Source organism: Cyclospora cayetanensis, unplaced genomic scaffold (genome assembly GCF_002999335.1).
Source record: "Cyclospora cayetanensis isolate NF1_C8 unplaced genomic scaffold, CcayRef3 CcayRef3_contig_9, whole genome shotgun sequence".
NCBI lineage: Eukaryota > Apicomplexa > Conoidasida > Eucoccidiorida > Eimeriidae > Cyclospora > Cyclospora cayetanensis.
The window spans coordinates 56,141-189,950 of NW_020312763.1; the positions used below are offsets into that span (position 1 = coordinate 56,141).

Sequence of the window (133,810 nt, forward strand, 5' to 3'; positions counted from 1 at the left end):
AACACTTCAGCCCCCTACCCACTAGAAGACTGACCAGAAAGTTGTTGAAGGTCCTTTCAGAAGAGCTCCCCCGCCCTTCCTTGCTCTGTATCCCGAGGTTCCGGCAAGAGGGGACAGAGAGAAGCAGCTAGGGTGCATGTGCGTTGCTGCGAACTCAACTGCTTAGAAACGCTCACAGGGAGCTTCACATCACATCCCATAACGCGGAGGCATGCAATTTCGATTCTCATCCTCAGCTGAGTAACTCGACGCCTGAACTAATAGAATGTGTTTGCAGACAGCACAACGCAACGATACACTCAATTTTTCACTGATTGTGTAGTAGCTAGGACATGGTAGTGGAGAGTGCGTTAATGTAGCCTTGGCCTCTATAGATGTATGAATTTTTAGTACAAGGTGAGGCGTTCATTTCGTACAAAGATTACGGCATAACTTCCAGCTGTCCAGCATTTTCCGATGACATGCAGCCCTTATGTGCACTCCTCACCTCTTCCATATTTCTGTGGCTTCCAGGACTATTCATTGCGTAGCAGCTCATTGCAATAACCCTTATTTCTGCATTGCCTCTTACGGCTCATAAAACTATAATGCCATCAATGCCCAGAGAAAACACCGCCAAAACAGCTTTAAATTCGTGGGAACGTTCAATATATGAATTTTAACCCATTCAAGCTGTGGCTGACGTATGCATGCGTAGCGGAAACGCGCAACCCTCTCAAGTTCGGTCGGAACCAACATGGCCATAGAGGCTGCAGAAGCAACTCTGTTTTTAATAGGGTTCGCCGCTGTTTAATGTGTACAAATCGTCCTAAAACTCGTTTTTTGGGTACCCTAGTGCTTCATAAGTCTGAATTACTCGTGGCCACAAACGGTAGCTTAGGTCATTCAAGGACCACGGCCGGTGCATGCAACTTTACTGGAGCTCAGATGACTAGCTCCTATAGAGGAGCACTCGTATAATGGTCAGAGGCGATAGATTGTCATGCCTTATTTGAATGGCTGTCCGGGCTAGTGAGGACGAGTGCAGCCTTCTTCTTCCCTGGCTTTCCCGTTCCTCGCTAAACTTCAACTTTTCCTGCATACGAGCGAAGTAATCGGCGGCGTTCGCTTCCTCCGCATGCTGGATCGCACGGATGCATCTACGCTCATCATCAGAAAGAGTAACACTGCGGCCCATGGAAAGTCTTTGGGCCCCCCCCTGATCCCGGAGGTTCCTACCGTCGCGCAGCCATTAAAGCGTTGGTCGCATTGCAGTTTACTTCCTTCTGAGCCAGCGTCTGCAGGCACCTAAAGGCATCCATCGTTTGATTAATGACGAATCAAACGATGGATGCCTCTGCACCGAAGATTCTTTCGTTTTCTCTGAAAAAGAAAACGCCCCAGGTGGAAGCTGACGGTGCAGCCCATGGCGACGCCAAATGTGAAGATGCACCATCCACAAGGTTCCGGTTTAGTGCAAAGCTAAAAACAGGAGGCAACCACTCATCACCTCCTCTTCCACGGGCACTGGGGTTCGAATGCACCAAGGCCGAGACAGGCGCACCGAGGGCACAGGCTTTGCTTAGCATCAGCGAAGGACGACTGGAAGTTGAGGGAGGACAAATAGAAGAAGCCTTCCCTCGAGTCATTCCTTGCCGCAATCAGCTGCCTTTGTCAGACTACCGAATGCGGATTTTGGACCAAAGCAGCTTGAGTATTGCAGATTGTGCGGAAGCTAGGGATTCTACAGCCCCAGCTGTACATACACCCGAGGTCAGCACTAATGCAGATTCGACCGCACCCCATGAGTCCCATGAGCCTGCGGCACCCGTTTGGGGTCTGCAAGTGAAGCGCGTGAAGGCTTTTCGCCAGGAGAAGCAGCAAGAAGCTGTAGCGAGTAGTCCCCAAGTTCGAGGCATAAAGAGCGAGCCGAGTGTCGAACCTGTGCATCCGACCGTAGCAACGGCTGCTGCGGCGGAAGTCAAGGTCAAGAAGGAGGCCTCGATCCCTGCGCGTAGCCGGGTGACGGATGAAGAAGCTGCTGCTTCCTTGATTGCAGAGGCAAGGGGAGAGCGTTCGTCGTCTCGCGTAGTGCCCCTGTTGGCGCGAAATTCAGTCTTAGCGGAAGTTAGGCAGAAATATAGAGGCGAGGTCTCACAGAGGGGGCCGAGGCAGAAGCAGCAGGCGGGAGAACCAGACAAGGTGCTGCTCCAGCGGGAGCTCGAGCTTTTGCCGGATGCCCCTTTGCCTGGCAGTTCGGCGTATGAGGCAATGCCAGTGGAGGAGTTTGGAGCTGCTATGCTGCGAGGCATGGGCTTGAAGGACATTCCACCCTCAGAACCCCCAGTCAAACGCAAGGCATACACCCGGGCTGGCTTAGGCAGCGAAAGAGAAATCGACAGACTCAGGGAGAAGCTCGAGCAGCATAGGCGCATAGAGGAAGCCACAAGGAAGGGGCAGAAGGGCTTCATTCCGCTGAAAACAGGCACACGACCAAGAGAATGACATGTAGAAAGCAGTTTCACTCACACTGCCGTCAACAAGCAGTTTTACCCAAACCGCTGTCGTGTTTGGTCTCAAGAGCCGTTTGAATATGGGGCGACCCTGCAAGCGAACGCCGTTGGGGGAGCGTGTGAACTGTCAACTGTTGTTGTGGACAGTGTGTCTGCTGTGTCTCTGCTGCGTCGCTCTCCCTTGCGCGCCTGTGTGTTTCTGTGTACCAAATACGAGGCGAGGTGGGATGCGCGTTAGATAGCTAGTTTTTCTCTCTTTCATATGCTCAGAGGTGGTCTGGAAACGGCAGAGCTGTTTCTCCCTTCGTGAGCACGCTTGCCCTTTTGCATGCTCGCAGCGGTGCAATGAAGACAGGGCTTATTGCGGTGTAGTTGTATGTAGATGGATATATGTGTATAGGATGCCCCTGGGAAGCGCTGAGCGGGGAGAGAGAGACAGAGCAAAAAGTAGAACCGCATGCCCCTCATACCCTAAGGGGTGGCTACGCGCCGGATTGCGAGCCGAAAGGAAAAATTACCAGAGAGAAGTGACATCGCTCTCATCGATCGCAGGCCCAACGAGAGCGGCACCGCCGTCCGCGCTGCTGTGCTGCTGCTTACAAGGACAAACCACACGGGAGACATACAAACTTGGGTGTGTAGAGTGGCGTGCACAATAGTCCGATCCTGTGCAACTTCATCATCTCCTCGACCCTTCTTCTCTCCCTTCGCTCTGGAAACGCGATGAACTGCCTCGACAGCCGCGCAGCGAGAGGGCGGGAAACGTAGTTAGTCCCTCGAGTGCACCCTTCGAGCCACGTCGCATCGGAAGGGTTGGAATTCAAATAACCGGCTGCAACTGGTGCTGTGAGAAAGCACACGTTTGCCCGCGCGAGCCCCACAATGTGACACTCAATTTCTAGGGCCAGCATAGGGGGAAACTTGACTCCAGACTCAATTTAGACTGGGTAGAAAGCAAGTGCGAGGTTTTTAAAGAGGTCCTTTTATCCCGTCTTTTTCCCTCAGAGCTCCTTGGAGCAGCTACGGGATACACGCGCACCACGCACTCGGTGGATTTACACGTCGTTGAACCCAGCGGAAAGATGCACACAAATTGGTGTCTTCTTGCCTCAGCCTAACCGTCGTGCAGTCTGCAGTGGAGCCACGAGTCATGACTCGAAAAACTAACGAGTCAACACTTGCCTATACCCCAGGTAGAACTAGCATGGTTGAAAGTTCTTAATCTAGCTGAGCCCGCTACGTCTCGGTTTATCCTGCGGGTGCAGGAGGTGCAACTGTGCACAGTCCTTTTCCCTGGCAGCCACAACAGCTAGTACCTGAGCTAACGTCCAGCAGCAGAAAATGGACTGCGGTGCTGCAAGCGCTCTATTGTGGCCAGCAGTCTCTCTCTCTCTCTATCCGCGTTTTCGTGGGTGCATTTTTTGAACATGAGGTGTACGGGGAGCCGCATGTCCGGCTCCTGCGGCTCTGGAGCGCTACGTATTCCTAAAAGAAGACAGGGGCTTGGTGTTTCTTGCCTTGCAAGCGTCTGTGAGGGGCTTAAATGTAGGGTATGGGAGGGAACGTTCGGGCGGGGAGTGCCCCCTAGGGGGCAGGGGGGGTTACGGCAGGCCCGTTCCACTCTCCCTCTCTCTGCTGCTCAGGTTCGATGAGGAATACGACATTTGGACAAAACATTCAAATAATCCTCCTGGCTTCGCACTGTGCGCCTAATGCACACGTAGTGACGGCCGTTGCCCTATCCAGTCCAGCTGGGCGTGCCGGCTGGTTGCAGCCCTCGTCGTCGTGTCTCTTCCTCCGCGAGAAAGCTGCATCCGTTAAAGCTGGAAGAAAGGCTCATAAAGCAGCAGATTCTTTGTTAATTAGGCTTAGCAGTCATGCGAAAAGGGGCACCGGGTGCGCAACAGCGAATGCTCCAGCGTCCCACGCAGCAGACGATGTGCTACCCAGGGGCTTTCGCTGCCCCCACAGCAGACGATGCGCCGCTGATTTTGGGCCCCTTGGCTTCCCCTCTTTCCTCCCCTCATGTCTGCCCCTTTTGTTTCGACGGTTGTCCTTTGATTTGCTTCTGGCCGCCCTGCGGAGTGCCGTGAAAAGACGCGAGCGCCTGTATATGCACCCTGGGACCGGGGGTGTATATACGACACCTCTGCATGCCTTGCGGGCGGCAGCTGTTCCTTCGCAGCGGTCACAACCGCCCTTGCACTTTCATTCCTCGACCCCTGGGGTTTCGCTCAGCAGTAGCGGAGGCAGAAACTCAGAGGAGAGGCTGCGCTGGCTGGCTGGCCACAGCGCTTCCCTGCCATCCCATCGACCAGCGGCGGCTCTCCACGGCGCGTCATCCTCGAGCATTTCAACAGCGTTCGCGCAACGACAGGAGCTTCTTTAGCCCTCTTTTTGTTTCCCTGACTTTCGACGAAAATGGAAAACGGCGCATCCGGCCGACTGTACGTCGGCAGCCTCCCCCCGCACTACACGGAAAAGGATGTATACAGGGAGTTTGAAGTATGCGGACCCGTCCTAAAGGTGGAACTTAAGAAAGCGGTAAGAAGTAGAGCATCTCAGCGCGCTTCTGCAGGAGTCTCTTGAAGGCCCTCTCAGTCTTTCCACTTTTGTGCTGAGGAGGGCCCATACTCCGTCGATCCCGCTTCCTTTGGGGTTCTGCTTGCGCGTAGTAGGGGCGTCTGCTGGCACAGGTGGACGCGTGCCGCGTCTTCCACTTCGTCTTCTCCGACGCAGTGTCTGCTGCTGCACGCCTGCCTGTATGTGAATGTGTGTGTTTGTGTTTGCGTGTCTGCGTGGGTCGGCTTCTGGCGCATGCAGTCCAACGGCACTGGTTACGCCTTCATCGAGTTTCAGGATCCACGGGATGCCCGCGATGCGATCGAGCAGATGCACGGGAGGCCACCAGCAGGCGACAAGGACGGAGCGCCTCTGCGTGTGGAGTTGCCGAACAACCGGCGAGATGTCGGCAGGGGTGGTGCTGGGGGAGGTCGCATGCCAACTGGAGTGAAGCGGGGAGACTATATCTTGGAGGTTGCAGGCTTGCCGCCGACGGGGAGCTGGCAGGATCTGAAGGATCATTTTAGAGTCTGTGGAGACGTGGGCTACGCAGACGTGTGGGGAGGCGGCGATCCGGATGCCCCCCGTTTTGGTGAAGTCAGCTTTTTCTCGCGGCGTGACATGCTGGATGCCTTGGAGCGTTTGGACGGGAGCACTTTCAGGAGCCATCAGAACGAGAAGTCTCGCATTTCCGTCCGGGAGAAGCGCACAGCGGGCGGAGGAGGAGGCGGCCTTGGTGACGATCATGAAGAAGATCGAGGAGGGGGCGGGCGGGGAGGGGGCTACGCGCCTCCGTATAGTCGAGGAGGGGGTGCTGAGCGAGACGCATATTACGGCAGTAGCGACAGCAGGAGGATGGGGGGTTATGGAGGCAGCAGTGGGGGGGGAGTGGGGGGGGGAGGCAGCTATGGGGGGGGGTACTACAGCGGCCGTGCAATGCATCGCAGCCCCTCGCCTAGAGGAGGCGGCGATGACTATTACGGAGATCGAGGATACAGGAGACCTCGAAGCAGATCAAGGGATAGGAGAGGGGGCGGAGGAAGCGGCAGTGGTGCTCCTGGATATGGCAGCTCGAGCTATGGAGGGGGGGGGGGCGGTTCTTCGCCTCCCCAGCGACATCGCGATGACTACGGACCTCCTCCGCCCCACAGGCGGTATGAGGACAGAGAGCGGCTATGATAGAGGCAGAGCGTGCGCGGCACTTTGCCGTGTACAGACAGACAGAGAGAGACTCGAATTTAGGAGGACAGCAGCGCGGAGATGTTGGAAGAGGGATGATGGATGGATAGATGCAAGGAGGGAGGGGGGACGGCGCCACAGAACAGACAAACATACGGACAGATGGATGGACAGATGGATGGATGCATCGCCGATTCTTAGTGTGCAGGCGCTTTGACGGAGAAGAGAATAGCGCGCGAGAGGGCTGGCTCGCTCGCTGATGCGGGTGCGGGTATGCCTGTGTTTTGTTAGCCGTTCCTCAGGGGAGGAGGCGCAATGCAGGGTGTGGTGCTGAACAATGGGAAAGTTAGTCGCAACAGAAGAGCGAGGAGAGAGTCTTCTTTGAAATGGCCGCAAAAAGTCGCCTGCTGTTGGTTGGCGGGGTTGGTAAAGAGGGGAAGGCGGGAGGGAGGGAAACGGGGGGGTAGAAAAAAAGGAGGGGATGGAAGCGACAAGGAGTATTGAGGGGCGAGCAAATCAAAGGGCGGCGCGAGGCAGTGGCGCAGGCTTGTAAAGGATTACAGATAGATGCGTAAGGGCAACTACTTTCAGAGCAGAGCTGCTGGAGGGTTGCTGCGTTTCTCTCCTTTTCGGTTTGTTTCATTCTGTCGTTTGTGCTGCCCCTTTGTAAGGCTCTGCGCCATATGGCCGTTCCCCGCCTCTCTTGCCTCACTGGCGCATAGCGTCAGCTCTCCGTGGAATGTGGGGTCATAAGAAGCGGGCGTTCAACAACACACACGTTACTTGGAGGACGGATAGAGGGCCAGTGCTTCCTCCCTCTTCCACCCTGGCTAGAACCTCGTGCACCATATATACACATCCATACATACCAATATATATATATATACATATATATATATATCTACATTTATGTATATACATATGAACACGTACGTATATACATCCCGACATATATATATATATGCGGGGAAAACGCCGCACGACCTTGCGGCGAAAGGAACGCTGGCTCCTGGATTCAAACCGAATGCACGCAGTAGTGGCGGAAATGCGAGGCGGGAGCCTAAGGGGCGCGTGGGGAAGGTCTCGAGGGATTTTTTGTCTCGGTGTAGGAATAACGGCCGCTCAGGCACAGCACACATCCAAGCGCGATAGGCTGTAAAATTCTCACGTCGGGGCGAGCACACGGCCACTGCCCGTGTGGGCTTTCCGGGGAGCCGGAGCGCGAGATCGCCTTTTTAAAAAGGGCTAAGCAGCCTGCCTCCCTCCGAACCGTTCGTTGCGGCACAGAGGGTTGGAGGGGAGGAGCAGGGTGAGGGATGCAGACGCAGAAGGGGAGGGGGTGGGGGCGAGTCTTGCCGCCTTGTAGAGGCCTTGCCTTCGATAATTGCCACTCCCCCACGAAATACATTCGCAGTGTGCAGGCAGGGGAGCCTGCTGCGGGAGAAGCGGAGCTCCCATCGGCACTTTTAGGACGCACAGGCAAAAGTTTTCCCTGCCTTCTAAAGGACCTTGCGTCCAGGGAGTCGTCGGTCAAGCCGCAGTACCTAAGGTTGCAGCAACCTTTCAAGGAGGGGCGAGGGAAGGAATTTGCGCCTTGATGAGCGGAAGCCACGCGCGCAACCGGCGTCATATGGCCCTGGCTGCTGCTGCTGCCAGTTGTAGCTCCAAGGAAAGTATTCTTGGGGAAGGTCCCCTCGCAGAAGCTGAGGAATACCGCCGTCCGACTGCACCGCATGCACAGCATTGCTCGCGCGTGGAGAGAAGGAGGGGCGGCAGGCAGAGGGAGCTGCACACAAAGGCTTGTCCATACGTTTGTAGCATGGGGAGCACAACATACTCAGAGAGGGAAGGGAAGGGGAAAGCCCCCGTCGTCTAGGATGACACGACCACCGCACCAAGGGGCAAGCTGTTTCGCCTGGCATCTATCCGTATTGCCTTAAACGCACTCCCCCTAGGGATCTGCTTGCTGACTGCGGACGCGTGCATGCATGCGCTTTCCATGATGTCTGATCAAGCCTAGCCACTGCTCCTTTCTACCACTGTCATCAAACCCCTTCGTGAGGGGTGTTAGCCTTTCCCCCCCAAACCCCCTTCTCCTAAGCCCTCTCCCCCTCGACCCTCCATGTGCGCCGCCTTCGCGCGCACGCCCATCCGCCTCCTCCCTTCCATTTGCAGCAACTGCGTCTGCTTGGCTAGCTGCCTCGCGGGAGGCGCTGGGGGGGGTTACATGCGCCCGCGACGGGGTTTGGCGGCCTTTGACGAGCTCTCGAAAGGCTTTAGGCCTCGTTCTTTCGCTGCTTGGACGGCCATTCTTTTCTAAATCGGGGTCCACTAAGCAAAGGGAGAAGAACTTTTCCCGTTCCTCTCCCCCTGTGGAGTTCACCCCCAACTTGCGCATCCTACTAAACCTAGTTCTTTTCCAGAGGATGCCTCGTGTCAACACTGGGGCACTGGAGAAGGCCACAGAGAAAGGCACGCGCACAACACGCATCCGCCCCGCTTCTTTTCGCCCTTCTCCCCCTGCTTACACAGTGAGCCTGCAAGGCTGCCTAGCGCTCAGCGAGAGGTATCTGCCACCGAGGAAGAAGCGCAGCAGCCCAAAGAAGAAGGGTGTCGCAAGGGGCCGGCAGAGCACACGAAACATACAAAAACGATGCGATCGATGCGCGCACCCGTGCTGCTGCGTGAAGCGTGCAGGCAACAACAACTGACACCCCTCTATGAATAAAGGTTTGCTGGCCAGTTCGCCAGACGCCATCCAAGGGGGGCGGAAACATTTTATCGCTGTATGCGACTCCCCTCGCCAGAGCAGACAGACACACCAAAAAGAAGGCAGCGCGGCAGCCGCTCCACCTCCCACGCGGCGTCGAACGCGTGATGAGAAGGCCACCGATACTTTGCAAGAAAGGTTTCACGACAGGGTGCACGTTATGCCCGCCCCCTCCCTTTCATCCCCCAAAGAAGTCTTGTTAGGAGCGAACCAGAGTTAGCTTCTTAGCTCCGATAGTGGGAGCACGCACACCTACAGAGCTTCAAAGGCCCCCTATCGCCTCTTTCTGTGCTCTATGGCATGCTTCCTCAGATGGCAGCCCTCTCAGGAGTGTGCAGCTAGGCCCCAGCGGCATACAACGGAGGCCACTGTAATCTAAACGGCGCGAATCTCGCGGAGAAGGAGCTCCAGAGCGTCGCCTACACACACCACACAGCAAACGCCTTCATTCCATGCACCCTTGAGGAAGCGAAATACGGCAGCAGACACCCCCGGGGGCCCCCTGAAGAAAGGCAGCATGCATGCAGTTCCCAGTGTGGGCAGAGGGTGTCAAGAGGGTCAAGTGAGGCGTGGAGAAGCTCCTCCGCCTCAGGTGTACTGCACATCCCGCGACGCATTTACATCAATTTCCACACCTACGCTACGCACACACAGAGCGAGGAGAAAAGCACAAAGTACCTAAATGCGCTGCATTCTCATTCAGTTCTGGAAAGACGTCAGCCTCGAGGCAGCAGAGGTCATCCCGTATTCGATCTGGCCCCAGAATCGCAATAAGCTGCTTTCGCTGGCTGCATGCAACACGCAATATGTACATACGCACGGTAAACGATTCGTTGCTGCAGCTCCGAACGCCAACTGCTGGATGCTCTCTACTCAGTGAGGCGACGGCCAGCGTCTGCTCAGTGCCAAGCACGCAGCACCCACGAAGCGGCAGCGACATAATTATATAATAGGGACGAACGGGAAATAGCTCGTTTTTTCGACAAACAACAAGAGGCGCATGCAAACTAGAACCCCAGAAGCACCGTGGCATCGACGCTCAAGTAGACTTTTAGCAAGCAGAAAAAGCACCACAAAGACGCGGCTCTCAAACCGCTGGATCCTCGTCAAGCGAGGCCTTCCTTTCTTCCCTCTCCCTCCCCTTCCGGGGTGTCTGTCTGGCGTCTCACGCAGCAGTAAGGCTCAAATCTTTGAGGCGAAACGTGACGCTGCAGGCGGACGGTACAACAGGAGACACTTGAGGGCCTCCCCAGGCAACCTGCACGGAGAGCCGTCATCGGCGCGCACGAGGCACAGCCAGCCTTTGCACAGCATTCTGAAAAACCTTCCTCCCTCCCTCTCGCAGCCACCCCTTCTTCGGCAGACCCCTCAGCAGTTGGCACGCAAGGGGAAGCAAGTCAACAACGGGAGAATGCAGGGAGAAAAAGAGGGGAAGGCGCAAGGGTCGGGTGGGAGGGCGCAAGACGACGCACGGTATACCGCAGAGAGTGGCGGAAGTCAAATCGGCTGTGTGCTGCACGAAAACACGCAGGAAAAGAAAGCTGCGGAGAAGCAGTCTTCTACAAAGGGGGTGGGTGGGCGGTGTGAAGGCAGATTGGACTGTTTCCCCCCCTCTCCCTTAACCTCGAGCGCCTCTGCATGCAAGCACGACGGATTGCGTTTGCACACGCAGCAGCCACCGGCCGCGGGGCATGAAAGACGTGCAATTTAAAAGCTATGCATGCATGCGTGCAAAGCAGCGCGGCAGCCAACAGCACAACACCCATGCGCACAGACACACAGCACCAACGCACTTGCGGATCGGGGGAGATGCGCCTGATGCTGAAGCCGCGTTAAAGGCGTTATAAAGGCACGCCCTTGAGGCTTCCTTTCGTCTGATGGCTCCGTGTCATGTGTTAAGCTCAGCAAGCGTTTCAGCTGCGCGCAGTCCAGCAGCAGCAGCACACATGCACCAGGACGCAGCCTATCAATCCCATCAACAGCAAATCAAACATCTATCTACGAGGCACTGAGGCGGTGCGAGCCACTGGCCCCCCACTACTAACCCCCCTTTCCAACTCCTAAGGTATTGCGTCGAAAGCGTCAAAAGCAGATACAGTGCCTTCGATTTGCGCTACACAGCAGCAATAAAACAAGCGCAGAACTCTTATCAGAATCCCTTTACCCCCGCCGTGCCTTACACGCATGCCACACGTCACCCACTACCCCCCTACACGGCAAAAGGCTATCTCAACCCTGCCCGCCCTCTGCACCGCATTCAAAAAACAAAGCAGACGCGAAAACAAGAACGCCAGGAAACGACATTAGCGGAGCAAACAGCCAATCTTCAAACGTACCCTATACTTGTTGCGAAATACAAACATCCGCCTTGTCTTTCGGCCTTTCACAGCGCGATACGTTTCTGTGCGGATCGTCTCAGCGATTGCAGCAGGCGGCTCGGCAGTTGTCGCATGGTCGGCAAGACGGAGAGGGGGCATCCTGCATAGCAGAGATGCCATATCCATATACATATATATATGTTTTTAGATGGCCATGCATCACCCAAGAGCAGGAGACCCTCCAGAAGGATTCCTCGGCGCGTCGAAGCACATCGACGCTCTCTCTGGAGAATAGGGAGTATATATATATGTATATATTGCAACATGCATTTTCAGTGGCAGAACTAGAATACCACCAGCAACAGCCCTAGCCGCAGAATCGGGGAGTAGGCCTCCAACTTACGAGGCTTTCGTCTCGAGTTGCTCCGGATTCTTTTTCACGACTTCCTTTTTACCCCGTTTCTTCTTTGTCCGGATCGAGGTGTACATCCACCCAAAGGGGTGCACCGAGAGCGCCCCTGAGGCGTCTGCCCTTTCGCCAAGGACGAGTTCGCCACAAATTCGCTCCTCGGAGTCTCCCAGCCGTGTATACACGCTGCTAGGCCCATAGAAAGCCGGCAAACGTGGCTGCCGAGACTGCAACACGCCCACTCCTACCGGATTCGAGGCATTGTTGCGGGGCTTATTACCCGCAGCAGAGACTGCTGCGGTGCTTGAAGCCACCCAGAGACACGCAAGTGTCTCTTTCTGGGTGCCCTGAGGCGTGCTGCCGACGGTACGGGATAAGGGGGAAGCTAACAGGCAGGTTCGCTGCAGCAAAGGACCCCATCTCCCGCCGCACATTTGTGCGGAGGCTTCGCAAGACAAAAGAGCAAAAACGAAAGCGATGAACCGGGGTGACGAGGACTGGACAGCCCGCCGTCTGTGGAGGGGTGTGCGTCAAGGCAATGGGGGAAGGTGAAATCGACACGGCCTCGCTCAGCAGAAACACACGTTGCCGCGTTGTGTTCACTCAGAGCCTGAGAAACGCCCTGGAGGAGCACGGGACTGGGGAGATCGGCGGCAGACTCGAAACAGAGTACGACAGAGCTGAGTGACTTCCCACCGACAAAACGCCCTCTTTGCTACAGCTGCAAGTGTAATATTCAGTTTCAAGCGCACATACGGAGCACGAAGGGAGCATGCTGCTCTTTCTCCCGCCACAAAGTTACCTCTGACATAGTCCCGGCCTGCGGTGTATGTACTGCTGCACTGCGCCAGCCAAACACTGGAAAGCTGTCGAATTCTACCGGTTTTTAGCCGTTTTAAAACCCACTGAAGCTTTGTGCTGTCGAGTGATCCAGCGCGTATCACGAGTTCTCCGCTCGACGACCCTGGGGCTGGCCACGGGGGGCCCTTGTCTGTTGACGTCAGGATCTACCGCCTAAAATCGTCAGCACCGGAATTCTGCTCATAAATTCCACATGCTCTGCTTGCCCCTTCGCCTTATGAATGCATTTGATCGGTGCGTTTCAATACCATTATTTGGTGTGCGTAGTTGCACTGTTTCTTAGGCCTTCTAGCCTACCTCCCTTCTGCCCTGCTGCTAAAGGCCCCAGCAGCCCCCATTTCGCGGCCACAAAACTTCTGCATGTGCTTGTGGTGGTTTTTTCGTTGCAACTCCGGAGCTCTAGGGTGCCTTTCGACTTCCGTTGCCTCCCAGCCTCAGGCGCCGTCTTGTGCTGTCCCCTATGCCTTGGCTGCTCCCTCGACGAGCTCCCCTGGCGAGCAGCGGATTGCAAGCGGAATAAAAGGCACCCGAGGGAGGAGGGCAAGCGTCTTTCCACGTGGTGTTCATTGCCTGTACACTGCGTGTGCTGTTCCCTGCAACGCGTCCATCTGCGAAGCGCTAGCCGAGCAGGTTGTGCAGCGACACGCTTCCGTTTTTCCTTTGCAAAGAGACGATACTGCTGCAGAGCTGGTGAGATCCTTGAGTTCTTCGCGCGTAAACGCACCTGCACACGGCTCAGAGATCTTCAAAAATCTTACAGCCAGAAACCAGCGAGGCTAAACACCCTTTCACGCTTTGCAGCGTGTGGCCCCCTCTGTGCCCACCCCTTCCCAGCCTTCTGTCTTCTCTCTCTCTCTCTCTAGAGAGAGAGAGAGCCATTCATGCATATATATTATATATATCCATATGTATGTATATGTATAGGTGCATAGCTCGGGCAGCTCTTGCAAAGCTCTCCCGCTTTCCGGTGTGCTTCCTTCCAAAAACAAGGGGGTGGGTGGGTGGGTAGGTGCCTTCGATAGCTATCGTAGACGCACAGCAGCAACAGCAACAATAACAGCAGCAACAGCGACAATAACAGCAGCAACAGCAACAATAACAGCAACAACAGCAATAACAGCAGCAACAGCAACAATAACAGCAACAACAGCAATAACAGCAGCTCCACCGGCAGCATCCTTGCATCTCAAGAGCTCTTCTCGGCGCTTGCTGTCTTTTTAGTTCTTGTGAGTCTTGAGCTGCACGATCGCTGCCAAGTCGCTCCTCGTCTTGAGCCCCCCTACTTCCATCCGTGTATCTTCCCTCCCTCTCACTCCCCACCCCAACAAACGCTGTAGGCGTATCGACTCACCTGAGGAAGCATGTCATAGCTGACGGCTACAGGGTGTGTTCACGCTTTTTTCAGAATCTGCATGCAGAAATGGCGGCGCTTCCACGCGCCGACGCAACTGCAACAGCAGCAGCAGAAGCAACAGCAGCAGCAGAAGCAACAGCAGCAGAAGAAGCACCAGCAGCAGAAGCAGCCGACAGTATAAGAGGGGGAAATTTGGGGGTGGCCTCTCAGAAAGTGTCTAGGAGAGGAAGAGGTAGAGGGCGTGGAAGAGGTAGAGGCCGTGTAACGCCTCCGGCATCGAGGGTGTCGTGCGATGGTCATAAGGAAGTAGTGCAGGAGACATCGCTAGAAGCCTCTATTTCGACGGGAGCTTCTTGGTCACGCAGCTGTGGGCTGCAAGATCCAGACTTTTGCCACACGACAGGAGCAGCGGCGGGGGGGGGAGGAGAAGGCGCTTTCCACAGTGGCGAGGGAGGAAGCCTTTCTCCTGCTGCGCATGAGGATGGCAGCTCTGGGGGAGGCTTTCCTCACCACAGCGCCTCGAAGCCTGCTGCTGCCTTGCATGCGCTGCTACTGCCAAGGGCTGCAGCTGCGGCACTTGCCTCTGGCAAATCGCTGTCTGCGCTTTTCGAAGGCGGCGGGGGGGAGGCTTCTGCTGGGGGATCCAGCGAAAAACATACCGGGTGGATTTACTCGGAAATGCCTGAAGGCAGCTTCCTTGCTGGTGCCAATGCTGCCAACACTGCTGCCGGTGCCAATGCTGCCTCGGGGGAGTCTCCTGCAGCAGCCTTGCGCAGGGCGTTCGGTGAGACAAGGCTCTCCGGGGAGCAGACACGGATGATGCAGCAGTGCGCTCTGGATGCCGATGCATTGCGACGCGATCTCTGCCGGCTGCCTGTCTCCGTCCTGCTCTACAAAGCGGCAGCTCCGAGCGCTGCTGCTGCCCAGCAACAGCGGCAAGCGGCGAGACAGGCGAGTGCATGCGTTGTGCTGCCCTTCAGCAGTGTTGCTCCTGCCGCGCCGGCAGCTGTGGGGCCTCCGGCTGCTGCTTGTGCTGCGGCTGCATGCAGTAGCAACATCAGTGCCAGCAGCAGCAGCAGTAGTGGCAACATCAGTGCCAGCAGCAGCAGCAGTAGTGGCAACATCAGTGCCAGCAGCAGCAGCAGTAGTAGCAACATCAGTGCCAGCAGCAGCAGCAGTAGTGGCAACATCAGTGCCAGCAGCAGCAGCAGTAGTGGCAACATCAGTGCCAGCAGCAGTAGTAGTAGCACTGGCATCCGTTCTTCTTCGCCGAAGGCTCACCCCTCCTGCAGCGCCTCGGCAGGGGCCCCTAAGAGCAGCTTTCTGCTGAATGTAGGCGGCACGGTTCTGGCCTTAGCCGTGTCGGAGGAGTGTGGGGTGTCGGAGGCGCTGAAACACTGCAGGAGCAACCCCAGTGCAGCATCAACACCAGTCGCTTCTGATGCAGGCGGCAAGACGCCAATGCCAAAGGGCAGTGTCGATACCGAGCCTGCAGAAATCGGGAGCGGGGGGTTTGTTGTGCTGGCTGTTTCGGTAAGCCCCTTCCAGTGTTCGCACCACCAAGCGCGCGGCGACGAGGCAGACGCGCTGTCAAGCAGCCGAGAGCGAAGCAACAAAACTGACATGCGCTGCCAAAGGAAGGGTGCAAGCTCTTTGGCGGTGGTTACGAACAGGGAGGCTTCTGAAACGGGGGCAGTGCTGCTGCAGCAGCAGCACTGCCTCAAAAGGCCAGGGTATCTGCAACTGTGGGTGCTGTCAAGTGACAGCAGGAAGAAGCCTTCCTTGAGAATGATCCTCCAATCCAGGGTGTGGCTGGCTGGCACAGTCTTTAGCGCTCTCTGATTTCTCCTCTAGGCTTCTGAGCACACTGCAGTATCCTGAGAAGGGGCTTGTTGCGTTCCGTTGAGAGGCTGCACGGGGCAGAATAATTCATGGCAGTCTCTGCCTCTAATCGTGCTGTTGCTCTCTCTTCCTCTGTCTGCCTCTAATCGTGCTGCTGCTCTCTCTTTTTTTCTGTCTCTGTCTGTCCCTAATCGTGCTGTTGCTCTCTCTCTATTTGCGTGTCTGTCTCTAGTCGTCCGGTTGCTCTCTCGCTTTCTCTGCTGCTGATTGTGCTGTTGCTATCTCTATTTCTCTCCTTCTCTGTCTCTCTGCCTCTAATCGCGCTGGTGCTCTCTCTCTCTGTCTGTCTCTCTGCCTCTAATCGTGCTTTTACTCTCTTTTTTTCTCTTTCTCTGCTGTTGATCTTCTTAGGGTGGCTGTTGCAGGGCTCTTCAGTGGGTGCCGAATTCAAGGCTTTTACTGCCCCCCTGCACCGCGGGGAATACTCGCGCTGCAGTGTCGCCTGAAGAACGCTGTTGCAAAGACGGTGAAGTCTGCTGCCGCTCGCGCTTAGGCTTGCTGGTGGGGATTCTTGAGAACGGTGCTCTTGCAATGTGGTCTGTCCCCCTCTGGCCCTTGCTTCCTGAAGAGGAGGGGTGGCTGCCCCTCCAGCACGCTGAGGAGGAGTCAGCAGCAGACAAGCGGCGAGAAGGAACAGAGAAGCTTTACGCCGCAGGAGAGCATCGAGAAACACCTTGCTGCCTGTAGGCTGGGAGTGGAGCTTCATTAGGGGGGCGGAGGGGCGGTGTTTGCCAACGCAGCATGTAGAGTGGCGACTACAGCGGTCTGGACTTGTTTGAACAGCGGGGGGGAGGGGGAACAGGGATCTCGTTGCGAGGCTGTAGTCACCTAAAGAGTAGCGGCAGGCGCAGCGCAGACGGGCAGCAGCGATTTGCCCCCCCTTTTGTTCTGGCGATTGCTGCGACTGCGCAATGGGCAGGGGTGGAAAGGAGGAGAGAAGGGGGAGCTCTTCTCTTTTGTTTTTGTTTGTGCCATTCTCGCTGTGCCTCCTGAGATGACTGCGCCGTCCCTCTTTTGTGTGGCCCTCATGACTGCTGCATCTTCCTCCTTCTTCCGCGCACGCACGTGTCGGACGGTTGTTTATTGCGGATGTGCCTGTAACACCTCGCTTCTGGAAAAATCTTTTCGAGAGACGTTTTTTGTCACCTTCCTGCCGCTCACCGCGCGCATCCCTTAGGAGGGCTGCGTGTTTCCTGTGCTGTGCGCGCAGCTGTTGCGTCTTGCCTCCCGTATGGACTTTCTCCTCGCCCTCCGCGCGGCTTTTCTGCTGCGCGGCGGCACCAGTGCTGCCTGCTGCCTCGGACGCGGGCTTGCCGCCTTCCCTGTGTGGGGGCCCCCCTGGGGGGCCCCCCCTCACGGTGGTTGCTGGCGCGGAGGAAGGCCGCCTCTATATTTTTTCATTCATTAGTCACTCCGCTGCAGCAGGCAACGCTGCGCGAGAGCAGGGCACCCTTTCCGCCTCGCCGCATGCGCTGTCCAGCATGCCCGGCGCTGGCGATTTCGGCGAAGGAGGCCCCCCCCTAAGAGGGGCCCTCTTAGGGGGGCCCCTGTTAGGGGGGGGCCTCCAGGTCGCGCTGTCCGTAGTGACCCCCGGTTGCCGCGCCTCCGAGATGCGCTGCTGCAGCTTTTTGCCGGTGCAGGGCAGCAGTCTGCTGGCTGTTGCTCTGCGTGGCAGCGGCAGCAGGAGCGGTAGTGTGCTCGTCCTCGACATTGCACGCTGTGCTGTAGGAGCGAGCGGGGGGGCCGCTGGTGTATGCGTGCCTCAGGGCCTGCATGCAGTGGCAGACAGCGCAGCGCTGCAGGTTGTTGGCAGCAATTTCAGCTGCTGCCGAGCACGCGAGATTAGCGACCTCGTGTGGTGTCCATGGGGTCGGTACCTGTTGGCTGCGGCAGAGAATGCGCTGCTCATAAGCCTGCAGAAGCAGCACGTGAAGCAACTGCCCGTCGGCGCTCTGTTGGGTAGTCTTTCTGCAAAGTCTGTAGCCACTGGCAGCAGCAGCGGCAGCGCCGCAGACGGCGAACGGTGCTGCTTGGGCTGCACGGCAGTGGGCCCTCTAGTTTTCTTCGCCTTCAGTGGCGGAAGGTCGGTCAAGGCGCAAAGCCCCCCTTGGCAGGCCTTTAAGAGCGACTTTCTCTGCGCATGCAGGCGATAGGCGTAAATTTTTACAGGCCCGGCGGAGGCGCCATGGAGGCAAAAAGATCGTTATTGCTGTGGGGTTTTGCTGCTGCGCGTTAAATGTCGGCATTGCCTCCCAGCGCGACTTTGCATGCGCCTATGTGTCTGTGTGTGTCTGTGTGTGTGTGTGTGTACGTGCGGCTGGCTGTTGGCTGCAGTCTTGTGCAAGGGCATGCTGCTGCGCTAGAGAGCCGAGGTCAGGGAACCCTGCGCTCCTGGCAGTGGTCCCTCGCAGAGGGAGAGGAAGAGGCAACGCTTTGCGCTGCGGTGAAGCAGCAGCAGCAGCAGTTCTTCTACCCGCACCTCGAGACGCAGAAAGAGGCGGCGCACAAGCGATTGCAACAGCAGAGGTTGTCTTTGTTGTCTCTCCTGAAGGAGCAGATGGCCACGTTGCCCTCGCAGCAGCAGCAGCACGAGGAACACGAGCAGCAGGTTGAGTCGATGCAGCAAAGGGTAGATAGCCTAGTCGCCTTGCAGCAGCTCGAGGAGCGCTGCGCGCTGCTTTCTCGGGGCTTGGTGATTTGGGAAGAGGCGCATGCAGCAGGGTCTGGTGGAATCCAGCACTCTGCAGTGCGAGCCAAACGTAATTCGAAGGGGGCCCCCAAGGTGGCCTCCATCCTGGCCTTGCACAGGTCTGTCTTCTCTCAAACGTCTGTTTGCCTATCTGTCTGTCGTGTGGATGCAATGTGTGCCGTCCTCGGGGTGTCAGTAGGTGCGGCATATGCGCGCGCTGTTAGAACATCTGCCTAGGGATAGGAAGGGGGAGATATTTTCTGCCGAAAGGGGCTTCCTTCTTCCGAATTGCAACATAGCCCTCTACCTTCTACCTCAGCCTATAGTAGTAGGAAAAGTGGAGGGCTGGGATGTGCGCTGCTGCACCTTCCAAGCACTCCGAGGTCTTCAGCCTCTTTGCATATTGCTGTGTAGCGCACAGAAAAGCGGCTCATCTGTGCTCTTCTAGGGGGCAGTCGCTCTTCCAGTGCACGGGAAGCCACGCGCAGGGAAGCACAGAGGAATTGCTGTACGAAGGCGTTTTCTTCGCGTGATGTTAGCTGCGTGGCATGTTGCCACTGCCCCGTTGCTTTGGATTCTGCGGGTGTGTGTGTGTGTGTGCATGCGTGTGTGCGTGCAGAGTCGCTGCCGTGTGCCCCTTCACGAATAGGCGCTTCTTTGGATCAGCTCCCAAAGTTGTGTATGGAGGGCCTGCAGGTCTCCTGCATCTCGAGGATATTCAGCTCTAATGCCAGGAGTGGGAGACAGCTAGATTCTTTTTTTGCTGGGGCGGTTAGCGGGCTTGTGCGATGGCTCCGGGAGGTTCCAAAACAACGGGGCAGACGGCACGCACGCGCTCACTTGGAAGCGGGGCGGAGAGTAGTCAAAGAACAGGACGGCGACTAATCCACGAATTTTTTTTCATGACGAGGCTTTTTGCAGGGCCCTTGCCTGCCCTTGCGCCGCCTTTCTAGCCGAGAACCATCGACCTTTTTGCGATCGTGCGTGTTTGATGTGTGTCTTGTTTTCCCCTAGTTTTTTTTAGCCGCACAGCTCAAAGGGAAGGCGTCACGGGCACATCTAGCTAGCAGTCATTTGAAACACAGCACGCGCTACCCCAAATCCCGCAAGCAAAACAGCAAGCGAATCGGCCTATGGCTACCCATACAGGCCCCTAGGGGCCCCCTGAAATGCCCTCTACGAGTGTCTGGTGCTGGAATGCCCTCCGCCTCGTCACCAAGAGACCAAGAGGCGCTGGCGGCACAGGTGGGCGGGGAGCTGTTGTGGCACTTTCATCGCTCTTTGGGGAGGAGAAGAAACGCTGGCAGAAAAACACTAAAGCCAGCAGCGAACCCCCCTACCTTTCGTGGCACTCGCTTGCGCTGTCAAAAGAGCAGACGCCGCCGAGAGCACGGGGGTAAATGCAGAGAAAAACAGCCTCAAAGGGCGCCGTAGAAAATGCTCTTTAGCGCGAAAAAGAATCTCTTGACAGCATGTCAACGCTGACAAACAACACGACTGGCCAATCCAAACAGCGTGTGCGTGCGGGCGGGAGTAGCTTTTGTCGGGGTTATTGTTTCTTTGTTTTACCAAGGCGTGTTTTCTTGTATTCGCGCCTCTCCTCCCGTTTACCACGTTTTTAGCCCAGGCTGTACAGTGGCGTCGAATGCCAGCGCATACAGGCTGCTGGAGTGCTTGCAAACCGCCGAAAAGATATCTCTCGAGAGCTCGCTGCAGTCTCCTTCGAATCCTAAAGTGTGCAGACGACGCACACAGACACCAGAACCAATCGCATAAACTTGCTGAAGCTGTTGTTGCATGGGGGGGAAGGAAGCTTCTCTGGCCTCTCAGGGTGACGGGCTGCCGACGCGTCCTCTGCGTTTTCCCTCTTTTGACCTTCGCTGCTCTGTGCCTCCGCACTGACATGAGTGCATGCGTATTCGAAAATACGAATGGATTGGCTACGTGTGCGATCCCAGCCTGCTGTAACGCCGTTTCAATTCGTATTCTGTGCTCCTGCGGCGATTTTTCGGGCATTTCTGGCGCTGCTGCTTACCTGTGTTGCAGATGCATCGGCCTGTACAGACACCCCAAAACGCGCCACGAACGACCCCTCTAGGCACAAGCTCCAATACAACGGCAGAAGCTGGTCTGTCCATGAAAGTGCAGAGGGACGGTCAAAACTACGTTCTCTTAGTTCAGCCCTATAAGAGACGGCATGCATCGGGGATTCTGATCCGCTAGCCACGCGGCTGTCTGATGCTCGCGCTCCCGTAGCAACACGCCAATTCGAGCGTAAGGGATAACACGCATTTCAGATCGTGGACCAACAGAGCAACAGTGCGCTGCCGGAGAGAGCAGCAGAAAAGGGAAGGAGGCAACGCTACTGCACAGCAGGCGAAAACCCAACAGAAGCAGCAGCAGCAGCAACAGCAGGAGCAGCAGCAGCACCAGCACTGACACCCTTGCGTTGCATAGATACCTGCTTGACAGACTCCTCGGGATGAACAGTCCGCGTCGGAGGCGCATCCAAAAGCTGCAGGTAAAGCGTTGGACACAGTGTATCTTTGGCACGCAAGAGAGACGCAGAGCTCTGCATCCCTACGGAAGAAAATGCTAAGCGTTCTGAGCTCTGAGCGCGTAAGGAATGGAAGAATCTTGAAGCCTCACGTGTTGCGCGAGAAGTTGACTGGCGCTCGCTGCAATCAACCCCCCCGCTTCCTGACAAGCCAAAGACAGACACGGCAAAATCCAAAGACGTAGCCATAATCCCCTCCTAGAGCAGCAGCGCGCATGGAAAAATGTGTATACCCGGCTTGAACGAGGGGGCACAAACACACATATACACATACATACATACATCTAACATACATACGCATACGTTCATGCATACATACATGCATTCATACATACATATACATACATACATACACATACAAATACATACATACATACACATACAAATACATACATACATACTTGCATACGTACATACATACATTCATACATTCATACATACTTGCATGCATACATACATTCATACATACATACATACTTGCATACACACTAACATACATACACACACACACGCTCATACATATACACATGCATACAAACAGACACTCACTCCCTTGCACACATACATACAGAAGCACGAAAGGATGGCGAGCATGAGGGGAGCAGAAGGCAACATGCAAGGTTAAAGACGGTGAGGCCTCCACCTATCGCGTTTTTTCATCGGTAGTTGCGATGAAATCGCAAAGAATAGCCTGTTTCCATCAATCTGGCAATGTGTGTTGCTCTAAGTGCGCTCTCACCTTCATAACAAAGGCAGCCTCTGGCGCTGCAGACTCCCAAACCGCTGATAAGACCCCACAAGGAAACACGACACATGAGCGCAAAAACGTATTGCGAAAAAGTAGCCACCACTGCAACATTCTTTGATATGTTTCCTGCTGGCGCGAGGCATCTCTTCTGCACAGCGGCTGCAACTTCTGCTGCTTTCCCTCTGGCGTCCGCATCACTAGCGTTCTGCCTGCATAATCCTGTGCACTAAGAGGAGCTAAACCCACCTGCAGTTGTTGAGACACATCTCCACGAAGCAGTCTGCAGCGCATTAGTTTGACATGCAGCATGCGAAGGGAACTGAAGAGGGTCTTTTCGCAGTCAGAGCATTTGGCGTGTTGGAAAGACTGGTGGACGCCGCAAAAGCGCAGCGAAAAAACGGTACGGCAATACAACTTCAAGATCTGGAGGAGCATGTCATTTGCTGTACCCGAGAGGCACGCTAGATGGCTTTTTAAAAGGCGAGGCAAGGTCTCCCCCTTTTTTCAAGAAGGCTTACCAGCACCTCCAAATCCCACGTTGCAGACGCATCGACCGTTTTCCGCACAGCGACCGTTCGGCTGTGAAGCCACATCACTTCAAGGGGAAAGCGGGTGTACAGATAAACATACATATACCGATATGTATGTATACATACACGCAGAGAGCCCACACGCTACGGCAGATGCCTCCTCGACTATGCGGTTTCGAGGCAGCGCAGGGGAAATTTCCTTTGCGGCGAGCAAACCCGCACGGAAGATGGGGTGCGTACACGAAACAGATCTCAAACAGCGAGCACGCGCTAGACAGCTAGTAAGCTGCTAGCTGCAGATTGCTATTCGCTTACGAAGCAGTTGTTGGGGCATTGGATGTCTTCGCAGGAATGCCCTAAGAAGCCTTTTTTGCAGCGGCACTGCCGCGTGGCAGGCTCGCACCAGCCTGAAGAGAAAGGGCAAAACATAGCTGCAAGCACGGAACCGCGGGAAGTAAGCGCTTCGAGAGCGGAGGCAGCAAGCAAGGGCATAGAGCCAACGAGCACTCCAGCAGGGTGCAGCTGCCGCAGATACAACAGTTCCTGCTACGAAGCCGCCGTATTTGATGCATGCGGAGAGAGTCTTCTTCCAAGTGGTTGCAACCGCACCATTTCCACTGCAGTTATTCGGACAGTCCGTTTTCTCGAGCTTTTCGACTGCGCTTTCTCTGCAAACGCATGGCCGCAGAGAGGCAGCCCGCGCATGTCAGCCAACACTGGCGGAAGAGCGAGGGGAAGAGAGAGGAGGGGAGAGGGAGCCAGGAAAAGGAAGAAGTGCAACTAGCGAAGCGGAGGTGCCAAGACGCGAGGTACGAATGCGAGGCGAGGCAGGTGCAGTTCAGGAAAAAGGGGGCAGACTCCCAATAGGACGGCGTGACTCCTCACGAGCAGTCAATTCCAAGAAATCCAGCAACACACTTGCAGCTGCCATCCACGCAAACGCCATGGCCGCTGCAGTTTTGCGGGCAGCTGCGGACGTCGCAGTCAGCACCCGTCCATCCGGAAAAGCAGGAGCACCCGTGCGGCGTACAGACACCTGAAAATAGCAAGACATGAAGCCCTTGAGAGGCAGGTGTATCAAGCTGCGTGACGGCCAAAGAGTGTAGCGTGGTGAATTTAACCACCCTAAGCCTCTTCCTGGAGGTTCAATTCGAGAAGTGGGGACGATCTTGCCGAAGTCGTTCTAGAGGAAGCTTCCCAAGGTGGCTTTGAAACCTCTCTAGCTTAGAGAGGCGTTCTTGGAGTGCAGGAAGGCAAGGGGCAAGTGTGGCAGTCTCAGAGATATACGGACTCGTGTGAGCGAGGCAGATTAAGGCGAACAAACAGAAAGGAAACAACACCGGAGCCACCACAGCAAGGGGAAACAAAAGAGGAAGCAAGACGACCCAAAGGCACACCGCTAAAAAGCCAGGGAAAAGCGGCTATCCGTCTCATGCAGCTGTTTGCCTCTCCCCAAAGCCTGAGAAAAAAACCTCTTTCAGCAAGAAAACAGCCACGCGTCTCACCATGCATCGAGCAGTTGGAACGGCAAGCCACCTGCGGCCTTGTTTCTGGGCTTGGGATCTGTGCCTGCGCCTCTTCCCGCAATTTGTCGAGAGTAGCACGAGGCAAGTGATCTACACCGGTGTTGCTTTCCACATCTTCTTCGTTCCGGAACAACTGCTGCGAATGAAAGTGCTGACGCATCCGCTCAGCGAGACTCAAAGGCCCCTTCTTGCCCCCTTCTGCTTCCCATGCCGCCGCAGAGATCTTCTCGGGAACGGCGGAAAGCGGCTCTCCCGAAGAGATGGGAGACACAGAGACAGGCAAAGACTCTGCTGCAGTTTCAGCTGTTGGTGAGGGTGAAAAAGCGAAGGCAGGCAGAGCTGGGGGAGAAATCTTAGCCTCAGCGTTGTTGTTGTTGCTGTTGTTGTTGTTGTCGTCGTTGTTGTTGCTCTTGTTGTTGCTCTTGTTGTTGCTGTTGTTGTTCGGCTCCTTTTGCAGCGGATTTGTTGTTGCTGCTCCGGTTGCCACCGATGTTGGAGCCGCCGTTTCTGGCAACGCTGATGAAGGGACTGGTGTCGGAGGTGCTGGCGACGGTTCCTGTGCTTCTGATGGTCGTGCTGCAGACTCAGGTGCTCTCGAAGGTGAAGGTATACTCAGAACCAGAGTCCGATGGGGGGGAACTGGAGGTTCTGGCAAATCCACAGGGCTGTCTGCATGACCTCGGCTGAGGCTAAAAAGGAGAGAAAGCAGGAAAGGAGCAAATGTCCGATAGGTGCAGAAAAGTGTACGGCAACGTCGCCCATTGCAAGAACCACCGAAACAAGCACTGCAGTGAGGCTCCATTCAGCATAAAAGCAACCTTAGCCAGTTGAATTTCAAGAATAAATTCGATTTTAAGGAGGATTAACAATTGAATGTCGGACTTTTTGGCCGGGATCGTCGTGCCGTTTCCCGTGGTGGCAGAAAGATACACGAAACTGAGGACAAGAGACACTAGAAAAAACGCCTCCCGGCGGGCAGGAGAAGACACAACCACGCAGAATGGCAAATTCGGATACATGGATTGACAGTGCAATTATGTACAATTCCATATTGACTGAATCCTGGTGGTTGGGGGTGACCAGTGGAACAATGCACTGTAACACCCTAACTGGCCACGTGCATGAGCCGTCAGAGCATGTGAAATATATGTTCAACTTGGGGTCAATTTTGCTTTGTAAACAGAAGAAATTAAGAAAATTACCGCTTTAAAGTCCACATTTTTGTTCTTCTTGGACCTTCCTTGGCAATTTTTCCACAATATACCTAGGCATGGTGGTAAATCAATCTGGTCATCCTTCCCAAGCCCTTCACCAACGAAGAATCATATTCACGAAGTCTAGCAACTGGACCCTGAGCCACGTTTGCGACTAGTCCTGGATTGTAAATACCCTTTAACTTGACAGTGCGTTTTTCGGGGTAGAGGTGCGGAGAATGTTTTAATGCGTTAGCTCTGTATGTGCACAATGTGGCTTCTGAACTGTTTCTAATACGCGTAATGCCTTCTATTCAGAGAGCTAATCTAGATCAATCCCCCTCGGAACATGTGTTACTCGTGCACCCGCACAACAACCACAGCCAATCTATAATTATCATGTGAAAACGCTTCTCTACCGTTGGGCCACTCCTTTTAAGGTCTCCGTAGAAGTGCCCTTGACTCCACACTCGATGAACGCTCGATTTAAACTTCTTGAATGCTTCTGGAAGAAGTCTGGCTATCCCCTACCCATGCTCCTTAGTTCTGAGAAGGGCAAGAAGCGCAGCTAGGGTGCGGGTAACTGCACTCCATACGAAAGCCAAAAATCCACAGCTAGTTGCACATAGCATCTGGCGTTCATTAACTCAACGTTGCATCTTCTTGCTTCGTTCTAACAGTACTCTGTGATCTAAGAAATTACAGGAAGTGTCAAAGCAGTCAGATCTCTACTAATTCGGAGTTAGGTATAACACATGTAATAGAAAGCGCAAAAGTGTACGTTGATATGTTACTATGTCCTTCTCCGTATCTCAAAGTTGTGCTCTTGTTTCTGTATGTGTACGTCGAAACCAACTGCATGCAGGACAGCGTAGAGTTCCCACCCTGTGGCCACTGCCCGCGCAGACAGAAGCGCCACGCAGTGGAAATGGGAAAAAGAAAGTGTGCAACAGCCGCTAGAGGGGCATCAACAAGAAGATTGACAAACTCGTCAACAAACTCAATGCAAGAAACCAAGAGGACCGTAGCAGAGCGATGGGTTGCTGTCATCGGACCCGTGAAATGAGTGAGCCTCCTCCTACTAGATAACAGAAGACAACTAAACTATCTAAAGAGGATCAAAATACACTTCCTTGTTGCTATGGAGCAGTCCCTGCATGCAAATACATCCCGAGCATGCATACGATTTTTCTAAAGCCCCAAAAGAGACATACGAAAGAATGTAGAGACAATATACTTGAGGGTGTCTGTAAAACAAACTTAGTAAACACCAACAAGGGCTTATTTCAGTAGTACTCATAGATGATTAGAGCTAAGGCAGGCAGAGCTCACGCTGGGGAATGACAATTTCCCTGGGATTCGAGGAGTGCCTACAATGACGACTACTGCAGTGATCCCTAGGAGCCACAAGTTATCGTGCAGGTAACGAACCCCGAGGCTGCAGAAAGCCATCCAAAATCAATTGTCATTCCCTACCTCATCATCATACAAAAAAGTCCTCTCTGGTATTTTCTTTGCATGTAGCAACCTCTGCTATACTTCGATGCCTCCCCTTTCAAGTCTAGCTGAAAATTGATGAGAAATTGACTAATTGGTCTGTCTGAGAGCTCGCGTTCTTGCACCCCCAGACAATCACCCCAAAACGGGCTTTGATTGCGGTGGACTGGGGCATGAAGTAAATCCACAGGCGCATGCAAAACCTAAAATAGTTGAGCATCGAACTAGCTCTAGTGGAATCAAGCTCTTTGAGTTGCAAAGAAGGGAAATAGTGGAAACAGAGAAGCCCCCGCGAAGGCGGAGGCGTGCTTTAAGGGGCTAAAGGAGATAGAGCCGTAGTGGGAGACTAAGCACAAGCAGACTCTGCGGAGTTGCAAGTTCACATGAATGGCCGGAAAAAGCTAGTGTTACGTGACTCTGTGTGCGAAGTGAAGGTCAAACCCGTGGAGAAGGCGCAGAAGTGCAATCTGCCTGTCCACTCACAGCCGTAGCCAGATTGGCAGGACTGCAACGGTAAGCTGCCACGTTGAATAGGAAATAGGGTCTTGTTAGCATTGCCTGTGGCTTTTTAAGACTCAGGTATGCTGACTTGGTGCAGAAAATGGGGATCGGCAAGAATGCAACGGCAAAGTGCCACTTTAAATAGGAATAGGGTCCTATCAGCATCGCCCGCGAGTTCCTTTTTGAACTCGTCCACCATTAGGTTATCCTAGGTATGCCATGAGTGCCCCTACGAAAGGTGAGCAAGGAGCAAGGACCTCCTGGTTTGCTCGATCAGGTCATATTATCTGTAGTGAGCGGACTATGGACGTACCCCCAACGGCGTGATGCAGGTTGTTCAGCAGCGCAGGAACAGTAGATGGTTCTGGGCATGCATTTCGTTCAACTATCTCCAGAAAACGGTGCCTTATCGAATAACTTGATGAAATGCTTAGCCGAGAACGGCGGAAATCAGCAAATCTCAAGGAGGCTCTCGCGGATGTGTCAAATTTTGATGAGCTGCCGGCAACTGGCAGCCAGCTGGCTGTGCAACACATCTATGTTGAGCCTAACTTGGGCTCAATTCCAAGTTGTTTTCCACGGTATCGGAGCTTCTCATAGAATGATCAAGAGGTTAAGCGGCACACACCGAACTACTTAACACTGTTAAAGTAAGGAATTACCGAGTGCTTTGGGGCACACCCCTATATTGTCGCAAAAAATGGACGGACGGTGGCCCACGTGTGTGACGTTTGAGCCCGTGGACAAGGACAGTGCAAAGGAGAAATACCTCCTATGCGTAATACTGGGCAATTACTCAGAGCCTTAGACAGATCAAGAGTTTCTTCAACGTAGGCCTTCACACATGCCTTCTTACACACCCCCGTTCACCCTGATGATTGGCAGAAAATGGCGTTCCACACTGGCACTCGCCAATTCGAGTATACCCTAATGCCGTTTGGGCGTATTGCTACCCTAGATGAAATGCAACATCAAGCCGATTGGGTCACTAACTGGCCTACCGAGGAGGGCTAGATGGCTGTCTGCATGGATGATGTCCAAACATCCAAGAGTACACCTAGAACACCTACAACGTGCGCTTTGGCTCCTGCGAAACAGTCGTATGTCAAGGCACGGAAAAGCATCCGTTGTTCACGAAATCAATTAAATTTCCCGAGATCCGTGCTTCGGATGCAGTAATTGGGTGAATCAGATCCCGCAAGAACTGAAGAAGCCGAGCCATGCCTTTGCCATGACGCACCACCAAGGATGCAGTAGACTACGATGGGCGTGAATCTTACCACCGGAATTTTATTTGTGACTATGCTCGGCTAGATGCCTCTTTGACTGATTTACTTAATAACACACACCGCTTGACCTAGACAGTGGAAGCTGACGGCGCAGCAAAGGCCCTCATGGTCCCCCTTAAGCCTCTTCTAGTACTTGCGGTGTCCGATTAAGCAACACTTGCACTACAGCAACCGATGCTTGTCACGTAAGGTTGGGTGCCCTTTTTCAGCAGCCTACGGCATTCTCGAAAAACCAAAATACTGCTTGCTGTTCCCATTGCTTCATCGAAACTGAGCAACGGTATCGAGTGCCGGAAACCGAACACGATCCGAGGTAGTGGGGCGTGAATAACGCTGGCACTTTTAATCTAAGAGGCCTTCTTATTGTGAAGGCCTTCCATCGGTCTTTAGTGTGCCCTTAAAAAAAAAAGCTTTAAGGCTTTGTTAAGTGTAGAGGTTCTGTCGGGCTTGGTGTCTGCTGCAGTACGACACTGCAGTGGTGTTTTACGAGCATCACCAATGTACTCGCCAAACCCTCTCTCACAACGCCCCAGTGGTTCACAGTCGCTCATCCTACTTTTGTTGTCTGTGATGATCGACGGGTTCTATCGACGTTGCGTACGCCATATGAAAATATGAGTACAGAATTATTTCCAAATTTTAGAATGGCAAGAGCATGGAGTAAGAGCACATTCAGGATGACCTGCTAGGGTTCAAAACAAAGCAGGTCTCCGTTACTTGTAAATTACGACTTCACATCGCAGTACCTTTGCTGCGCAAAGCACACGCTCCTGCTTGCTCGAGACACGATCAGACTCACACGAGAATAATAAAGTTCTCTTGGTTTGTTCGGGAAGCTGGGATGCCTCCAAAAGTACAAGGCGCATGCACTGTCATGCCCAGATTGTCAGCACCTGAAGCCACGTAACTGCCTGGAACCCGGTTTTTGCATTGCGTCTCAAGTCCTACAATAATTTGAGCAGATACTGCAGTGGAATTTTCGCTGGACTACAAGAGGTGAAGAGTGAGGAAAGCATCTAGACCGCTGTCGAAAACCTCAGCAACTATGACCAATTCATCCTTTGCACCAGCTCTATCATGGCCGTGAAAGTCGCTCAAATATTCTTACCACCTGCCTGGAAGCTTGAAGGACTTCCCAAGGTATCCGTGCGAATAGGGATCATGGATTAAGATAACCACAAAGCTGTACCATACTTCTGTCACTTTCTCATCTCATAAACCAAGCGCTCCGCCGAGATTTCCAGTTCCTATGCCCGTTTTTGCGGGGGCGTTGTACATATTCGTTTTCTAAACAGAGAAAGTGAAACTAGCATTTACAGCCTTGCATGTAGATGCTGGTTCTGATACTCTTCGTCTCTGCTTGCTAGGCAAGGACTGTCAGACACCAACAGGAGGGAGCAGCCAGCTGAGCTAGCAAAAGATTTGTCGTTAGAGTCAGGTACATATCAGTGTCGCAGGCAGCTAGGACCGTCGCTTCAAGGAAGATTCTGGTTTCTGAGTGTATGAGTCGGTGGACTGTGTGCACCTTGTTCACTTTGGGGAAATGAACAGCTCCAGGCTACACTTTGGCACATTCTATTCCCCGAGATGAATTTAGTTACGGATTAGAGGGATTTGTCTAGTGGTTTTGGCTGTTAGTGTGTCTCTTTTGCTGTAGAGTAGCCTTAGCTCAGTATGATGAGAATGAATGTCGTGTGTCAGTTGCTCTGTGGAACTAGGCTTGAACGCTGGGAGTACTTCGAGGAGCAAACGAAGCCCACTCTAACTCCCGCTCCCCCGTCATGCCCGAAACGTCAAGGCGTTAGGGCAGGAAGAAATGGAAGGGAACTTTTTGGAGAAAGCTTTAATGCCTCTTTATTGTTGAGTTTAGTTCTGAGATATTCGGTAGCAAGAGATGCTTTCCTATCAAACTCCTGAATGAGGGATCGTGTAGGGAATGCTACAGATCTGACCCTAAGAGTCCTCGCTGGGTTGCCACCATTGTCCACTTTGAATTTTGTTTGCATCATAGCAAAAGAGGCGAGTAGCACTTCGTGTTGGGCCTGACTGAGGAGGTCAAGAAAATGAGTAGCAGGCAGCTGCAGTATTAGACGTGAGTCGGACATTGTCGTGCGATGCGCTACACACAGGAAGGATTTAAATAGCCGCACACAGGCGCAGCCAGATCGGCACACAAGCCTTTCCCCGTGGAACAACTTGCAAAGGTGTTGCCACAAGAGGTATTCCTGGGAAAGTGCGGAGACACCACGCCCCCAACAAACTTGAATGGGGTTTGTGGGCGCAGACGGACTGACTAGCAACAGCAGAAGGGTCTAGTGTAGCCACCTTTCCTGCAAACTGGAAGGCACGAGACTGCTAAGTGGTGGCGGTGTATGTGTGTACGTTGCGGGCGCAGAAAGTAAACTTCGCCTTCCGTAGGATGCACCACGCGAAACTGCTAGAAAAGGAAGGAGCGATCTGGAAGCCGCAAAGCGAGTGGAGTGTCCGGCCATCCAGACTTCCTGTTTGAAGTTGCATTTTTCTAAAGGGAATGCGGCTGGTGCCAGCGCATGTGCGGGAAGCAGACACCAACGCATCAGTCGTTGGGGCTGTTCCAATGCATGCAAGGCACCGAAACAGCCCCTCAAAGAAGGCTCATTCTCCGTATTCCTGTGAGATTGCACACAGATTGTGTTTCTTTATCCAAATTCTGACAAAAGAGGTCTCGTAGCGCGTCGTCGCCTAGGGCTTCTCTCGCGCCGGTGTAAGCTTTCCCTCGAACTCGCCTACCGGCTTTTTTCTCGCTGTCTGCCGTTACACCTTCTCTTTTCCGTCCGGCTGTGTAGCCGAGGCGTCATCCCGCATTTTTCTTGCTGATTGCGTGCTCTGCTCGCCCTTTCCACCCTGCGTTCCCCGAGATGTTGCGCACCGCCCTCCTGCGAACATCGTTGCAAGTTTCTGGACGTCGTCCTTCTGGCGTTTCGGCTGCACGAATCCCTCCTCCTCTCGCGCATATTCCCACCCGCTTCAATTGCATCTCCCCTAGGGGCCAATTCAGGTCGTTTTCTTCATCGGCAGAATGCAGCAGCGGGACTGACAGACACAGCGTGGAGGGCCGTTACGCGCATGCGCTGATGGCCGCCGCGCAGGGGTCTAAGGCGCTGGACGCGGTGTATACAGACGTCGAGGGTTTGCATGCGGCCCTTCAAACATCTCCGGAGTTCGGAGCGTTCGCAGAAACCCCTGGGATCACGGCGGAGGTAAAGATTGATGTCGTTCAACAAATGGCCGAACGATTCAGGCTGCACAAGATCACCAAGCAGTTCCTCTGTACTGTTGCCGAAAACAAGCGAATGGTAGACTTGCCCAAGATACTTGCCGCCTTCGACGAGCTGTACCGAAAGCACAGAGGAGAAGTCAGGTGCACCGTCACCTCTGCGCAGGTCAGACAACAGAGAAAGTATGCGCTGTGTTTTGACAGCGCGTCCCCTGATGCCAGTTTTGTTGCTGCCTTCCAGGGCGTTGTCTGCGTCCAGCCTGCCGCTTTCTTGTACATTTATGTACATACATGTATATATATCTCCAGAGCATGGATTTCCATTCTTGTTGAGCCAAGGGGTCTCTAGAGGTTTCACGGGGAACTGTTGGGGGTTTCAGCTTCTCTTTCTCTCTGTCTCTCTGTTTCTCTCTGTCTCTCTGTCTCTCTCTCAGTAAGTGAGTGTATGTTTGTGTATATGTATATGTGTATCTATGTATATATATGCTTATACATGTGTTCTTATGTATATATGTGTACGCATGTCTCTCTAAAGGAACTAACCACAGGACAGAGAAAGGAGCTTCTCGCTGCCTTGCAAAAGAGGGCGGGCCCAAAGAAGACGCTGTTAACAGAATTTCAAACAAATCCTTCTATTGCGGTAAGTTCCCCTGCATGAATCTTTCTCGAAAGAAAAGCCCTTGCGCACAGCCTCCAGCCGCCGTCTTCCCGTGTGTCCGTATTTCTTGACCTTCCACGACCACCGTTTGGCTCTCTTTCATGCATCGTCTCTCTTTCTTTCTTTGCTTCTTTCCTTGTTTCTTTGTTTTTTATTCTCTCTTTCTGTGCCTGTGCGTTCGCCGCTTTTGGCGCAAGAAAGAAAGCTTCTTCCTTTCTTGCCGTTCCGTGGTGTTCATGCATCGCTGTCTTCGGCCCATTCTGTAGGGTAAGATGTGCTCTCAGTTTTCTTTTGCGCGATTTCGCGACGAAGCAGCGTTCAGTAGAATGCGCGTGAGCTGTGCTTCCTGCTGCGGCTCAGGGAGGCTTGCTTGTTCGAATGGGAGATGAGCTGCTGGATTTTACAGTGGCTTCCCGTGTTGAGGGCCTCATAACATCTCTGCAGTCGCCTCTTACGCTCTAGCGCTTGACCGCTGCACCCTTGCCTGCTCTGCCTCCGCCTCTAGTTGATCGGCTTCCTGTTATTTGCTGCTTTTTACTGCTTGCCACACTTTCCAGGAGAGCAGGAGCGAGCCGCGGCTCGAGCTTGCTGGACGCTTTCAATGCGGACGAAGCCAGTCCTTGTTGTGTGGCGAGAGAAAGGGGGGCGGGGGCGGGTAGCTCAGTGGCGTATGCTGCTGCTTTGAGCTCTTAAAACTCTCTCGCAACACACCCGTTCGTTGCCTGCATGCGCGAAAAAGGCAGGCGATGGCTTAGCCGACGCTGGTCTAGCTGCCGCTGCGCTCTCTTTTTGTGTGTCGCTCCCAGCCAGCCTTTCTCAGTCTTTTCCCCTTCTCCCTTAGTGTCACGCATGCAGGGCAGACCAAGCGACACAGCTGCTGGGGTGCGGCACTTTTTGCACACGACTGCTCGGCCCTGTGTTTCCAAGCAGTGAGCCTCCCGGCGACGATGGATGCGCGCGAAAAGGCTGAAAAAAGAGACTCCTTTTCACGCGGCCATGCAGCAATCACCCCGACACACACACACACAAACTTCTTTCACAGGCGTGCGCGCATGTTGCCGCCATCACCTACAATTGTAGCGCCTCTCTGCCTGCTGCCAAGGCGCCGCTTCGATGACGGGCAGAGGCGTGAAAAAAGTACAGAGGGTTCTCTAGGGGACCTTTCTGCTGGCGCTGGAACGCACCAAGATCTCGCGATATCCTTTCGGAGGCAGGCTTACCTGCCTTTAAAAGGCGAATTAAGCGTCTCCGAACACCGCTACCTACCTGCCTACCTACCGATGCCAAGGGACGGGGTCGTCTTAAGGGGGGCGAGAGTTTTTGCTGCATCTCTCTTTCTCTGAGGAAGTGGCTGCCTCGGGTTAAGAAATGCATGCTACGATAGCCACCACTAGGTAGTAGAGCCACCCTCTCCAAAAGGAGCACCCGTTCACAGCGAGGCGGCATCTAGAGAATTTTTTCGCCAGTTTTCTAAAGGGCATCTCTTCCGACGCCAGTACTTCCCAACAATACCCCGCGGGTGGACATAGAGGTCCAAGCGTTCTACATCCTTTTCCCTTGGCACAAAAATGCTCAACCGCGCGAATTTCGCGCTAAGAAGCGCAAAGCAACAGAAGCCAGCCACCAACGCAACCCCCCCTGCTGGTCGTGGCGTGTGTCTGCTTTCTGGCTAGCTGCGCTGCCCTTGGCTAGCTGTCCACTCCCTTGCCCTCGCTCGGTGATGCGACGGGCGTACGCCACGCGCAGCCCACGAGCACACGCCGAGGTCGAGAGCCTAAGGGATGGTGAGAGGCTACGAAGAAAACATGGGGGAATACGCGACAACAGCAACTCTACTATCACGCCTAAACGCCGTGCGCAGCAGCGCGCTGCAAAGCGTGCAGGCAGCGATGATCGATGACGAATCCCACTCTCTGTCGTGCGCTCCTGATAATCGACGGCCTTCTTTATCCCTCGGATGCAGCCGCGGCTGCTTGCCCACCAGCCAGTGCTGTTGCTAATGCTGGTGCCGTTGCTAATGCCGGTGCCGTTGCTAATGCCGGTGCCGTTGCTAATGCCGGTGCCGTTGCTAATGCCGGTGCCGTTGCTGTTCCCGACGCGTCGGCTGCAGCGAACAGCTGCATTTCCTCCCTCAGTTCGAGCAGGCGCTGATGCTGCATCTGCAAGAGACCTGAAAGATCCATCAAGGAGGACTGGAGCAAGAGGTACTCTTGACCAGTAACTCGAGACGCTCTATCGAAAAGCTTGCCGCAAGCCGCCAGCTGCTCGGCAGAGAGTTGTCGCAAGAAAGGCATGCTGAACTCTGCGTTGCTGGGCTCGCCTTGCGCGCCGTCTTGGCAGGCTTCCGCCAAGCATTCTGAAGACGCTTCCTGGTGAACATTTCGCCAGCTGCCTGTGACTGTCTTGTGCCTTTTTGAGGAGTCTACAGCATCTGCTGTCGCTTGGGGAGAAAGTCTTCCTCCTCCCGCCGCATCGCCTGTGCCCTCGTCTGGTGCTGGAATCGAACCTGCGTCTGCTTTTCCGCCTTCGGACGCTGTTGCTGCAGCCGCTGTACGAACAGCAGGCTGAGAAGCTGCGAAACTGCTGCCGCTGTTACGGTTACCCCCCGCTCCCGCCTCCTGCGCTGCTGTCGCTGCAGCAGCCGCAACGGCTTCTAAAGCCTCAACTGAGGCTAAGGGGGGCGTTCCACACATCTTCCGAAAAGACTGGTATGCGTATGCGTATGCCTGTATTTGCGCAGAAGCAGTCAGCTCCACACGAGAGAGACGCATGTGCAAAAACGCAAGAGCTACACCTTCTCACAATCACAGCCGCATCCTCCACACGACACCAACGCATGCAATCACCATCCACCCTCCCCAATACCCTTCCCACAGACAGAGCAGAGCAGAGAACAGTAGAGCACAACTCAACAGAGCAGAGCAAAACAGCTCACAGCCAGCAAAAAAAGAGACAAACGCATGCTGAAGAAGGAACACAACGCGAATTCATGAATCCAACAGGCAGCGTCACCAAAGACACGCGGGCTCCCTGATTGGTGACAAAGAGATCTTACTTTCCTGCCAGAAGGTGTCTGCTGAAGAAATCGCAGCGTCTGCAGCTGCAGGAGGGCAGCCCACGCTTCCACAGCCGCTGCATCCCCCTTGTCAGCCTCTTCCATGACGCGAGAACCTTCTCCTTTTGCAGCCAATTGGCGAATATGACGGAGCGCCTCCGGGGAGTATACGCACCAATCCCGCCAAATAGAGAGACATCGCAGCATCTTCGGGCGAATAGAAAGCATCTCTGGCCCTGATGCTTGGATCTAATCCAACAAACATACACAGACCATGACACACATTTCGGAGCATACAGTAGACACATGCACATACACTCCACATGGATATCCACAGGTAGCGAGAGGAAGGCATCCAGACAACCAGAAGGGACGAGAGATGCGCCGAAGGAGCATAATATATACATATATATGTACATAATATACACGCACAGTCATCGAATTATCCGTGTCAGAATAGATCCTCGAAAATACGGTGTGCATTGTGCGCATAAAAGCCACAAGAGACGGGAGCCTATAGGGTAAGTATTGGCTCAGACTCTACAGCAAGCCCATCGAGAGAACAGGAAGCGAGAGAAGGCATCACACAGCTGTGTATATGGAAGGCACAGACACCGGTAAAAGGAGGCGCTACACACAGCAGAGAATACGCAAAACGAAACACACTGGACGTCACTTGTAGGGGCAAAGAGATATCTCCTCGAGAGCACACACGGGGGGGGAAGGGGGGGAACTCTCGTTCCTATATACAAAGGAGAATCGTGGTCATAGAAGACGTTTGGCAGCAGAAGCAGCAGCAGCACAGGGAGCATCGCCAGGCTGGAAACGCATACAACACGGGTTCTATAGAGGCAGCAGCAGTCAACGTAGCTGCAAAGGGAAGCGGCCCCCAAAGAGATGCATGCCAGCGGAGGAAAAGCCTGCTGCTGATAGATAAATATCGCTACATAGATACATAGTATACATATGTATGCGTCAATACATGGAGCGCACGCATATCCATGCGAAAAAAGACGTCCACGGAATATTTTCTGACTGAAAGGCGTGTAGAGAGTCCACCACGCGGTTCATGTGTATGGACGGAGAGAAAGACAATCACAGCGATCAGAGAAGACATCTCCCTCTCGCACAGAAAAACAACGATGAAAAAATAACAGCCCGCAAGTGACGCCTACAAACACGGAAAGACACGGGAATGGCCAAACACACGAATAGCGGGGAGGACTAAGACATAGAAAAACGCCTTGTACTGGCATTCGTTGCCAGCACTCGATCCACCTCCTGCATAAACGCTACAGCATGCATGCATGCATACATGCATTGTGTGTCTGTTTTGCACGAAGCGAAGTCTGACGAACCTCTTGGAGAGCTGGAATCACAAAAATTGAGTATGCAGCATCTTCTAGGGAGCCGGCGATAGTAGGGACCTCCGCGTTCGCTCTTGCCGCTGCTGACAGTTGCAGGAGTCGATGGAAGACATAGAAGATGGCGAGCTTTTGCTTAGGAGGAGAACGTCTGTATGCGTCCAGCAGCAAGTAGCAGATCGACAAAGGGAGTGCACCAGCAGCAGCAGCAGCTGCTGCTGCTGCTTGCGCACCAGCAGTCCTTGACAACGCGCGCACTGCAGCGGGGGAGGGAGCAGCAGTCACGAGGGAGGCTGCAGCAGTGGCAGCAGCTGCGGCTGCTGCTTCGCGAGAGGCAGCAGCCGCTGCTCGAGAGGCAGCTGCAGCAGCAGCTGCTGCTACTGCAGGAGGGGGTATTGCCGCGGCAAAGCGATAAATGAAGCTCGCAGCCGTTTCCACTGACGCCTGCACTTACATAGCGACATGCCGAAGAGAGGAGAGCGCGCATTCAATACTACAGTGACCATGCGCTTAGAAGACACGCAGCCATCAAGGCGGCAGGCAGCTTGGCAACGTGTAATAAAAGATAGGAAGATCAAAAATAAGTATGTATATAGAGATAGACCTACATATATATGTAGATATATACATATATATATATATCTGTTCAGGGGAAAATGTATCGAGTGTACATATATCTCGTATATATACATATATATCTCATATACGTATATCTCGCATATGTATATATATGTATATATCTCTATATATATCTCGTACAAATATCCATGCATGTATACATTTGTGAGGTAGACCTTGCCTGCCTGCTATCGACGGACGCGAGGACGGCGGAAATTCTTTCGGTAGCAAAACCAGCGACGAGACTGGGAGCAGCCCGCAGTTGCTGTTGTTGCTGGTGTTGCTGTTGTTGCTGCAGCATGGCGCCTGCGACATGCGGGGGGGGTAGTGTGGGCGAAGTAGCTGCGACGGGGGGGGCGACAGAGGTCGCTGGAGAAGGCGTGCCTGCGCCGTTCCTCTGCTGCGGATTTCGGGAGGCTGGCCTTAATTGAGCAGGAAGAGACACCTTGTGTGGCAAGGCACGCGCATGCGCATGCGTTGGGCTGTCTAATTCCATCGCGCAGGCGTCGCCATCCCTCGACGCGAAAGAGGAAACCCGCGAAGGCGACGCGGGGGGGGGGGGCAGAAGCAGCACGGTGCCTTGTGGGCTCCATGGAGGAGGGAGCGCCTGGCTGCTCGAGCTTCTCTCGAAAGACACTGCAGCCGCTTCTTCCGCTGCGAAGGCACTGCTCTGAATGTCTTCCTCACCCTCTGCAGGGAGGGGTAACGCTGGCTCGCTGAGGGCTGCTGCTGCGGCAGCGACGGCAGCGAACGCTGACGCTGGGAAGGCGGGGGGGCCCCCCTCGGGGGGGGGGGCCCCCTGAGGAGCCTCGGCCGCTTCTCCGTCCTCCGAGATGGGCGAAAACTCCGGAGATGCCATCGAGCGCGTCTCCAAGGATAAACTCGAGGAGGGAAGGGCAGGGGCAGGGGCAGGCGGGAGAGACGAGCAGCGGCAGGAGGAACGACGGCAGGCACCAGGGAGGCTGCTACTGCTGCTGTTGGCTGCTCCACGCGTCTGTGGCGAAGCGCGACAGCCAGAAAAAGGCGTCCTCAGAAGGAGGCTGCCGCGAGAGGCAACTGTACGGGCTTGTGATCCTGCAAAGCCTGAGAATCTACGGAGGGGCAGACCTTTTGACCTTCTGGAAGCGGAAGCGGAGGCGGAGGCCGCCGCTTTCGAGTTGACGACGCATGCATTGCATGATACCAGCAGCAGCAGCAGCAGCAGCAGCAGCAGCAGCAGCAGCAGCAGCAGCAGCAGCAGCAGCAGCAGCAGCGCCCCAGCCCGGACGGAGGCAGCTGGCTGTATGTGGGAATCGGCGTCGTCTCTTGGAGGAAAAAACCGAAATATGATTTTTAAAAAGGAAAATATATATTTAGGGAGCATTTCAGCCTTAAGAAAAGGGTGATCAGTGCATTTTCCGTGCGTAGTGCTGCTGGTTCTCCCTGGTATACCCGCAACGTCAGCGCTCGCGCTCACACAACAGAGAGGCAGACATCAATCACACACATCCTGAACATCCTTCCATCCCCCACCCATCCATTCATCAGACATTCGTCTACACGAATTCCAGGAGGAGAGCCCTCGTGCACCGTCGGCGTGTGTTTTGTGCTGCTTGTGCACGCTCTGTGCCGATATCTTCTGACGGGGTTCCCCGCGGCTGCTCTCTTTGCCATGCTGCACAGACTCTTTTTGACCATTCTTATTTGCGGCAACTGCGCATTTAGAGTCGGTTCCACCGGAAGGGGTCTACCTGTGCAGTGTCTGCACACCGTTTTCGCTGCCTGCCTCCTACAGCAGCGGTGAGGCAGCGCTGAGCACCGCTGCCGACTGCCCGCCTTGCGGCCCCTCCAGTTTTCTCCTGCCGATTCAAAGCATGCAAGTGCGTCTTGCGTTTGTCTGTCTCCCGTTTTTTACCCCTATCAAGGGCTGTTTCACGCTTTTTGTAACACTGCCTCTCTGTGAGAAAGGCCCTCTCTTCTCTTCTCAACGCTGCAGGTTCCAGCGCGCACAGCCGTCCGCAGAGGATGCCGTTCACAGTGCGACTTTTCCAAAGGTATACGATGTCCTCTCACCCTACCAGCGGTACTAGTGCCTCCTACGTTTCCCTTCCACGGCTGCCAACTGAGAAGACGTTGTAGCAAAGCCCTATCAGTGTTTCAGAAGCGGATCTCACGCTCTACCGCTTCTTCCGCAGCACCTACAACCTCGTCTCCAATCTCCTTGACACTGTACGATTCGCCCTCTCTCTCTGGCACTCTGTCACATACTCTTTGTCACTCTTTCTCTCTCTCTCTGGTGTCTCTACACCACCCTCCACCCGTCCAAATCCCTCCCTATTGAACGCGCTCCACGCTGGTGCGACGTGCTGTCCTTTCCTTCGGCGCCTTTGAAAATGCCGGCACCAACGTCACTTTCCAAATCAACGTCAACTCCAAAATCAACGTCAACCCCTCCAGCAGCAGCGCCTCTGCCTTCCGCTTCGGTGTCGGTTGCCCTCCGAATACGGCCAGTGCCTTCCGAAGCTTGTGCGGCAGTCAGTTGCCTCGAAGTTGCGGAGGTGGCAGACGCACAGCGAGCGCTTGTCACGCTTCGAGGCAAGGGGGGAGCAGTGTCTGAGTTCTCGTTTGATACCGTCTTTTTAGACAATCCTTCCAAGGAAGGCCAAGTGGAAATCTGCCGGCAGGCGATACTTCCTAACACGCAAAAACACGTATTTGCACGGGTAGCAAAGCCGCTCTGCAAATCCGTCCTTCAAGGCATCGACGCCTCCATTCTCGCCTACGGCCAAACAGGTAAGCAGGGGGCCTAAGGGCATTTTACTGCACAGTTCTCTCTCTCGCGCGCGCACATGCGCATGCGCATGCGCATGCGCATGCTGTTGTTGAAGCAAGTTCAGCAACTCTTCGTTGTAGCAAAGTCCTACCTTTTTCCTGCATTGCGGGAAGAGCGCCGAGGACGAGGCTTGATCCAAGCGCGCGGTGGCGAAACCAGCAGCGCCAACAAGAGGCGCATACAATACACAAAATACAATGCACACCATACAAAATAAAATATACAATATACAGCATACAATATACAACATGCAATATTCAGCATACAAAATACAACATTCAACATACAAAATACAATATACAACATGCAATATTCAGCATACAAAATACAACATACACCATGCAATATTCAACATACAAAATGCAATATACAGCATACAATATTCAACATACGACATGCAACATACAAAATACAATATACAGCATACAAAATACAATATACACCATACAATATGCGATATACAAAACGCATCTCGATGTGCACACTTTCAAGATGCGTTGGATATGCGTTTGTGGATAGGCAGCGGGAAGACGTATACGGTCTTAGGACCGCTAGATGCCGAGGGTCAGAGTAATCCAGAGCAGCAAGGACTGCTTCCGAGAGTAATTTTGTTGTCACTTCATCCTTCTAGAAGTTTGCTTCCTCGAAAGTCGTGGATTTTGCAGCTAGCATCTGTACAGGCCGCAGTCACACTCTCAAATGCGCTACCCGAGAAGGCGCTTTGAGAGAAACCTCTTCGCTTCCTACTGTCTTTCTGATCTCTCTCTGCACACCCACGCATTTTGAGGGCTGCTTCTCTCTGTCTGTTTGTCTGTCTGTCTTTTTTTTCTCTCTCTATTTTGGACTGCCTCAAGAAGCTCTTTCCCCCGCATACGCTTGCCCTTGCCTCGTCTCACCTGCCTTCCTTCTGCCAGTCCCCTCCTTTCTTAAGGCCGCTTTACACACAGACACCCTCCAGTACACCTGCATGCGTACACATCCCTCTGTGTGGCTTGTCCTACCTTGTATATCTTCTGCTCCGTTCTTCTTTGTGCTGTTTCTGCTTTCTTTTCGCCTATTCCATCCCCTCCCTCGCTCTTTCTCCCCTGCCCCGTCTCGATCGGTCCTGTGTGTATTTCTGTATGTGTATTTCTGTATGTGTATGTATGTGTACTTCTGTATGTGTATGTATGTGTATTTCTGTATGTATATTTCTGTATCTGTATGTATGTGTATTTCTGTATGCGTATGTACGTATGTATATGTATGTATGTGTCTCTGCAGTGCCTGCGGTACCTCTTTAAACGGCTTCCACCACAGCAGAGACAGCAGCCGCCGCTGCAGCAGCAGGAGGAGGAGACAGGGACTGCTGGGGGGGGGGCAGCAGCTGAGGAGATGGTTGACTCAGATTTGTCTGCCTCAGAAGCAGCGCAGGAGGACGGGGAGCGGAAGGGGGAAGCGTGTACTGTGGGGTGGAAGATGGAGGTGCAGTTTATTGAAATTTACCAGGAGCGCATCTACGATTTGCTTGCCTCTTCTTCAGTTTCTGAAGGGGCTTCCAGAGCAGCTCTGCCTCTGCAGTCCACAGGATCAGGCAGCGTTGGAGGAGCACCAGCATCGTACAGCGTTGGAAGCGCCTGCTCACCCCCTTCGGCGGGGGGAGGAGGAGCAGGAGTTCTCGCCGTTCGCTTCGACAAGCATGGCAAAGGAGCATATGTTGCAGGGGCTGTTCGGCGAGAGGTCATGTGTCTTGGCGATGCCTTGGCGGCTTTTCGAAAAGGCCTCAAGACACGACGCACTTCGGGGACGAAACTCAATGCCTCAAGCTCGCGTTCACACGCTGTCTTCTCCGTCTTTCTCTCACAAAGCAGAGTCAACAGTGCCCTCGGCATGGATACCCCTATAGAAGTGACAGCGCAGCTCCACCTCGTCGATCTTGCGGGGAGTGAGCGACAGAAAGACACGCAGGCAGGCGGGGAAAGGTGCGTTCGTACACCGAGAGAAACATGCGCCATTTGTACAGACAAGACTGCCCTTGAAACGATAGAAAAAACACTTACACACATCATACACACATCATATACACATCACACATGTATGTGCCTCCTACGCGTCTGAGAGAGAGAGAGTCTTCTCAGGCTGCAAGGCCTCGATAGCGTCAAGCGCTGCTCCTCTTTCTTCATCTCCTGCTCTTTTGCACATTCACTTGTGGCATAGCACATACACCTAGAGGGCATACAACATATGCTGAATGAGAATTCAACATGCAACATGCATGCGTAGGACATATACACGTAGGACTGCACATAGACATGTAGGCCATATACACACTGTATACACAGAGACATATAGGCCATATATACACTGCATACACAGAGACATGTAGGCCATATACACACTGCATACACAGAGACATATAGGCCATATGTACACTGCATACACAGAGACATATAAGACATACATACACAGCATACGCATATAGGACATATGTACACAGCATATACATACACATGTAGGACATATATACACAAAGCATACACATCGACGTGTAGGATATATATACACCAAAACGGGGGAAGATCGGCGCTGTTCGATGCTCCTGCTGTTTGCTGCAGCAGCTGTCGGACTGTGTATTTTGGCTGGTTGGGAAGCGTCTGTGCGACTTTAGGCTAAGGGAGGCTGGCAAGATCAACTCCTCCCTCTCCGTTTTGAGCCAAGTTGTACGAGAGCTAGCCGACGGAGGAGGGTCAAACGGGGGGGGTGGACATGTGCCTTATCGTGACAGCAAACTGACCTTTTTGTTGATGAGTTCGCTGGGGGGGAACGGCAAGGCAGCTCTCATCGCAACCCTCAGTCCACTGCAGCAGCATGCGACTGAATCTCGAAGCACACTCACCTTCGCTGCCCTCTCGAGGAATGTTCGCTTGCGTCCTGTTACCAACCAGGCCTTGACTTTATCGCACGGTAAGACAGGGAGAATGCAGGAGGAGGGAGGAAGATCAAAAAAGACACGTTCAGGGAGAGGTCTGCAGAGTTTTGAAAAGGGTGCATTGTGGTGTACATACACACAGAGATATGTGCACAGAGACATATACACAGAGACACACATACATACACATACATACAAATACACACAGAGACACACAGAAACACATACACACAGAAACACAGAGACACACGGAAACACATACACACATACACATACACACAGAGACACACATACACATGCACACAGATACACACATACAGACGCACATACACAGAGAGAAGGGGGAAAAAATTTGCGTCAGATTTTTTTCTTCGGCTGCCTGCCGTGTAGAGCTTTGATCGCCACCTTGCGAAGCTCTTTCTTTTACTTTATTTTTTGCATTTGCTCTCGTATTTGACTGCTGTGTTTCGCAGAAAGGGTGTTGGCCCTTGTGAAGGAACGCGCGGAGATGGTTGCCGAGGTGAAGCGACTGCGCGCTAAACTATCTCTGCTTGGGGGAAATGACGAGTGCGATGCTCAGCTCCAGGAGGTGGAGGCAACAAGGGAAACGGAAGAAGGCAAGAAGGAGAAGGAGGAGGTAGAGGAAGGCAAGAAGGAGATGGAGGAGGGCGATGTGCCTTCAGAGATCGGCTCTGAGGGCACAGCTGATTTGCTGCAGGCCCTTATTGACGCAGCGGAGGAGGCGGAGCTGGCGAAGTCTCAGCTGCGGTGTCTGCTGACTGCTGCTTGTCAAGTGCGTGAGATGTATCCCTGCTACTGTTGGTACTGGCCGCCTCCTGTGCTGGCTGCGTGTTGATGAGGCTGCCTTTTTTCTGCATGCGCGTGATTTTTTCGAGGGAGCCAGAAAAAGAGGGGAAAGGGGGAAGAAAGGTGCTGCGAGCGAGGCGCTGGAAGGAGCTGAGCGTCTACGTAGAACTTCTGCTGCTGTTGTTGTTGCTGTTGCTGTTGTTGCTGTTGCTGCTGTCGTGGCATGCGTGGTGGCACCAAGTTGCTGTCTCTTGCGCGCAGGCGGAAAAGCGGGAGCTCCCTCTCGCCGACTGCATGTCCTCGTCGTCGTCGTGTGCGGTGGAGTTTAAGCCTCAAAAAGCCGAGGAGGAAGAACGCGAGCGAGGCGAACGGCAGGAGCAGCAGCACTTACTTCAGCTCCTGATGCGACACGCCTTGTACAGTCCCCAGCTGCAGCAGCAACTTCAGAAGGAAGGCCTTTTTCGTGAGGACGGGGGGGCAGCCAGCTTTCTCTGTCAACAGGCAATGCTGGTGCGGCTGCTGGAATCACGAAACTGCATCGATCGGGGGATTCATGAGGACGACACCACGCATGTGCTGCCTGCGGAAGCACACCCTGTATTTCTACTGAATTCGAGCGCTGCTGCAGTCGCAGAAGCGCTCGTAAAGACATTGAGGAAAGTGCTGCCTCTGCTGAAGCTCCGAGAGGCACTCACAAGGGAGCAGTGCAAGCTCTCTGAAGGGCGAGGCAAGCCGACAAGCGCAGAAAACGCAACACACGGAGCACCGAGAGAAGCAGCAGCGAGAGAAGCAGCAGAGAGAACAACAGAGGAAGCAACAAAGACAACCAAAGAAGCGGCCGTAATCGCAGGAGCCGCCGCAGAAGATGCAGCGAAAGAAGTAACAGAAATATCGGAAGCAGCAATCGTGATAGACGATGCAGCCACAGAAGCGGTACCAGGATCAGCATCTATTTCACGGCTGGAGGAGGAGTTCAGCATGAACGCTTCTGATACTTCAAGCGAACTGTTGGAAACGAGTAGTTTTCTGCCTTTTTCAGAAAAAAGAGGCGGCAGCGTTTCCCCCCTGTGCGCGACTGAGAGTTCGGTGCTGCCCTCTGCTGCTACGTCATTTGATGCTGAGGTAAGCTGGAACGGCACTTGTTGTCTTTCTGGATTTCTGCATGCGGAGCTGTTAGCGTTTTACTGGTTTTATTGCGACGGCGGCTTATCTCTCTCTGTCTCTCTCTCGCGAGAGAGAAAGAGAGAGAGAAAAGCGAAGAGCAGCGCTGGTCTGTGGGCGTTGCAGCGCTGCTCTTGATAAGTTGTTGCGCATGAAGTGGATGTTTCGATGAAGCCTTCACTCGCCGCTTTCTCTCTCTCTCTAGCTGCTGCTGTGGCTCCCTGTTGCTGCCTCAGTTTGTAGCCGCTGCCCAGCTGCTGGAGCGTTTGGCAGAGGCAGGCCTTATGGAAGCGGCAGAGAGGGAGGAGGAGAAGGCACCAGCGGGGATGCTGCGACTGCTACAACCGCGTCAGCAGCGGGAGGCTCAGGAATGTCAAAAGGGAGAAGGTGGAGTGGCCTCTGCAGGAGCAGCCTTCAAAGTGTGGGGGGAGAAGGTGGATGTCGCTCTCAGGCAGCTGGTGAGGCTTCGCGGCTTCGAGTTGTGCCCTCGAGGAGACGCTTTGGCAAGACGCGACGATCAGTGTCTCTCTGGGAGTGAGGCTACGCTGTTTCCAGATAGCGGGGGATCAGCGAAGGAGGCTTTGTTGCAAAAAAAACAAGACAGCAGCAGCGGGGGCATAGACGGCAGGCAGTCCCTCTCCTGGGCAGGAGAGCATTTCCAGCCTCGAGGGTTCAGCGGCTCCTCAACACTTCCAAGTCGGAAAGTCAGTGGCGCAGAAACCTCTGTGTGCAGCCTTCCTCCTCCTCCTGACTCAGAGCAGGAGGCTCTGCAGACAGCAGTTTACCCCCCCAAAGTGCGAGCAGCTCATCGTCCTCCGGAGGGAAGAATCTGCAGCGGGAGTTGTTCACAGGCCACCCCTGCTGTGTTGTTTTCGCTGCAAGGCACAGAGGAGAACGATAGAGAAGCTCCCGTATCACCGCTTCTACCCGCAGCAGACGCCGCATTAAATAGCGCAGCAGCGGCGAGAGACTTGATGGACTGCTCCTCCCTGGAGGGCCCCTGCCTGCTCAGCGAACATCCCGAAATCAGTCTCCACGAGACGCTGGAGAAGGAACGCCGCCACAACGAAGCTCTAGAGACGCGAGTTGCAGAGCTAGAGGCACAACTGAAAAGTCTCGCGATTCGCCTCCCCCTCTCAGAGGAGGAGCAGCGCAGCCTTGAAACAACGCCACAGGTACAGCAGGTCTCAGAGATAGCGAACAGCCACGTAGGTTGCTTAGGCAAGATTTTCACCTTGCAGCAAGCAAGCACCTATGATTTACACTCTGCTGTATATATATTTGTATGCATATTAATATTTAAATCCATAAAAATACATATATATATATGTATATATATCGCTCCTTGCTGCCACTGAAAATTCTAGGCGGCGGCCCCCCCCCCCCTGACTTGTTAGATTCCTTGGTATATATTGTACTCTCTGGTGTAGGCATACATGGCGTTTCTTCCTGCTCGCGTGTATGGCTGTTACCGCTTTTTATGGGGGGGAGCAAGAGGCAATGTTGTGCCTTTCTGTGCAGTCTCTAGACTCGCCAGCCTTTCTGTCTACGCCTGCCTGTGTGGGTTCCTGGTGCCGTAGGGGACGCCGCACGCGTTGCTGCCGCTATCGCTTCCCCTCGCCGCTGTCTCCGACGGCTTCTGGCTGGTGAGGGGGCCCCTTACCTTCCAGGTTCACTCGGAAGACAGGAAGGTCGGCTCTAGGGGTGGCCTTCCCGCAAAGGGGGGGGGGGGGCCCTGCTTTGTCAGCATCTGGAAGGCGAGGGAGGGGGATGGCGGAGAGGAGGAGACGGGATTGTGGCTGCTTGACAGCGTTTCCTTCTCGCTGATCAAGAAAGTCAGCCGCGTGCTGGAGAGTGGCAGAAGCAAGACTGCCTCCACGGAGGCTGCCGCTGGCGAGGAAGAAGATGGGCCCTACGCATGCGATGGGGTGGGAGAAGACGGGGGCCCCTCTGGCCCTGCTGCTGCATGGGGGCCCCTGTCGCGTTTCGTGTATCGCCTCTACTTCCGTCGGCCAGTCTGCTCTTTTCTGCATCTGGTGAAGGGTGCAGAGGCGGCAGGTGAGGGGGGGGCCCCTAGGGCCCCCGCGCCCACCTCGTGGCTTACGTTGGCGATGGACGAAGCGGCGTTGAGACGCTGGGGGATCGTTTCGCCGAAGGATTGTGACAGGCTCGTCTTGTGTGCCATGCGGCGGGGAGCAGGAAGGGCCCCTAAATGTCTGGTGCAGCCTGCGGTACAGAGGGCCTTTGCTTTTGATGCGAGTCTTACTGCTGCTGCGCTCGTTCCAGCAGCCGCTTCGGGGGCAGAGAACGAAGCGGCGCGTGTTTGAGTGGTCATCGCGTTCTGCTGGAGGAGAATTTCCTCACGCTGCTAGTACAGCCTCTGCCTGCCGAGAGCTTTCTCTCGGCAGGCAGAGGCTGCCTGATGAGGGAGAAGGGAGGGCAGTACTAGCAGCGGCGCTTCCTGGGGTAGCCGGCTAAGCAAGAGGTCCGTCGTCGTTAGGCCTCTTGCGTGTCAAATTGCGTGTGTTTGAAGTAAACAAGGGAAGGAGAAGCGGCACCCGTGGATTTGGTTGGCCCTTCCTCGTTCCTCAAAACAAAGATTCGTGGAGGTAGGGGGCTGGAGAATAACCAGCGCTGCCCTCTTGCCCGCTTAGGAGAAAAGGAGCATGTCTGAGAAATCCAAAGTGCCACGTCCAGAAAAGCCTCTCTGGGGCTTTTTTTTCTCGGTAAACAGTGCACACACGCATGCAGAGGATCGGGAGGTCGAGTCTGCGAGAGGGCCACCCAGGCAGGCAGCAGGTGGGACTGTTAGAAGTGCAACAACAGCAGGTGCAGCAGCAGCAGTTCGAGTCGCTGCCTAAGAAGTGCGGTGCCTCGCCTTGGCTGCTGCTGGCTGCAAGGCCACCAGGCATACGTGCAGCGCAGGCTATACAGCCCTCAAGTTTGTCCGACTTTTTTTGGTAGTAGGCTTTTCCTATAGAGGAGGCTCCACGTAGGTCGGGGAGCAATGCACACGACGTTTTTATGCACGCCTTGATGTTTCTAGGGAGCAGCAGCAGCCTCTCTCCCTCTGGCACTCCTGGCCTTTAGTTACTTTAGTGATACTTTCGTCGTTGCCTGCATACAGGTAGGCGCCTCTGAATTTGCGAGAAAAAACAGCGTGCTAACGCTACCGTCTGCTTTTTAATCAACACCGCTATGGCGATCTGCCCGCCACCATCGCCTCTTCTCAACCCTTGTGCTGCCTCTCTATGGGCACCCCTTACTCGGGTGCGTATACACTGTAACACCCTTGAATGATCGCTTTTAAGACTAATAGTTTTGTTGAAATAATTCGGCTGCTCCTCGTTAGAGGATCAAGAGGCTCTCGTGCTCCGCCCCCTTCCCCCTCCTCCTCGTACAAATGCAAGAGAGAAAAAAAGAAAGAAAGAGAAGGCACCCATCCTACGCAAAAGGGTCCAGAAGGCATACAAAAGCGCCTTGTAAATATATATATATATATATATATATCGCGCGACGTCCGCGATTGTAGCGCATGCGTCTCAATGGGTAGCTGGTGATGGTTTGTGCCTTTTCGGGGGCCTCTGAGCTTCTCGCGGGGCAGTGTCTCGTTCCTCTATGCTTGCTGCCGCTGTATCATGAGAGGGCTTCTCCTCTGCCTCAGTTGCTCGCGCGATAAGTGCGCAGATCGAACTCGCAAGGCGCTCCGACTTGTTGTCGCCTGCTGCTGCGGCAGCCTGCTGCAGAATTTCCTCCACAGAGCGGCCGAGAGTGACTTGCAGCTTCTTCGGAAATGCCTCGAACTGTCTGACGTTCTCTTCGGAGACATTGGACTGGGGTCTAGACCGACGAAGGAAAATCTGCAGCAACTGCTGGAGGTGCTTCATCTCTTCGCGGATTGCCATCTGCTTCTGAGCAGCGCTGCTGAAGAGGCAAGACGTCGCAGCCTCATCCAGCGCGTTTGTCTCTTGTTCCTCTGCCTTCTGCTGCCTCCTCTGCTTCGCATGCGTCTTGCGGTCCTCTGGCCCCTCTTGCTGCGGGGGGGTTGGCATTACCGTCGCTGTAGCGATGTCTCTAAGTAGCTCCAGTAGTCCCCGCAAGCTGTAGACAGCGAAATCCGCCAGAGAACGCAGCGCCTGCTTGGGGAGAGCCTGCTGCCCTGATACAAGGACAGCAGCAGCCTCTGCAGCAGCTCCCCTAACGTGTGGGAGCACTTCGCCATCTGCAGCGTGCCCTTTGGTGAGAAGGCAGCTCAGGATAAACTGCCTGTTGACAGTGCGCTGCGAATGTTGACCCTCTTCAGCAGCTGCCACAGCAGCAGCAGCAGCGGCGTCCGCAAGCGCAGCCGTCTCGACACGTCTGCACACCTGCAAGGCCACCTGTGTCAATTCGCGTCTAACAAAAGGAGAGCGAGACACGCGCGCCGACTCGAAAAGATCGCAGCTATAAAAGGCATCCGGCCGTCGCTCTGCCACAGTCATGAAGAAAGGCCCTCCCAAATGGCAGCGACGGAGTCTGGCACGCGCTGCAACCGATACTGCAACGAACTGAGAAAGGATAGAAGGGTGTACTACGGAGGGCGCTGAGATTAGCCTTGCCGTTTGGCTGGCAGGCGAAGGCATCTCTTTGACGAGCCCGCAATACGCATCTACGTGGCTTTCAAGCTTGTGCATCCTTAGAAGCATCTCTACTCCAAGCGACTGATTTTGTGTTGCGAGCTGCAATGGCAATTTGCGGCTGCAACAACGCAGCACACTTCCCATCAACTCCGCCAGCATTACCCACAGGGAGCACCCGATGACTCTGCGCTGCTCGTCATCCCCGAAGCCTCCCATTGCCACCTCCATGCGACACACGCCACTGTCCGATGTAGCGGCAGCAGGATTCTTGCTCAGTCCTTCCAGCAAGCAGCGCAAGCGGTCCTTCTCCTCGAGAGACGGCAGGAGGGGGGGCAACGACACCTGCGGCCTTGCCGCCGCTTGCTTTCTCTTGCGAATGCTCGAACTGGCAGAAGCAGGAGGCGCAAGAAGGGAGAGCAGTCGCTGCTCTTGCAGAGACTGGTAGCAGAGAACAATAGCTGAAGACTTGCGCTGGTGCTTCGTTCTGCTGCCATCACCACACCCCCTGGCAGCTCCTTCTGCTGGGGCGTGCCAGGACTGAGCAACAGCATTGAGCGCCGTTTCAATGGCCCTTTTAATCTTCTTTGCAAGGTCATCATACACAGCAAGCTTCTGTTGTCTCTGTCTGGATTGCGCGGCCTGCACCAGCACCCTACTGAAAGCAGCAAACAGACCGGTCAGCACCTCAAGAGACAAAACGCTGCGACTGTTGCTATCCACGTACACCTGGAGCGCCGCCAGAGCCCTTAGCCGCAACTCGCCTAATCGCTGCCGCTGCCGTAAGAGCAGCTTCCTTTGAGATAGCATGCCGCGTTGCTTGAACCCCCCAGGAGGACAGTACGCACCTGGTAGCGGGCACAAACAGATACGATACACATACACACAAACATACGTTTATAGATATGCATATATATATACATATATGCATAGGCATACATGTATATATATATACATACATATACGCCCTAGAGGTAGTGGAACTATGCCCTGTATCGATCAGCGTTGTGACCGCTCGTGGGATTGGCCTACTCATAGGAGAGAGCAGCGAACCGGATGGCGAAGAAATAATCACAGGCGTCATAATTGCCCAAATTTAGAACCCCCACCCTCCCCCCTGACATTCAGCGCGCACGTGTGTATAGGCTCACCGGGTAGCGCCATCTCATCAGCAAGTGCTTTCAGTGCTGCTTCAGGGGAAAGCTCAATTGCCGAGGGGTCTCCGTCCTCGTCCATAGACGCCGCCACTTCGACACCTTCTTCTTCCTCCAACGCCGCCTGCGATTTTCTAGCACAACGCTTCGCGCAATATTTCGTTGTTTCTCCGTCTTCTTCTTCTTCTTCTGCTGCTGCCGTCTCGTCCTCATCATCCGAAGGATCTTCCTCTCCACTGTCTGCAGAAGAGGTGCTTGCTTCTTCACTGGCTAACTCAACCCCATTGGCACTATCTGTCTCTTTAGAGTTTTGAAAGTGTTGCTCCCCCGCCTGGGGGCCCCCCGAGGACGCTGAGGCAACGGCGAGAAGCTTGTAGAGGGTCTTGCGCTTTGCGAAGCAGCAAAGCGATCTCCACAAGGCTCCGGCGATTTCGCGAAGCAGTCCGCTAATTGCCGAATTTCCGCCTAAGAGAAGCAGCGTACAGCTCACTGCCGCCGCCTTCGCTTGCGCAGAAACCGCAGCCTCCTTGCTCTCAGGGTTGCCCTCCTTCAAAAAGGCATAAATGGGGGGCACCAGCTTCAGCAGCTGCTGCAGCGCATGCACGGAAGCTTCCAGGGCCTCTTCCGCCTCTTCCCGACGTGCAGCTGCCGCCGCCGCAGCAGCAGCCGGCTGTGAATCCTGCTCAGCTGAGGCACCAAACAGATCGTCCCTTCCGTCTTCTTCCCCTTCGCCCATTCCATCAGCCCCAACAGACGGCAGATACGGCACCAGAGATAGCGCACATGTTGCAGTACCCAATACATGGGCTGCTGCATTAAATCCACAGTGCACCTGCTCGTGGATGAGCGGCGGCGTCCTGGTTGCAGCTGCTGCCAGAGCAGCTCCTTGCTGTGACGCAAAAAAGCAAAACGAGAAGAGCTTTTCCTGCTCTTCAGATCCCCCTTCAATCAATGCGGAGAGACTGTCGCTTGCAGCGATTCTTGCCTTCATCTTCGTTTCGCGCTGCCCCTCCACCGGGCTGAGGGCCCTTGCCTGCAGCTCCAGCCAAGGCTTCCCCGCCTTGGCAGTAGTTCCCCTACGCCACAGGCTATAAACCAATGCATGCGCCCTGTGCAGCTGCTGCACAAAGTCCGCGGAATCTCCTGCCGAGGCCCCTGCGAGAGGGCCCCTGGTGTACCGCTCCATGGCACTGCTGCATGCACTTCCTAGCACTTGGCATATCTTTCCGTGCATGCGCATACGCGCTGCAGCAGCAGCTCCTGCAGCAGCAGCTTCAGGACGCGTTCCTTTGGCAGCGTCCCCCGAGCCAAACAGGAACAGCTGCGGCATTTGTTGCGCTGGATCGAACGGCAGTGCCTCCTCCTCCACTCCCTCTGGCGGCTCTGCGTGGGGTAAGGAAGGCAGCTCGGTGCGATCCACCACCATCGCCATAACGGGGGGATTCTCCGAGGCCGCTCCCGTCCTCGACGACCCACACGCAACGGAGAAGAAGGAGGAGCACAGACCAGCAGCTAAGAACCAGTCCGGCAGGAGCACGCGGCTGCCCTCCCCGTGCTGCAGGCGCGGCAGCTGCGGCAGCAGCAATAGGCAGTCGATAAGCCAGGAAGCTCTGCGCCTGGCAAAGCCTTGGTGGTCCTGAGGCAACAACGGGAAGCACAGAACGACACTTGGATGGAGGGAGTAGAGCGGTTGAGGGAAGAAACACAAGCAAAACGCGGCAAATAGGGGCCCCTGGCCCCTGCCCGCCGCAGACGATGGGCTGCGCAGCACTCATGAAAAAGGGCAAAATCAGTGCAAGAAGCAGTAAACGCGAACTTCAAGGTGCCTCACCTCGGAAGGACCGCTCTGTGTCGCCACGTTCCCATTGAGGGCTGCCACGAGCCGCTTGGCGAGGGTCTCGAAGTGCTCAGCATCAGCGGACAAGAAACAAATGCTACACAACCTGAGCAGCGAACCGCGCGGCAAAAGGACCAATCACAAGTCGAGCGACGAAAGAAGGGGGCCCCCGTAAAAGCACTCAGGGAGCAGAAACTGCCTGTGCAGCACCACGTATATCGCCACTGGGGAAGCGGCACGCCCTGAAAGGCAATGTCGTTCGGCTGCCCTAACGCGCAGACTAAATCCTGACTAGCAGCCACAGCAACAGACGACACGCAGGCAGCTAGATAACGCCCAGTGCGTTTTCCCCTGCAGTACCCTTGCACTTCTAAGGGCCTATGAATATGGCCTATGAATGAGCCCTGGCGATTCTTATCATTTTCCCCAGACAACACCGACCAGCTCCAGCTGGCCCAGTCAAATCAACTGATGAATAGTCCCTCGGGTGCACAAAACCCTACCCCCCCAACAAACCAACACACAAGACTTAGGTCCACAACGGGCATATGTCTCTCGGCAGCCTAGTCGTAAGTCTCTCCTCTCGTCTGCCTGCCGGTCTGCATGCGCGCGACTCCTGTGCTGCTGCTGCTGGAAAACTGCCCGACTGCACGGGTGCACGACGATGCAGACTCTGCAGGGACTGACGTGTCTCTTTCTGCTCACCTCCAGAGGGACTGCCGCTTTAGGGGACGAAACCAGCAAGCAGCGCCGAAGGCCAGCAACAGGGCGACACGCGATTCGGGAGTAAGAGGCAGCGGAGATCTCAGGCATGAAAAATCATCGCCGAATTCTGCATAAAACCCACGCAAGGCCCTGCGTCATACACTATCACTTAAAATGCTACGCGCAGGATGTAGCGAGAGTCGCGCATCTGAGCGTCCACACGAGGTCGATACAACGTCCCCCACAGACGCCAGCCCCTTTCCGCCGGGCACAGTGGCAGAGGCGCCGACAGCGGCACCAGCAGCAACGACAAGCGCTTCCCGCAAACTCGCCGCGACAGCTACAAGCCACCTACGTGCAAAATGCCGGCCTTCATCCGAAACATCCCCCAGCAACGGCTCCAAAAGCGCGTGCATGTAAGGATCTGTGTGACAGCCGCAGCTGAGCCTGCAAACCAGGGGCAGCTTCTGCAGTCGCAGCGTGTCTCGGCCGTTGCCTGCAGCACTTCTTGCACCTGCAAGGGCCTCTATAGATAGAGGGTGCCCTCGCGAGGCAGCCAACTGCCCTTGCGGACTAAAGAGTTCCTCCAGACGCTCGGCAAAGAAACGCGCTACTGCATGGAGGGGGCTTTTAGGAGCTGTATACAGACACCACCAACACCGCACAGCCGTGCACCAGAGCATCCTTAATAGGACACAATAGCCGAAAGTCGTGGAGTCGAAAGCAATAGAAGCGTGCAGCACACACAGCACCAGAGAGCATAGCCTGCTCAGGCAGGCTATGCTCTCTGCAACAGAGAACGCGCTGTCCCTTGCTACGCTGGTTTTTCAGACAGACCCTTCGAATTGCTTTGCGCGATAACCAGCAGAGTTGCGACCGCAATGGCAAAGATCAAAGAATCACGCCCGCCCTTCGTCCCTCTCCCTAGGCTTCCCTCCATCTACGCCTTTCAACCGGCAACAGCGGCAGCACAACCTGCCGAGGTGTACGTACACTCCAAGTGGGCGATAAAGACCCTCAGAAAGCCCTTGCCCTCCGTGAACACGGCAACGGCCATTTGCTGGAGCTGCGCCTTTCTATCCTCCTCCGCTCCCTCTTTGTCACCTCCCCCTCGACCTTCTCCCCCTGCCACCAGTTTGTGCTTGATATACCACAGAACCAGCAAAGCCGCACGAAGGCCGACAAACGCATTCTGCAAGCTCTGATGGTGCTCTGCGGGCCTGTACGACCCGCCTTCTGGCCCCTCTACAGCCTTCTGAGCAGCATGCGCTCCCCGCGTCTTCGGCGGAAAAAGCTGTACATCTATGGCAGTCCACAGGTGCTTGAAGGTCTCCAGAGCGTGCCTGAGGCAAGCAGAAGGCGCACAGCTCGAGAATCTTCCAGACCTCCTGAGGGCATCCATGCACGAGGCACGCTGTGGGAGGCGGAAGGCGCAGAGGCTTAAGCAGCCAGTGCCACAGGCTGAGAGGGAAGGAGAGCTGCAAGGCCGGCTGGCGTAGTCGTCAATTCGCATGCATACCTCTGCAAAAGCAGGAGCCGCATGACGGCTCCCCATAGTCCGTGGAGGCGTGGGTGGGCCCCCGCCGTGTCCACGAGGAAGTTGACGAGCGCTGGTAAATTTTGGGCTGCATGCAATAGTGCACAAAAGGAGAGGCTATGTGTGAAAAGCGGCAACAGCGCTCCAGAAGGCCGCCTTCACCCCCTCTTCTCCCCTCCTCGTGGAAAAGAGGCAGCTGCACGAAGAAGGACCCTGCCTGCCACAACCAAAGGGTTGGGAGAGCTTACAAGAATGATCTGCCTAAACACAGTGCAAAAGCGGCACGCCCTAAGTATGCCCCCGTGTCTTGGGAAGTGCCTGCCTACGCGAGAAGAGATTCGTTGCGAGCCAGCTAGCAGATGGCAGCAGGCCCTCCTCTGCCTCAGCCTGGAGCCGTATGTACACCTCAAGAAGCGAATACGGCAAGCGTCCAGTTGCCGTTTTCCCTAGATCCATACCAACGCCCTTCTTGTCATTCGGGGAGGGGCAAACCAGCTGATTATTGGACACCAGTCCACGGAGGCGCCGCTCGCAACATTGGAGGCCTAGAGCCCCCTGACCCCCCCTGTACGGCAGGCAGGCACATACACACACAACACACACATACACACAGAGAAGTCTCTCTCTCTCTCACTCCGTGTTTGGTGTGTACTTCGCCTCTACTGCGCCTCCCTGACGCGAGCGTAGACTATCAGGCAATACACATACATGTGCCTGCCGTTATAGGTATACATTTATATACATGTATATGTACATATATACATGTATATAAATATATATATATGTATACAACAGCAGGCCCACAAGTCCACAGCCTTCCTACACTCGGAGCCCCCTAACTGCAGGGAGCGTCTGTGCCGTGCTAGCGAGAATTAGTCCGTGAATGCGTTATATTCCTTAACCAGCGCCTCTTCACGTCGACAATCTCGCCTGCCGAGGCAGCCGCAGAAGGCCGTACATGCTCGTGAGGGCTGGTTGCTTACTGAGCGAGCTGCCTCGTGACTTGAACAATGAGGCATCCTGAGATTTCCTGAAGGTGCAGCTTTGCATTGAAGCACTCAAACAGCATCTCGAACGTCTCTGGCACCTCTGGCAAACTCTGCACGGAGGCAGCAGCCACAGCCACACGAAGAGCGAACTGGCATGAGCGCCTCCTAGACAGCTAGGCGGACGCGTAGCGAAGCCGTGACTGACACTGTCTAGGAAGTCATGCAGAAAAACAGAGAAGAAGGAAGCCCCCCGCCCCTAAAGCGGAAAGCAGAGAGTGTGTGGGGATGAACGAGGGCATAGGAGACTCATGCTTCTCCTACAAGCGGCTAGAAGAATGCGAGGCCACATGCGTGTATACTAGGCCTCTTTCGATACACAGCAGAGAAGACACAGCGTTCGCCGAAATGCAGCTCAGAAAAGAGGCTTTCAGCGAGATCTCTATGTACACATATATACATGTATATGCCTCTAAAAAGAGCGAGCTCCTACCTGCTTGCGTCTGAAGAAGCCAAGGCCTACGAGGATGTAAGTAGCCAAACATCGCGCAAGGTGGTTTCGCTTCAGCTCGGAGAGTGGCACCCCTTTTACAGAGAAGACACGGCGTATATTATGGGCAAAAGCGCATAAATCGGCTCGAGCAGTCCCCCCTCCTAGCGGAGGGTGCGCCCTTTGGTCTTGCAGTTGCTGCAGTTGCTGCAGCAACAGGAGCAGCGTCAGCGCGTACGAATCGCGCGCGGTTGCATTGGGGGAGGCGAGGCCTTGAAACTGCAGTACCACACGAAATGCAGCCTCCTGTGCAGCATGAAATCGAACGCCTTAAACCTTGACAAGCCAGTTTGTACAGCGCGTTTCAATGACGCTAGGAGACACACGAATCTGAGGCCCCCTTTCGGATCGCTGGTTCTACCTTTTGTGTAGCTAGCTGCCTAGTTAGGAACTCACCAGCCGATTCGCGGCGTACTGGAGATCGTAGGGCACTGCCCCGCCTTCTTCTTCAGCAGAAGGCTTGATAAAGGGCCTCATTTTGTACGCATCCGCTGCAGCAACCCCGGGGAGCTGGTCAGCTCCCGGAGGGGCCCCCTTGGCTTGCGTTGCCGCGGCATCGGCAGCATCAGGGGGCCCCTCCTGAAGCACATGGCGCACCAAGCGGCAAGCTGCCTCCGTCCTTTCGCGCGGAGAGGGAACTGCTAATTCCCAGAAGAGGTCGAGAAGGCTCTTGGCCTGCTTCTGCTGCTGCTGCTCCAGCTGCCTCTGCTTTGGCTGCTGCTGTTTCATTGAGGATTTCCCCGAAGACGCCAGCATCCTGCCTGTTCAGCAATAAGCCCCCGGCAACAGCCAGCAGGTGAGGGAGGCTTTCCCCCGGCAAGGCCACTAGAAGGAGAAGCGAGGGGCCCCCTTAGGGCCTTCGCAGAAGGTCGCCCCTTTCGAGGTTCCCCCAGGCTCGGTGACTGGATGCGGGCAGGGAATGCCGACGGTAAGCGCGGGGATAGCCGCTCGCTGAGACTTTATTGAGCGAAGTTGGAAGGAAGGAGCCGAAGGAGCAGGGATACGGGTAGAAGAAGAAGGAGTCGTAGTAGTGGGGTTGGAGGGGGTCGAAAGCGGGCCTTGTTGAAAGGGCCTCTGCTGCCCCACAGCAAGGCCTCAATGCTACTTGATTAGGCGCTTTTCGGAGTTAGAGATGGATAGCCAGAGAGTGATCCTATCAAGCTTGGAGATAGCAGATGAAGAGAAATTAAAGAGACTTGCCGTACCACCGGCATATATGCGGGAAAGTCCATATGTGTATCCCTCGGTGTATGGACCTCCCGCTGTGCTGCTTCAAGTGGTTTGCCCCCCTTTGCCGAGGACCTCCGGGGAGCTGCTCGGTACTTTATAGAGTGTAAACCTTATTAAGCAGGAAATTTCAAAAGCAATGAAGCCAAGACCTGTGAATGCGGATTATTGGCAAAGGATATGCAGCTGAGAGCACTGCGAAAGGCCCAATTCAGCGCCCACTACGGCCTTGCGCAAAGTTGCAAGCAGGAGCAGCAGCAGCTGCTGCGGGAGTGTCGGCGTGATGGTGCCGCAGCTTCCCTGGGCGAGCTGAACCACACGCTTTTAGATTCAAGGCGGGTTCATTTAAATGGTTCCTTTGGCCTTTTTAAGTGCGAAAAGGCATAAGGGGAGCCAAGGAGTTTCAGGTGTGCGCGGCATGCATCACTGCTCTCGGTGCCCAGCGTTCGGTGCGAGTCATTCGTCCCACCTTCTTCCTCAGCATCAACATTATTACCGCTGCTTTTGTCTCCGCAGTGGCGTGCGAGGCAGGCAGAGCAAACGTAAGTCCTTCCGTGGAAACACGTACAGCGGCGCAAGACTCATCCTTCCGCGGCAAGACCGCCGAGTCTGTACACCTCAACAGCGCGCCCCCCAGGCTGTCTTTCACACTTTCTCGCACGCCACAATGACGCGAGAGCAGCACCTTCAGGCTTCTTGCCAGTCGATTCATAGTGAGTACAAGCAGTGTCTGGCCACCTCCAACAGAGACCCCCGAAAATGCGCTGACTACGTTCCCAAGCTACGCGCCTGCGAGAAAAGGTAATTTAGCATGCGTTCACTCGCATTTTGAGCGTGTGCAGCAGCAAGGTTTGGACTTGGTGGGGGCAAGCAAGCACGCGTATACAGCGAATGGGGGAGACGGCGGCTTCGGTGTACAGAGGCGCTACAGCACCCCACACGATCTGTGCAGTTGTACCTTATGCCTGACCGAGTTCCTTGTATGCACTGTCTTTCTTGAACCTTTCTCATGCTGCTAGTGCCTCCTGGACTGCATATGCGAATCTGTATCGCCATGTGTGCATGGTGCCCTGGTCAGCAGAGAACCATGTTTCTGCAACAGGAACGCCAACGCGTATCTCCTTGTGTGGCTGCTGCCGTTGCCGGTTCTCCCTTTTGCCAACACTTCTGCTGCAACGTCAAAATGCTCTCTTTTCTTCCAATATTGCAGGGAAACAGTTTTTTCTGTCTTTTATGAGAATGCGTCTACGTCCCGCGAAGATTTGGCCTCGCAGGCACGGAGTCTACAGATGCCTTGTGTGTTTGAGTGTGTTGTGTCTGTGTGTTTGCATCTCGCAGTCTGAATATTTCTTACTGCATAGACGAAACAAACAACCTCATGAAATGCGCCAGGTAAGCCTTGTACACCCGCTCTCAGTTGTTGAACCGTTTGGCCCTTTTTTGTCTTATGTTGGGATTGTGAGGTCGCCACATTTTACGGGCACCGATTTGTGTGTTTGTTTATGGGCATCCTGCGAAGCTAGCGCACAGCTTGCAACCCTACATGCATGCGTGTGTCCTCCTCGTCTCATGTATATATATATATATGTATATATATATACATGTACATGTATATGTAATGCAGGGCCTTCACTACAACGCACCCTCCATTTCTCGCGCGTCTTTTATCGTTTATTCCTTACCACGCCAATGCCGTCTAATCTTTTTCCCCCGCCGATGTTTGCGCTGCGTTGCAGGCGTCCAGATGCTTCTGTATGCTCGAAGGAGTTCCTTTTGATGCGCGAATGCAATAGACCGGGGGGGCCCCACCTTCTGCTCACGACCGACGCCCAGGGGGCCCCTCGTTACGAAGTACAGCCGCAGCTTATCAAACAATTTACGGCGCTCTCTCCCGATGTAGGACCGGCGGAGGCTCCAGTGCGCAGCAAACCCTTGATGCAGCAAACCATTGACCAGCTGAAGCAGCAAGCCAACGCCAAAGCCTTCGATTTCGTCCCGTATGCGTGGGAATCTCTGCGAAGCAGCCCTGGGAAATAAATGCTCAAGAAGTCTAAGGCCCCCCGCCTTCCCCCCCACACATGCAACCTTTTGCACGGAGAGCTCCAGGAACTCTTGTTGCTGTTTAGGCGAGGCTCTACAGCCTACCTGCGGTTCTCATCAGCTCTAGCTCGAGAATGCAGGGAACACAAGGATCTAGCACTGCAACGGAGGCTGCTTGCCGCAGGTTCCCACGAGATACTGACCGGAGCCGCACCAGGGGGGCAGTTGCAGGGAGCTATGCCACTCAGACGCTTAGCTAGAACATGCTTTCCAGGCACCTTGTTGCTTTCAGGATACAGTTTTGAGCAACAGCAGCCCGCGGCTCTGTGGTTGCCCTAGTCTCTTAGAGGATACGGTTGAAAACTGAGGAGCCAGACGCAAACCCAAGGGCCCCGTGCGATTACTCGTCCGCCAACCCACCCGTGCATGCATGCAGGCAGGCAGGCAGGCATGCACGAAGGCAACTCCGGCATGGCTTTAAAACTAATACACATAATATGTACCCACTTCGATATTCAGAACATCGGTATCAACAGATGCGCGTCATTCGACAGCTTTATTTGGACGTTTTTGACGCCTTCACAGATACGCCTGCGTTTGGGCATTACTTGTAGATGTAAGCATGAAGTGTATATGCATGTGTACATATAGATGTATATATATATATATGCCTATATCTGCAACGCTGGCATATAGTCTTCCAAGAATAGCCCAAGAACCGCATACAGCCCACTAGTTAGAGGGCCCGCCCAGATCGTCTGTTCCCCAAGCTAGAGCCAGATAAAACACGTGTCATTTTGCACTTGTGTAGCGCACTGCAGGCTTTATTGGGAAGTTGGTCGGCCGCTTGCCTGCGGCTGCATGTAAGGGCGAGTGTGCGCGAGAGTTATCAGCTGCTGACCGCATTAGGCTGGAGGATATGGGCCCTTTGGAAGCCGAGATTTTTGCGCCTGAGGCGACAACAGGTGGCTTAGCAACACCCGACCTCTTTTGAGACAAAGCTGCGTACAGTGCTTCCATTGGCAGGCATGTCAGCAATGGGCGAAATCCACCATAACCATCCACGCTGAAAGGACGGGAGTACACAAGCTGTTTCCCGCCTTCTTCTAGATCCATGAACTTGGTTGCTCATGCACAGAAGGTTTGATCCAGAATATAGGGCAACAAGCGGATAATGATCTGGTGTAATTTCAAGCTTCATCCCGTGCAAAACGCGGTTATCTTGCAGGTTTACGCAGTGATATGTTCCTGTAAAGCTCGGGAATAACGATCCACGCCCTTCCAGCAACACACGCCTCTGTTTCTCTACACCTCGAGGGCTAACTCCCCTGTGTTGCGTCACCTTGAACACTCTATGCTTTGACGTCAAGATTTGCTGTCCCCTAGTTATCGCCCTCTACTGACCCCAGACGCTTCATTGCACTCAGCGCTTTCCAGCTTTGCATCGTCTACCTGTTGTTTGCAGTCCAACTTGTGAGTAGAGCGAGCGTTAATTTGCTACAAAGGCCCCTACAAGTAGGGTTGTTGCGTATACTGTGGCTAGTCTATTCTGCTCCCACCTTAAAATTCGTGCCCTATAAATACTGCTCCTCGTGCCCATCCGAAGCGTGCTGCTCGCCAGCGGCAAACTATAAAGGGGATAACGTACAAAAGCAGCTGCTATTTCCGTCCTTGTGCTATTCGTTGCAGTCGAAGTCTTGCTAGAGCTCGGTGACTTGGAAGTGAGCCATTCCCATGTGCGATCTAATACAGTGAATCCCTAGTTACCATTTCTGTGCCTTGTACATTCCTCCTTCCTCTAATCTCGGCCCCCCCCCTGCAATCTTCTCTTTGAATTTCTATTAATACTACTTACGGTCAAAAAGCAGCTAGTCCGCGCCACCTGCAGATATGCAGACTCTAAATCTACCTGCAAGTCCTACCAATGCCTGTCCTTAGTGCCACCATGTGACTGATTTCGTGGATGACGACAAACAAATACTCACCAAGTCGTGGATTTCTACTTCCCTCTGGCTTCTTGCTGTTTTCTCCACATGCTGAAGAGCCAAAAAGCTGCAAGTTGTATAAAAGTGCCTACACAGCACAAGAAGTTGCATGGAGCATCAAAAAGCAGTTAGCGTACAGGCAAGAACCGCACGTCTTAAGCCAGGGAACGCCGGCCATCACAATGTGATTGCTGCAACATCTGTGCACTTTCCACCACGTTAAGTGGGGCGGCACAGGATAGACTTCATTCATGTCTTGTTTCTGTTCTTTGAGCTTCTCAAAACTGCCATGCAACACCCCTGCTACCTCAGGCCGTTGTCCCACTGCCAGTGTGCAGTCATTAGCACAAGCTAAGACTGCTGCCTTTTCGACATTTCTTTGAATTGTGAGTACGTTTGCACTGCCCGCTAGCGGTTGGATTGCATTTATCGATACAAAACCGTTTGACTCTTTCATATTTTGTAAAGGGAAGCAGCCACAAAGACAGCCTACGCTTCTGCCTCCGGCCCAAATATGATGACCCCCTGGAAGCTGTTTCCTGGGAAACTTCCCTCTGCGCACCACTTGTAGAATCCACGTGGTAGATCTTCCGCAGCTCATCAGGGGAAAATGTGTTCTCATGCGTGCTGCTCCTCTTCCATTTGCTGAACGTCTCGCTTCTGCGTGCCACTGCTAGGCTAATTCTCTGCTGTTGAGTGGGTAAGACCACTTTCCTCGTCGGTTGCGTTTGCACCCTCTTTCCCTTCATTATGCATTTTGTCTCTAATCCGAGAAACGGTATCCGTTAAGCGTGATTTCGCACCCTTCAAACCCCGTTTAACCGCGTCACTAGTTTTTTCCCAAGCATTACGCAGTCCTTTCTTGGCATCGTGCGCCATATCTTCTACATTTTCTGCCAGGTTATGACCTTCTGCTTTCAATTTTTTAAGGGCATGCTTTGCACTATCTCTTGCTTTGTCAATAAACCTTTTAAACCTCGATCCAGCATGACGTCTACTCTCTAGCGTCTGTTCCTCCTGTTCCTCTTCTCCCTGTGTCCCATCAAACCTGTCAGCGCTAGTATTATGGCCAGGCAACTCAGCCTGCGTATTGGACACCTCAAGGGGTGTCTCCACGTTGTTCGCCTGCAGGAAGTTAGCGGTTCCGCTAGGCTTCTCTCCTTCATAAGACGCATCAAGCTGTTCCTGTAGCTCTTCCAGTGCTTCCCTTTCCACTGTCAGAAACCGCTCCAGCGCCTGTCCAATTTCTTCGTTCGAATGTTCGCTGGGAGTTGTCTCCGTGCCAGCGTTGAGCTCGCTCGATTCGAGCTCTACATCTTCGTCTGATTGATTTGCCCCTCCCCGGGCTTGTTGCTCCACTAAAGCTTGCGAGCCTTCAAGTGGGCCCTCTTCACGTCGTAGGCCATGCTGTTGAGAATGAGGTTTTATTACTGAATCAAGAACACCTGCGTGCGAGATACTGTTCCCTTCAGATGCGTTAGAACTCTGGGAGAGAAGAAGTAACAGAGAGCACACCGCGGTGACATGGTATACAACCTGAGGGCGCCACATCGTCGATCGTTTGTGGTAAGCTAGACAGAATCTTCACAAATACGGGAGAAAAACCTAAAGCGCAGAACATGCAGCAAACATGAAAGTGAACAACTAAACCTACGATGCTGTATTGCAAGTATAGCAGCAGGCAGAAGGCACGAACGATTACAATAAACTAGACCGCGTTGTGCCGATGTAATGCAACTTGATGCACATTTAAACCCATGAAAGAGGGATATAACATGGGGATGGGTGAGAAAATCTAAAGTCTCTGAGTCGAGGCAGTTCACAAGCGTGTTGGCACATCATCAAATCCACGCAAAGTGATAAAGAGAGCTCGATGAGGCTGCTTTTCACGGGAGAGAGTAGGAGCTTAAGAGAAAGCAATCAGTACTTCAGTATTAATTGCAATAACAGGTGCATAATCACACAGCGGGTCGAAGGAAGGGGTTTCAGCAAACTCCTGATCCCGAGGCACAAAGACCGACCGGAGAGGATTCGTCTTGTAAGAATAACAGCCCAAACGAATCAGAACGAGTCACTATGATGGAGGTGAAAGGTTGTGCAATGGCACAGTTCGCTCGGCAGCTAAGCCAGCAAGCGCTCAAGGAACCCTTGGACGAGGCGAGGTGCTCGGGTGGGGAACCGCCAGCGCCAGTGGAGTGGCATGGGCAGCTGCTTTCGTAAACTCTTCCAAGCAGCAGCTCTGCTTTTCCCTGCTTCAAAAGCCTTCAAGCATTGGTGCATTATTCAAGGTTAGCTGTCGTTCGTCCCGTTGCTGCTTTCGCCTCAATTCCACGGCTGGTAACGCTAGCAGGTCTTCTCAGCGACAATGGCGATTGGCCAGGGACCCCCGAAGTCTGCGTCCCCCTACACATCTTCGCAATTATAACTTTCCAGAGTTTGAAGCAGTTAGGGAGCATAAGCAGACACATGCATGGTGCACTTCATGCGTTTTCCTTCCGACGCACGGCCAAGCAGACCCACCCGATACAAAATATACCAGTGGTCCTGCGTGTGCTGGCCACGCATACCTCCTCTTCCCACTGCAGTCATTATCTTTTTTCCGTATAGGTTAGGAAAGCTAAAGCATTTTAAATTGGAAAATAGTTGTCAAGTCCCCTGGAGAAACCTCAGCGAGGAAGTCTCACGCTCAAGAACTCGCTTGCGTCAGCTCGACGTGGAATGGACGACGTGACCCAAGGGAATGCACGGGTGATGCCTCGCCTTTTTCGTTTGCACAAAGGCCTACCAAACTTTCTCTCAGTTGCACGAGTACCCACGCCTGTGGGGTACAACGTAACTCTCCACACCCTTACGCAATTGTCGAGCGCCTCTTTTCGAACGGGCTACTGGGCTAAGTCCTACACATCTCCCTTTTTATGAGTGCTCGACGTTGCTCGGAGGAAGCCGGTTGACGTCGGGAATGATGAGGCGCGTACCGGTGGGGGCTGGAAACAGAATGCGGGAGAGCGACCCCCTGTGGTTTTGGAAATGGGATGGCCTCAAAACTCCTGATAATGCACTAGCTTGCCCTATCGACTTTGAGACACAAGGTGAGCTTTTCTCTACCGAGCTACTGCTGTAGGGAGGTGCGAGTCTTGATGGCGTCCAATGGCTGGCTGTTTTTGAGACTGCAGCTTTCAGCCGTAGAACTAAACCTCAGTTTCTCCCCTCAGTCCTAGGAAATCAGGTTAAAAGACCTAAATGAATCAGGCGTCTAGAAGAAGTCGGCAAATAAGGAATGAGAGCAATAAGTTGGACGGCTGCACAGCCGCCTGTGCCTCTCTGCTGAGGCACCAGGTAGAAAACGTAGGTCACACTGATAAAGAAAACGAAGAACCAGGGAGCGGTGGAATTGAAAACATATGATAGCGCAAAGTATCGGGTAGAACGAACGTATACAGCACACAAAAACAACTATATACACATATAACAGTTCATCATTCCACTTCGTATTCTCTCCCCCAAATATGTTAACACTACAATTATTGCAGCACATTGGCTACTACTGAACGAATTTCGGTGGCCAGGTAAAGTTGAAGACGCTGATAGGCATATGCAAGGTCCCAATGAAAGGCGGCGCCACAATCACGTACACCGCTTGCCCATGCCAGTAACTGAAAGCATGCATGCCTATCACGAAGAGCATGTACAGCTGTTGTAAATCAGCTGCCAATGTAAAGGCTTCTCCCTTCCAAGTGGAGAACCGCCAGTCGCGCAGCCCATTAGCACAGTAATCGAAGGATAGGAAAGTTAAGAAGCACAAGAGACCACGAGATGTGCATCACCGGCGCCTTTAGTCTATTCCATCTGCGAATGTGAAACCTTGAACGGCCTTTGCCAAACGCGACAATGAAAAGCCGGAGTGGAAGCCACATCGAGACTGAAGAGTGAAGATGGAGAGGGAAAACATATACGGAGAAAGGACGGGCCACGGTCGGCAAATAGGGATGGTGGAGGTTCGGGGACAATCAAGAGAGAAATACACCGAGACAAAATGCCTCCTTGGCAGATAATCGACTGCCTGGCTGCTTTCAAAGAAATCAAATTAAGCGTGGCCAGTAATCGTGCTCGGTGGTTCGCTCTTGTCGTGATTTTCTGCTGTTTCCCTTGCAGCGTTTTCGATTAAGCGTTCCACCAATGCCTCGAGCCTCAAAGACGCCAATTCTTCCGCTTTCCCTTCCTTTTCTTTTCTCCTCCGCTTCACCATTCTCTGTTGTAAAATGTATCCTAAGGAGCCAACTGGGAAGCCTATATGCCTCTCTAAGGAGGGAAGTTCGCCATTCCCTTCGTTTCGCTTGCCGTCTGACTCCGGGTTCCCTGGGATATCCCGAAGGAACGGAGTTTGAGCAGAATACGCGACTAGCCCAGCAGCCGCACTCCCGAATAAGCACAGGGACTTTAGAATCCGCATAGCCACTTTACACTGGGAGGCGCAGATCGATGCAACCCCGTCGAGCAAACGGCTCCACAACTACCTGACACTCCTTGGGGAATTGCCAACGAATCCAGAGCAGCCGGATTACGAAAGACGATCATGCAGCACTATGTCTTTCGTTCTTTTGGCACTCAGAAATTCGGACAACAGGCAAGAAGGAAACGCACAAATATTGAGGGCTTGTCTGAGGAGGGGTGCTCCCTGTGGCTCGGGCAGACCATGGAACACAATCGGCAGCAGCACGAAGTTCTGCCCACCACATAGAGTACTCCTTACCCATTCCATTTTATGACGGAAAACAATACCATGCAAAAATGCTGCCCTCTAAAAGAACGTAGTTGAAAAAAATCCGGTTTGCACTGCCAACACTCCACTTGCTGGGACGGACCATTGTCACCTCCCGATTTGCCTTTCGCGTCGCAGCTGAAGGGCCTGTTTCTTTCCTGCCTTTTCATAATGGTTTACTTGACACATAGCTTTTCCCACGCCGCATTCCCGTAACACTGCTCCCTGTGAGCAGAACCAATCGCGCGAAAGCTTCGACGTCCATTCCGACGCTGTGCGTAACAGAATATAGCTACACTCTCAGTGTTGCAACTGCGTTAGATCGCATTCTACGTATACTTGAGTGAAAACTGGTTTTACTTATCGGCCTTTCTGTTATTATCTGCCTTTGGTGGGGCGGGGCTATCTTTGAGCTCGACGCACTTCCCTTTTGGTGTTCGCATTATGCGTAGCTTTTTAATGTTTTGGTAGGCTTTTGCGGCAGATGGTCTCGATTTACCCCCAAACCCTACTAGATATAAGAAAGCTTTGAGTCGTATGTAGAACTCTTCCTGCTCGTAGCTAACACCCCACAGTGTTACTGCGTCTTGGCAGGAAGCGCGGAGCAGATGCGTGTAGATACAGTCTCTGAATCACTCCTGGCATTAACCAAAAGTTGCAATCAATGACATCATGCTCATCAATACTGACTACACCCATACGATGCGGTGACAGCCTTTCCCCACACTAGAGAATGATGAAATAGCTGAACTGTAGTGCTGCGTCCAAGTTCTCCAAGCTCAATGCAAACTACATAGAGCTATTGGTGGTTATCTAAAAGGACTCTTTCTTCACCTGCCTGCGCCCCCTAGTGTCCCGACAGAAGGGGTGTGGGAGAGCAATGGTGCTTGCAACTAAACTCTGCAAGCACCACGACTATATACAGCAGGTTGCACATTGCGTCTAAGCACACACGCACATCCTAATGCATCTTGAAGTATCCGGTGTACAGTGATCTGCAATAAAAAGAACATACGAGCTTAAGCTACACAAAGCAAAGAGTTGATGTTGCACAAGCTCTATTGCAGTCATGCTTACAGAAGTTGTACTTAACCAAATTTCCCTTGGTTAACTACACGTGCCCCACGTCGACTTAGAGATGCGTCTTTATATTCCGTGTTTGCCACGCTAGCATACTCCTGCTTGGTGGCCGAAGGGCCGCAGTACAATAGCCACTTTCTAAGCACTGCAAATAGGAGGCAAAGCTATACTTGCAGGCATCTTCTACAGTGCTAGTCATACTTGATTCAAGAACAAGACATAGCTATTTGGTTTGTCCGTTCGTATATTTTGTTTACTGCACAGTGCCGCATTTTAGATACCAAAGGACGCATTGTGGTGTAACTGTGAGCTAGATGTTCCATGCAACGCGTTGTACATGCTCTGCGTGGTTGGAGGGTGCAGCTACGCGCACCCTGTCTTCCTTCATGCGGGGAATTTGAGAGACCAACGAAAAGAAATAAAGACACTCTTTGAAAACACACTCTGCAGCTCTCTATCGAGTGTATAAAGGGTATAGAGTTAAGTATCTTCATAAGGAGACCTCGGAGTTTTACGGTTGGTAGCAAGCGCATGGTTCAATGCAGCTCTTCCCCGCTAACCCACTGGCTGGGGATGAAGGGGGATGTCAGCTATCCTTAAAACAGCTCCCTGGTGGTTCATGACGCTATTCGGTAGCTCAATAATCTGATTTTTTTCGACATCAGGCGGAAAATTTTGTCGGGCGTTGAACGCGATACTTGCGAAACGCCTGCTGAGGCTTCAGAGGCCTGCTTGTAACGCGTGCATGATTTGCCAGTCGATCAAAGGTTTATGGAAGCATCAAAGGAGCTGTGCTGATACCATAAATGCTTGACGGCCGTAGTGGTAAGCAAGTTCTCCAAAGTGCCGTCAACCGGCAGGAACTCGAATTCGCTTTGTAGCCGCGAGGTAAAGAGGAACAAATGCAACGTGCGACATATTAACTGGTGGAGAGGAAAGCACTTCAGTGATAGCTCCGATTCATGTAGAGGAAGTCATCTGCTTGCAGGGAGCACTACATTTCAAGCCTTCATACAAGCCTTGACTCGTAAGTTTGTATTGAGATCAGCTCAATAGAAGGTTTGGGGAGAGTGACGAAATCTCAAGCGGTGAAATCTATCGATCGATCGGTACGAAGAGAATTATTAGGCGTTTGTTGGCAAAACCCATGGCGTGGGCAAACAGCCGCTTTACCAGCGGTTTGTCTCAGAACTCAGCGAAGTGTTTTGTTAGGCGCTCGCACAGGGTGGTCAACGACTTAGATAGGAAACGCCCAGCCGGTAGAATCTCCACGTTTGATGAACGACTTGAGCTTTCAAGAGCAAGTAGGCTCCCAGCTGCTGCATATTTGGCCTACAATGAATAGTCGTCAGACGCTAGAGTCTATGGATGTCGGGACTGTGTCTACCTGCACTAGTCTACAGTCTTACGTGTAGCGAAAGAGCCGGAGAAAATCATGCTCCTAGGCAGCCCCACAAAGTCCCACGACTATACTCCTGCTTCTATTGTAAGATGTTCGGTCGTGTAATCCCGAACTGCGAACGCATGCGAAAAGCCGAAGATTTGAACAATGGGACTGAGCCCAGTGGAAGCAGGCTGCATGGCAGGCAAAGAAGACACATCGGGAAACGGTAGGGCCCCCACGCTGGCTGCATCGTATGGAATGGCCTACAAACGTTAAAGGCGTATTCGTGGACTCACCACAAAGCAATTATGTACCGTTGCAAATTCACTCTATATCTCAACAATCGCTAGCTTTTAGTTGACACAGGATATGAAGTGGATCTATCATCCGAGATGATGCGCCGAACGCAGTCTGCCTGTTGACTCTTTGGCGCAGTCCCTAAAACTAAGATTTGCTGACGGGCGGCAGAACGCAAGGAATGGCATGTCTACGGTAGTCAAATGCCACTTCGTCCGAATCCGGAAGACAGATGTGAGCGTGCATTCCGTCTTACTGTTCCTAGAGGAGCTTCTTCATCACCTTTTCGATGCATAATTAAGAAGCGGAACCGCAGACATAGGCAAGTTTTAAAGGAGCGTTCATAATGGTGCCAAATAATGAAGAGCTTCCAGTAGGCTGGCCACCTGCTGGCCGTCAGCACCGCCGTACTAAACTAATCCTTAGATCAGCTCCAAGCTCTTTTCCGCGGTATCGAAAGCTCCCACAGCATAAAGGAGAGCTTGAGCGGTAGAGGCAGGAGGTGTTTAAATGACCAAAACGCTAGCATTGGCCAGCGGGTTTGGGCGGAGGTCAGTATTGCTGCCAAGAACACAACCGACGGCGGCTCGTCTACGTTGACTTCAAGCTTCTGAACAATATTGCTATGAGGCAGATATTTTTAATTCCTCATATTTGCGAATTAGCTGACAAAAAACTCACATCCCCAACCCGCCCTGAGTGGCTGGAGCTGAAGCCACTCAATTCTTCTGAACCCGCCCTCCCACAATGCATCCCGCCTCCAGAAAGGATTTGGTCTGATGACTGCAGACTTCATTGCTGGACTGCCTGACGTTAAGTGTCAGGATAGTATTTACGCTGACAGGATCGGCAAATCTGCTCTTTTCATCCCTTGCCCCCGCTCTAACATGGGTCAGGAGGTCGCTCTATTATTCTTAGCTCGTCTCATGAAGCTTCAAAGAATACCTGGGAACAGCATTACACAAATGGATCCAAAGCTCGCTAGCGCTTGTAGCGTGCCTACGAAGCGTACACTTTGACCATATTGCGAACTGCGAACCACCCCCAGGCAGAAGGACAGGCAAAAAGCACCATTTGTAATCTTCTATAGTATTTGCGACCCTGGGCCTTCACAAATCCAGATGTTTGGCTTCAACTTCTCTTTGTGACTTAGTTTACACTATGACAGAACATTTCTCCAGTTGTTGTTCTGCAGCTCATCTGATTCATACTAAGGAACTTTTGTACGAACATGTTTGAGCCCAATGGTCCGAGGTCACCGGCAACTCTTTGCAGACAAAAGACTCAAAAAGCAGCTGGCTCGTGTACCCCAACACAGGCTCAAAGCTCAAGCAACAAAAAGCACATAACTGACATGCGTTGTCCAGCTGTGTGCTATTAGCCTAGAGGCCTGGGTCAGGTGGCTTGACAAGCTATACGATGTGCATCCGGTGAACAGACGAAGAAGTTTTAGTTTAGGTGGATAGGACCATTTGCATTTGCCTCACGAAGGAATGCTTTTCCTTCCTTTACCGGATTTCCGAGAAGCTTGTGGCGTGGAACTATCAAGACTGGCGTCCAACAGACATTTCCAAACTCCAAACCACTTGTGCGGCCTTTGCAGTGCAGACAAGTGACCTATGAGAAGGTGCATGATCCAAACGGAGCCGAAGACGTGCTGGCTTCTGAGACTGATGAGTGCCGAATACAAACAGAACAAAATGGTCTAGTGAAGTGGGGAGGGGAACTGCAATCCTATTGGTTGCTGCATAGGCAATTTTCGCGTTGCACTTGCAGGCAGGGAAATACACGGCTTCGTTTGCATCACAACACCTGTCGCCATGGACGGTGTTCCTTGCTTTTCTTCAGTGAGCTATCTTCGTCGATTTTACTTGATGAAAGAATTACAATTATTATTCGCCAAGGTGTTCTCCATATGCAGTTCTATGCGCAGCCAACTTCAGCTGCATTGCCCCTACTTCATTCCAAATGCTTCCTGTGGGGCTTGGCAATCGATAACGTTCTACTCAACGTCGACATCGGGCATGCATATACTAGCGTGCATTTGCTTCTCCTTGCACATTCCACTTGTGTCCTGCTTTCTAGTGGCTGGAGCCTCACACATTTGAGTGCCCCACCAACAGAGAGCCATACTGCCTCGTTGCTCTGGTTCCTCCGTCGCTACGGGCCAATGTGTGGGTCTTGTTCCCCGTAGATTTTTTTTAGCACTGATGAGCACGTTTGTCTTTCTCATTTGCGCTGTTTTAGCGTTCCCGTCCTCCTGTGATGTGGCGATTTAGCGGGCTCTTCCGCTGTCCTGCATGCAGTTGGTATTGACGTACAGGTATTGACAATGAGGGGAATTGATTGAATTGGGGTGGAAAGCGTAGCGAGCTACGCTACTTTTCAACCCTTTCTACTACACTAGCTTATTTGATCAAGAGTTAGAAGGAAACGACAAAATTTATTGTCTGTTAGTAAAGCTTATTGCGGAATACTGTTGGACCTGTGTTGTAAGGCGCAATGTTGTGGGCATTCGTCCTCGATGCTTCGTACATTTATTCGTGGATGCTTGGAGTGCTAAATAGGCGGGGCAATGAGCACTCGACTTTTACTTCTTTCCTAACGTCGGAATATGGGGGCACTGGTAGGTGAAGGGGGCAGCTCTTTTGGAAGACACTAAAAAGCTTTTTGTCAAGCGCAATTAGCCCCAATGTTTTTCCATAGATACCATAGAGCAAGAGTCAGAAGTGTCAGCAAGCGGCTTTCCTGAGAGACCGTTCTGCCCAAGAATTTCTGTGTTAGGCATTTTGTTACCGAACACAAGCTGTGTTGTGCAAACCTCTCGAGCAGTGCAAGACACAGGAGAGTACATTGAAACAAAGACCTGTATCCACGAATTGTGCAGAGTTCTCGTATGCAGAAGAGCCGGAGGGCACGGAAAATGAGACACCTCTCCACCAAGTATATGGAATGCTTGCATGCACAAACGCCAAGGAATATCGTAACTGGGACTTTCCCACGTATTGTCCGGAGCGTCTGTTTGCAGCATCTGACAAGGTGTGTGCAAGCGCTCGCGCAAAAATCTTGTTAAGAATCGTAAATCCGTCAATTCAGTGATTCCAGCAAAACGACACATTGCTGAATTTGGCCGGCAGTGGAGCAGCACCGGACCAGCCAACTCACGGGGTTCCAGAGTACTGGGAAATCGGTCGAAAGAGATCGGGGTAGCTGCTCTCATTCAAAGTATGCGGAGTATTTAAGATGAATAAATCGAGTGGTTTTCAGTGGAAATAGCCTCTGTGGGGTACATCTAGCGGTGATTTTTCGACCCGTTCTCCATGCATGCAGCACAAAAACAGGGACCGATTGTATCTGAAATTTGCACGATGTTGAGTATAGCCAACACCCTTCTACAATTTGCTTGGCGGAATCTCTGATAATTCTTCATTTCTAGAAGCTGGCTTCATGTGGCGCTGTGCACCCGTCTTGTATATGTCCCTGTTCCCTGAAATATAGGCCTGCCAGCTTGATCGCCACTATATCACGGCAATCTTGCTACCCCTTTTATTGGTTTCTATTCATTGAGAAGGGAACACTTTCAAAGCAAAGAGCTTGGGACGGATTTTCGCTCTGTGTTTAGAGGGGGGATAACTACACTCCCTGATCAGAGGAAGCCAGACTCATCCTGCAGTCCTACATGATCATCGGCAGTCTCAGCCTCTTTCCCAAGCCACGACATCCCTTGTCTGCGGTTAAGGGCCAAGCGAATCACCAAAAGGGGTCCAATGACAGGTCTAAGGTACAAAAGGAACTGTGGGGTTTATAATTTTTGAGCGCCGCAGTGGTATTGCTCAGACACCAGGTGTCATTTCATAGTCTTACCTGCTCCATCGTGTTGCGTGTACTTCTCGCTCCGAGCGAAAATGGGGATAGGACGCTTCTACCGGTGGCTTTCCGAGCGCTATCCGCTCATAAACGAGAAGATTGATGCTTCGTCCATCCCTGCTTTCGACAACTTGTACTTGGATATGAATGGAATTTTGCACAACTGCAGTCACGGCAACTCAGGTAAAGCCTCGTTATGTTGAATCAGTGAACTAGCACTGTGAGATGCACGCCGTCTTCGTGAGACAGTCCTTGGGAAGGAAAGCACTTTGATTAAAATGTGGGGGTTGACTCCGTTCGTTCTTTGACTTTTCACTCAGGTGGCATGCTGCATGCGAATGAGAACTTGATGTGGCAGTCAGTCTTTTCAGCTTTGGATCTAGTTATATCCACCATATCCCCACGCAAGCTGCTCTATCTCGCGGCTGATGGAGTGGCTCCTCGTGCTAAGATGAATCAGCAGGTGTGGCCTCTGAAAGACTCTTGAGCGATTCTCAGCTCTGCTACTTGGGGGCGTATTCGTTAATCCCTATCCATGCACATTTTGGAGAATTTCACGTGATTCAAATGCCATCACTCTGTTGCTGCTATCCCTGGTCTGGTTGCTTCAGCGAGCCCGTCGGTACAGGGCAGCTAAGAGTGCAGCGGAAGCGGCTGCAGCAGAAGAGAATCTGCGGCGTGCAGACGCAATGTCAGACGCGAAGGGTCAGGGAGCTGGTTCATGCTCGGCTAGGAAGGCAGCTCACACCGTAAAGGGATTTGACAGTAACTGCATTTCTCCTGGAACAGAGTTCATGGCCTCTTTCTTTCGCCATCTTCGATTTTTTTGTGAGAAGAAGCTCAACGAAGATCAGCGGTGGCGTGGGCTGAAAGTTTTGCTGTCAGGTCCTGATGTTCCTGGTGAGTTGAACGTATTTTGGCGTACGAGAGAGAGATATGTCTTTTTTCCCTCCACTCACTCACTAAGATCGGGCTACAAGTTGATACCTCACGCTTGGTTCATTCAAGGAGTGGTCTGTGCATACACAAGGTGTTCCTCGTTTTTTCATCATTTGTCGGTTGCAAAATAGGTCTTCTTGGTGAAGCTTAAAGTCTGTGAGATGAGCGCTTTTTCGTTTCAGGGGAGGGAGAGCACAAAATAATGGCCTACCTTCGGTGCTGCAAGGCGGCAGGCAATGCAGATCCCAATACAAGGCACTGCCTGTATGGCCTCGACGCCGATCTAATAATGTTGTGTGAGCCAATGCGGGGGAAAAATTCGCAGTTGCATTCCTCCGACTTTGCGTAGTGAAAGCCCATTCCACGAAGGGTGCCTCGAGTGCTTGTAGACGTGTAATAAACTGCCCTTGTAAGAATGTGTTCACACTTGCATCACGATATGCCCCTAGTCTCGTTCTACTCCCTTCGTGTATTTTCAGCCCTTGCGTCTCACGAGCCGCAGTTCGCATTGTTAAGGGAGGAAGTCATCTTTGGTCGCCAAACTACTGTCGATGCAGCAGACAGAGTAAGCGTTATTGGGTACTGCATGCAAAAAATTGGTGGATCTCATTCTTTTCGTGTGTCTGTATATACCCTCATCGTTTCAGCTCATTCGCCTCAGGATTTTAACGGTGTGTGTTCGCTCCTTTCCTGGTTGCCGTGACTCCTTCGCACGTTGCATGGTGGGAAGTCGCGATCTGCATTTCTTGCCCTTTGCACATGTGTAGGCTGTCTGGCATGGTATAGCCTGCCTGCACGGCCTGTTTCGCATGATGTGTGATGGGGGTGGTGCACCTTGCAGATGCTGTATAATCCCGAGAAGCTCCAGCTCTTGCATATCTCGTTGCTGCGGGAGTACTTGGTGATTGATCTTCTGCCCGAGAAGGTGGCTTATAGTCTACACCAGCGGCAGCTGCAGGCCTCTACGCAGCAGCGGCAAGTCTCAGAAAACGTGTCATCGAGCACAAGCAATGGATCCGATGCGGTGTCTCTGCCGCCAAATCAGAAACTAGAAACGCGGATACACCCCAACATCGAGACGATGCTCTCTCTCGCGAGCGAGAGGGAGCGCGTCATTGATGACTTTGTCATTTTCTGCTTTCTGGCGGGGAACGATTTTTTGCCGCATACGTTCTCAACAGATATCGGAGAGAAAGGCCTTGACACCATGATTGCCTGTTACCGCAGGTTTCTTGCCGTAAGCGACTCCCTTGAACCGTTGTGTTTTTTGCATTTCTATATATATATATATCTATGTAGCCCGTGCATTGGGGTGCAAATCTTTGATATATGCGCTGGCTGTCGAGGGTGAGTAGCCGCCGCAGAGGCGGCGTGTCTTGCTGTAGTGCCTTGCTGCTGGGGACGCTTTCGGTTTATGCGGAAGCTGATTTCCACCCACGATACAGTTTATATTTGGAGATCTCTCTCTGCGTGTGGGGGCAGGAGTATCGCGTCTTGGCAGCTCCTTTGACGAGCGTTACTCCCGACGATGGGCCATGGCTTGTGAGGCGATGCGGCCAGCTGAATCTCTTGAACTTGTACATTTTCCTCAACCTATTTGTGTCTACGGTAGAAGACCCCAAGGTTGAAGGGAAGGCGTCAGACATGCAGTGGCTAAGGCAGAAGAGGGGGGGCAGAGAGCTGGAAGAGGAGGTATGCGTATTTCTCTCTCTTTGTCTCTCTCTCTCTCTTTGGACCAGAATTATAATGACGCCCTCCCTGTTTGTCTGCAACAAGTGTAGAGAGTGTTAACAGTCAGCCTTTGTACCTTCCTGTCTATGCAGGAAGCCTGCACGCAGAAAAGTTCGTCCCTCCAGCGGTCTCCTCCTCCTCCTGTGCAGCTGCATGCATGTGTCTCCCCAGAGTGACTCCCACATTTGCAGTGAGACTTGTACGCTGTGAGACGGTGTGGCGTTTGCTCAGATGGAGCTGTATGCCTCGTGTGGAGATGCAAGCGCAGCGTTTCGTGCTCGATTTTATCAGCGAAAGCTGAATTTCGCAGTCTTTAAGCCTGAGGGGCAGGCGAAGCTGCAGCATCTGTGCCAGAGTTACCTAGAAGGTCTTCAGTGGGTATGCATCCTAGTCTGCGCAGACTCTCTTACCACGCTGTCTGCTCGTGCAGTGCAATGCGCATGCGGTCAGCGCGCACACCCCATTCTCACGATGCTAATATATACATAATATATAGATATTATGGAGGGGTCGAGTGCCTTCTAGGGGCCTTATGCTTTGCGTCTTCCCGCGGCTAGAGAAATTAGACTCCTAGCTGTTTCTGGACGCGCTGCAGGTTGCGTATTATTACTTTCGTGGCTGCGACGGAAGCGGATGGAGGTGGTATTACCCATACCACTATGCACCGTTCATGCACGACGTCCTCCGATGCTCCGTCTTTAACCCCAGTGGTGTATACGGCGAGGTGTATAGCAGCAGCAGCGCGACTTGTGGCTTCCCCGAGAGAGTCGCGGAGGCAGCTGAGTTCGATCGCGCTTATCTTGTGAACCGAACAATTTCGCTGCCAGACGGTTCGCCCTACTCGCCCTTCATGCAGCTGCTCTCCATCTTACCTCCGCAGTGAGTGAAGGGGGGAGGCCCCTTAGCCGCTTAGCTCCCCTTTCTGGAACAAAGCTGAGAAGCAGGCAGCTTTTTCTTGGTATACCCCTCACGCTGTAGCGCAGGCTGCAGTGGGAAGCCACCCTTTGCTCGAGTCGTTGTTTTCAGATCAGCAAATCTGCTGCCAGAAGAACTGCGGCCCCTTCTATTGAATCCTCCAGCGGAACTCGCGCATGCGTTTCCTCGAGACTTCGAGATCGATATGGAAGGGGTCAAAGTGCGTTATCGAATAGAGACTTGTGCATGGAGTCAGTGCGGCTGTAAAGGAGGAGGGTGGGGTGGGGGGTGACAATCCTCTGCGACGAGACGTCAAAGGGGGAAAGGCGCGCATCAACAGTTGATGTGCACCCATTTTTTGTTGGACTCTGTGTCTATCTATTTCTCCTCCGAAGAAGCCTTGGGAGACTACTCGTGCCGTGCAGCAGATCCTCATGGGCACCAGGTGTCCTCTCTGCTTTCGCTTCTACTTGGTGATTCTAGTGATGTCAGAGATCTAAGAAGCGTCTTCAGTCTCCATTTCTGCCCTCTAGTGTATCTGTTCATGTGGTATATCTCTATTTTTGTTTTCTAGTGTATCCACTCATGTGGTGTATCTCTATTTTTGTTTTCTAGTGTATCCACTCATGTGGTGTATCTCTATTTTTGTTTTCTAGTGTATCCGCTCATGTGGTGTGTCTCTATGTCTGCCCTCTAGTGTATTCGCTCATGTGGTGTGTCTCTATTTCTGCCTTCCAGTGTATCTGCTCATGTTGTGTCTCTGTTTCTGCCTTCCAGAGTATCTGCTCATGTTATGTGTCTCTGTTTCTGCCCACTGGCGTGTTGCAGGTTCCTTGGGGGGGCGTCACGCTACTGCCCTTTGTGGACGAGGCTACGCTTGAGCGCATAGTTCTTCCGTTGCTTAGACGGCTTCGACCGGATGTCTTGAGACGCAATATTGTTGGCCGTGTGGTTCTGCTGATGCGGGATGAGACATCTAGCGTAAAGCAGGGTCGTCGCTTTAATAATGCCGTAACTTCACTGGCGTCTGCAGATGCGGTGTATGACTGCGAATGTTTCTTCTTCAAGCACAAAGTAATCAGTAGAAGCCTCGACATTTTGGTAGACGTTCCCAGTGTCTTGGCACAGGTGCAAGGGTGTTGCACGGAGGCTGACAGCGAGGGCTTCTCCTCGGAAGCCGAGGCAGCATCGTCTCATAATTCTGTCTTCCCGTCTTCACTGCCATCGATCTTTCCCGACGTGCTCAATAGCTGTGTGCTCGAGGAGGAGGTGCTTGTGCTACCGCCCCCCTTCGTTGCGCGATTAGATGAGCGCAAGGCGCACAGCCTCCTCACGCTGCTAAGCCTCAGCCACACTGATTGCTCTGATTATTCCAGATGCAACCCTAGAGAGGCAGCAGACGCACATGTCGCTCAGATCTGCTCCTTCCTCAAGACGCAAGGGGCCGTCCTACTACCATCCGAGAAAAGGAAATCTGACAAGGCTGCTCTTCCACAGCTGCCTTCGCCAGATATGCATCCCCAAGACACTGAGCTTCTCTTTCCAACGATGCCACTTCCAGGGGCCTCCCCCGATGCGGCTGCCCTCACGCCTTCCCTCTATGCTCTTTGCTTCGCCGTAAGACCTCTGCCAAAGTCTTGTAGAGCTGCAGCGATTCTGTGCCTGCGCACGTGCACAAATACACATATACATATATATACATACATACATACACATACACATACATACACATAGATACATACATACACATACGTACATATACATACATACACATACATACACACACATAAATACACATACATATTCATATATATACATACATATATATACACATACATAAATACATACATATACATACATACACATAGATACATACACATATATACATATACATACACATACATACATATACATACATACATACATATACATACATATTCATATATACACATACATACACATACACATACATACACATACATACACATAGATACATACATATACATACATACATACACATACATATTCATATATATACATACATATACATACACATACATACACACACATACATACATTCAAAGAGAGACCACGCCTTCCTTGCTAAGCGCGGTTTTTCCTGCTTCTTCGCGCGGAAGGAGAGAGGGTGCCTAGCGAGTTTGTTCATTCGTTCGTTCTTCTTCCTCTACCTCTACCTCCTCCTTTCGAGCCGTGTCTTCATGCTTCCCGTCATCCTGCCCTTTTTTCTTCCCTTCTGAAGTCTGCCGCTCTGTACTGTCAATGTACACCGCATACTCTGTGTATTGCTACACTGTGTGTTTTCTTTTTTTGCGACTTTTAGTGGCACTATGGGAGCGGCGTGAAAGTCTTTCGCCGCGAATCTGCCAATCAGTCTGTGGTGATGAGCACGATGCCCTTCCCTCGCCAGCAGCTGCAACAGCGATCCGCAAGAACGCTCATCGACCTGCTGCAGCCTGAGGCTGCGCTGCTAAAGCTCCTTGACTCCAAATTCGTCCTCTACGATTTCCCCTTCGTTAAACTCGCTTCGCCAGTAAGTGCCTGTGCTGCTCCTCCGTCTGTTGCTCCCCGTTCTTAAGCAAGGCTGTGTGTGCCATGCATGCGTCAAGGGCGGCTTCCGCCGTAATAGCATTTTATTGCTAAGATGATAGAGCCGCGCATTTGAAATGGAGGGATTTTCGCATTCTTTTTGTATCCGCCGAGGTACCCACGCATCGCTGCGCAGATGTTGCCTATATATCTATATCTATATATATCTATATATCCATATATATATATTATATAAATACGTTGAGCTTTCCTCTCGCACCAAGGCCTCCTCCGCAAGATTTCCGAAAATGCTCTAGTAGATAGCAAGCCAGAACATGCTTCTAGACACGGCTATTTGTCCTCCACTTTAGCCTTCTAGTCTTACCCCGGCTGCATCCCTACCAGAGAGCTACCGGTACAGGGTTAGGCTGTGTTTAGTAGAGCAGTGCTCCTACAGTTCTTGCCCGAAATTGCTCTCCAGCGTGCCTTTTCCCTTGTCGGATACCCCTAGACTAACCTCTGTGCTTTTACATGCATGTCATCTGTTGGAACGCTTTCTTCTGCCTCCAGTTCCCCTCGCAGAAAGCTTCCTGGAAGAGGAGACTCTCCCGCGTGTCCTCGTTTCTTTCCTTCGCTCTTTCTTTTCCCTCTCTCTTTCTCTTTCCTCTCTTTATTCCTCTCTCTCTCTTTTTCCTCTCTCTCTTTCTCTTTCCTCTCTTTATTCCTCTCTCTCTTTTTCCTCTCTCTCTTTCTCTTTTTTCCTCTCTCTCTCTCTCTTTCTCTTTTTCCCTCTCTCTCTTTCTCTTTTTCCTCTCTCTCTCGCTCTCACTTTCCCTCTCTCTCTCTCCCTCTCTCTCTCTCGCTTTTTCTCGCTTTTTCTCAGCATAAGGATAGCGTGAGGGGCAGCCCACTGCCCTGCCCCTTGCGTGGGTGTCTTCGTTGTAGGTCGCCATTTGGCTTCCTACGATTTACTATCCTTTGGAGGAGCGTCCTCGTGGAGAGCGGAGCTCTGAGGTGCCTTGCGCACCCACAGAGCAGCTGCAGGCTGTAGAGACGGAGAAGCGGCGTCTGCAGCTGCAAGGCATTGCAGTGGCAGACGAACTGGAGGCCTTTAGCTTTTTCGAGCAGCATGCAACCCGCGCACAGTGGCGTTCGCAGGCAGCAGCGGCAATGGCAAGGAATAAAGCAGCAGAAGAGCAACCACGAACAGCAGTAGCGACGTACTGGCACCCCGATCAGCAGATTCTGGGGGGGAGCCACACAGACGAAGCAGAAGCCAGGTCCAAGGAAGCAGGGGGAGCAGCAGCTGCCCAGCAGCCCCCTACCGAAGTGCAACTTCAGCAACTCGCCATGGCCTTAACGCGAGCACTTCCTGGTACCCAGCAGCAGCAAATGGCGAGAGAATGTCATCCCTCAACTGCCCTCTCAACCGTCCTCGTCGAGCTGCTGCCGGTAGAAGACGTCGTTCTCGAGGAGAGGCTTGTGGGGGCAGCCGAGCAGCTAGCGAGAGAAGGCTGCAGTTCTGGGAGCGAGAGGCTTGCTGCTGCTCGCCTCGACGCGAAGACGACTCCCTGCGCACACTTTCGGTACAGCGCACAGACGGTGTATCGTCTGCTGCCGCTGATTGCACAGCCCTCCAAAGCTCTCGTTGAGAGCCTTCAGCAGTGTCACCAGGAAGTGTTAGAGGCCGTCGCAGCGCACAAAACGCACCGCTGGCGCGTCGGAGAAGACGTGTTATGCATCTTCTCCAGCGCAGCTAAGCTAGCCGGCTATCGGCTGCTTCGGGGAGTCACGGGAGTGCTTGCAGACCCTCCCGACGAGGAGGGAAAAAAGCCGCTCTCCGTTCACGTTGCTGCCGCGAGGCGGGGAGAGACTCCCGACTTCCAGCGCAGCCTTCAGGATGCATGCAAGGCCATCTGCGCTGCCACGCGAGTGCGTTCTCCCTCTTCCGCCTTCTGCTTTTCTCGCTGCGTTTGCATCGCTCTCAGTGCGAGACGTTTCGTAGAGGCACGTCCTCCTGAAAGCCTTGCTGCAACATGGTTAAAAGACGAGGTAAATGTGGCCTTCGGAGCACTTCTAGTGGCTTCACTGGCTGCCCCCTCTTATGCCTTTTTTTGTCTTCTCTAGGCGGAAATGCATACTCTGGAACAAGCCGCAGCTCTCATGGGTGTAACGCCCTTCGCCGCGTATTGCATCTTCTCCTCTGTCTTCGTGAAGGAAGGCGACAATCTCTACGTAAGTTTCACGCCAAGCAGGAGCTGGTCCAAGAGACACCCTGTGACATTGCATGAAGCGGCTGCCGCAGCCTCTGAGTTCTCTTTTCCCCCTCCTTTAGGAGGCAGAAAAGGAGGAGAAGCAGGAGCAGGAGGAGAATGCTGTGAAAATGCTGTCTAGGAATTTGTACTAGCGACAAACAAGGGAAGAAGGCAGAGAGGGCCTTTCGAAAGCCTTTCCATTTGCTGCTGCCTTCCACCTAAGCGGCTTTCGCGAAAGAGGCCTTTTGTCTGTCTGCTTGATTGAGGCATCTCCTTGCGGCTATGTGTGTATATGTATGAGTATTGTGTGTGTATGTATGTATATGTATGTTGTTTGTATGTGTATGTGTGTATGTATATGTATGTTGTGTGTATGTATGTTGTGTGTATGTACGTGTATGTTGTATGTGTATGTGTGTATGTATGTATGTTGTATGTTGTATGTGTATGTATGTGTATGTATCTGTATGTTGTATGTGTATGTATCTGTATGTGTATGTATGTGTATGTATCTGTATGTTGTGTGTATGTATCTGTATGTTGTGTGTATGTGTATGTATGTATTTGTTGTATGTGTATGCTGTATGTGTACGTATGTGTATGTATGTATGTATGTTGTATGTATGTGTATGCTGTATGTGTGTATGTGTATCTATCTGTATGTTGTGTGTATGTATGTTGTATGTATGTTGTGTGTATGTGTATCTATCTGTATGTTGTGTGTATGTGTATGTATGCATTTATGTGTATGTATGTATTTATGTGTATGTGTATGTGTGTCTGTGTATGTGTATCTATCTGTATGTGTGTGTGTACATTCTATCTTCTATGTAGCATGTATGTATGCTGTATATGTGTGAATGTGGAACTCTAAGGACTGCGGCTTGCACACGATTATTTTTGTGGAAGAAACGCGAGCGCCTGCATTTGTGTTGGCGTATTCGCTGCCCTGGCCACGTCCTGCTATCCGAGGTTCTCTGCGGTGTAAGGCACTGAGCTCGTGGCTGCCTGCTGCTTTTCGTCGCAGATCGCATGCACGCCACTCGCTGTGGCTCCTGATGCAGGGGTGGGTGGTGTGCCTCAGAGGCGCTCGCCGATTGCCGTAGAGGTGCGGTGCGCCTAGTCGCGTAGGCTGCGCTCTGTGCATGCATGCATCTGTGCTTCTGTGGTTTGGGGTATGCGCAGCTCGATGCAACACGCATCTCTTCACGGCGAAGACAGTCGAACTTGGGAAGCAGCTTCTGGATGCCTTTCCGGCGCTGAGAAACGCCCTAGACGCGGTATGTCACGTCTGCTTCCTTCGGAGGAGAAAAGAGTCCCTTGTCGACGCGGTAGCATGGAGGCTGCCTCCTGCGCGCCGTCCGCTCTTCGACGCATGTCATGACAGACATCTCATCGGGGAGTTGTGAGGCTCAGAGGTCTCCTGTGTGCAGGCTAGCGTTAACGCGAAAAATTTGTCCTCAAGGTGTCATTTAAAGGCCTCCAGTGTGTTCGCGGGATCGGGCGATCCCGCCTTCCTAGCAAGTCGCTTGGCATCCATGGCCGCTCAGTCTCCCTCTAGACGTGCCAAAGCGGTGCCTGCAGAGTATGCACACCTCTCAGCCCCAGGTGTGTCCGTCAAATATGTGCATGCGTTTGCTTTTTCTGCGTAGAATCTGTGTATGTACGTGGATTGGTATGTGTGGATAAGTGTATACACGGGAAAGTGTCGAGCAAGTGTGTATTCATATATATGTGTGTGTGTATGTGTGTATGTGTGTTTTTGTGTGTGTATTCATATGTGTGTGTGTGTATGTGTGTTTTTGTGTGTGTATTCATATGTGTATGTGTGTGTATGTGTGTTTTTGTGTGTGTATTCATATGTGTGTGTGTGTATGTGTGTTTTTGTGTGTGTATTCATATGTGTGTGTGTATGTGTGTTTTTGTGTGTGTACTCATATATGTGTGTGTGTATGTGTGTTTTTGTGTGTGTATTCATATGTGTGTGTGTATTCATATGTGTGTGTGTATTTGTGTGTCAATTTTGGTGTGTATGTGAGTATACATGTATATGCGTATATACATGCGAGCTTGAAAGAGGTGCTTGCAGCTGTATCCTCGTTTGCTTGAACGGAGCTTCCTCCTCCGCTCGATGCTGAAAGTGTTTATTGGCCTACCTGATGCCTCTGCTGTGCATGCGCTGCAGTACTGACGCAGTTGCAGAAGGAGTTGGAACGACAGAATGCAAAGCTGCCACAGGCCGAAAGTGTTGTGCTGCGTGTTGCGAATGAGAGCTGCTGCTGCGTGCGAGCAGCAGACTTGCTCTCAATTCAGAAGCACATCCTCGCGGGTATGTGTGTGTATGTCTATATGTAGATATATATATATATATATTTACGTGTCTCTCAGCGCTGATTATGTAGCGGTAGCGAGGGTGATTTTAGAGTTGCTTTGGAGAGGCTGCTGCAAGTGTCAGTGTTCTCATGGGGCACAGCGCTGCCGTTGTCTCTTGCAATTGCGGCAACACGCGGCTATGAGTGCCCTGCGGTGTCTCTCTCTCGACTCTTCTAAAGGCTAAAGGTTCCTGCGCTTCGGCATAACAAGCGAGCATTTTCATGTGCTTGTCTCCATTGAGCCTTCTGTGTTGGATGTTTCCTTGGAAGAGACTCCTTTTTATATGCTGAGACGGCTCTCTGCTTCTTTTCCTGGCGTGTTGCAGGATTCTTACGGCTAAGAGGCGTGCAGCACAACGGCCTTGGCGAGTATACCTTTATCTTTGCAGTGCAAATGCAGCTTGGTCAGCGTCTAGCGTACTCCCGCTATCGAGGCTCTGTGCCGCAGGGATCTCGGGGAACGGCGGTTGGTTTCGCCTCGCAGCTTGGCAAGTGCAGAATCGAGTGCGATTGGTGTCAGCCTGGCAGGTATGCAGACGTTGCTGAAGGAAACGCAGCAAGCAGCAGCGCACGGCCTGCTTCGCCTTTCTCTGTCAAGGGGTCTATCAATTTTGCCCCCTTCTTCCTTCGCCTTACACCGCGGAAACGCTTGGATTTGACTGCAGCTGCTCCCGCAGCAAAGCAGCAACAGCAGCAACAGCAGAAGAAGAACAGCCCGCAGCAGCACTTGCAGGAGACTGCGACACTTCGCTCAGAGAGAGACGCTCAACGCATCCTTTCGCAGCTCAATACGCAGGATAAGCTCGACCTTTTCCAGCAACAAATGGCGTATCTTGACGACGTTTGCATCGAAGTGCTGCTAGATGAGTCGTGCCTCGGTAAGTGCCTCTCGGCGTGAAAAATAGCTAGAAAATGGATAGAAGTTCCCCCCTTCCTTGAGGTTTTGTGTGGCCTGCTCTGCGCATTCTAGAACTAGCCTTGGAGAAAAATCAACTGCCTTCTGCAGAGCTTCGTAAACGATTCTCAGCTCCTTGCCCGCAAGCAGGCAGTCACTTCTGCGCGCTCAAAGCACAGCTCTCACCTTCCCGCTGGCAATATGCCTCTGTAGACGCAAACAAAAGCTTTTTTGCCTCTTTTTCTGTGCGCCATGCCTCCCTATCCGCAGGGGCATCTGACGGAGACGGCCGAATCAGCGCGCTTCGCATGCTAAGGGCTCCTGCTAGCCAATGGTTGCCTCTCTGCGTTGGCGAAGTGCGTTGCTGCAGCTAGCTGTATCTCCCATTGACGAGAAGCGCCCTAGCCTTCCCCCCCTTTCATCCCTTCGTTCCTTACCTCCCCTTCTCGACGGCGAGAGCTCCCAAGCGCACGGTGTGGCCTGAGAGGGAAACCGAGCTTTGGCATATTGGTGCCTTTTTGTGTTCATTGCATCTTGCTTCCTCTGAACTGCCGATAGCTCAGCAGCGGGGGGAGGGCTGGCTCACCTTTTGAATTGATCATCAGGATCTGGAAGGCAGCGGGAAAGGGGTATGATGTAGAGAAGTGGCCCTGGCTGCAGTTGCAGAGCATTGCACGATCCAAGAGTGCTTGCAGCTCTGCCTTCGCCACTGCAGTTTGTGGGGATTAATCAGTGCGCAGCAAAGTATCGAGCTTGTCTTCATATCCGCAGTGCAAGTGCCTTCCAGCTCACACAACAATGGCGCGATGTAGTCTTCTTTTTACGCTATCAAGTGCCTCGTTTGCGTGGCATGCGTTGCAGCAGCAGCTCAGAGCACAGCGGCGGTTCTTTTAGCAGCGGCTTAGTGAATCGACGCACATAGCTGTCTTTGTGGAGGACGTGTCTTCTTCTCACTGCTAGGCCTTTACCGGCATAGAGGCTTTCGGCCTAAATGCCAGCTCATGGTGCTCATGAGGGCGTGTGCGTTGTTTTCTCTTCAGCAGCCTCCTCCTGCAGCAGCGACACAGGCGATGCTGTCGCAGGAGGATCCTTCCAAGATGAAGACTCCCGCTGCTCTCGCTGCACGTCAAGGCAGGCTGATGTCGACTGCTGAGCAGAAACAGAGACCCCGCAACGTTGTTCAGCGTTCCTCCGAACAGAAGGAGGCTTCAACGCCCCTGCAGCTGCAACAGCAGCAGCGGCGAGCACGCACCAGCGACACTCACGCCGCTGCCCGCACAGCGCAGCAGCAGACACCTCCTAGGCCTTGCACTGCCTACCCGCATGCAGTTGCAGCACGCGATCAGGAAAACGGACGCTCCGAGCAGGCGCATTACCCCGAGGAGCAGTACGTAGCAGACTCTCTGCATCCAAGGGCTAACGAGCACGCAGAAGAGTCCACCATTTCTCTCGAAAAGGGGCTGCAACACCTCCGGCAAGCCAGCTCGCGAGATAAGCCCCCTCCCCCCTCCAGCTCTGCGACTTGTCCTCCCAACCAGCAGCCAAGAGGACTGGCAGCGAAGGCTGATGCCCTGCTGGCAGTATTGGGCGTTAAAGCGACGAACACAAGCGCAAAGACGACACAAAAAGCACTCATGGAAGCCGACATCTGCGGCAATGCAGCCACACCCCCGCCAACTGGAGCCGCTTGCAGCGGCTCGTACAACCCGCTTCCCACAGAGCCGCAGCAGCAGCTACAGCAGCAGCAGCTGCAGCAGCAGCTGCAGCATTCACGAGCTTCAGCTGCACCCCAGCAGCCGCTGGAATTTGCCCAATCATCTCTCGACAGTGGTTCGCATGTCCATGAACAGCAGGATAGCCGTACAAACCGCCAATGCCTGACGCTGTCGCGGGAGTCGGCTAGCTGCGCTGCAGGAAGCCCGCTAGCTCGTCTAGATAGGGAAGGCGCTGTCTCCCCCGTAGCTTTCTCGGCTCAGCAGCCCTCAGCTCAGCTGCATCAAAGCGCGCATGCGCACAAACGCTCGGAGGCAAAGGACCACTGCCTCCAGCAGAGCAACGCGCAACCCCCTGCTTTGGCGCTAAGGCGTGGGCATCTACCGCAGCAGGCTGGCATGTCCAGTCAGGCAGAAGGTCGGCCGGAGAAAACGGAGGCGCATGCACGGCAGCAGCCGCATCGCTTGGATGTGAAGGCGCAAGCGCTGCTAGCTGCTTTGGGAGTTTCGCGAAGAGCGCCCCCCCATGATGCGAACGAGAAAAGCTAATAACCGCAGGCACCACCAGTGAATCCATGCTTTGCAGCCTCGCTATGCTTGGAATGCTCGCCTTTGTGTTTGCTTGTTTCTGCACACCTCCAGTCGCAGTCAAGGCGAGCCCCCCCCCCTGCGCTCCCCGCAAGCAAGCCTGAGGAGGTACCATTAGTAGCTCGAAACCACCGAGCGATGCTTCGGGTCTGCCGTGGCATGTGCTGCGCTTTTTGGGGAAGCGGTTGGTTTTGACGGCAGCCTAAGTGGTTCTAGCATCAAAGACACCCTTTACTGCTGGCCTAGGGCAAAGGGATTCTGAGCGCGAATCCAGGAGGACTCCAACGGGGGTCCTCCTTTTGTTTGTTGGCAGGGTATGGGTAATCCAGATGTGTAGTCTTTTTCTGGCTTTGCTTTCGCAAGTTAAAGCCATTCTCCTGCAAGCTTGGGCAGGCTCATAGAAGTCTTGCAATTAGCACAAATCTGCGTAGAATGAGTCATGTCGAGGCAGTGAAAGCTCATCTGGGACGCCCTGGCCTGGCCGCAGGCGCTGTAAGATCTACAGCTCGTAATTTAGAAATAGGAGATTGCAGGCTTGCAAGTTCCTCGGTGTTGCTGCAGCAGCACCACTGAGCCTCGCAAATACCCGCCTAAGATGTGACTTGACGACCTGGCGGCCGCATGTTGTGGCATTCCCACCGATCCGCGCGATGATACTCTCCCTCCAAGTGTTGTACTCTCGCGACTGACAAGCCCGGCGACACGCCTTCCTCGGCGCGTTTTCCCGGGTCGAATCGTCCTATCCACCTCCCGACTTCGACTTGTGCATGCGCCAGAGCTGAGCGGATGTGCTGGCGTCCCTGCGCTCGTAGCATTTCAGCTCTCGCGTTTCATTCCCTTGCGCACGCTTTCCGTGCAAGTCCCCCTCTAAAAGCGCAAAAGCGCCAGGAGCCACGCAGCCCAGGCCTTTCGCGTCTGCCGTTGGCGGCAAGGTTCAAGAGTGTGTAGTTGTGAAAATTTCCCAGAAAAATGCGGTATTATTACCGCTGACCACTGGCGGTTGCAAAAAATGGGATGTTTCTGCATTTCTGCCTCGTAACGAGAGAGCCGAGTGCGTCTATCTGTCAAAAAAATTTGCTCTGCGATGCATACTTGTTTTTTTATCCAGAACGCAGGTCGGGCGTGCTGCTGCCGGTACGAGTCATGATTTATTCCGGTTCACGGTGCCTGCATGCCTTCGATGAACTAGCTACTGGGATTCAGGGATCCGCCCTTTTGAGCACAACTTCCTGATTCGTCGCCGCTTGCGTGGGTTTTTGACCAGACACGAAGGGCAGCTTGAGAGCGTTTGAAAGGAGGCACAGCTGCAAAGGAGTGGGAACAGCCGGTAGAACTTATGAGGGCAGAAAAAATGCTCCGCCTCTGCGCACCGCCGAAACGGTGGCAGTTCGTGAAGCCTGCACACGCGTGGACAAGGACGGAAGACGGCAGACGAGAAAACGAGTTGCCTGCTACTGTTGGGTTCTTCTGCGCTTCCAGAGTCAGTGAGCTACGCGCGGGGGGGTTACACATATGCTGGAAGTCGAGGAAGGCAGAGCACCGTCGAGAAATGTGATCCTTTGATAAGGCAGGGCTTCAGATGCACCGGCTGCTGTGGCCGAGTCCATCAAAGCAGACAAGCGGTCAAGATGTTCTTCTTCCCCCCGGTTATCGATGCGACTGATCAAGATTCAGGCAGTACCTCAAACACCTGGGACTCCCTAAAAAGGCCGTGAATACAGCGTAGATGCGTAGCCAGGGGAGAACGGTTCCGTTGCGCACCCTCCTTCCCCGTGCAGTAAAAAGTCGCTATGCCACGACAGCTCCGTAGCTCGTCTAATGAGGCATTTTCGGGCTAAGAAGCTGCGCTTCCCCAAAAGACCGCAGCCTCCGTTTGGACCCCCAGTCCCGTCAACACGGGCGTTTGCTTTTCTCTGGCTCTTCTTGCACCTGCTCCCTGGTTGTCTCTGTTTCAGTCTTTCTGATTGGCAGTGGCCTCATGCTGCTTGACCTTTTGTGTAGTGTCTATTTCTGAGCGCCGTATTTTACCTGAGTTTGAGCCTTGGACGTCTCCAGGGTGAGTCGCCGTCGCCCCTACGTGCCAAAGGGGGACAGGAGCTTCCCCCTTTTCTTCTGGACCTAGCGCTTCGCCTCTGTCTCTACCGACCATTACATCGGGAGGGAGGAAAAGTCCTATGAGCTGTTCTTGCCGTTACCCTTGCCCCTAAAAGTGTGTTGCAGTAAAGCAAGGCACCACTTCGTCGGAAGAGCCCTTCGGTTCGACCTCCTTTAATCTTCGAAACGATCTGTCCTAGCTCTTTAAAGGCGAAAATGCAAAAATGAAGCAGAGGAAAGGCTGCCCAGGTTGTCGGGATGGTACCAGCACGGCGCACCCCGTCGAACTGCGAAAGTGGACTGCTCTCCATGTACGTAATTCCATCTCAGATTCACAGGGCCTCAGGAAACCCAACATGCGAGTGCCAGCTCTATCTGCAGCAGCTACCATCGAAACAAGGCGGTAACCTCGGTGTGATGCACACCTCCTGGAACGGCAGATCTTTCGGTTTTCATCTAATGAATCCGGCCCCGCTTGCTGCCACAGTTTGAGCGCCAGAGTTGGGAGCTTGAAACTGGAAGTTCAGCTACGACAAGGTCGGCTGTTTTAGAGGGCTGTTTCTTCCACGCCAAGAAGGTGCCCACTGCGAAACAGCCCTCCGGTAGGGGTGCTTAGGTATGAAGGAATACCACTATCTTCTCTCAGACGACACTCAGGGCATCGAAACCCCACAGAGGAGACGTCAGCCGTAGTCTGTTGTTGACGTAGGGCCACATGTCAGTAATAACAGCTTATAAATGACTAGTTTAGGGGGTCCCAGGTAGCACAGACGTCGAAGTAGTGGCTGTGAAGTAGGTAAATGTTCAGTTCTTCCTGGGGTTCCCACTCTCTTCCCCATACGGGTTTAAATCTTTGTCTGATCTTTTGAATTGATTCTAAACTACTTGTGCTTCTCAAAGTTCTAACATTTTTGCGGTTTTCGTTGGAGACAGTCTACAAATTCGAGCGCTTATCTTGTCTGCATTACCCTATTCGAACCGTGTAACGTGAGGCGCACAAGCTAGCAGAATGCCTCTGCTCTCCATAGGATGCCAGTTCAAAGGCTCGTAGCAAACACGAGAAAACAGTGCCCTGGAACCTCTAAGAGAATACCTTTCGTCGCCACTCTAACGAGCCCATTCAGTCTCCCACACTCAAAGTTAAGTTTCCAGTAATCAGCACCCCACGGTCTACGAAAGAGCAAGCGCATTCAGCCTGCTTGTCAGTAGAAGGGTAAGTACATCGCTGGGGAAGAGTGTAAATTCACGAAGTCCGGTGGTGGCTGCCTCGGTCCACACATCAGGCTCCACAGAACAGGCAGCGCACTATAATTCGTAGCTTCACTTAAGTTAGCTACTTGACCTAATAAGGATGCCAGTAAATCACCATGCAGTTCTACAATATTCTTGCGATACTTTAGCTATTGTTTGGAAACTTCAAAAGATGCCATTTTCCGTACCTTCTAGATCCACGTTTTTTACTGAGAGACCACTTCTACTTCAGCATCCACGTGTGGCTCGGTTTTTCTACACGTGTATGCTTATAGCTGGCTATTGTTTAAGGCTGAAGGTTCGGGCTTTTTATGTTGAGTGGCTTGTAGTTCTTATTGGTGCAGTGAAGGCCATTGTGAAGTACGACGATGGCGATAGAATATTTTCTCCGCGGCAATCTCTGTCCTTTCCACACGGAACGAGGTAAGTGTTTGAAACACTTTTACATTTGCTCGCCCGCTCCTTGGGCATCACAATTGCGGCTTTTAGCCACGCAGGCTTCGAGAAGGCAAAGATATTTGCGCATTGTATTTTGCACATAGATTGCGCGACTACGGTTACGGGCTACCTCAGGCCTAAACAGTCTACCTTGTACTAGTGTGCGTTCACAACTACATATACTAGAGCCGGAGGGCTAGTATCGGTGTGGCTATGACCTGAGTCCGATGCCCCAAGCTCAGAGAGGGAAGGGGTATTTGCGCATTGTATCATGCACGTATATTGTATACAGCAATAGCTGTCTTTTCTAGACATCTCAAGGAGGGCCATTTTTACTGCCACGGCTACCGCATTGTGCATGTTTAAGCGGTTTGCCGTACTGAACCATTTTAGAACAAACGAGATGCAACTGTTTACACCTCAATTGTCTATATCTCAGTAACACTAACTTTCCTGAGATCCAGGCAGCATTGAGGGACGGTATAAGGAGTTTGGTGTTGCCATGCCCTTGAATTCCTTCACGGCTTGGCTTTGGAGGGCGAAAGCCATTGGAGAAGCGGAGAACACGTCTACCCCTATCATATCAGCACGCCGAAATATGACAGCGGCAAGTTTATATATGCTGTATGTGCGGGACTGTGGCACTCCACTAGGCGGTACCTTTTCCGTGTAAACTTTCTTGAACTAGCTACCGTGTAGCTATGTTGTGGGATTCTCGCGGATGTGAAGGCTCAGGCAGAACATTTTGGAGTTTTACGGCCGGAAGCATCTAAAATGAAGCAACTGGTAGTGTGGGCCGGCATCACACCGCATTCACTTAAGATGTGTGTGTATGTGTGTGTACGGACTTCGCCATAGGGTTTTCTGTGGAAGTAGAGGAATTGAAGCATTAACGTACTTGTTCCCTTGGTTCTGGCAACTATTCTCTCATAGGACGCTTTTCTTCATAACAGGAGAGCCCCTCTTTTCGCCTGTATAGCCCTTACATTTGAAACATATGCCTTTGGACAGGGTGCTCCTACGCGTCCACTGTGAAGTGATTCTACTTAAAGACCCCTGATTTGTAAGTAGGACGGCGAATGATCAACTGGAACTCAGTGTGACTCAATTTTTATTTCGTTCTCCATTATTATAGGTGGGAGGGGTAGCATCAAGGGCGTGCATCGAGCCGCAGGGTGTCCTGCGGGAAACGACAACTGGATTTTCGTCCTGAGGAAATGGATTCGATTACAGCTACAATGCGCCTCTGGAGTGCGTTTCTTCTGTGAATTGTTACCGTATCTGGCACCATGCATGCAAACAGGCAGACGTGGGTAGACAGTGGAGCTATAGTGGGCCATGCCACGACGCCTAAACGGCTCACAGTCGGTCAGCCGCGAAATAGGCACGATCACTTTGAAATGTGGACCCCCCTCTTCTGGGTTTGACCAATTTACCGAGTATTTCGTACGTGTAGCAGTTCGGTTATTGCTTTTGGTTGCATTGAGGCACTACCTCATCGATCAGCGCTTCGCTACCATGAGGGTAGGGAGTAGAGCTCCCGGCGGTTACGGCCCCGGCCCTGTGCGTTTCTTCGCACATTTAGTCTTTTTGTGGTCAGTTCAAAGCTATGCTAGTGCTGATCGGAATCCGGGAGTCGGGGGAACGGCTGATCAAGCAGTACAAGTGTTAGACCATGAACCAATGGTTAGAGCTGATGAAGGGAGTTTCACTTCTCATTCCGTGGGTGCACTTGGCCGCCCCATTGCAGAGAGGGGTTCTGCTGATAAGGTCGTGTACATGTTTGCGAACAAGGGAGAAGAGATATGCAGCAGGCGGAAACAAAAGTCTAGCGTTACTTGGCACCTGCTCAGTCGTCTTATTAAAGTGGGTCTGTTCATGTTGATCATCGCGATGGCAGGAAAGATCACATGGGAGCTGATGAACTACGTCGGCGATGTGCCCGATCCGTTCGCAGACGTTAAGGACCGCACGGAAATCCCCAATGCAATTCAGGAGCTGCTGGCAGGCGGGAAGCCACTCGCTTTTGTTATTCGGTGGGTTGTAAACTTTAGTGAGCATTTATTCAAGTGCACTGCTATTAGGCGTTCAAGCGTATGCGTGTGTTGTGAAATATGCACTGTTTTCATGGCTGTGTGTTCGTGGAATTCCGTTTTATTCTACCATTCACTTGTGTAGTCTGCTGGTTTGAGCGTAGTACGTGCAAGTACTGCGGCATTGGCATCAGAGAGTTGAAAAAGGCTGGAATGGAGCCGGTAAGGCAGGCAGTCGTGGAGTATATGCTGGACTTGTTGCCTGCATTTTGGGCTGCTTCCTCTTTGTAAAATACCTCAGCTAGCAGCTGAGGTAGAAAATTGACGCTTATTTATAAAACAAATTTCCACATGTGGCACACTAAGCTAAAGGGTTTCCAGCAAGGCTCCATGCTTTCACGCCTGTCAGCTTGTGTGCAAATCGCATTCAGGTAATTGTAATGGTTGAGGGCCACCGCCATAAAAATGCAATTTGGAGTCACATCAATTCAAAGTATCACGCTAGAGGATTTCCATTTTTTATCTTGAACACGCGTCAATACGGTCATTTGTCCGAAATTGTAAGCCTACTTTTAAAAGGCTTTATCGACAGCTGCGTCGTTCTCTGTTCTGAGTAGCACCATACGCGAAGACAATTTTTTGCTGCTGCATTCTGTTTTTCCCGGACTGACACGGAAGTACGCACTTACGTGCAGTTCCCATGGCTAGCTGTCGCTCTGCTTGTGGCTGTATTCTGTTTCTTAGAGAAATCATTTGAAGGATAAGGCTCCTACTGACTCCAAATGATCACTGCTGTCTCGATGGCATCCATTATTTCTCAAGCGCAGTGCACTGCAGCTTCTTGTGAGGTGTAAATGTAAAGATGCCACGTAGGAGGCGAACCCCCAAAGAACACAACTTAAGACTCTAGCATCATATGTCAGAAGAACCTGTGCTTCTCATATGTCCTGCGAAGCAATGGGAAGCTGGATCGTAGAAAAACAGTCCTTGGCGACGGCGGCAGCTGTGTTGGCGAGTCAGGCATTCCAAGTTGCTGAGCCGTTCCCAACGTGTATGCGGCGATAAACGCTGCGCCAACTTTTAAACTACAGGTATATTTGCACTGCTGATGAACAGCAGTGATACTTTTGGCTTGTGGGAGTCCCATCCCTTTGTTAAGGGTAGAAGGGAGAAATGCTGATGCAAAGCCACTATGGACTTTGCTGTCAGCACTTACCGCCCACTACGCAATTTCGGCGACTTCAAGTGTGCATTACATGGGAGTACTCGAATTTCGGAGTTGTCCACCTCATCTTTTATCGCTGCCAGGGAAGTTTATATTCTGTGTGTTTTTGCCACCAGTTGATGCTGCAGGAAGTTTATCATCGACGCATTTGCATATTATGATGAGAATTATTACGCGGCTACCCCGTAGTCCGTATTCGCTTTGGGGAAGAGGCAGCGCCAGTTCTTCCTTCTAAGTGGCTGCAGTGCCGTATCTAGAGCTGCAGAGTTGCGGCGTTCCGGCCAAAGGAGGGCGTGTGATCTACAGCATGTTAATTCTCAGGAGTCTATATATTCGCATGCAAATGCATCGTGGTCTTACTCTAAGCACATGGCAGTGAAGGCTTTGATAAACCTACTCCTATCAGGTTACACAGCATGCCAGGCTTTTGTGATAAGTGGAAGGCGCAGAAGCGACAGCGTACAGTCCAACCAACGCGGTTGATATTCAGGACGGAAAAGGTAGTGCATTCTTCGCCTTTACATTTCGAAGCGTGTGCCTGTCTCTTTGTACTGACTGAATTAGAGTGGGGGCCTGTCACTGCGAAGCAGGGTAGATCGAAGTTGCCCATCCACTTGAGCCTGCGGCTCTCAAGATTGCAAGCCTACCTACGCGAGAGGGGCTTAGTGCAGCTGCTCTACTGCACAAAATAGCCTCAGATGCACATTCTTTGTAGTAAGGTTAAGCGGATTGGGCGATGCGCATTCAGCATTACGTGTGGTTCCCTAAAAGCCTTGAGGAAACGGGTTTTAAATCGAAGCTACATTTGTACAGCCGCAAACGAGGCCGCCATGCAGTTTAACAGCTGCTGTTCTCGCTCTGAGAAGCATCCTTTCGAGACATTTTCATATCGGTGTAAAGGGCTGTCGTCGGCAACAGATATCTGTAGGAATCGGGCTTGCTTGTTATGTCTTTCAGCGGCGAAGGACATCGGATTTTGCCCGCATGCCTTTAGAGGCAAAGTAGGCTTGATGGCGCCTCCACAGAAGTCTAGAGAAGATGCGCCTCTCACTGCTACGCCAGTAGCCTCCGTAGCTGCTTGCAGGTGAGCAGCAACCTGAGAGGACAGCAATGGAAGGAAACTCGTTGCCAAGTAGTGGGTGCGAATGTTCTTCACCCCTGGTAAAAATTCCCTCTTTTCCGAAGAGGCAACTGACTCTTTCGTGGCGTAGTTTATAAAAAGATAAGGGAACGCTTACTTGGCCAGCGACTGCGTTAGCCAGTGCGTCTACGCATTTTGCTGTTTTCGCTGGTGTGGCCGCAGCGGCGGGATCAGCGAACCACTCAAGTGCATGAATGCATGCTGCAGAGCTTTTCTTTGAGTCAACACAACTGTTCATCGGTGTACTGGCTTTCTTTTCGCTAACCATGGCGTATCTGATGCAAAACAAACACAAGATTATTGAATTACTCATCAAATTCAGGCCACCTATAACTCTATGCCTTGTTCCATTGTAAGATCTTCCGTACGACCAGAAGGTTGGTGGATGAATTCTGTGCTATTGTGTTCTACAGTTGTTTGTCATGCCTTTAGTAACACTTTCGTTTGGAACTCAATTTTACATAGCAAAGGTAGATGAGCACCCTGGGGTTCTTGACCGGCACCCAATTGGATTGAGTCTAGATGCCTGCTTTTCGCGGGGGTCCTGCTGTCCGATTGCCATCTGTTGGATCTCTAGGGTTCGTTCCGCCGTAGTCGACCTGCCTTGCGGACACTTAGACAGTACCGAGCCTCGCAATAGACTGCAAGCTGCTGCTGCCGCTGAAACTTTGCCGTCAGCCGTGGTTTGATGTTGAATTGTGTCGGTCTCATACGATAACAGGGGTTTTAGGCTGCAAGCAGGGTTGGTTGACGAAGGGGCGTTGGAGCTTCTGCTATTCTTTTTTGGCTGTACCTGGATGCCAGCAGTCCCACAAGCTGAGGTACACTTTTTTGCATGTGTCCGAGGGTTTTCTGACAGCTTAGCTGCGCTGAACTGTCATGGCACGTTCTATGCAATTTGTCTTCGAGGCCCGCAATATTCCGAATGGGGGGCCTTTAGATAATGGAGGAACGGAAGCATTATGCTGCAGCTGTGTCTCCCCTGGAGTGTACTTTTTTCAAGGGTAGTGAAGAGGCAAGAGTGCCGGCAGTGTGGGAGAGAAGCCTATAGCAGGCACTGGGGGGATTTCAAAGGTTCCTTACCAAGCTTATCTCGTCCGCCAGTCTGACGGTGCTGAAAGCTGCTGGCCCTCTTCTAAGGCTTCTGGTAAGCACAGCAGACAGTTGTTCTTGTGTCTGCTCTGGACGTACATAGGGGCTGGCTTTCTCCGCTTCACGTTGATATCTCGAGTGGGATTCTGCATATAACCCCCCCAAGAAGATCCTGGAAGCAGCCTGACGGGCCACTGGTTGCGGACTCCAGCCAGGAAGGCCAGCTGGTTTCCCTGCTCGTTGCAATATAGGTTGGAGCAAAGGCCCACGGGCTGCTACCTGTCTACTTTTACTATAGTGGGCTGCAGAGGGGCAAGCTACAAATGGAGATGGAAAGTAGGAATGAAGGCTACGTGTAGCAATGGGCACAGTGGGATCTGAATCGGGGAGCGAAATAAGCTCCGGAAAATATCCAGACGCATTCCTTCGCGGACTGCAACTGTATGTACAATGACTGCTGCAGTCGAAGGTATATATTGGCAAGGAGCGTGACTCGAGGTTTGTTGGAGCTGATTTCACCGCATCGAAAGTGATGCATCCTTCGTTTTGGGAAGGCTGCTGTTGCAGCCCTACAGGGGCAATAGTGGAGGCGCCAAAACTCGGCAAAGCTCGTCGTGCCCAGTGAATATTTGCACAGGAGCAATTGAAGGTGCCCCTACAAGCAAGCCTTGTGCACTGGTTCGCCAGGCCTCGACTCTCGATTCTGTCCCTGCTGTGTGGCTGAGAGACTTTCGGAACATGGCAAGCCCTGCAAGAGGCCCTAGAGTTCGACACGTGAGGAGGTATATGCAGCTTTTCACCGTTGCAGGAATGGCAAGAGCCGTGACCAAGCAAGCTTGGCGTGCATCCGCATGAAGAACAGCTTATTCCTAATGCAGGAGTATGCTGCGTCTCGCGGGAGGTCTTTTGTACATGGGGATCTGCGGTGTGCTTATGTTTTGGTGAACCAAGTAATGCAGCTTTCGTATGTGGACAGCGAGCGAAAGGGATCTCATGAGCATCTGTGCGGAACCTGCTCAAAGCATCCATACTCGTTTTAAAATTAGGAAGAGTGTCCTCCGGCAAAGCGACACCTGTGCACCGGTACTGTTGATGGTAAGAGGCTACGTTGCGAATCCCCGCGGTGTTTAGGGGTTGGTCGTCGCCGCCCTCGTTGCCGAAGCTGCTGAAACAACATGACAAGTCCCCAGTACATTTCGTGCTAACAGCGAATCTTTTCTCAGAAGACACCTCCTCGGTTTCCTTGGCTCGTTGGAGCTGTTTGCCGCTAGCTTGCGAAGCTCCACGAAGCACACGTTCATTCGTGCGTGGCCCCCCAGGACTAAGGGAAGAGAAAATAGGTGCGGGTAAGCGCGGGCAAGCCTGTGCCTTAATGTTGCTCTCTGTAGACTCAAACTCCCGGTTGCTGGCAACATTTGGACACGTAGCACGCGTTCCGTTTGGATCAGTTGTCTCTTCCCGGATCGCGTGACCCTCTTTAATAGCTGCAGTCTTTATGGGAATGCTTTTTGAAGAAAAAGCGACTTTGTTGGGGGTTTTGCGCGCTTTCCTGCTGGAAGCAGGGGGGGGGGAAACATGCTGCGTCGGGCACCTAGAGGTTCGAGGCGAAATGCATTCTCTTGGATTGTCCTTATCTTGACCGATGTTTTGTGACAATTCTCGTTCACGTCCTGGAACGATCAGTGATTTGCAGTTTTGATGGGCTGTGCCGCATTCTTCCTCGGTCTGTCAGTGACATACCTTGGCCGAAAGCGTATGCATATGATGCTCTCGCCTTCCTTATGTACAGCAACTTTTGTGAGACAGACAAAAAGTGTTTAAAATTATTCCCAAGAGCTCACCTTTAGTTCTGTAGTACGCGAGTGGCCTTGACCTTCGGGAATCTCAAATACTAGATACCCCTCCTCTAAATGCAACAAAACCGATGCTAATATGAGCAGTCCTGTTTAAAGGGACTGTGAGCGATAAACCAAACCAGTGTGTGCTTGCTCGTTCCTTTGTGCACAGGTTGTTAGTTCACGATTGCAAAGACAAGCACTTATTTGGAGGAGAATGCCAGACCAGATGTAAAGTATCTCATCGCTACTGCTTGTGAAGCATTTTGGTCGGGCAGCAGGTGTGCGTGCATCGGTCAAGATCAGTACATGTGGGTGCAGCTGCAGTAGCTGCGTACCGGATGAAGAGAAAGTAATTGCATCTCCGTTTTCCAGTGGGTACCAAACGTGCGGCTCCAGCCGGCGTTTGTTTAGCCATGTCCCTATGGCCAGCCCCGGCGCAGAAGGCAGTCATTCAGAGCAGCGCATATTCATCATCATCTTTAGTCTTCCCCGGTGTCTGTACTGTGAAGACGAGACACTCAGAGTACCGTGTTATTTAATTTATAATTTGATGGGTGCCATTACCGTTTAAGGACGCCAAGTCCTTAACGAATGCCCTTCCAAAGAAGCTGCCCTCCCGCTGATAAACTTTAGGAGCACGAGCATCGCCTTCCACGCACACAAGAGGTAACAATTCAGGAGCCAAAGTCTACACAGACATGTACCTATTGCGTGGATCCTCTTAGTTTAGTAATGTTGGGTTACTCTGATTTTAGCAGCGCGCGGATAATGTAGGGTTTGCCAACGGATTGAACCCTTTAAATGAGTACGCGCACTTTGGGGCCCAGATGCTTACAAGTGCCTATGTTTTGCAAGCCCGTTAAGTCGAGTGCGGCATGAAAGCGAGAAATACTGCCGCTTCGAATGTTGATATCGCAGGTACGCGCTCTACCAAGGTGTAGCAAAGGGTGTTCAAGCTGATATAGAACTTGTGGCCCACGAAGAAACGCAATGGCACATGGGGTATTCGATATCGAGTGTACCATCTGTAAGCAATTAGATTTTTAAAGCGCACTGAAGTCTTAGAGCAGAATGATTCGGTCTCGTGCAGTAGTGGCCTCAGTAAGACGACACTTGCCACCCTGAGATGGCTCCATTCAATTCAGACGGAGCGCACGTCATTAAAATTTAAAGATTTACTTCAGCTAGTGGAATGACCAAGCATGCTTACCACCATGTATGGCCGCCCACCGTAAAAGTGTTGACATACAGTGCTGGGCAATCCTCAAGGGTTCTAATGATGTACACCGTTAATTCAGCATCACAAGCAATATCCATTACATATCGCTGAAGAAGACATATAGAGGGCAAATGCATGAGAAGGCTATTGTGGAAGCCCAAAGGTACCGAACAAACCATGGCCACGGGCACTTACCATTGCGCTCAAGGATCGGTGAGCCCTGTTCTTTCCCCTTTTAGCCAGCTGTGCCAACTGATGCAGCTTCAAAGAAAATCAGGAGATGCATGTTTCAACCTTCTTGTCTTTTAATGCAAGGTGCAGCTGCGGCCCAGGCGATTTACGCTGCCGGCATCTGGAGTCTGATAGTGCTGTGCGAAGTGGAATACAACGCGGAATTTTCCCGATATTTTGAATTGCAACAGATTCGCATCTTAAAGAGGCTTTGATTATGACAGGGATATTCAAGGGAACGCTTGGACTAATAGTGAGCTTTAAGCGCAGTAGCGGTAGCCAGCGACGTTGAAGGTCGGGTTGAAGATGGGAAGGTGGGCTCTTCCGCATTTCTCGATTGATCCCCCAAAGCTATGCATGACATGACACTCAATTGTTTTTGCCAGAAGTGGATGTTTCCCTCTAGGCTGGCAGTTTGAAGTGTGCAACTTCTCGTCGCCTGTCACGGAGGCTCCCGGGCGAAACGCCTCGGCGGTCGCTCAGTAAGAGAGTATGCAACTCATCACCTCCTCCGTTTGGATGCTCTACGCTTATTCAGTTTGAAATCTTTGCCTTCTGACCTAAGAAGGTTCCAGATTAACGGAGGCTGGGGACGGACACCGGGACATACAGATATCGCTGCGGTCTCGAGTGCCAACCGTGCCAAGGGGTGATGGAAGTGCGCATTCGCCAACGAATTCTACTTTTCTTCTTCTTATTTAAGATCCAGCCCCTAAAGTTAGTCAGGGGAGGCCACACACACGAGAACAGCCTTTGAAAGCACTGATCTGTACTCATTCTCTGCTTGTTCGAGTCTGTAAGAGGCACGGCCTAGCCTAGTCGGGTGAACCTATTGATTCCCACAGCAGCAATCATGGACAAGCTTGGAATCATTTTGCCTCCCGGGGGGAGCGCATCCTCTGCATCCTCTGCTCTAGTCACTAACGCTTCCCGTAGGGTGAACTTCACGTCATCAGCAGCACTGACGAAGCCCAGTAAGGATCTACCATTACGGTCAGCGCTACAAAAACAGGAATCACAGGCTAGTATCTCTTCAGGACTGAGGAAGTCTTCTTCGGTGTCTACAAGAGGGCCGGCGCAGGCACATCGGCCACTGTCCAGCCACAAGGGAAACCACAGTGATAATTCGCGACAAAAAGGGGCTGATGGCTTTTCGTTCTCCAGTGTGCAGGCCGCAGGCGGTGCGCAGAAGTCTCTGGGAAGCGAAGTGGAATACTGGTCGTACTCACCACCGACCCCAAGTGTAGCACATCGTGCTTTCCCTTCTGCCTCAAGACATGATGGACCTTCTAGTGGATCGGAGAAACCTGTTGACGGCGGCGTTTCGCGCTCATGGAAGACGAGCAGACCCGAGAGGCTCCACGACGTACGCTCCTCAAATATCCTCGACAGAGGAAAAACCGATTCGCCCGGAGCGGCAGCCTTGCGCCAGGCCTTGCATTCCCTGAATGACGAAAATCAGGAGGCCTACGAGCAGCTGGAAGACTCACCAGAGTGGCAGGAAGTTGACGATGCGCAGGAGTCACAGGGAGCCAATGATGCCATTGCAGGGGCGCTATGGAAGAAGCGGATACCTCGCTCAGCCCATTATCCCATTTGCTGTCGAACTGCTCGTGTACGTGGCGAGTACTTATCGTGAATGGGAAAAGGCTTGTTTTCGTCTTCTAAAACCAGAGTAACCTGCGCTGACAGGCTTTCCGGGGCTTAAAGTGTATCTGCACGGTTTGTTTGCGTGTACTCCTGCAGGAACGCTGCGCGTATACAACGAGTGACGATTGGGCTATTTTTGCGCTGCACAACCAATACGTGCGCCCCCTAAGGGACCGCGAGTGGTTGCCAGGCGAGCCATGCATAATCAGAACGGACTCATTCGAGCTGCCTCCTGGTGCTTGTGAGTACAAATTCCTTCACTGTAGCACCTACACCACGAGAAAATGGACACTATTAGTGGTAGACTTGGGGACATAGGATTTTTTTTTGTTCCGGTCTTTCTCGAACATACAGATGTATGTGTCTTTCTACTATGTAGGCAAGTTCTCTGAGAGTACATGCGGGCTTTCCGCCACTGCCTTCAACAGCTTTGTTTTCCCTAATCCGCCAAGACAGTTCCTTATGTCTTATAGAGGAGCTGCCAGCACTGTGCCATTTGCCATGCCCTCTGGAAGCATGAGAACTGGCCGAGCCCGCGGAAGAAGTCGGGCTTTCATTTCTCAACTGACACAACAGCAGCTTCTGGATCTAGAGAGGTGAGAATATGCTGCTCCGAATTCTGCATTCATCATGAGCCTTATGTGACGGTTCTTTCGATAAAATCTTCTTTTAGTATATGCCAAAATTCCACGGATAGAGCGTCGCAAGTGGCAATGCTTTCGTTTTAATGCTCCTATACCTGCGAATTTTGGGTGGCGGCACTTTCTCAGAATGCTATGGTTTGATCCTGAGCCTCGTTTGGATAGGCCCTTCCGACTTTACGCTGATTCGAAGGGATGCCTCAAGGTATAACTCTACACGTGCTTACACAAAAATGTGGTGCCTCATCTCTAACTTTTCCTAAAGGGGTGCATACTTCACGAAGGATAAAAATCCAATGCCTTAAGCTTCACCCATTGGATGCATCGGTTGTATCCTATATTGATTGTTTGTGCTACAGGGTCGAATCCACGATATCGGACACATAATGAGGTGTGGGTGGTAAATTCAAGGGATCCTGCTTTTATTACGATCTGAATGACTACAAATTTATTTTCTTCTTTTCAGTAGTGCTGTGAAGCACCCTGACTGACACTGGTCCAGATCTCAAGTATTGCCATTGCGTGACTTTTGTGCCAATTGGCCCACACCATAACACCGAACTAAAAGCAGGTCATCACAGCAAATCCGTTTGCTGGCTGATTATGTGCTGTTCGTCAATGGTGAATGTTGGACCTTATCCTAAGTTGGGCAAACAAGCTGATTTCGAAAGTCGTATGCAAAGGTGGTTCGTGGCAACGAAAGAAAAGTAATGGTACTTAAAAGGCCGCCCTCAGCGCGAGACTTTAGGAAATGTATCGTCTTAGCAGAAGCTAAGGTACTAATTTGGTACAACCAAAAAACCATACTATGATTACTACGAACTTTCGTGACGGTGCGACACCGGGATTGACCTGCAACAGCCTGTTGTGGAGGTCCCACTTATATAATCTTAGGTCTCTAAACGAAATATGTTAATCACAGAAAGGTATGACGTATACCGCGTCATGTTTCTCAAGGAGTCGCCTTGCCCTTTTCAATGTGCCAGCCAGTAGGTGGCTGTGGAAATCGCATTACTGTGGAGCGACTCGGGTTTTCTAGTAACACATCCAAGTTATGCTGCCATCGCATGTACATAAGCTAGCATTTAGAGCAAACTCCGTGCGAAGTGGCATATTTTATGGGAGGAAGCGAATCTGTGGACGCTCTCATGACCAGGCGAGGGCGAATCGAGACTGTGCCCGGGTCGCGAGGCGGGCCTAAAAGAGCTAGTGGTCCATTTATTTGAAAATCACTTGCTGCATACGTAGTTTTCCTGCAGGTGGAAATCTCCGACTCATTCTGGGAGCGCTTCAACAGTTACCTCAGAATACTGGAGCGCCAACGGTGGTCCCTGTGCGGCAGAAGACTCAGCTAGCACGGGTCTTCTGCTCCCAACAGCCATCCCCAATTACGAGCCTTTGGCCTTTGAGGTTCACCTATATCTCGTAAAAACATTTAAGGGAAACCAAATTATATTTCAAGCGGCTAGATCTTCGGTGCTAGTCGTTGCAATGTCGCCGCCGGGTGGCATCGAAACCTGCCAGCGCACAGTGCCACCACGGCAGTCCAAGTCGGAAAATTTTCACCTCTTTGCATTATCCTCCCGTAAAATGAGAGCTGCACGAAACTGCTAGTTTGAGTGGTCTCACGGACGAACCAGTGGCTATTCAGCATCTTGCGTCGACTCCGGCATGCTGTAAACATAGGGCCCATATGATCTCGTGGGGCTCAACCCTCCACGCAGGCAATTCAGACAAAACTCCCCCTCAGCTTTCTGCCATCTGCCCGAAGTTGCCACTACAGAAGGAAGGCTCATCTCCCCATGGCGGATATGCATCTGCACTGGACCTGACATACGTGTTAAGTGTTCTTGGGGTGTTTACTACCATCTTTGCTTCTGGAGCCTACCGAACTTCACAGTAATGGAACGGCGCCTCCGTATGAGTCCTTTCGTCCCTGGCTTTACCTCCACCCGTGGTGCGTTTAACCCGATGGCGCCCGTGGCCTCTGCGCGTCCTTTGGCGGGCCATGCTCAGACCACAGTCACCCAAGATAGGCTGAAAAGGAGGGAACATAATGGTGCACGGCATCCTAAAACAGGGACGTCGACGGATATATTAAACGGAGATGAAATAAGTCGGCGTAGTATGTCGTGGCGGCCCGGCTGGAACGACCGAATACCTGAACCCCCTGTTAGTGACCTGACCCATGCAACCTTTTCAGCTGTCCCCAGAGACACCGTGTTAGGGAAAAGAGACAATGGAATCCGGCCATCATCTGTAGGCCCTCCTCGGAGATATGCACAAATATCTTCCATCAACCGAATGCAGGCACGCAGTGTCGATATCCGTGCACAGAGGCGCTTAATGCATGGGCAGCAGGCGATGGTGAGCAACAAGAATCGCTTCGACAAGGATTTCAGGTCTGACGGCCGCTCAATCAAGGGCAAAGCACCTCGGATGTCAACTTATGTACAGTCTAGCAGCTCTACAATCTCAGAAGAAAACCCTAAATCCCGCACCCTGCTGGACGCAACAAGTTCTGAAATTCCCCATCTCCGAAAACGGCGCACATGGGAAATTTTGCAACACCTTGTTGACCAGATAGAGCAGGGAGGGAATGAAGAGGAAGGGCCTTCATCCGAAACGCTTCTACAACATCCAGACATACTTCAAAAGCTACTGCACGCAATCAGGCCCTTGATCCCCCTCAAAGATGTAATAGGCCAGTTGGCTGAAAAGGAAGAAATCGCTAATGCTGCACAACCTACTCAAGGTGGCGCACCACCAGCCCTCTGCTGTGAGAGTGGTGGGAACAGCGCCACTACCAGAATATCAAGTGTGGCTTGTGTTGAGCCTCGCTCGAAGTCCGCTCGTCGAAGAGCCCCCGCGTCTGCTACGGGTCATAAGGAGGTAACTATATCAAACGCTTCGGTTGGCGAGCAGCGTTCATCTCTTCCAAGACGTCCTCTAGCAAGCCCTGGGCCAGTGCATCCTACAGCTGTGAACCAGGGTACTGACCGACTGCCTGCTGGGTGGAAGCCAACCAGGCTTCCGGCGGCTACAGGGGGGCTGGTGTATGGTAGGCCTGCCTCTACACTTCGTAACCCTCTGGAACCGACTCGATCAGCCTTCCCTACAGGCGACCGTTTGGCTGCCGTGTCATCTAGTGCTAAAAATTATAATGGAACTGCACAACTGGAGGGATCTACGAAGCGGTATGAAAAGCCTCGAACTACGCGTTCGGCGAGCACAGGGCGGTATATGCACGTGGCTTCTCGACTCCCCCAAGGAGCTTTAGAACACAAGAGGCCACAGGGGACGCGGACAAAGGTGGTCTCCATAAACAGGTCCACTGAGAAGCAAAGACAGCTTACAACTTCTTCTGAGGGCTCAGGGTTTTCAGCGGATTACGCCGACGCGCTAGTACCCGAGCCGTTCTCATCAGCAAGGTCGGGAGACACAGATTGCAGCCTTGCTTTGGAGGCCACAGCTTCACGTGGGTGCAGGCTTCTTGGCCTCGGAGAAGATGAGAAGGCGCAGAGAGTAGATTTACAAGGTGGCACTGTTAGATGTGCTGTACCTCCTTCGCTGCCTGGTGTACGCTTCGCTTCCATTCAAGCTCTTGGGACGTCACCGCCAGCTTCTCATCATAGTTATTCAGAATCAAAAGAGTCTGGTCGTTCAGATGCATCTGACCTGCACGAGACTCAAGGAAGAGGAAGCGTAATAAGCACTGGACCCCGGCAGCATGCAGAGCCCGAGGCAGAGTCCGCAACTGCTTCAGTGGCGTCCACGAGTCCCCATCGTGGAAGTCAAATGCTAGTAGAGCGCAGCCCTGTAACACCGAGGAGGCGTGCCTCTGCTACCCCAACGCCGACAAGGCCTATTTCTGAGAAGGAGCGATTTACTCGCAGATCAGTGCACAGTCACGAAGGTCTTCTGTCTTCGCCCCCCAAACGGGAGAGGTACCTGACCGTGGCCGAGGCGTCGAGAGGGAGGTTAGCTTCGGTGTCAGCAAAGATCGGTCGCACGGTCGATGCGGGCGATGCTGAGTCAGACAAAGAGTCTGTAAGCCATGGGAGCTCTCCTGTGCCCCGACTGAAACAGAGGGGAAGGGAGGCCAGAACGGCTTCCATTCAAGTTGCATCTCCACGGGGCGTCCTTCCACTCAGCCCTACTTCAAAAAAGACTAGGCCCGAAAGGCCTCCAGCCTTGGGAAAAGCTACCACAGAAAGGGATCAGAAAAGTCCCGTGAAATCTCCCAGAGCTTCCCCACGGGACGCACCTCACAGCGCCGCTTCAACAGGCCGCCGGCTGCTTGGCTCTTCTTCGCGAAAGGCCTTACAGCCAAAGTTCGCCCCTGGAACTCCGCCGCGAGCGCGCGCAAACAGTGCTATGTTAGCGCCAGGTCAAGTGACTGCCAAAGGCCCCAGGGCGAGGCGCAAATCTGTCAAGGCATCCCCTGAAAAACAGCGGACCCAGAGCAGCAGAGCCGCGAAGAATGAAAAACAGCAGCCGGAAGCAAAAGAAAGTTCTGAGAAAAGTGAGGAGGCAGATGAAGCTCCACAGGAAGAAATGCCTCCTCCGGAGTCTGCTTACCCTTACCTTCGGATTGCCGAGCTTCCTATGTTGGACAAACCTCTCAGACACTTCCCAGAGTTGGAAACTCTGCCTCTCAAGCCCAGCCCTGAGCCGCCACCACAAATAGACGTGAGCTATTCAAGCATGGACGTCAAGCGTGTCCACAGACGCAGAGTAGTCCTCAGCATGTAGCCAACGCTGTCGTGGCTGCCATGCTCACTTAATAAATGGTCTGCATCCAAACCGTGTAATCTTCTGTGCTGGACGCTCAGGACTCTATAACATTTCTTCACGTGATGGAACGTTCTGAAGGCCTGACAGAAGAAGCAAGAGATAAAGCAACACACCGTGCAGTCTCCTCCCTGTGCAGTGATGGTCCAGATACAATGATGCTAATTGCGCGCTGGATGGACAAGGCAGCAGATGCTCTGGAAAGCAATAGCATAGCAGTAAAGGAGGACCTTCCTTGGTGGCATGTTATACCTCCTCTTTTTGTTGGCCTTCAAACCCACCGAAATCTCCTGGACCCCGAAGTACCCTCAAGGCCCATAACGCTTGACGACCTGCGTAACTTCTTACGAGAAGAAGGCTTGTTTGAAACGGACGAGCAGAAGCTACGTCGCTTGTTGCAAGCAGAAGGCCCTTCGAGCAAGCTCCTTGGTGGTAACATGCTGTTTCTGTGCCTCCTAGTATGCTGGTGCTGACCTGTGGCATAGCACATCGCAAAACCTTGTCAACGATCTTGCCTATAAGCTGTGACTATTTGCCTCTGTATACTCCTTTTTACTGTATGTCTGTGTATGACTGCTTTTAGTTTTTCTATCTTCCTTGTCTAAAGTTCGCATCCTAACTCTGCATAGGATGGCGCTTTCCTGCGAGATTCAGGTTCGCGAGGTCCGAAGACTCCTACGCCCCTTGACAATTATATGGATTACTTGCTGGAAGTGGCTTTAAAGTACCTGCGGATGCGACAAAAGCCATTGGTGATTCCGAAGATCACACGCTTCACGGTAGGCGCTGGAGATGAGTCTTCGAGTACCTGTTGCTCTGGAACACGCTGTTCCAGTGAACGGAGCCTGGAGAGAGGTTGTACCGGTGAAAACCATGTAGACCATCAGGAAAAACTATCCTGGAAGGAGGGCAGTTTCCTTGGCTACGGAGACCGTTCACTTGCCCAAAGGCGGTGTCGGAGCTCCTTGCCAGTCAGGGAGTCATCCAAGATGTGTTGGTCCACTGGTAATATCTGCGCCAAAACAAAACCCGCCGAGATTCTACCAGGCTGTAGGTTTCCTTTCTGCCTTAGTAGCATGACCGGGCCACCTGAGCTCGACCTTTTTGAGTCAACGGCCATACAGCACGTTCGTGAAAGTTTGTGCAAAATGCCTTTGCTGCCTTCCGAAAAATATTTGCGGTACCTGCGGTCGACAGGGCGCTGCAACGAGCTTAGATCGCTGGCGATATGGCTAGCGGGAAGTTATGAAATGGTCCTCAGCTACAATGCTTTCTTGGCGTTGAGGATGCCACATGTGGCAGATCAGATACAGACATCGAGCTCCAATCAGGACGCGCATTCTCATTTGAGCTCATCCCGATCTGAAAGTAGGACTTCTGGAGACACCAGTGGTCGATCATCCCTTGGCAGAACGCGAAAGCCAGAGGACAAGGGGCCCAGGAGCTCCTTGCAAGAGCATGATGCTATGGATGAAAAATTAGAGACAATCACAGAAGGCACAGAAGAATATAAGCAGCATGAGCAGAAAGACGAGGAAAATTCGCAAAGGTCAAGCCTGAGCGTATCTCTGTACTCCAGCCCTAGAACGCCTGCTCTTCACGCTGTTGTGATCAAGCCATCCTCTTCCATTTCCTTTGACAGCAGTTGCGATGAGCAGGCACCCGATCACAAGGATGAGAAGTGCCCAGGACTACACGTTCTAGGGGAGACGAGTGCGCCCTCACCCATTAAAGGGCAGCACTTGACAAAGATAACCGGTAAAAGCCGTATTGTTTCTGTGCCGAAAAAGTTGAAGAATTCGGGATCACTGCCTGCATCGCCGAGATACTATTCAAGCTCCCGTAGCCCACCAGCAGAGCCTTCGCGTCCTCGGAGGAGCAGTAGTATGGCCACTGCTTTGACACAGCACCCTTCTCATCAATCCACAGCACCTGCAACGAAGGTGAAGCCCAAGAAGGTACTCAAGATTAAGGCCGGATTTATTCCTGCAGAACCAACGGGCCAGAAGGCCTCAGCTGAAGAGAAACACTTTAGAATTGGACTAATCCAAGAGCAGCAGGCCCCCGTTGCTCCTGAAGGACCAGCATTTGCCCGTGACAAGCACATTTCAGGAGTCATTCTACATCCTCATCAGGGGAGCCTCTCTGATGGCAGGGATAATACATGTGAGCTGTCTGGATCAGCTGGTGTTCCATTCGAATCCTCAGTCGAAGGATCAGCGGCGCACATGCAAGGCCGACCTGCACTCCGTTCGTTGAATGGCGTGCCAACACAGAGCTACAAAGATACAGCCGTATCAGGGATGTCTAAGCAGAGAGCTGGCAGTGTACTGAAACAAGCCCGTGTGAAGCCTCAGAGTGTTCGAGGACGAATTGGTGGGAAGTCTAACGCTGTGGCGGTTGCTGGTGTTTCTCCGAAGCCATTTCACGCAATAAGTCATGCAGTCAGATATTCCGGAGCCCGATCCCAAAATAAAATAGATGGAACTCTCTGCAAGACAATACGTGTGAAAAGCTCTCGAAGGGGTCCCTCGCGGGTAATTCAAGAGGCCGTGGACCTTTTGTCGGAACCACAGATGCTGGCGGAAGTAGCGAATCTCTGCACTCGTTTGTCAAGTTTAATTTGCTGTCATCCAAGTGCTCCTCTACTTGAACATCATTCTAATGGCCCTCTTCACGTGGAAGACCTACCAGAGTCAATGACTCCGAAGCGGATGGTGCGGCGCTGAACAGGAGGTAGGCATTCAAGTGACTCTATTGTGAGGTAGCACAACACTTCGGCGCTTGCCTTCGAAGAATGTAGTGCGGTTTCACTGGATTTTTCCTAGCGCTGCGTTCTGGAGCCAGTGCACGAAAGGCTTCCTTGTCAGTATTCCAGGGCATGGTGTACTATAATTCCACATATTTTGCTGATGGAGTCTTCCTTGTGTAATGTGACTTGTATAGTAGTTGTTTGATCCTGCAATAGAGTTGGAGAGGCGATTGCATGCCAGGCAGAGCCCAGTTAAAGACGCGTCTTTATTGAGGCCTGTGCAGCTGCCCTCATGCATGTTCCCGGTTTGGCGGCTTCTTCAGGTTTATTGCTTTTGACTTGATGGCGTATTAGAAAAAGTTGATGTGATTTGACGATGATGTAGGGACCTTTGCGGAGCTAGGTCAACACACAGCAGCATGTTTTTCTGACACTGTTACGAAGGACGCATAACGAGAATAATTACACAGCATGATAGTATGCAGCAATGCCGGCTACCACCTCCAATAAACATGAATCGTACCACTGCCCCGCCGTTAGGCGGGGCGCATGTGTTCTAAAATTTTCCTGGTATGCGCTCAAACTAGGGGAAACCTCCAAAAATTGAAGTTCACCGAACTTCGCCTCCGATGGGCTGTCCCATGGTGCCATCTTTTGCGTATTATTGTCCATAAAAACCTAGCAAAAAGTAGCTTTTCGCGATTTTCAATACGAGCACCCGGAAAGGCTTTATCTCCCCTTTGCCTCCTGTGAGCACGCCCCGCAGAAGCAAGCACTAACAGGCGGAAAGCATACGAGAAAGTCGTCACTGTGTAGGCAAGGCACGACTAGGCAGAGGAATTTTTAGTATTGCATACTCCTTGACAATCGGCAAAAGTACGCAGACTGCGATCTCCCTAATGTAAAAATATTACTGGGATAATGAGGGCATCAGCGAGCAAGCTCCCTAGGCAGCTCCCTATCAGTTGGCAATCTCCAGTCTGGTTGCATTGCACTCGCCCACTAGCTTGGATGGCATGTGCGCTGTGAACACCTCCAACGCTTCATATGCCTAAATCTAAGCAGTAATCAACAATGCAAGAAGAAATATGCATATTGCACTCAATAAAAATAGCCCCGGAATCGTAGTTACACTTAATTGTTGATAGGCAGCTTCTGGATTCTGAAAAATAAGCAGTCACACTCGCACACGCATCAGGCACACACTGTTGAACTACAAATGCCCTGGTTGCTACTCCAAGCACGTTCGACGCAATTTCACCTGTTGAATTTTGCAAGAAACCCGCCTAATACTTACTGGATCAAGTGGCATTTAGGGCTTGAGCTGTCATTCAAAGGCTCTCCCAGACTGGACTTTGTCCCACGAAAAGCCAAAGGTATGCGGAGTGTAGCTTACATGCAATATCTAGTTGCGTTCTGCACATTTTCAAGCTCCCAGCGATAGCCCTTACTTGGAATAGCTATCCCGAGGCTCCACAACACGATGGGGTAGCTAGAGTCTTTAATGCGTGGCGGGGTGCGCGTGAGAATCCCGAACCCGGAAAACCACCCGTAGACCCCTTGCAAAACTCCGTGCCATGCAAGTATCTATTTTCACCTTTCCTTTTGGGGGGGAGCAGCGTGATTGCCCTTGCAATTGCATCCAAAAGAAATCGAAGTTAGTCCCCCCACCCCCACTCTCGCAAAAGTGGACTCGGCACGCCTGCCAGTCAGACCCCAACGCCTTTGGAACGAACCTTTGCTACCAGAAACAAGTCAGTGGTGTAGAGCAGGGTAGTATTTATGCAGAGTTAACATCAATCCTATTTTTCCTCATCGATGACGGGCTCTGTGCAGCGAAAATAAGCTACACCTGGGCACTTTATATCACACTTCCTGTTTTGATTGAAAATCCGCAAAGAACTGAGTTTTATTGGCTGATCACATTCTTTATGTGTTGCAGAGCAGCTTTGGCTGATTACAATGAAAAACTCAATGCCACGTACATGATCAGAATGCTTTGGAGGGTGCAGTAATGCAGGACGAAGAAAATTAAGATAAATTCCCGCTTGCAAAAGTGGCTATATTATGAACTATAATGTAGGGAGGAAACCAAGGCGCAGGAAGGGTGTAAAGCGACGCAAGGTGGGACAGAACAATGGTATACAGCTTCGCAAGCTTAGCTAAGGGAATACAGGTTCATGGGACGAAACCATGCTCCTCTATTTTGGTCTGTCAATTTCCATTGGGCTGCCAATTTCATCCTCTTCTGCTTCTTTGCGCCTGCCTGTTTACTTTCTTCTTTGGAATTTCAAGACAAAGCACTGACGACCCTGCTCGCAGCACGCTCAGTATGTGCCTCCTAAAAGCAGATACAGCATATGCTACATAAGCAAGCCGGGCAGTGTGCAGTGGTACGTGTCGTTACTTCACCTTGACAGGCAACTGCCAGTAGATCAAGCGCAAGTTCTGCAGAAACAACAACAGCGGCAGCACATGTGCTCGAGTTAGCACCGCCTGTTATGGGGCTTGACACGTCAAGACTCCCGTGTGCATGTATTCTAAGAATAATCACGAATTTCATTACTGCCTCGAGGGCAGCCACGTGAAGCTTGCCATCATATTATAAAGCTCTTTCTCAAACTACACGCGTTCTCCCTCCCACCCTCTCGACCCACCCTCTCGGCCCACCCTTGGACACGCACCAAGTTGGGCGAGAAATCCGTTGTTTTCGTATTGGTTTTGGACTACATGTCTACTCCGGCAGGTGACTTCTGAGGAAGCGTTACATCTCACTTAAGAGTAAAAGTCCCGCCGGCAGCCGAACAATTTACATCCGTGCGATGATTGCGAGGAGTGTTACCTGCAAAAGCCCCTGGTATTCAGGCTCCCAAGCACCGCTTTTAGCAAAGCAAACTCTCCCAAGCTGCTTATATTAAGAAATGCTCATAGCCGTACTTCATGGAAGCACGCAAAGTCTGACTGCAGTCAATAGTCCACTACAATCGCGGCCTGAACTGCCAACTCTGCAGTTCGCCGTGCTCTGATCTCTTCTTGCTTTCTTTTACTACTGCAGAAAGAGAATCCCTGAGGCTTTGGGATATTGGACTCCATGATCCACCACTCTAAATCACAGGAGTAAGCTAAGGATTGATATTATTAGTAGAGTACAAGTTGTTTTATCGTTAGGAGTGCTGATTGCGATGTGCGTCGCTGTTGAAAGTACTGGGAGATTTAACTTTCATTTATCGCTTGGAATAATGACACACACGTTATTCAGCATTGGCAGCCTAATGTACTAGGCGTTGCTAAAATCAATGCCTGGGAGCCTGGATGTTTGAGGCTTCGTCGAGAAAACCACTCTGCAACCTCCTCACGTTAATCAAGCAACAGCCCGCTTTCGGATCTCGCACACCGTAGGCAGTCTCATGGGTTTTACGCTTTGAAGAATTCGTAAGTCATGCGCTAAAGTGACACAGTATGTGCTTCACTCTTTTTTTTCATGAAGAGAAACAAGGATCTACGAGAGTCCCTAGGTTTCAGACTTTTCTCGTGTAGGAACCAGAGGGGGTGACCTGCAAGCCAAAGATATAGGGTAGAAAACTGGCTGCACTTTAGCTTGCCGAGCGCTTTAAGGATTGACCTCAAACGAATCCATAGTTCTGGACGACGAACACACGATTAGGACGGTGGGACTGGATGTTTTCTCACCGGTGGGCTGGAAAATGCACCCGCCGTCCGTCGAGCGTTCGACAACCCATCGTGTGAGGGTTTTAGGCCCAGTTTCAGATCACTAACCATAGCTATATTAAGGAGTGTCGCTGAAGCGGATTCATGTCGGCCAAGGAACTGTTTTCTCTTACTAGACAGTGTGGCATGGATCGATGTTAAGGCTACTCGTGGGGTGACCTTTGTGTGATCGTTCACGCCGTGGCCTTATATACGTTGCTGACCACTGATTAAGGTCATGACGTATGGCATGAGTTGCTGTTTTCTCTAGACAATCCGATTATTCACACTCAGATGCATACAGCAACTAAAAACGCAATCAAACAACCTAGCATCTTCTTGTATCGAGCTAAGTCGTTTCTGCAACGAATACAGTGCGAGAACAACCACGCCTAGAGTCAATTCTCTTTCACAAAAATATATGACTGGTTTATTACAAGAGTGCCAAACCTTGCTCGAATTACTATATCATGGATGTTGAAATGGAGAGCACCCTGGGGGCACATCGGTGCTTGTTGTCTTACAAAGAAAGAATGGACCTCGATCATGAAATCTGGTAGCACGAAGCAAGACGGCTACTATTTGGTCTTCCTAAATACATGAGGGATCTTTGAAAATGAAGGTCAGTCGAACTAAGTTCATAACAACCAGCGCCATTTGCTTGCAATCAACGAGTGGACTGAGAAGGCTGAAGTCTCTGAAGTTATTTGTAGAGCCAACCCTCAAACAATTCTCCAAATATGCCATCAAAGCTATCCCCAGCATAACCAGATTTATTTTTCCCATTGTTAAAGCAGACATTTCAAAACCAGGTCCGTTGGTTCTGTGCGCACGCGGATGAACTTGGCGGGCAGCCCCAAAGTCTGCTAAGTTTGAGAAGTGCCACATTGATAGCGTGAAGCATAAAATCAATAGGTAGTATTAGTACTGTACAAGTTTTACATCCGATTTCTGTAGAAAAGCACACTTGTATCAATTCATGTTCTGTACAACTGATGCTCTGCCTCGTTGCTCCATTACTTTTCGGTCGTCATAAGCAACCAGATTACCACACATAAAACTTTTCTTCGACATTATATGCCTAAGAAAGAGCGGCCATAGGAACGCATTTTAGCCAATTTGGGTGAGGAAGTGTCATCCCACAGCTGGCGGCACGCTACCAGTGTGTGAAGATGGTAGGCCGGCGCCAACCAAGCTCCCAGATGTGTCCATCGACTGGAGTAGAATTTGATACTTCCGCTTATGAGGGTCCCTTCATGAAAGCGGACGAAGTGGCTGCCATGCGGGTGCTGTTCGAAGCTTGCGATCGGGACGGCAGTGGATCAGTACCGCTGAACGAGTTCAAAAGCCGGCTTGTAGTAAGCAGACACATACATATCTGTATCTTCGCCCTCAATAGCTAAATAAATAGCCTGAACATCTACCTTTTGCGTCTGGAGGTGAGGAGGCAGTGCATCTGCTCAGCTTTTGACCAGCACACGTTCAAACTGGGAGATTAGCATTACGAACATGCATATCTTCAGGCTGCTGGGTTTGATGTACGAGGCTGCGCATTGACTGATATTCTGGGTATCATCGATAGTAGCGGGCGTAAGGTGGTGACCTTCCCAGAATTTATGGAGCTGGTAACTCCATCGTCCGACCTTTCTTCACCCGACGAGGTTCTCAAAACCTTTCGGCAGATGGACTCTGACTCCACAGGTCGAATATGCCTAAAGCACATATGCAGGGCACTGAAGGAAGCAAATCTAGCAGGTAATATTGGACAGGAGCTGCTGAGCCAAGCGGATGCAGACAATGATGGGTGCATACTATTTGAAGAGCTACAAGACGTGTTCAGCAAACAGACATATCCCTAAGTATCCCTCACTATGTTCCGCGGACAATGCTAAAGTGATATTCCCATAGGCACATGTATTTGCACTTAGTCTGGCTTGAAACATATATCCCCCGGTTTCCATGATAATTCGGAAAATTTGGCCAGATACCTACAAGGCCTCGTGGATGAATGCTCCACCAGCACGTTTATGGAGTACATGGCTGTTTTTTTTTCCCTGCGCCACCCCTTCATACTTTCATCACCAGTGCAAAGCGATCAAACAGCTGCCCTCGCGACATGGAATTGCCTAAACGATCTGCCTTTCGCGTGGGTCCCCCACTTTATCCAAATGGGCAGCGTCATGGACTACATAGGTCACAAGCAGGCCATGCAAACCAAGGTTACCCCAGCCACACTCCTGATACTTGCACCTAGGTCGGCAAGTAGCCGTGACTCAATCGCCTACTACAAAGGTGCCATTCACCGAAAAGCCTTTCGGGAGTGGAGCTTAGCAATGGGTTGCGGTATGCTCCTCAACATCCGCAGCATGATGAATTGGCCTGAGTATCTGAGACAGGCTGGTGGTTGACAGGCTTTAATTGTGAGCCTTCAGCTAGCCTTTGGCCGTCCCCCTTATGGCTATCGCTGAGCAGGGAGCTTAAATGAGAAAGTTCTGTGACCTCAAGGATCAAAAACGTCCTCAGAAACACCCCTCAGTCCACCAATAAATTAAGTATTTATTCTTGCAACGCTTTACAATACCGCACATACACCCAGAATTTTTAGTATCCCTGTATTCAGCTTCATAACAAACTTCATTTGAAAAACGCGGCATGGGTAATTATTCAAACATGGACACTACAGGACCGGAGTAGAAGGCTATGCCTTAGTATTGACAAAGCATCAAATGGGTCAACACCTTTCTGCGCAATTGGCAACGCCCAAGCTTATATAAAGCAGCAAGCTACTCTGGATTTGAATGAGTATATCGAGGACGGATGGGTGGCTCGTTACCTAAACGACATGTCGGCATTCGTCCTAAACGTTCAAGAGCATCTGGAGCTTCCAGGGCATGCATTTTAGCTGTTGCTTGGACAGACAGTGGTGTATGGAGGGACAGTAATGTTTATTCTTTTTTGGGAACAGGTGGCCCTCTGGGAGTTCATCTTTCCGCTACAGCACTTCAACCTGGTCAGGCAAAAACTGAGGCAATCCAAGTGCGACCTGTACCTTATCGCACGTGCAAGGAGGCTGAAAAGATACTGAGTACCGCAGTTCCAACCTTAAATTGGCTCGTAATACTGTTCCTTATCTACTGGCAAAATGCATTCTGTGTCTTGTATAGAGGAAGATAATGACGTAGCAAGGACGTTTGTCCGCTGCCTTACAATTCCTCCAGAAATTGCGCTGCACGATTATGAGCGTCTCTGACTAGTGCTAGTGATGTAGGGGTGGATGCTATTTTACCCTTTAAGGCTACCAATTTTCCCCTCAACCATATTATTCCTTGTTGTTTTACTCGTTCCACCGGAGCTCATCAGCGGCATCCAGTACGGGAAATAGGGCTCTATGCAGTTTGATGAAAGGTGAAGACATGCTGGCGCTATTTTGATGGACGCGATTCTTCTTTCTAGACTGCCATCAGGCTTGAACATACCTTACGAGGACTTTTCATAACTTTGATAACCCTAGGTTGTTCACAAGCTTACAACGCCTCCTGCAGTGATCCTTGAGAGTGAAGTACGTTACTACCGTCAGCGACGTGGTCGTGGACGCGCGCTTACAGCGCCCCAGAGACTGATTATCGTGCAGCGCGACCGCCCATGTCCGTGCTTAATCACAGCTTCCACCAAATGTGCGTACATTCTGTGCCGTTTGCATCAATACATCACCCAGCATTGCCAAAATCCAGAAGGGCGAAAAAGGTTAATTGAGGATGGCCTAGCTTGGTTCAAAAAAAGCGAGGACTTGCTCGCTTGAAAAAGCCGACTTTGCTCGGCAATGTTGCTTTTGCAGACTCCACGATCATGTTCCTGCAGACCACGATGGGATTCACAGTACACTGCAAAAGATGCTCACGCTCCTTTTGGTGGTCTGGGTTGCGTCCCGCAGCAGAGATGCATGCAGTATCATGCCCAGATTCTCAGAGCTAAGGCCGCGCAATTACTTTGAGCCCCAGAAGTGGTAGAGCCTTCCATATTCTTAAACGATTTGGACTGCTCTTACTACGAATATATTTTTCGGACTTTGATAGTCAAGGGCTACGATAGCACCTACGCCGTTGTCAACAGATCCTGCAAATATGCTCATATCATTCATTGCTTTAGCTCTATCACGGCCCAGAAAGGAGACCAATTATTCCGAATTCACTTACTAAGGCATCATAATTCCTCAGATGTATCATTGCGAATATCGATCTGAGGTTTCTTAGTGCGTTCTGGGGAGCTTGCTTGACCCACCTTCGTAATGGCCATAATGCGTCTAATGCGAACCACCCTCAGGCATATGACCAAATAGAGCGCACCGATTGCACCCTTCTGCAGTAAATGCCACTCAATGCTTTAAGAAATCCAGCTGACTGGTTCGTATCTCTCTATTACCCCGAGTGGGTTTATGATAAGGCAATTAATCCTGCTAGATGCTGCTCTTTCTCTTCCAAAGTCCGCACTGGGGATTTCTTCTTCAATGGGGGCCTTCAGCTATTGCCCCAGGGTCAGCAGCCATTTCTATCAGCGAAGGGATTCATAGAATATTTGGATAGCACGTTCAAATGCACAGGCGAAGCTTATGAGAGCAAGCGGTTAAAGTATAAGTGGGCTGTGTGTAAAGAGCTTGGACATTTAGTCCTGGTGAACTAGCAGATTCTACAAAGTCCATCAGAAGGTGATCAGACAAAAAGGTTTCGCGGCCAGGTGGCTGAGCTATTCCGAGATTCTCCCATGGATCAATGATCTTTCTCACTCTGGAATTTTCGCAAAGCTTGAGCACTTTTGAAATTATTTGTGTTCGCTTCCTGAAGACGTTTTAAAGCTCTTCGAAATTCTCCTCGACTTTGCCGACAGGCAAGTAACCAATATGGAAAAGGAGGATCCACAGAACGCGCTGAAACTCTGGATTCCACGACTCTTGAGCACTGATGGCATACTAGACGGAAGTGTCTAGTGAAATGGGGCGGGGAATGCCAACCTCAGTGGTTGCCGAAGGGGAAGATAAAGGTTTCATTTTATGCGGTAGAATTCGGCTGGCTTTAACGATGGTTGCCAAGGGCGCTATTCCTCTCATTGTCATGGTATATGTACTTCCCCGACGCAGATTCTGCCTAAAAGAACTACTCCCTTTAGAGGTATTGCTTTAAAGTCCCGATTATCCTTGTTGCGTTGTCCTCTATTTCAGATTTATGAGTAGGCAGTGTCACGTATGTTGCCCCAACATTCTGTCTTTTGTCTCGTATGTGCCTTAGAAATTGACAATGCTGTGTGTGGCTGCTGTACGTGCATGCCAATATTGCTGTTTGAAGCAGTTAGGTACTTCTGTACCAATGTTCATTTTGATTCCGTTTAAGCATATTAGTTATTTTCGGTTTTCTCCTAGTAGAAGGTGAATAGATGTTAGCGCGCGACCAAAGTGAGTGATCGCGTCGCCACAGTCCTGTTTGTTTAGTTTATCGACCGTGCTTGGCTAGTGTGCGTGCTTTTCTGCCCATCAAACCTTCTTCACCAACTATCGCACACATCGCTTTTCTTCTTTGCACCATTTTTCGCGTTTCGACCAGGAGTTCGGAAACGGCTCGAGCTCGCGCCATGTCCTGCACGCAGTTGGTCCCGAAGTTCAGACGTGGAACTCGAGGACGTGTTTTATTATGGAGAACAAGATGTAAAGAGCTAAGCTACACGCAAAGCTTCCTACTATACACGTCCAAAAGAACTAGTCAGTATATCAACGATAGTCTTGCCTATGCCTATATCTTATCTATTGCCGAATGCTGTGGGCTCCGTAAAAGGCGACGTAGTGGTGAATTGCGTGTGCGATAGATACCGTGTGAGAGTTCTCGTGAATAGTCCAAGTGCTTAGGGGTTGCAGCTGCGCGCACCCTAGCTGTCCCGCTTCCTTCATTTCGGAACTCCGGGAGGCGAGGTCAGGAAATGGGAGGCGTCTTTGCAAAAATGCTCAGTGCCTTTCTATCAATTTTGTATTGAGTAGGAAGTTTAGTGTATCCCTGAAAATGCCTTAAATGGGGTGTTGCAGCGCACACACAAGCCAGCGTCGATGACGCTACAGTCGTGGAGTGTCTCTTTTTGCGTCGGCCTTTCTTTGAAGCATTGAGTCGGACATTGTGACATGAACTCTTTAGATTATATCTGACGCTTGAATTGAAGGCCTGCAGTAGCAGCGCCAGTGGGCTTGAAAGCGGGCGGACAGAGCTTAAATCTGACGACCTTTCCGCAAAGTATTCTCATTGACACCTAGGCAGTAAAAAGAGGACCTCGTGCTGAGGCAGGCTTCGAAAGGTTTGGTTTGGTTGTACAAATTAGTAACAAATTCATACATGCATTCACAGCCTGCCTTGGAGACACTTGCTACCACACAGAGTTGAAGAGGCCCAGGACAGTGCTAGAATTCGTCGGCTAGAACCATTTCAAAACACAGCTTGCCTTCAGGGGCCCTGATATGTGGACGACTCCAGTAAAAGAGGAGATAGCTATAGACGAGCTGTGGGACCTGGTTTGGGGCCTACTCAAGCTTGGTAGGGTATTTTTATTATTTCATAAGCTCGTTACCCCCCAGCAGTGGTTATCAGGCGAGGTTCTCCCAGCGTTGCGTCTGGCCGTCTACAAATGAGGGCACGGCACCTATCTCTACTTGAACTTGCCTCAAGCCCTCGTGAGAGCTTTCCGGGCTCAGCGACAAAATGCTAGTCATAGCTATTTGCACAGCCAGTTGTTGTTGTGAGCTCGTGTTTGCCAAGGACCTCTCTTCATGGCCACTGGAGTGGGTTGCACGAACGGGTTCTCAGTCCGGTGGTGGAGCTGGGAGCATTGTCCGAAGGGCTTTGTCATTCTCAAGGCACCGGAACTATCGATTGCTGATTCTTAGCAGAAATACTCGCACACATGTAACAGGACCAGCCACCCTTGCACACTTCAGAATATAGTAGCAAAAAGAAGAGGACATTGACTCTGGCTTTGCCCACACGCAAAGGAGTGGTAAATTCATACAATATGACGCGGTTTCCAGTGCATGCGGGCTAGCTGCTAGATCACACTGACTGTGAATGCTTGGAGTACCTATAGGGTACAGCTGCATAGCTTAGTGGCATTTCTTGCACAGTAGGATTAGCTTCATGCAGTAAGCTTCATATCAAGGTTCAGTGCGTGTGCGGTAGATGAAAGACACAACAAGCTCCCAAACTATCGGATCGCTGCGAGGGTGGAAAATTATGTAGCCCCAGCTGTTCCTCTTTCTTTAAGGCAAAGCTCTGACGAGTCCTAGCAGTGGAAGGAGGGAGTTCGTTAGGAATAGCACTGTATAAAGTCCTGTCAAGTTATTATTCAGGGGAGAGTGAAAAGTTTTCCTACCGAGAGCCTAGATAAAACCTAACAACTCGACGACGTCGCATGTCTCGGTGCAGCTGTTTCCTGCCAATCCAGTGGCTGTGGATGTAGTGGTGGAAGAAATACCTGATGGCGGTGGAAATCGTCTGTATGCTCGGTCCAAGTACACCGGAGGGTGACACTGGGCTCCAGACTCAACACAAATTATGCAGGAAGTTATTATTATTTCAAAAGGCGTCCCTTCTTCCCGTGCCCAGCGTCTCGGAGTTCCTACACTTGCTAGGGAATCAGTGTGCATAGCTGTACCTGGTGAGCACTCTTCAGCACTCACACCTGCATTCAAATAGCATTTAGTGCACACACACAGAACATTGCGACTTATTGTAAAGCACAAGCACTACTAAGTTAAAATGAGGTATACGAGCAGACAAGTCGATTATTCAACTTTTTAGCGATTCTCAACTGAACATTATCAGTGTAGCGTTGAATTTTGAAGTGTAACTTAACGCAGTACAGTGTCGTGGTGGAAACAGAAGAAGCGTTTCACCTTTGGTGCACTTCAAATTTTTTTAAAAGAAGCAAGGAAACTGCAGCACTGGTGCCGGATGGAGAATATTAGGAGTGTCAAGTTTCGGTAGCAGATATTTACGCAGACGCGGGCAAGATTCCGAAGCCAGTGATCACTGGCTAAGAATGACCGTGTGCTACTCCCTCTCCAGGTTGAGCGACTAGACTAGGAGATGGTAGATATTGGAGTAAGGAAACAGCGATGGGTGTCAAATAGGGGGAGGAAGGCCAGAATTGAAAATGAAACAATCCATTCAGTCCTGGACCAAAGTCCATACGACTGGAGTGGTACCGTGCCTTCTACCATTTTACTAGCTAGAAACCTCTAGCCAGTAAGAATGAAAGCTGCAATAAAATGAATGCCTAATTTACTTGAATTTGGAAATTCTTTTTTGGAATGTAGGACAACGGTACTGGGTGCCATGGGGCTTTGAGGGGTGTTCCAGTTCTCTCCAGCAACATGGCAACACTGCGTACCCACGTGGAAAAAGTTCGAAAGTAGTCCGCGTACACAGAGACTGCTGTGTCTGTGAACATCATATCGATTCAATCCTGCATACTTCCTGATATACTAGCGAAGGCGTTGCTTTCCATTCTGGGCTTCTGTTGTGCCATCTTGGCATTTGCAGCAGGTGCTCCCCTCTGTATTCTTTTCACCAGATTATCAGAAGCAAAGGTCGTAACTGATGGATAAAGCCTAAGCTGTTATCCTTCCAAGTATTTCGGTGCACCATTATTCTGGGCACAGGAATCGGCAGCATCACCAGTATCCATGCATGCATGTAGCTATCGACGCTTTGTAAGCAGGTTTTACCCAAAATTTCGCTTAGCGGCAGTTTATTGGGGAATCCACGTCTGGCCGATCCACGCGGTAAAATTAAACGTGCAGGGTAGTTTCGGCAAATATGAAACAGGACAAGTCACTGCCCCTCTTGCAAGACCCTGGGGCCATCGAGGCGGCGAATTTTGCAACAAATCAACTACCATGCTGCGAAGGAGCTAGTGTACCCTTCAGAGACCTGCAAAAGGCGCGTCTGGCCTTCAGAACCAAAGACATCGACGCCACAAGGTAGATGGCCAGGCAGCAATGCAATCAATTCCTGCGGCGAGCCGTGCTAGCGGCTCTTTGAGGTTACTTTGGGGGCTTCCTGTAAACCTAGTCGTTTGGGCCGTATCAGTGGTAAAGTGGCTTATCTGATGTGTGCCGTGGCTTGTGCCTCTCAGAGCTGCTCATCAACAGCGTAATCTTCACAACCACGAGCAAAACGGCTATGACGAACTCTCGGGTGTCCACAGAGAAGCACACAAGACAACTTCTTCGGAGTACCTAAAAGCTGTTGTTTTCGGAGGCCTCGATGGTAAAGTAATCATTTCCACAGGGGCTTCTACATCTCCACTCAATGTGGTTTCCTATTAAGCAATGACGAGACTGTAGAATGATGGTACCATTTCACTCAGTTGCAGCGTTCTCACTTTCCCTCGTTGCTTCGAATGTGACTGCAGGAATCGTGACGATCTTTGCGATTGTTGCTGGATGCGTCGGTGCGAACTTACACCCCTCCAAGGTTGTTATTATAGGTATTGGGAATCTTTTAGCTGATGCAATAAGCATGGGCTTCGGCGAGTTTGTAAGCTCTGCAGCAGAAGAGGACTTTGTTAAGAGCGAACGCGAGCGCGAGGAATGGTATGATACCTCCCACATCATCCTTTGCTTTTGCCACCGACAAAGTAGAGAAATATACACACAAGGCATATCCCTCAGAGTTCAGGGCAGATGCAGGAGTACCTGTATCACATACATGGTGCCTTTGATACTAAAGGTTTTCACTCGAACCACCTACTACCGGTTGGCATGACTTGACTGCAATGTGTGCGATGTAGGGAAATAGAAAACTGTCCAGATGAAGAAAAACAAGAAATGATCGAGATTTATAGGGATCGCTATGGTTTTACGGAAGAGGACGCAGACTCGCTTGTCAGAATTTCGTTCAAGTACAGAGAGTTCTTTGTGCGACACATGATGGTCGAAGAGTTGGGATTAATGCCAGTCGAGGGTCCGAGCCCGATTAGAAGAGGTAATGTTCATCTTTCGGTGCCCTCTTTCCTATTCCGGTTATCTGATAGCGGTGCCATCCTGGAAGTAGGACCTACACGATACAGGCAGCAAGCGTATAGATGCAAAACATTTATTGCAGGCACTGTATAATCCTGAGAGCTTTCTTCTGTAGAAGATGGGGTCGTTATTGGCGCTCGTGTCTGTGTTCTACCACTTTATGCAAGAGCTAATGCCCCCGGAAAGTCTTGCCTCTCTCTGTTTGATTCCATCAACCAATGCAGTGTTATGTCACAGGCGCGGTAATGTTTACTGCCTTTTCCACATTTGGATTGCTTCCATTGGCGGGTTTTGTTGCTTGGATAACTATGTCGGGAACGAGCACGGATAGCCGCTTGGCATTTGTGATGGCTTGCGCTGTATCGGGCGTGGCACTATTCATTTTGGGCTTTTTAAAGGTAAGCATAAAAAACCTAGTTTCTTTGTTTGATATCGAGTAGGATGGAGGTTATCGCGCTGAAGTACTCATGCAAAAACTGTCCTCGTGAAAACACAAGAGCTGCAGTCATGTGTTTTCATTACCCAGCACTCATGTGATGCGAGACCGTTGTTGCCTGGTTGAGTTCACGAGTTCGCGTTTACAATCTGGTGGATGAGACTCCTCAGGGTCGCTTTGTCAATCAAAGTTCTCTGAAATCTGGGCTTCTCATGATTCTCAATGGAACGTGCGCTGGCACTGTCGCGTACACTGTCGGAGCTTCTTTAGAGGTATGTCTTCAGCTGAGTGTTGGTGAAGTATTTTGTTTGAAGTCTTGCGAGCAACAAAGCCCACGCAGTGAGGACTATTTGAGGCGGCCTCGTGCGTTTTGTGTTCCGACAGTATTCAAATGCACGTTGTTGAGGGCACCCGTAATCACGTTCCTGGGTTGAGCATGCCGTGCACATTGTTTACGTATGGGCTGCTGCAGAGCATTGCCTCAGGAACGTTGTAACCCAATACGTATGGGTTGTTCGTTACTGCGCAAAGTAGATGGAAGGTCACAGTAGGTTATTAGTGCCTCGCAGAGCCTAAGAATACCACAGCCTCCTTGTATTGAATTCTGTAGGAGTTAACTGCACCCTCACGCTTTATGGCTTGGGCAGCAGCATAAGGGGCCTTTACAAGTTCCACTATTGCGGACCTAGCATCCCTTTCACAGAGTGAGGCCGCTACATATTTGGCCTTGTGAATGAGAAGTGGGGGAATGAAAATGTCGGCGTTCTTGACATTCGCACGAGCGGTTCAGTTAATTAGGAGGATAGGGCACTAAGTCACCACTTCGGCTTCAGTGCTGAGATTCTGCGGTTGCACCGCCTGCAGGCCGAACCGCTGTGCAAGTTTTCACAAAACTACCACGCTTTGGGCAGATGTGTTTTTGCCATCGCGAACTGATTCGCAAATTCCCGTAGTCCCTGTGAAGTATATTTGCATTGATTCCCACCAAATGCTCCATGATTGTAGTGCCAGCGCCCCATTTACATGGTAAACTTCAGAAAAACAATGTCACTGACGCTGCAAGGTAACCTTAATGCAGATGTGCTGCAGTAAAGGCTTTACTGAGTGTGTAACCATGCATAGCTACTTCACACATACAATAAATATTGCTGGAAGAACCTGCTGCCGAAGGCACTGGCGATGCGGGTCCGTCCGGGGAGCGGGCAGCATAGGTATTGACATATTGTTCTCAGCAGCCTAATTTTGGTATACTGCTGGGCACCGGCACTCAGTGGAGCCACCGAAAGGAAGTTCGCCGCCGTTGAAGTCTACACATTGCATGTAGCCGCGACGGCAGACAGCAGTGCCATTGTGATGCAAGGCACATAGGTAGGTGTTCGCTCTATGCATCGTTTGCTTGTATGACATATTAAACTCTTCCCTCGAGAAAAAATCGTTGCTAAATCTTGATCTAAATCCCATTTTTTCACTGCTTTTCTGCGAAGACGTGCACAAGACATCACAAGCGTCAGCACAGCATTCTTTTCAACTTTATAGATGTGGCAAAATAGCTCAAACATGCGCTGTCGCATCCATAGCTGCATAATCATGATGGGAGGTCTCACTGCTCTCTGACGACTTGCTGGCAAAGGAAAGCGGTTGGCCTGGCTGCTTCCTTGTCTGAACTTCCGAGCTCCTTTCGTGACGGCGCTGATGCTGAGATGCAAATTCCGCTTCCGAGCGCCCAGCACCCCCTTCACGAGCGAAGGAGGGCATAAATGGTAACTTCTGTTTTTTGTAGTCGAGCATGAGACTTTTGACGCTGGCCGCGGGCTCTTTCGATCGGGCAAGGTGCTCTCGGAATAGTGCAGGGATAAGCGAAAATGGAGTTACTCGGCGCCACGGCACAAACGGATGGCTCGGAAATGCTGAAGTTGACATGTAATCCTCTTCCACAGGCCTAACCCAGTCGCGGACCTGCAAATACAACCGCCACGTCCCGAAATTCCATGTATCGGTAGAAAAGGAACTGAATGAACTATCCCATAAAAGCAGTCCACCGTGATGGCCACGAGGCACAGTGAAGTCGGCTACGCAGGAAGCATATTTTGAAAGTATCCACAGCGATCCTTTGTTACGGGGAATCTTACTTTAGGTAGGAATGGTGTTACTAACAGGAAAGCAGCTCCCATTCCCAATAAGGCGGCACCGAGATTTCTCATATTTGGTGACTGCTGCATCGATTCCCACTTAATGTCAAAATGCTGGCAGGCTACAAAACCAAGTTCACACACACTGGCGTTGAGTACAGTGAACAGAGAAACAGCAATCGTCGTTCTCTCTTGCTGTTGATTCTACTCCGTCGGCGTTAAGCATCGGCCATTTCGGTAAAGTGACACATTAATGAGTACGACAGTACAGGGTAGTTTAGGCACTGCTTTATGGGGGGAGCACTGTACTACCTTTTCCCCAGGTGTTACTTACCATCAACAATTGAAACTAGCATGACGACAGGCACGAGGTGCTTGATGCATACACACCAAAACGTTGATGGACGGAATATGAAAAACGGCTTCGTTAAGCATCCACAAAATAGCGTTGGTATAACACCTAGCACAGATGTGCCACCAATGGTGTGCTGTGGAAAGAACAGAGTGACTCGCGAGATCTCGTTGCCCAGATCCTGCACGCCACCTAGATACAACGCCAGGAAGCGTTCCTGAAAATACACAAGGGCCATCACAGTTGCATGAAGCTCCTGTACACGCTTTTCCGGAGTGGTATCCGGAACCTGTTTCACGGAAAAGGAAAGTCGTCGAGCTAGCAAGAACTGCAGCACCAGCGCCTGCACTGGTTACTGCTGGCCCGTCCGCTACCCACTTCTGCAGCATGCAACGCTAGGGCCAAGCTTATAATAGCGATCGGAGCCGACTGCGGGAAGCATTGGTACCAACGATAAGTGCAAACTTTAGAGTAGATTGCCCCAAAGCGATGAAATGAAAAGCAGGCACTAAAAAGCACACCTTAAAAGTCTTGGCCTGTGAGTCGGGATCTTTGACAAGCAGGGCCACGACAATCGCAATGACGGCGTTAGCGAACACCATTATCCAAATTGGTAAGAAGGCAGTTTCCTGGTGGCAGAATACTGCAATGATGTACGATGCCCCCACGATGAGGCAGAGTCCACCGAAGAGGATACATGCTGCAATGAAACCCGCCACGTGCACTCTACATTCCTAAAACTCCAGGGCACTCTCTCATGAGCAATGTGTAGAGAACCGCGAGATGCCAGAACACTTCAGTTTATTCAAGAGAAAACCTATGAATGCTAAATGGCAATAAGCCAGAAGAGAGCCCAAATGTTCTTGAGTTATAAAGCGCTCGCCTGCTACATCGAAACGATTTCTCGTAGGCTGGTAAGCTTACCTTTGAGACCCACGACCTTTGATTGTTGCTGAAACCCCATTACCCAGCCGACATAGAAAGTGGTACAGAGAACAGAAATTGGAACAAGAAGCCATTCTACGATGTACACTATGTACTCCAACCTCTGAGCACACGTGACAACAAGAATAGGTAGCGTGTCATGAGCGGAGGCCTGGAGAGGCAAAAACAGCTTACGCGGCAACAAAAGCACACCGATGGCTACTGGCTGAAACATATAGACAGTGCTCCGTCGAGGTGCAACTATGTAGACTCACAACTTGTTGGTTGTTGGCGCAGAAGGGAAGAGAGATGCAGTAACAAATGATTACAATCACGGTGCTTGTGGCCCGCCGCCAGTTGTTGTTGATAACACGTGACTCCTGAGCCAATAAAACGTGCACAGTTTCAAAAAGTATTCTAGTTATCCACAAATGTAGTCTGATCACATCGAAGGCAGCAGACTGCCTCCATGAAGCATTGGTTCAGTCCCCTCCGGTTCACTTTGCATGCGTTGAACAGATAGTCGCACGGTTGATAAAATGTTTACAACAGGTAACGCACTAGGACAGCATTGAATACTGAATGAACTGCGATGGCTGCAACCTGAGTGTTGATAAGGAAAACGCCGCCGTAGAAAAAGAGTCCAAAGAGCTGCAAAGAAGGCACAGAATCAGAAAAACACATGCCACAACTACTCCCGCCGAAAATTCGATCTTCGGAAAAAAGCCGTCCAGAACGAAGTAGCGCGACGGCAGCGAAACGCAGCACAGTTCTCTAGTAAAGCGGCAGTCCGCAACTGACAAGGCGTTGCAGCAAGGAGGTAGTCCCTCGAGCGTCTCCATCTGCGAGCGCAGGGGACGCCCTGCAGCTAGCAGTGCAGAGCTCACAGCAGGCGTCACGAACATCCGTTCCAAAAACTTACGTAGGGTGAAGACACTTTTTCGAATGCAGCAGGAAAAACTACAAAGTATGCAGGGGCACTGCCCGTCTTCCTCACAATATCGACCAGCGGAATATCAGTTACTGCCTGTAGCATGCAAAACGCAACAGTAAGTCCGTGCCATAACGAGGAGTTTCCATGCACAGCCACAAAGCAAGCGATAAGGGGCCTCATGAGCTGCAGCAACCTAACAGACACGAAGAAGAGTGCTACTTCTGAGGCGGGTAGACAAGGCAAAGCCATCATTATGTGGCATTATAGAGCGCCAGAAGGCTCCTCTGATTGGCCGAACAGACAACTGGAAGGCCATTCACGAGTGCGCTACTGGGACATACCTGAAGGTTTCCAACAATGGAGAGCAGAGACACAAAAGGGACAAAAGCCATCACGAATTCAAGGATGCATGTATAAAGGCCGCCTGGGTACGTGTTGAAGCCGATCCTGTAGTGGACAATGAACGCAATCGACGATAAAAACCAAAGGGGCTTTGCGTGACGAGTACACTGGCACAATACGAGTACGTGCTGCCATGAAGTGCACAATATTGGCGGATATATTTCTCCCAGTTAAAATTTGTGTTATTTCAATTTCTAAGCATGGCAACAGGAGGCCACATGATCCAGAAAAACTCTACATACAAAGAATGCCATTACTGACTTAGTATAGCTCGTAATTGTGCCAATAATGCAGCATCCAAGACATAGATCCTGGCAGATATGCCGAACTAGCGAAGCAGAATAAGCTGCATCAAAGAAACCGTGGATGAGTGGCCGCCAGTCGAAAGTCGCAGTTACAGCTGCGGCCACGTGCACGCCGCCATCTGCCCCGACGAAGAAGGATACAACGGCAAGCGTGGCGCAGAGGACCATCGCAATGATCATAAGAATGGACGATGCTGCAGCGAAAATTCAGCGTCAGCAACAATGATCGAGCACTGCGAACACTGTGTACGAAGCTAGGAAGCAGGCATGAGACGCTGCCGAGTTCGTACATAGGCTGGCTCGTTGCTTGGCTGACAGTGAAGTCAGAGGGAACAAATAAAGCGAAAACAAAAAGTCTCACGGAATCCCGCCTTGAACAATCCTCTCCACATATATGCGAGGATGTACAGCCATACAAAGGCAAGTGTAGCCAAGGCCTTTGGCCGCAGCAGGTCAGGATCTAAGTCCGGATTAACGGTGGACGGCTGCAATTCCTGTAAGTAGTAAAGTGTTGCCTGGGAAGAAATATCCAGAAACAGTACCTGTCACAAGATCCTATGCTATACATAGAGCAAGAAACAGCTGCGTGTTTTGACTTGGGAATATTGCGCATTTGCTTCCATTGCTGACACCCAATAAATGACCCTTCCATCACACGAGAGAACCAGAGCCCCCTCTACGTAAAATGATCAGTGCACAAGCCTTGGTTTGTAAGAGGCAACTACTTGCCAAGAGGTTGCTGCTTGCCAGGCAATGGTGTATGTTCAGCTTTTAGCGGATACCAAAGCGTGGACCCGTAACTTTAGCGCGCACCTTGCCCGTAGGCGAGGCAATGCAGACACTGGCGTCGGGAACGTAGGAACAAAGTACACCGTGCCCCGCTGCGTTGCAATCCATGCTCTTTCCATGAAAACTGTTACAAAGCTCCATGTCGCTCACTGTGACTTGCCACGGCTGAGGCCTAGAGAAGCTTGAAAGGAAGTAAATTAAAAGTTGGCTGCTCACGACTGCGGAGAAAAACTCGCACGGCAGAACACAGCCGGAGAGAAAACGTGTACTGCCAAGCGCACCCTAACATGGAGCCAATGAATTCCATGAAAATAAAAAGCCGCGGCGAGCGCTACGTCTCATGCCGTGCAGAGGACTGCCAGGCGACACACACTTCAGCAACTGGATAAAGTCCTTGACAGCTGAGGGCTGCTGCATGGCCTATGCATGCATCGGAAAGCACAAACTCTGCATGATCGCGCAACGGCTGGAAGTAATATTTGCTGACGCAGGGAACAGGCGGCGCACCCGCAGTGAGAATAACAAAGGAGACTGAAGTCAACACCTGCAAAATCCCTAAACCGACAAGCCATCGACTAAGCTGCGTATTTTGCTTGATAGCCGCTCCACGGAGGAGATTTCCAAGCACGAGCTGAAGAAAAGCGAGCACGTAAACACGGAAACCAACACCGCAAGAGAGCTAGCCATCAGCGAGATCTTGCTAATCCCGTAAGGCCCCGACTAACGCGCAAGCCTCAGACATCCATGCCAACGGCCCAACAAGCATGAAACGCGAGGGAAGAGTGGCAGAAGTGGTGTCTTTTAGGAAATCAAAGGGCACACGGAAAGAGACGTTAGATGACCTGAGCTCGTGTGTCTGTCTGGCACACCTCGAGCTGCAGAGTCGGTAATCCGACAGTGAACAGGAAAAGGAGGTATGGCAGGAGGAACATTGAGCTCCTCCATATTTGCAATTGTTGCCAGTACGTCGTAAAATTGGACGCCCCCACCACCGCGCCGAAGAGCGTCGAATACACCAGCGTGGTTGACGTATACCAGCCGCGTTTCCTCTGTCTCTGCAGCCAACTCTGCCACTGGTTTTGTGTTTCTGCCTCAGGGGTTCCATACAGAGCGCCTGCTTGCCCTCCAGTCTGCGGAATAACAGACAGGGTGGGGCCTGGCGCTAGCTGCTGCTTGAGTGACGACCACTCAGGCTGACCGTCCCCTCCGTCTAGCCTAGGTCTTGCTGAGGGGTCAAAAGACTGGGGATAGCGGTAATAAAAATCGCCCTCCGTCAACAAAACTCCGTTTTGTTCCTGGTAATCCAGCGCCTCAAGCTGGACACGCAACAGTTCATGTTCATCCATCTTGTTTTCCATTCGCACCTGAACAGGGCGAGAAAAAAACATGCAAGCCCGAGTGCAAGATCGCACTCTAAACATTGCAACGTCGACAGTCGAGCTACAGTTGATGCCGTGTATGAAAATCCTTCATACATCATGACGCAATCTGCGTAATTTAGCGTACTGGAAGTGCATGCGCCCCGCCTTGGAAACCAGCGAGCCTGTCGCATGATAGGTGCATGCGCGAGCATTCCCTCGCAAAGAGATTATCAAGGCCACAGGAAGCATCACTGAGCGGTGCTGAAGACGGCACGAACCTTCTGTGTGAAGAGCGGAGAATGCCTGAATGCGTGGGCTTCGTGGTACAGCTGCCGCCGCAGTTCATGTGGCATGTCAGCCATTGAAGCTGCCGCTGCCAGTTCTCTGGTGACATCTTCAGGACCTGAAATCAGCAGAAATGCCAAGCACCCAATTCAGATGCAAGCTTCCAGCAGCAAGGGGAACAACTGAATGCATGCATCGTCCAAGAGCCACCTACTGAACCTTCGCTTAAAAGAGTACGCATACCAACGGTCCCGCCCTCAAATAAGCGTTCTAGCGCACACACGATAACTTCCTTCCAAACAAAAAAATAAATCGCCTTAAAACTAGCTACGAAAGCCTCCGTTATCGAGGCAGACGTCATGGCTGTGCATCATGAGCCGACACCTACATCCACAGTTGCGAAGATGGAGAAATAGACTGGTTTGAACACTGTATATGCTAACCCTGCTCCTCTAATCACGCCGAAAAACAGACTTGAGGCTGTCTCGACATTTCGAATCATGCTACACTACAGAATGGAGAGGTTCAATACGCATAAAAGCCTCATTTCTGCACAACACGAAGACCCCCAAGAAGTCCGGCTGCCTCGGGTCTTGGCAGAGCTGCATATTCCCCATTAATAAGAAAAAGCCACTCCCCCATTTCCGGAAATGGAGGGTATCATTAACGCAGCCACATCCTTGGCTTTACACTGGGGGCCTAAGCATCCAGTAGCGAAACACAGGTACACCCCAAAGCAAGAGAGAAATCGCAGCCTCACCACTCTCATCGCCTTGCTCTCCCGCCTGGACAGGCAAAGATGCAACTTTTTCCAAGTTGCTGACTCCCACATCCCCGGCCGAAGGCCGGCTGAAACTTGTGCGGAGGCGCTGCATTTCCGTCAGAGCAGAGGCAGCCACCGGATAGAGACACTGCGTCCGACGCCCGTGCCAGCTGTTTGCTGTATATGCAGCCTTCACACGGGATAAGCACACTGTTGAACCCCTGATTCCAGAGACGCTTCTCAGAAGCGCAAAATGGCTGATGAGTTCAAGAGTTCCAATGCCAAGACATGCCACCGATATCAAAGATTATATGATAAGGGTAGTTAGACCGAAGCCTCGGCGCTTCAGTCTATCTCCGTAGTCAAGGCAAGGTACTCCTCTTGCCCGTCGCTGCGGCCCTATTATTTGGCCGGAGTGTACATCCGAGAAAAGAGAGACCTCGTTTGTGGACTATTCTGGCGCTGCACTAGTGTTGCTACCCGCAGCGGCAGGCAGGTACTTATTAAAACTGACAGAGGATTGAACTCATAAATCGCAAAACCGAGGTACTTATCCACTTAACCTGCAAACAGTGCGGCAGGTTCAGGGGAGCCACAAGGAGTTCCTCTCATTTTAGCATTTATTTGGTGGAAAAAGGGGGAAGCGAGTGGGGGGTGGGAAAGGAGTAAACAGGAGGCCTGCGAAGGCGCAGTGGCGTTCGGCACGTGATAGTTCGCATACGCCGGTGTATTCGACCGCTGCACTGCTGAAGGCGCGGATATCACGTTGCATATAGACTTGTGAGAAGGCGGGTTACGACGCTGACGGGGATTTCGGTGCGTAGGGCGTTGAGACCATACGATTCAAATTGCAATCGCAAGAAGAGCTGGCTTCCTGCTGGTGGAAACAATACATAGCCAAACTTCAGGCATGGCCTGTTCTGACCAGAATTGGGTGTAAAAAGGAACGAACGCAGAAGTTCTGTTTTGGGTCGTAGAAACAGCCGATACCGAGGCCCCCTGAAGGCTGCGGCAAGAGCGATCCTCAAGAGGCAGGAGCTCGGCTCCTGGCAAGCATGTGTAGTTTCTGTCAAAGGATCATTCATTCATGATTACAGGGTTCAATGTGGTGTCGGGTGAGGTTTGTTAACTCCACGCCATCGCTACCGGAATCTGTACGGCACGAGCCGTTGGTTGCAGCGGGAAAAGTTAAGAATTGCTCAGGTAACGAAGGATATTGAAGCGTCGAAAGCCTTTACCATTTGTTCTTTTCGAGAGTTCCACCCGTTGAGTTGTCTCGGCCATAGCCCGTGCCACTTGTCGGGGCTGTGGCTCAAGGAGGGCTGTGTGGTAGTGTGCGCTGGTTTAGCCTGCTTACTTTGGGGGCTTCCGTAATCGTTTTCAGGAGGCTTTTTTTTATTTTTCTGGGCGCTGCATCTCGTAGCAGGTCATGCCTTCGTCATCACCAAACGGAGATGTACTTCGGGCTACTCCACCGAACCGCAACCACGCAGGCGGAAAAGAGCTTCCTTTCTGCATCGCTTGCCGCGTCGAGGCGGCGACTGCGCAGCTTTGAAGAAGAACGCTTTCTCATTCTGGGTTTTAGAGCGAGTTGGCAAGTGAAAAGGCATTCACACACAAACTCGCCAAATGGTCAACACAAAGGTCCCCGCTGGACGGCCAAAAGGAGGGGCGGTGCAAAAGTATTCTCACACCTACTCTACCAGGTCTTTGAGCTTCCTTTATGATGTAACCATGCTTATACTACCCCATTCAGGGCCTCACTGGGGAATAACTGGACCTCATTAGTCTTTCGTTTTTACTAACGGCGAAGGCCGTCATCCCCGCTGTGTGGACGCCTGAATGCCCGCTACTGTGTACAACTTGGCCTAAAACGAAACGCCTATCCAGCTAGCGTGGCATGGCGGTGGCGCCGTGTACAGCCGTAGGCCTGTGCCTTCGAAGTGACCGCACGTTGCCCGATGCAAGGAGCAGCTCC

General features: G+C 51.9%; 18 protein-coding genes across 18 annotated transcripts; 11 read left to right on the forward strand and 7 right to left on the reverse strand.

The window, feature by feature from the left end:
- Nucleotides 1-1,326: 1,326 nt before the first annotated feature.
- On the forward strand, nt 1,327-2,484 carry LOC34617987. The gene has a single exon (XM_022731332.2). The coding sequence runs from the start codon at nt 1,327-1,329 to the stop codon at nt 2,482-2,484; it is 1,158 nt and encodes a 385-aa protein (XP_022590447.1).
- Nucleotides 2,485-4,913: 2,429 nt separating this feature from the next.
- On the forward strand, nt 4,914-6,450 carry LOC34617985 (serine/arginine-rich splicing factor 1B). The gene is made up of 3 exons (XM_026336009.1): nt 4,914-5,036; nt 5,316-5,901; nt 6,014-6,450. The coding sequence occupies exons 1-3, from the start codon at nt 4,914-4,916 to the stop codon at nt 6,448-6,450; spliced, it is 1,146 nt and encodes a 381-aa protein (XP_026191794.1).
- Nucleotides 6,451-9,378: 2,928 nt separating this feature from the next.
- On the reverse strand, nt 9,379-11,992 carry LOC34622257. Its single transcript, XM_026336010.1, has 8 exons — nt 11,979-11,992; nt 11,725-11,853; nt 11,340-11,481; nt 10,797-10,920; nt 10,476-10,516; nt 10,173-10,261; nt 9,682-9,791; nt 9,379-9,422 (listed from the first exon to the last, which is right to left on the reverse strand). Exons 1-8 carry the CDS (start codon nt 11,990-11,992, stop codon nt 9,379-9,381), a joined length of 693 nt encoding a protein of 230 aa, XP_026191795.1.
- A 2,019-nt stretch (nt 11,993-14,011) lies between these two features.
- Nucleotides 14,012-19,264, forward strand: LOC34622258. The gene is made up of 8 exons (XM_026336011.1): nt 14,012-14,053; nt 14,156-14,459; nt 14,634-14,855; nt 15,282-15,478; nt 17,416-17,940; nt 18,182-18,433; nt 18,630-18,655; nt 19,156-19,264. The coding sequence occupies exons 1-8, from the start codon at nt 14,012-14,014 to the stop codon at nt 19,262-19,264; spliced, it is 1,677 nt and encodes a 558-aa protein (XP_026191796.1).
- A 4,537-nt stretch (nt 19,265-23,801) lies between these two features.
- On the reverse strand, nt 23,802-25,116 carry LOC34622259 (vegetative cell wall protein gp1). The gene is made up of 4 exons (XM_026336012.1): nt 25,100-25,116; nt 24,370-24,586; nt 23,868-24,255; nt 23,802-23,830 (listed from the first exon to the last, which is right to left on the reverse strand). The coding sequence occupies exons 1-4, from the start codon at nt 25,114-25,116 to the stop codon at nt 23,802-23,804; spliced, it is 651 nt and encodes a 216-aa protein (XP_026191797.1).
- A 4,938-nt stretch (nt 25,117-30,054) lies between these two features.
- LOC34622260 (ATP synthase subunit O, mitochondrial) lies at nt 30,055-32,753 on the forward strand. Its single transcript, XM_026336013.1, has 5 exons — nt 30,055-30,261; nt 30,796-31,028; nt 31,403-31,799; nt 32,169-32,273; nt 32,652-32,753. Exons 1-5 carry the CDS (start codon nt 30,055-30,057, stop codon nt 32,751-32,753), a joined length of 1,044 nt encoding a protein of 347 aa, XP_026191798.1.
- Nucleotides 32,750-38,187, reverse strand: LOC34622261 (ice-structuring glycoprotein). The gene is made up of 6 exons (XM_026336014.1): nt 37,642-38,187; nt 36,705-37,154; nt 35,413-35,595; nt 34,389-34,984; nt 33,018-33,102; nt 32,750-32,977 (listed from the first exon to the last, which is right to left on the reverse strand). Exons 1-6 carry the CDS (start codon nt 38,185-38,187, stop codon nt 32,750-32,752), a joined length of 2,088 nt encoding a protein of 695 aa, XP_026191799.1.
- A 10,371-nt stretch (nt 38,188-48,558) lies between these two features.
- LOC34621485 lies at nt 48,559-57,064 on the reverse strand (the record flags this gene model as incomplete). The annotated part of the gene is made up of 12 exons (XM_026336015.1): nt 48,559-49,984; nt 50,114-50,480; nt 50,736-51,047; nt 51,126-52,546; nt 52,613-52,729; nt 52,858-53,001; nt 53,329-53,455; nt 53,543-53,938; nt 54,283-54,953; nt 55,849-56,027; nt 56,345-56,620; nt 56,798-57,064. Coding segments are annotated over 12 exons (5,703 nt in total), but the record flags the coding sequence as incomplete, so codon positions are not given.
- Nucleotides 57,065-58,295: 1,231 nt separating this feature from the next.
- On the forward strand, nt 58,296-59,665 carry LOC34621484. The gene is made up of 3 exons (XM_022734697.1): nt 58,296-58,429; nt 58,967-59,020; nt 59,365-59,665. Exons 1-3 carry the CDS (start codon nt 58,296-58,298, stop codon nt 59,663-59,665), a joined length of 489 nt encoding a protein of 162 aa, XP_022591010.1.
- A 2,666-nt stretch (nt 59,666-62,331) lies between these two features.
- On the reverse strand, nt 62,332-63,204 carry LOC34621786. The gene has a single exon (XM_022734978.1). It carries the CDS (start codon nt 63,202-63,204, stop codon nt 62,332-62,334), a length of 873 nt encoding a protein of 290 aa, XP_022588691.1.
- Nucleotides 63,205-73,078: 9,874 nt separating this feature from the next.
- Nucleotides 73,079-85,423, forward strand: LOC34621788. The gene is made up of 22 exons (XM_026336017.1): nt 73,079-73,208; nt 73,361-73,503; nt 73,652-73,940; nt 74,162-74,275; nt 74,459-74,544; nt 74,821-75,216; nt 75,462-75,671; nt 75,942-76,088; nt 76,306-76,589; nt 76,737-76,845; nt 77,454-78,242; nt 78,967-79,176; nt 80,118-81,224; nt 81,300-81,407; nt 82,303-82,399; nt 82,613-82,707; nt 82,861-83,035; nt 83,712-83,756; nt 84,126-84,472; nt 84,533-84,677; nt 84,965-85,050; nt 85,355-85,423. Exons 1-22 carry the CDS (start codon nt 73,079-73,081, stop codon nt 85,421-85,423), a joined length of 5,181 nt encoding a protein of 1,726 aa, XP_026191802.1.
- Nucleotides 85,424-92,115: 6,692 nt separating this feature from the next.
- Nucleotides 92,116-93,875, forward strand: LOC34621789. The gene is made up of 4 exons (XM_026336018.1): nt 92,116-92,813; nt 92,975-93,032; nt 93,242-93,389; nt 93,766-93,875. Exons 1-4 carry the CDS (start codon nt 92,116-92,118, stop codon nt 93,873-93,875), a joined length of 1,014 nt encoding a protein of 337 aa, XP_026191803.1.
- Nucleotides 93,876-95,633: 1,758 nt separating this feature from the next.
- On the reverse strand, nt 95,634-99,131 carry LOC113146998. The gene is made up of 6 exons (XM_026336019.1): nt 98,922-99,131; nt 98,671-98,794; nt 98,442-98,525; nt 98,110-98,174; nt 96,260-97,987; nt 95,634-96,050 (listed from the first exon to the last, which is right to left on the reverse strand). The coding sequence occupies exons 1-6, from the start codon at nt 99,129-99,131 to the stop codon at nt 95,634-95,636; spliced, it is 2,628 nt and encodes an 875-aa protein (XP_026191804.1).
- A 1,278-nt stretch (nt 99,132-100,409) lies between these two features.
- LOC34621791 lies at nt 100,410-102,251 on the forward strand. Its single transcript, XM_022734983.1, has 5 exons — nt 100,410-101,171; nt 101,303-101,447; nt 101,586-101,802; nt 101,977-102,052; nt 102,207-102,251. The coding sequence occupies exons 1-5, from the start codon at nt 100,410-100,412 to the stop codon at nt 102,249-102,251; spliced, it is 1,245 nt and encodes a 414-aa protein (XP_022588696.1).
- A 1,567-nt stretch (nt 102,252-103,818) lies between these two features.
- On the forward strand, nt 103,819-109,370 carry LOC34621792. The gene is made up of 4 exons (XM_026336020.1): nt 103,819-106,263; nt 106,345-106,539; nt 106,683-107,073; nt 107,296-109,370. The coding sequence occupies exons 1-4, from the start codon at nt 103,819-103,821 to the stop codon at nt 109,368-109,370; spliced, it is 5,106 nt and encodes a 1,701-aa protein (XP_026191805.1).
- Nucleotides 109,371-114,273: 4,903 nt separating this feature from the next.
- LOC34621793 (caltractin) lies at nt 114,274-114,960 on the forward strand. Its single transcript, XM_026336002.1, has 2 exons — nt 114,274-114,459; nt 114,625-114,960. The coding sequence occupies exons 1-2, from the start codon at nt 114,274-114,276 to the stop codon at nt 114,958-114,960; spliced, it is 522 nt and encodes a 173-aa protein (XP_026191787.1).
- A 6,984-nt stretch (nt 114,961-121,944) lies between these two features.
- LOC34621794 (vacuolar iron transporter 1) lies at nt 121,945-124,022 on the forward strand. The gene is made up of 6 exons (XM_026336021.1): nt 121,945-122,108; nt 122,264-122,397; nt 122,543-122,723; nt 122,921-123,114; nt 123,390-123,550; nt 123,759-124,022. Exons 1-6 carry the CDS (start codon nt 121,945-121,947, stop codon nt 124,020-124,022), a joined length of 1,098 nt encoding a protein of 365 aa, XP_026191806.1.
- Nucleotides 124,023-125,139: 1,117 nt separating this feature from the next.
- Nucleotides 125,140-131,944, reverse strand: LOC34621795 (sodium- and chloride-dependent betaine transporter). Its single transcript, XM_026336022.1, has 16 exons — nt 131,830-131,944; nt 131,063-131,187; nt 130,293-130,787; nt 129,931-130,054; nt 129,448-129,641; nt 128,996-129,149; nt 128,591-128,828; nt 128,269-128,374; nt 127,916-128,020; nt 127,555-127,644; nt 127,269-127,373; nt 126,994-127,117; nt 126,591-126,769; nt 126,052-126,286; nt 125,718-125,839; nt 125,140-125,544 (listed from the first exon to the last, which is right to left on the reverse strand). Exons 1-16 carry the CDS (start codon nt 131,942-131,944, stop codon nt 125,140-125,142), a joined length of 2,916 nt encoding a protein of 971 aa, XP_026191807.1.
- Nucleotides 131,945-133,810: the final 1,866 nt, after the last annotated feature.

Excerpts from the sequence above, each read along its gene's own strand:
- LOC34617987 (XM_022731332.2), top strand. The coding sequence starts at position 1,327 with ATGGATGCCTCTGCACCGAAGATTCTTTCGTTTTCTCTGAAAAAGAAA.
- LOC34617985 (XM_026336009.1), top strand. The coding sequence starts at position 4,914 with ATGGAAAACGGCGCATCCGGCCGACTGTACGTCGGCAGCCTCCCCCCG. Across the intron at positions 5,037-5,315 it reads AGGTGGAACTTAAGAAAGCG|TCCAACGGCACTGGTTACGC; the intron begins GTAAGAAGTAGA and ends TGGCGCATGCAG. Across the intron at positions 5,902-6,013 it reads ATATTACGGCAGTAGCGACA|AGGAGGCGGCGATGACTATT; the intron begins GCAGGAGGATGG and ends CCCCTCGCCTAG.
- LOC34622257 (XM_026336010.1), bottom strand. Across the intron at positions 11,482-11,724 it reads CAACTCGAGACGAAAGCCTC|GATGCCCCCTCTCCGTCTTG; the intron begins GTAAGTTGGAGG and ends TCTGCTATGCAG. Across the intron at positions 10,517-10,796 it reads GCATCTCCCCCGATCCGCAA|CACACAGCCGATTTGACTTC; the intron begins GTGCGTTGGTGC and ends GTTTTCGTGCAG.
- LOC34622258 (XM_026336011.1), top strand. The coding sequence starts at position 14,012 with ATGGCGGCGCTTCCACGCGCCGACGCAACTGCAACAGCAGCA. Across the intron at positions 15,479-17,415 it reads TTGTTGTGCTGGCTGTTTCG|GTCGCGCTGTCCGTAGTGAC; the intron begins GTAAGCCCCTTC and ends GGGGGCCTCCAG. Across the intron at positions 18,434-18,629 it reads TTGCCCTCGCAGCAGCAGCA|GTGGCCTCCATCCTGGCCTT; the intron begins GCACGAGGAACA and ends GGGGCCCCCAAG.
- LOC34622259 (XM_026336012.1), bottom strand. Across the intron at positions 24,256-24,369 it reads CATCGGTGGCAACCGGAGCA|GCTAAGATTTCTCCCCCAGC; the intron begins GCAACAACAAAT and ends AACAACGCTGAG. Across the intron at positions 23,831-23,867 it reads CTCGATGCATGGTGAGACGC|GCTTTGGGGAGAGGCAAACA; the intron begins GTGGCTGTTTTC and ends TTTTTTTCTCAG.
- LOC34622260 (XM_026336013.1), top strand. The coding sequence starts at position 30,055 with ATGAGAATGAATGTCGTGTGTCAGTTGCTCTGTGGAACTAGGCTTGAA. Across the intron at positions 30,262-30,795 it reads GTTTAGTTCTGAGATATTCG|GATGCACCACGCGAAACTGC; the intron begins GTAGCAAGAGAT and ends CGCCTTCCGTAG. Across the intron at positions 32,274-32,651 it reads AAACAAATCCTTCTATTGCG|GGAGGCTTGCTTGTTCGAAT; the intron begins GTAAGTTCCCCT and ends GCTGCGGCTCAG.
- LOC34622261 (XM_026336014.1), bottom strand. The coding sequence starts at position 38,187 with ATGGCATCTCCGGAGTTTTCGCCCATCTCGGAGGACGGAGAAGCGGCC. Across the intron at positions 35,596-36,704 it reads TGATTCCAGCTCTCCAAGAG|ATCCAAGCATCAGGGCCAGA; the intron begins GTTCGTCAGACT and ends TTGTTGGATTAG. Across the intron at positions 33,103-34,388 it reads CTGTTCGCTGCAGCCGACGC|GCTGGCTGGGAGCGACACAC; the intron begins GTCGGGAACAGC and ends AGACTGAGAAAG.
- LOC34621484 (XM_022734697.1), top strand. The coding sequence starts at position 58,296 with ATGACGCGAGAGCAGCACCTTCAGGCTTCTTGCCAGTCGATTCATAGT. Across the intron at positions 58,430-58,966 it reads CTACGCGCCTGCGAGAAAAG|TCTGAATATTTCTTACTGCA; the intron begins GTAATTTAGCAT and ends TGCATCTCGCAG. Across the intron at positions 59,021-59,364 it reads AACCTCATGAAATGCGCCAG|GCGTCCAGATGCTTCTGTAT; the intron begins GTAAGCCTTGTA and ends GCTGCGTTGCAG.
- LOC34621786 (XM_022734978.1), bottom strand. The coding sequence starts at position 63,204 with ATGTGGCGCCCTCAGGTTGTATACCATGTCACCGCGGTGTGCTCTCTG.
- LOC34621788 (XM_026336017.1), top strand. The coding sequence starts at position 73,079 with ATGGGGATAGGACGCTTCTACCGGTGGCTTTCCGAGCGCTATCCGCTC. Across the intron at positions 73,504-73,651 it reads GTGCTAAGATGAATCAGCAG|CGAGCCCGTCGGTACAGGGC; the intron begins GTGTGGCCTCTG and ends TGGTTGCTTCAG. Across the intron at positions 79,177-80,117 it reads TCGTTAAACTCGCTTCGCCA|GTCGCCATTTGGCTTCCTAC; the intron begins GTAAGTGCCTGT and ends TCTTCGTTGTAG.
- LOC34621789 (XM_026336018.1), top strand. The coding sequence starts at position 92,116 with ATGCCACGACGCCTAAACGGCTCACAGTCGGTCAGCCGCGAAATAGGC. Across the intron at positions 92,814-92,974 it reads CCACTCGCTTTTGTTATTCG|TACGTGCAAGTACTGCGGCA; the intron begins GTGGGTTGTAAA and ends GTTTGAGCGTAG. Across the intron at positions 93,033-93,241 it reads AAAAGGCTGGAATGGAGCCG|GTAATTGTAATGGTTGAGGG; the intron begins GTAAGGCAGGCA and ends AATCGCATTCAG.
- LOC113146998 (XM_026336019.1), bottom strand. The coding sequence starts at position 99,131 with ATGGTACACTCGATATCGAATACCCCATGTGCCATTGCGTTTCTTCGT. Across the intron at positions 98,795-98,921 it reads GTAAGCATCTGGGCCCCAAA|ACTTTGGCTCCTGAATTGTT; the intron begins GTGCGCGTACTC and ends ATGTCTGTGTAG. Across the intron at positions 96,051-96,259 it reads TGGCGGACGAGATAAGCTTG|TTCAGCGCAGCTAAGCTGTC; the intron begins GTAAGGAACCTT and ends GTGCCATGACAG.
- LOC34621791 (XM_022734983.1), top strand. The coding sequence starts at position 100,410 with ATGGACAAGCTTGGAATCATTTTGCCTCCCGGGGGGAGCGCATCCTCT. Across the intron at positions 101,448-101,585 it reads CGAGCTGCCTCCTGGTGCTT|GCAAGTTCTCTGAGAGTACA; the intron begins GTGAGTACAAAT and ends TCTACTATGTAG. Across the intron at positions 101,803-101,976 it reads CAGCTTCTGGATCTAGAGAG|AATGCTATGGTTTGATCCTG; the intron begins GTGAGAATATGC and ends GCACTTTCTCAG.
- LOC34621792 (XM_026336020.1), top strand. The coding sequence starts at position 103,819 with ATGGCGCCCGTGGCCTCTGCGCGTCCTTTGGCGGGCCATGCTCAGACC. Across the intron at positions 106,540-106,682 it reads AGCCGCCACCACAAATAGAC|GACTCTATAACATTTCTTCA; the intron begins GTGAGCTATTCA and ends CTGGACGCTCAG. Across the intron at positions 107,074-107,295 it reads TTCGAGCAAGCTCCTTGGTG|GTTCGCGAGGTCCGAAGACT; the intron begins GTAACATGCTGT and ends TGCGAGATTCAG.
- LOC34621793 (XM_026336002.1), top strand. The coding sequence starts at position 114,274 with ATGGTAGGCCGGCGCCAACCAAGCTCCCAGATGTGTCCATCGACTGGA. Across the intron at positions 114,460-114,624 it reads AGTTCAAAAGCCGGCTTGTA|GCTGCTGGGTTTGATGTACG; the intron begins GTAAGCAGACAC and ends GCATATCTTCAG.
- LOC34621794 (XM_026336021.1), top strand. The coding sequence starts at position 121,945 with ATGAAACAGGACAAGTCACTGCCCCTCTTGCAAGACCCTGGGGCCATC. Across the intron at positions 122,724-122,920 it reads GAACGCGAGCGCGAGGAATG|GGAAATAGAAAACTGTCCAG; the intron begins GTATGATACCTC and ends TGTGCGATGTAG. Across the intron at positions 123,551-123,758 it reads TCATTTTGGGCTTTTTAAAG|GGTCGCTTTGTCAATCAAAG; the intron begins GTAAGCATAAAA and ends GAGACTCCTCAG.
- LOC34621795 (XM_026336022.1), bottom strand. The coding sequence starts at position 131,944 with ATGCAGCGCCTCCGCACAAGTTTCAGCCGGCCTTCGGCCGGGGATGTG. Across the intron at positions 130,055-130,292 it reads TACCGACTCTGCAGCTCGAG|CTCGTGCTTGGAAATCTCCT; the intron begins GTGTGCCAGACA and ends GCTTTTCTTCAG. Across the intron at positions 128,375-128,590 it reads ACAATTACGAGCTATACTAA|GATCGGCTTCAACACGTACC; the intron begins GTCAGTAATGGC and ends TGTCCACTACAG.